The sequence below is a fragment of the Tiliqua scincoides genome, chromosome 2 (assembly GCF_035046505.1).
Source record: "Tiliqua scincoides isolate rTilSci1 chromosome 2, rTilSci1.hap2, whole genome shotgun sequence".
Classification (NCBI taxonomy): Eukaryota; Metazoa; Chordata; class Lepidosauria; order Squamata; family Scincidae; genus Tiliqua; species Tiliqua scincoides.
Window position 1 is genome coordinate 246,566,333 of NC_089822.1, and position 142,074 is coordinate 246,708,406.

Genomic DNA, 142,074 nt, shown 5'->3' on the forward strand with positions numbered 1-142,074 from the left:
TTTGAGACTGGCCGATAATTATCCAATATAGAGGGGTCCAGAGAGGGCTTTTTCAGAAGGGGGCAATTGTGAATAATCCCAGGATCTGCTCTTTGAGAGAGACTTCTTTCCCAGTCTGCTAATAGGTAGTTGGATGCAGAGACAGATTTCTCAGGCAGCCTTCCCTCCACTCAGCTTTATAGTTGGGCTACATGGGTTCCAAGAGACTTCAAGGATCCTGCTGGCCTCTCCAGACTGCCTGCTGTACCGGATGTGCACTGCAGTCTCTTTTGCTCTCATTAGAATGCCTTCAGTTGACCATCTTGCTGTTTCCTAATCAAATTAACAGGCAAAGTGTGTACACTCACTGCCAGCTTGCTCAGTCATGATCTGCACAGTCATTGAGAGGTTGTTTCAAAGTGGGAGACACACTTTGGTGAATGGGAGCTGGGCTCCAAATTTGGTGTGTAAGCCCTTAGCCCTGTGCCCTTGGAGCAGGTGACATCTTTGGCAGAGACGAGATGCACTGTTTGTGGCTATTTCAGCAGTGCCAACATCACTGAACTCCAGTCCTTCAGTTAAGATCTCAGAACCTTCTTTGGTGTATCAGGGATGGACTGGCTTCCTGAGTGCTGCTCCTTCCATGATTAGCAGTGCAGCAGCAAGAAAGCCAAGGGTCATAATTGAGATGTGATGATAGATCATGGGAGACTGCAGTTGATAGTGGGATAAAAAATTGTGCAGACGTTGGACATAATGATCATGGCTATCCTAACCTGGGGTTGGCCACATATTTATATGAGAAGGTTGGCAGGGAAGGTGAGCAAAAGAGCAGACCCAGGCCTTCCCCACTATAGCAAAAGCCCTGGTTTTCCAGTCCCAGTTCCCTCTGGTTACCCTCCACTGAACAAGCAGGGGTGAAAGGAAGGGGAGCAGGATGATTTTCCTACATCCTGCTCCCCTTCCTTTCACCCCTGCTTGTTTATGCCATTAGTGTCCCCTTTATTTATTAAGCAATTTTTATTGTACTTCCCCCCCCCCAATTATCAGGGTGCTCAAGGCGCATGCAACACAGATAAAACATTAAACACAGAGAGCAAAAAACACAATAATCATAAAATGCAGCCCAATAAAAACACTAAATATTGCAGCACCAGTAGTTAGAATTAAAATACCCTTTAAAAGGCAATAACAAATAAACATTAACAACAAACCAACATTAAGAGGGGAAGGCCAGGCGATAAAGAAAAGTTTTCACCCCTTGCCAGAAGGCTGACAGGAAGAGGACAGTCCTTTCCACCATTTTTCCCAGAATACTATATGATACGATAAGCTGAACAGCCTGAAATTCCTTGCCTATCCCCAAATCCCTTTTTAAAAATTGGTCTTAAATTGGCTACCTTCTAGTCCTATGGTACAGAGGCTGATTTAAAGGATGTTACACATATCTGTTAGAAGACCAAGTTGTTCCTAAGACCCAGTAGTGTGAGTGATTGAATAAATATTGCATTGCATTTTATTTTTATTCCCCCTCCCCATTATTGTATTATCTCCACAATAAAAGTTATTTAATTTATTGTTGCTCCTTTACCTATGTGTCCCACTTTTTTCTGTCAGTCCACCATTGTCCAAACACATCATAGTTTTCTTCTGGGTGCACATGTTACAGATGTCTTAAAAGCACACCTGGTTACAGACTTGCCATTAGGTTTATAATGTCCTCCATGTAGAAACAAACAGTACACAGGAATCCTTAAGTCCTATTCAAGGAGCCTGAAGAGAAGTTGTCAGCCACTGTTCTTGTTCATCTTCCTTCCCACTAATTGTCACAGGCTGATGCTGAATCTGCTCTATAAATGCAAGACAGATCAATTTAAATTAAATATTTTTTTTTAAGTACCACGAGAATTTCTGTCAGGCTACATTATTTATATACAGAACCATCCATACATGATACTTGCAACAGATGAGAGGTCAGAACCCTGCCCAAAGCCTTACAGTCAAAAGGCAGACAAGTCAAACAACTGAAGGGGGAAAGGGAAGAATATGCCATTAATTCATTAACTCATACTTAGGCTTTGTTGCTATAGGAAATGTGGACAATACAATACAAAGAAACCAAATTTATACAAAATAAGCAAATTTGCATTTATGTGATTTTCACTGTTTAATTTGAAAGCAGAATTTGAATGTCTCTTGGACAAAGAATTTTGATTCTGTTATATTTAAACAGTATGAATACACTTTTTGCCAGCATTCTGAGTATAGTAGTATCTGTGACAGGAAGGCAGTACATGAGTGTGTCATGCTGACGTTAGCTGGCTCTATTTCTAACATAGAACAGCTGTTAATTGTTTCCAAGCTGCTTTCAGGATTAGCAAAAAGAACATACTGTATTGCAGTTGCCAAGACTGGAAAGAACTATCCTTTTGAGAACTTTTCCTCCATCTAGAGGCAAGATTTAGCAGAGTGCATATTAATTTGTCAATAGCTGAACACAAGGTGTGAGCAGCTTTGCGTTTTCTATGCGCAGAAGTGCCAGGTCTTCCTTCTGCCATCATTCTGATCTGGACATCATAGTATTTCTGCCCTGGTAAATAACCGATAACCACCTTCAGAAGCGATTCAGTGCGAGGCAGCCACAGGTAACTCAGCAAAACAGGTGACACTAAGTTAAAGGTTAGGGAACTAATAAAATTGGGCCTGGACGCATGACCTGAAGCATTAAAACAAAGATGGCCAGAAGCCAGATTAACAAAGGAAAGAGTGGATAGCCAAGAGCTTAGCAATTTAGCAGTTTCACTGATGCAGGTTCGATGCCAACTGATGTTTAAGTCAGTAACTTTCAAACTTTCTTCTAGGGCAGGGGTGGCACAGGGGCCATTTGTGGCCCTCGGGGACCTCCAATCCAGCCTGCAGGGAGCTCCAGTCTCCAATGAGCTTCTGGCCCATTGGAGAGTACTGGAACCTGCGCTGGCCCACGACTGCCGGTCGTGACCACCATACATGAACTGTGGGCCAAGTTAGAGCAAGGCCTTTGATAGTCTCCATGTGTTCTCTGCTTTTCCCTGGGCATTACTTTAACCCCCTCCCAGTTGCCTCTGAGCAACTTATGTCTGCATGCGTTTCTGGCTTGGTCTGTGTGGCAAACAGTTCATAGATCTCATGTTGTTCTACATGCCTTTATTATAGTATTATTGTTCTCATGTGTAAATAAGCTCAGTAAAATTCATTCATCCATATAAGTGGGAAACCCTGGCCTCTGAGCGGCTCGCTTGGAGGCAGGCTGTGCAACATGGCCTTTCCCAGTTTGAAGAGACACTTGGCCAACAGTCTGAGGCTAAGAGGCAAAGAAGGAAGGCCCATAGCCAGGGAGACAGGCCAGGGACAGACTGCACTTGCTCCCAGTGTGGAAGGGATTGTCACTCCCGAATCGGTCTTTTCAGCCACACTAGACGCTGTTCCAGAACCACCTTTCAGAGCGCGATACCATAGTCTTTCGAGACTGAAGGTTGCCAACTAACTAATAAGTTCCGTCTCTAATGTATTATGTAAATTTATTCAAATTTGACATGTAAATTAATTCTTTTTTCCTCAGCCCATGACACAGTGTCAGAGAGATGATGTGGCCCTCTTTCCAAAATGTTTGCCCATGTTCTAGGGCCAGCCCAATACTTAGTGTTGCCTGAGGTAAGACAGCATTCTCCACACACACTGTACATAGAATTCTTCCCCCCCTTCCGCCCCCCCCCAATACTGTCTTCTGCCACTAGCTTGCTTTCACTTCCATCTCCCTGCTGGCACCCACTCCTCCTCTGACTAGATGTTAAGCCCCCACAAACACACACAATGTGAGTGGGGAAACAGTATTGCTTGCAAAGGGCAATGAAGGTGACTTCTGAGGTCTAATGTTTTCCTGCTTGGAAGAGTTAGTTGGCAAACCCATTTGTGTGCTTCCCTTTCCAGATGCTATGATATAGTTCAATAAAAACTTTGATGGGATCACATCTGTGACCTCTTTGTTGGCAGATGGGGATCCCTTCTTCCCACCTTAGTTGTTCAACTGGCCTTGTGTGGGACTCTGCAGGGGGGAGAGGCCTCTCTTTCCTCAGGATCTGCAGCTTTCTCATTCCATGACTCCTTGTCTCCTGAACATCCAAGGGATGGGGTGCTTTGTCTATGATCATGAGCCTCCCTGTTCTCTCCAGCCATCAGTCAATGAGGCAAACAGTGGCGGGAGAAGGGAAGCAGCATCCTAACAGCCATGCTGGCAGGTGCTAACAATGATACTGTGGGCAGGGTTGTGTGTGATTGGATGGGTGGGCTGCTCCAGTAGGCACCCTATGTCACACACAAGCCCAGTTATTGGTGTACACAGTGCTCCCTCTGATAGGCCTAGTGTACTACAGCCTTCCACTCAGGTGTGCCTGTTTGTGGTGATGCAAGGTGTTAAAAGCCAGACTGGGTGCTCTTTGTCTCCTGCTATAGCTGAATGAATGATTAGCAAGTAGTTTTGTGGAGTGGCCGATGTGGGTTCTTGACTCATTTCTGTCTCTTCCCTCCCTTTTTTATTTTGCCACAGATGTTTCTGGCCAGTCATGCAAAAAGTGAGAGTCTTGCTGGTTAGGGCAAATCCCTTGACTGAACTTAAACTCATCTTGCCTGGCTATATGTGTAGTGAGCTACCAATATTCCATTTTGCTTGAGTGCTGTTGCAGTTCACCTTTTGACTTGGCCCAGTCCCTCCCCTGACAAGAGTTCCTTCCAGCTGGTGAATGCCCTCTCAGGGACCTGGCCATGGAGAAGCCTGTGTGTTTGTTTCATTGGCTGTCCTCTTTCAAGGTAGCTGTCTTTTTATCCTTGGTCTACTGGGCTCAAAAAGTGTTTCTTGGATGGGTGTGTTTGTGTGAGTGGCATATGGGGACCTGAGTGTGGGGGTTCCTAGCAGTTCTTAGCTTTTGCCCTTTTGTGCAGATACCATAGTAGTACCTGTAAGGGGAAGCACTGTAGCATCCTTGTGCCTTGGTTAGGCATGGCATGTTGTGTGTGTGTGTGTGTGTGATGTCCTTGGGGCAACTCCCTATGGCTGATGGTGATGCCTGTCACTGCTTTGGTAATTCCTAGTAGCTGGCACAGGGGTGATGGCCGTTCATTGGCCCTGAGTGCCCCACTTCCTGCTCGGTTCACCCTGGTGGCGCTTCTCAGGTACAGGTGTTGGGGCCGAGTGGGTGTGGTGATGGGCTCTTTGGATGTCAAGTCGATGACACACAGATGTTGCTCTGATGACATGGCAAGATACAACAGCCTGGATGGGTTTAAGATAAGACAGACAACACAACAGGGTTGGTGCACTGACAATTTAGCATCTGAATAGGATTGGATCGTAAGCGTCCCAGGGAAAATCAATAACGTCTCTTTCCAAACAATTTATCTGTTATTACTAATCTTCTTCACCAAAAGCTTCTCAGATTTCAGGGTTACTAGAAGCAGTGAAAAATCTTGATCTTAATAGAACTACTACTGTTGAGGTAGGGAAAACTTTCTTGGCTTCCTCTCTTCCTCAAACAAAATGGCTGTGGTTAAATAGCTTCTAATAGGCCCAAGACCCAAACAGGCAACTGAGGATCTTAGAACATCAGTAGACATTCTACTTCAGCTTGGTTGTACTGTGTGATTCCCAACCTTTTTTGTTTTCCTGGTGGGTCTCCTGTATGTTTAAAAGATAGGTCAGTGGTTCCCTAACATGTTGGTTAGGTGGCTCCCTTGACCTATTGGGCCATTGACCATGGCTGCCCATTGGGGCTACAATTCTATACATTGTATAAACGCAAGATTTTTAGCAAGGATTCCATGGTTCCCCTGGCTGTTTTCCTAGGCTCCCCAGGGAGCCATGGCTCACAGTTTAGGAACCACTGAGCTAGGTGATGAATTTAGCAAGTGATGTGTTCCTCAGATTAGTGGAGCAGTCATGGGAAATGCTTCACCTGCTGAATTTTTCCATTCACCCAGCTTAGAGGTATAAGATTGTGCGGGGGGGGGGGGGGAGAGCTGGTAACCCTAGTCTTGTGTGGGCAGTCTTTGTAGGAAGGGTACTTTTGTGTTTCTTTGAGTTGACAATGCAGAACCTGCAGCATGCTGGACAGGATTCCAGCTGTATTTTTGTTTGGGAACTTCTGGACAATTATTTTATGGTAGAATTGGCACTCTGCAGAGTCTCCCACATGAAAGAGAAGTAATGAAACCACATTACATTTATTATCACAAGGGGGAGGGAGGAAGCTGGCATTTGTATGAAAGTTATATTTTGGGTGGAGTGGCAGATTTTTAGACCCGATTTCTTTTTTGTTCCATTCAGCCAACCTGTGTCTTTGCAAACTGTTCCAACAATAGCGGTCCAGTTAAGAAAATAAGAAGAGCCCCTAGAGCTGGATCAGGCAAAGGCTCATCTAGTCCAACTTCCTGAATCTCACAGTAGCCCACCAGATGCCTTGGGGAGCAACAAGAGACCTGCATCCTGGTGCCTTCTATTGCACCTGGCATTCTGAGGTAGCCTCCTTCTGAAATCAGGACGTTGCACATCCCCATCACAGTTTGTAACCGGTGATGGACGTTTCCTCCAGAAATCTGTCCAATCCCATTTTAAAGGCATTGAGGCCAGATGCCACCACCATGTCCTGTGGCAAGGAGTTCCACAGGCCAATTCCGTGCTGGGCAAAGCAATTCTTTAGTCTGTCCTGACTCTCCCAACACTCGGCTTCAGTGGCTGTGCCCTGGTCCTGGTGTGGTGTTGAGAGGGAAAAGAACACCAAGAGAGGCAGCACAGGCACCCAGGCCAGAGGCCACCCCCACCTCCTGTGGCAGGGAGTTTCACAGGCTAACCACACCCTGAGGAAAGACGCATGTTCTCTGGCTTGAGAAGGGCCGGAGTGCTGGCCACTGAGTGGTCCCCGCGCAGCTGCAATGGATCAGTCCACTCTCGCTAAACGACAGTTGCTCCCAACGGCCCCCCTCCCCCACACTGATGGTCCGGTCCAGAGCCCCCTCCCCCAATGGCTCGTCCTGCCCTTACTCGAGCGTCCCGCGTTCTTCTCCGGAGGCTCCTCCCGCCCAGTGATGTCACGCGGGCTCTCCCTCCCCCGCCCTTTCTTCCGTCCCGGCGGCGGAAGTGACGCCACGCCGGAGCCAGGGCTTCCGGCGCGCAGGCCACAGAGCCCCGGCTAGAGATGGGAGAGTCTGCGGGGCGGTAGTTTCTGTTTTCCCCTCCCGCTTCCCGGCTGCGGCTCCAGCGCTCCTTCCGGGCACCGTCGAAGCCGCGTTCTTGCCGGACGGAGGCGGCTGCGACCTCCCACCCGTGCCCCCGGTGAGCTCCGAGGAGGGGGAGCCGGGCCTTGTTTACATGGGGAGCGGCGTGGAAGGAGGCCCCCCTGTGGGCTGGGCGGCTGCAGGGACGGGGCTTCGCTCGGGGCCCCTTGGCCAGAGGGGCTGTGGACGTGGAGGGAGGGGAGATTGAGCCCAGGCCCAGCAGGTCTCCTCGGAAGTAAGCCCCATTGCAGTCAGTGGGGCTTACTCCCAGGAAAGTGGGGATAGGATTGCAGCCTCAGAGCCCAAGCCCAGCAAGTCTCCTCAGAAGTAAGCCCCATTGCAGTCAGTGGGGCTTACTCCCAGGAAAGAGTGGACAGGATTGCAGCCTCAGAGCCCAAGCCTATGTCTGTCTACTCAGAAGTAAGCCCCATTATAGTCAGTGGGACTTACTCCCAAGAAAGTGTGGATAGGACTGTAGCTTTAGAGCCCACTCCTATGCATGTCTTCTCAGAAGTAAGTCCCATTCTAGTCAATGGGGCTTACTCCCAGGAAAGTGTGGATAGGACTGTAGCATTAAAGCCCAATCTTAAACGTGTCTACTCAGAGGTAAGTTCCCTTATAGTCAATGGAGCTTACTCCCAGGAAGGTGTGCATTGGATTGCAGCTTTAGATGGGGAGACAGGCACCCCTGGCCCCTTCTACCCAGACTGTGCTTTAGGGCTTAACCAAGATAAATCCAGTTAAGGGCATGTTTGTTTTAGGTGCTTCTTGGAGGAAGGTAAGATATTTGGGGAGTGGTGGCAGAAGAGATCCAAGAAGGCACTAAATTTGAAAGCCACAATTTTTGGGTATTGAGGCTTTACTCCACATCCACCCTGACAAAGTCTTCTGGAGAAGAAGTCCAAAGGTTTGCTGTTCAGGGCAGGCCCTGGACAGTGCTTTTGGTTGTTCCTAGTAAACACATCACCAACCACTGTCCAGGGCCCATCTTGAACAGCAAACTTTTTGACACCTTCTCCAGAACTCTTTGTCAGGGTGGATGTTGAGCAAAGCCCTTGGATGTCTGGAGAACTCAGAAGGCTTGCCACTAAACACTTCCGTCTGTTTGTGGTTGTGGAGGATAGCAAATGTCATGCTGATCTTTAAAAAGGGAAAGAGGGGGGACCCAGGAAACTATAGGCCAGTCAGCCTAACATCTATACCGGGTAAGATGGTGGAATGACTCATCAAAGACAGACTCTCAAAACACATAGACGAACAGGGCTTGCTGAGGGAGAATCAGCATGGCTTCTGTAAGGGTAAGTCTTGCCTCATGAACCTTTTAGAATTCTTTGAAAAGGTCAACAGGCATGTGGATGTGGGAGAACCTGTAGACATATATCTGGACGTTCAGAAGGTGTTTGACACAGTCCCTCACCAAAGGCTACTGAAAAAACTCCACAGTCAGGAAATTAGAGGGCAGGTCCTCTCCTGGAATGAGACCTGGTTGAAGACCAGGAAACAGAGAGTGGGTGTCAATGGGCAATTTTCACAATGGAGAGAGGTGAAAAGCAGTGTGCCCCAAGGATCTTTCCTGGGACCAGTGCTTTTCAACCTCTTCATAAATGACCTGGAGACAGGGGTGAGCAATGAGGTGGCTAGGTTTGCAAACATTTTCAAGTGGTGAAGACCAAAAGTGATTGTGAGGAGCTCCAGAAGGATCTCTCCAAACTGGCAGAATGGGCAGCAAAATGGCAGATGCATTTCAATGTAAGTAAGTGTAAAGTTATGCACATTGGGGCAAAAAATCAAAACCACGTATAGGCTGATGGGTTCTGAGCTGTCTGTGACAGATCAGGAGAGAGATGTTGGGGTGGTGGTGGACAGGTCGATGAAAGTGTCGACCCAAAGTGCAGTGGCAGTGAAGAAGGCCAGTTCTATGCTTGGGATCATTAGAAAAGGTATTGAGAACAAAACGGCTAATATTATAATGCCGTTGTACAAATCGATGGTAAGGGAGTATTGTGTCCAGTTCTGGTCGCTGCATCTCAAAAAAGACATAGTGGAAATGGAAAAGGTGCAAAAGAGGGCAATTAAGATGATTACTGGGCTGGGGCACCTTCCTTATGAGGAAAGGCTATGGCGTTTGGGCCTCTTCAGCCTGGAAAAGAGACACCTGAGGGGGGACATGATTGAGACATACAAAATTATGCATGGGAAGAATAAAGTGGATAGAGAGATGCTCTTTACACTCTCACATAGCACCAGAACCAGGGGACATCCACTAAAATTGAGTGTTGGGAGAGTTAGGACAGACAAAAGAAAATATTGCTTTATTCAGCATGTGGTTGGTCTGTGGAACTCCTTGCCACAGGATGTGGTGACAGCGTCTGGCCTGGATGCCTTTAAAAGGGGATTGGACAAGTTTTTGGAGGAAAAATCCATTATGGGTTACAAGCCATGATGTGCTTGTGTGCAAAGCCATTATGGCTTACAAGCCATGATGTGCTTATGTGCAGCCTCCTGATTTTAGGAATGGGCTATGTCAGATGCAGGGGAGGGCCCCAGAATGAGGTTTCTTGTTATCTGGTGTGCTCCCTGGGGCATTTGGTGGGCCGCTGTGAGATACAGGAAGCTGGACTAGATGGACCTATGGCCTGATCCAGTGGGGCTGTTCTTATGTCTGTGTTTTGTGGTTGATTCGTGTAGTTTTTGTGGTTGTAAAAGACCACAGGTAGATTATCCTTTATCCAGACTATTCCGAAATCCATATGTTTTTGACCAGGACGGTTTTCTGTACTGTAGTGTGAGCACTAGAAAGTCTTGTGCTCATTCCCACATACAGTGCAGGTATAGGATGCAACTTCTGATCTCTGCTCTGTACCTGTACAGCAGACAGCTGTTTCTGTAACTGTGAAAAGAGCAAGAGGAAGCATTTCTCATATTTATGCAATGATTCTAAAATGCAGACAAATTTGAAATCCAGGCGCATTTCCATCCCAAGCAGTCCAGATAAGGGATACTTAACATATTTTTGCAGGGCCGTGGGTGTACATGTTTGATCCCTCTTACATATATGCAATGTTGGGCAGAAATGGCTTAACCTGTACTGTACTGTGGCTATTGAATACTGTTGTTACTGAAGCTGTTCTTCTCATTCATTGTCCCTTCCTGCGTGAGTAGACTATGCTGCTTGATGATGTTGGCATCTGAACGAGTTGTTCTGTTGTTTACTGAAATGGAAGATAGTTGTTCCTGAATTTACTGTTTTAGCATTTAGTAGTACTGTATCATAGAATGTGAGGCTACATAAGAATAGCCCTGCTGGATCAGGCCAAGGGCCCATCTAGTCCAGCTTGCTGTATCTCACAGTGGCCCACCAAAATTTCTGTAGCCTGCTGTGGAAGTGGTGGAATACAACCACCAATACAACCTCAGGTGGCATGTAGCCTACAAAAATGAAGTTAAGAGTTGGCAAATAGTATTGGGCAGGAAATAGTGGGAGTACAGCGGACATGGAACCTTCTAATTTTTACCCACCATTCTTTTCACTAGTAGAATTTGTAGTGGGGTGTAGAAAGTTGGCTAACAAAGTTTGTCCTGCTAGATGCGCTTCTTAATTTACTAAATGAGAGGAAAGCTCTAGGGCAGAGTTTCTCAACCAGTTATACTCATACTACCAGTGGTACTTGAGGTGGTATCTGGTGGTACATGTGGGACCCCCAGACCCCTGCCACCTGACAGTGAAGCGCAGTTCAAAACAACAAGCAGCAGTAGGAGGCTCGGCTTGGGAACTAGAACTCTAGCATACACTTTTTGTGTGCTGAAAATGCCCTCCTGTCTGCCCTGAGCCTCTTACCTGTGTTTGACACGTTGTGTCTGGCCTCCTGATCTGGTAGTAACTGGTGATGACCTCATTGTCAGTTTCTTCTGATGGTACCTCCAATAGGTGGACTGTGCAAAGTGGTATGGCAGGGAAAACATTGAGAAATGCTGCTATAAGGCAGCATTTCTCAACCAGGGTACTTGAGGTGGTGTCTGGTAATACTTGCAGGATCCCTGACATCGGCTGCCTGCCAGTTACTTCTGGTAGTACTTCAGATAGGTGGACCATGTGAAGTGGTACAGCAGGGGACAAACCTTGAGAAACACTGCTCTAGGGCAAGTCATTCCAACTTCCCTGGGCAGGTTTGCATGTCTGAACTTCCCCTCAGGAGCCTGTTAGTTGCCCTTTGTTGTCACCTTCACTCAGGCTGCAAACTAATGAATGCATAACTACAAGCACCGCAGATACTCTCCCACAAGTTAACCCCACAGATAAGTTGAGGGCAGGTTTTGAACCAACAATCATGAAATTTTCTATGACCCTCGGATAAGTCGGGGGTTAAACTCAGGGGGGGTGTCTGATTATAGTGTTGTCTGATTTTACCCAAGGCCAGATCCTAAAAAATAACCTACCACTAATTGTTACCTAAGAACTGTAGTCTCTAATTTATTAAAAACATAGTAAAAGATCATAAGATACATTTTTATTCTTTTTTAAATTCTGGTCTTCACCACCTTTTTGTAAACACTATATGTGCACTGTAAACAACATACCAGTAAAACAGTGGTTCCCAACCTGGTATTCATGTACTCCCAGGGACACTCAACAGGACCTTTAGGGGTACTTGAAAAAGAATGGCAGAAAAAGGCAGGCCGTGCTCCAGAATGCCTGCAAGGACCAGCAAGGCAGGAAGGGAGGAAGCTAGTTGGCTGTGAAAGCCCCACCAATAGCTAGTTTTTGGTCATCAATTCATGTATGAAACAGTGATTGAAAACCAGCACAGTAAAAAAGCTGAAACATAATATGGAAAGTGATCAATCACTCAGAATTTCTCAGCACACTTCTGGTGCAAAACAGTGCAAAGGCAGAGTCTTCTGTTCCTCAAACGGATAAAAAGAGAAAGCACTGTAATGAATACATGAAGTCTGGGTTTTCATAGAGAGGAGATGAGGGCTTGTATTATTACAAACATTTTGCTAATATGAAGGGTACAATTTATGGAAATGGGCTGCCAAGGGATATGCAAGTGAAAAAGGTTGGGAACCACTACAGGAGATCCATGAATCAAATCCACCTTTAAGGTGGACGTGAGGAGAACCATGAATCGAAAACACTTTTAAGGAGTCTGGTGTGTTAAGCCAGAAGCTCTACATACAACATACAACCCATAACACATAACTGAGAGTGTGCAATTCAGTTCACAGTAGAGATGCAGCTGCATATATTTGCAACCTTTTTTACTCAGAAGTACTTTTTTACCACTGCTTTCCATGGGTGTTATTCTTAAGTAAGGGTACACTGAATTGTAGCCTGGGAAGGAGGGTCCCATCCTGGTGTTTCACAGAACAGACCTGCTTTGCTGCAGCAGAAGGAAGGAGAATAAAAGGTTAACTTTGGCTGGAATGCCCCTGGAAAGTAACTATAGCAACTAAGGAGGTGCCTGCCTGAGCCCAGCAACAGCTCAGCTGAGAAAGGAAACTGTTGAAAGGCTCTGCCCTCTGATTGACCCAGAGATAAGGAGAAGTGAGAATTGGAGCTTGATTACTTGGCAAAAATTTCACTACTATAGGTATATCTAGGTGGTACTATATAGGTATATAGTACTATAGGTACTATAGGAACTTATCTATGGTAAGTTCCACTGAACTTCCGATGAACTTGCTTTCAAGCAAACTTACAGCATGCTGTATACAATTAAAGCCATATCTTAAATTGTGCTGGTGACTGGGGTTCAATGGGTGTGGTGTGGATTTCTTTGTTTCCATGGTATATGGCAGTATTTCCTAAACTCCTACAAGGGAGTTGGGAACACTGTAGATGTGTGCAGGGGTGGGGCTATGCCAGCAATGAGATCTGCAGGATTATGTTGTTTCTGGAGATGGGAGCAGGGTTTTCGCTTACTGGCAGCCAGCTTTGGAGTCCTGGGTGGTATGGGGAGCCCTCTGCAGGCCTCCCCATGCCTCCAAACATATTTTTAAAAAGGAAAAAAACTGAGCATATTCACGAAGAAAACTGGAAGTGCCAGGTTTTCCCCCCTATTTTAGATGTTTGGAGCGGTGGGGAGCCCTTCAGTGGGTTTCCTGTACCCCCCAGGACTCATGATTGATGCAGGTAAGTGAAAACCCCCCTCACATCCCTGCAATCCTGGGAATCGTGTTGCTGCCCCTCCCGCAAAGGGGCAGGGACAAGTGCTTCCCTGGCTGGTGAGTCGCAACCCACCAGTTTGGATACCACGGATATATGGTGATGTGTGGTGAAAGGAATGGCCTTGATTTACTGAAGAGCCTTTAAAAAAGAAAATAGCTATATTATACAGTCATGCAGTGATTTGATTTTGGTTGAAATGAACTCTTCCGTTTGGATGTCCCTTTTAGTTTAGTTTAGGATTCATGCTTCTAATAAGTTAGTGTTAGCTATAGTAGCGTCTCTTAAGGGGATATGACATGCTATCAAAACTGGCCAGTTCATCCAAGAAAAAAAGGTGCCTTCTGTATACAAGCCTTGAAGCAGCATAAGGGTAGACTTAAGCTAAGTTGAAATAACAAATACTCAAGCATGAATCACTGCTCACGTGTTTCTAGAACAGGGTGTTCCACCCAGATATGGAAACCATGTACCATACTAATACAGACATAGGGGATTTAGTTTCTGGGGCAACTTTCATTTCCCAGTGTGCATCCCCCATATGAATTTCTGCCATGCGCTTGGCTCTCACTGACCTAGCCTCTACTGCAGTGATTTTCAATCTTTTTTTGTGTCATGGCACACTGACAAGGCACTGAAATTGTCAAGGCACACTGTGCTGTTGCTGGGAGGCTCACATCCTCCAATGGACCTACTAATAAATGACCTTCCCCCAAACTCCCACAGCACACCTGCAAACCATTCGCTGCACACCAGTGTGCCATGGTAGAGTGGTTGAAAATGGCTGCTCTACTGAGTATGGGCTCACTGTGTGTGTACAGATGAGCAATACAAATTCATGCTATATGTGTGCGCGTTACCTTCCATTACATGGCATTTTTCTAATTTATCCATGATAACATTCAAAGATGTGTGAAAGGCATCTATGAAGACTGACTGTGTTGTACGGATAACAATTTGAGATTTTCCAAGTACTACAAAGTGTCACCTTCCGGAGAAGCAGGGTATAATTCTTAATTAAATTGTATAGTCAGTGGTATGAACGCTTATTGCAACAGATAATATTTCCTAAAACAATGCATATGAACAGGCTTAGATTCTGAACTGACAAAGCATCCGGATGTCCCTTTACTAGCTGTCAATCAGGCATTAAATACTTATTTTGGTTCTCTTACATCATGTTTCCATGTTGTTTAGTGCCTTTGAAAAGTGCATGCCATTTGGGCTCTTCAGTAGTATGAATTGAAGGCTAGTTCTTGCCATTTTTTTGTGCTGTTCTGGGACAAAAATCAATGTTCTGGGAAAACATCAGAACTCTCAATGGCAACTCCTCTCATAGCTTCTTATTTCATTTACTGTGGCCAGTGATTTGAAAAGTTAGTAATTACCTTATTGTTCACTGCCATGAAGATAGAAGTTCTACCTGAAGTTGTAATTCTCCTCACTGTTGTTACTGTAAGATTAGCTCTCAAATTCTTCCATCTAACCTTAAAGAGTACTGGCTCATTAAAAGCTAGGTGAGGAATAGCCCTGGTGATGGTCCTCCATAGTACAATCTGTCTCTGTGCATGAGACATCCCTCCTCCCACTTTTCTCATAGGGTAGATTGATCTCCACTGCTAGGCTGAATAGGATCATGGGATTACACTGCAGGGAGAGGGATAACTGATAGTATCTGCTGCGTGGGTGTTGGAAAGGCAAGGAGCCTGGATGGGTGGAGGGGTATGTGAAAGACAATCCTCTGAGTTCTGTTTGCAAAGTTGATCAAAAATACTTAGTTGTGTAAGACTTTAAAAACTGTACTTGAGGAAGTTCTGATTATAGTGCATTTAATTTGGAGAGCTGATATATTTAGCTTCTGGCCTTCATTCTCTTCCGCTGGAGGTAGCTGGCTGAATTCATGGCAAGACTTCAGACTAACTGCAAATCAAGTATGTGTTGCAGTGCACTTCAGTAGCCATCTAATGTCTTTAAATGAGGAATTAAACCAAAGGAGAGGAAACATAATATCTGGTTGCTAAAATTTTTCTGCACTCTGCAGTCCAGGAAGTCAAAGTTATGTTTCTCAAAGCAACTGGGTAGAGTGTAACTGAATTTATGAGTGAGTTGTAGACATCCATAAAATGGCAATGCTAATTCTAAATAATGTGCAAGGGACTAGTTTATCCTTAGATATACTATTTTATATTGGACAATTTATAAGCCATAGCTTTATAAGTAAGTGTACAGGTGTGCCTCATTATCCATTGGGGTTCTGTTGCAGAACCCAGTGAATTAAAAAAATCAGTGGATACCAGATCAGTGGAAAAAAGACCCGCTTCCAGATTTCTTGCTACTCAGTTGTATTATAGTTAACAGCTAGGTAATATAATTATGTTGTAAACCAACTTGACAGCTATGTGGGGTGAAAAAAATAGGATATAAACTGAATACATTATAATATAAGTTTAAGGGACTCTTGAAGACTGGAGTCTGAACACACCACTTGGGAGTAAGACTCACTCAATCAATGGGGTATACTTCTGAATAAATATTCTTGGAATGAGGCTCCATTCTAGTTGGATAACAGACTGTGATGTGTTCCTTGTGCTATGATTCTTAATGTGTGTAAACGTTATTCCAGGATCAGGGTATGAAATGAATACTCTGAAGGGCTGTCATATGGAGAAAGGGACAAATTTGTTCTCAACTGCCTCTGAAAATAGAACTAGATCCAATGGGGAAGATTGCAAAAGAATAGATTCTGATTGGCTATCAGGAAAAAATTCCTGATGGTAAGGGCAGTTTGGCAGTGGAACAGATTGCTGGGGAAAGTGGTGGAATCTCCTTCACTGGAGATCTTCAAGCAGAGGCTCGACAACCACTTATTGGAGATGCTTGAGGAGGATTTCCTGCTACAGGCAGGGGGTTAGACTAGACAACCTATTAGGTCCCTTCCTAATCTATGATTCTACTATCAGTCCTCAAGACCAGCACCCTGTGCAGAATTGTAATCCTGTGCTATTCTGTAACTCTTAAGTATCCAGTGGTTTTCTAGTCCTGTTGATTGGAAGACAGGCTGCAGGAGAGTAAAGTTTTCAGCTATAAAGGTATGACTTCCTCTTCTTGGTGGACTTTTACAGGATACACCTGAAGTCACAGTGGTTAGCAATAATAAAATGTACATAGAATCCAGCCCTCAACTATTCTGATATGTCATGAACATTCATATGTTTTTTAAAAATACATAGCGTTAAGAGCTAAGGGACACTCTGAATAGGGATGCCTACCAAGAACTGACCTTGGAAACTGGGTGTGTGCATGCGATCGCCTTGGTTTGCTTACCTTTCAGCCTCCGACTTCAAAATTTGGTTATAGACAGATATTACTTAGCTTTGCCATTCAGCTGTTGTCACTTCAGCCAATTTGCTTCCCATTTTTGAGACGGAGGATGACGCTTGTTTAAAATTGTGTTCCCTGAAGGTCATAATAACTTGAGTTGCATATTTTGAAAGTATGAGGTGGCAACATTAGTGCACAGTGCTTATTTCTTGCTGTTAGTTATATAGGTACAGTTTTTTTTTTTGGTCCAGGAAAGATAATTTAGATAAGACAAGTAAGTTAAAAATGAGAGAGCTGAAACTGGGAATCTTAAACTGGTAGAAGCTGGTAAAGTGCAGGAAAGGTCAAGCTGATGTGATCCAGAGAGGGCTTTGCAGAAAACTGAGCTTTGCAAGGGAAAATAGAGGTAGATTATTGAATCGCAGGCAGAAGGAAATTGCATGTGTCTGAAGAACTGAGTAGGAATTGCAAAGGCAGGCATGGGAGAAGGGAGCATAAAGTGATGTTGGTATTCTACTTTCCTCTTCCTCTAACTGTGATGAGGCAATGGAATCCCTGACCTGGCCTGGAATCAGTAATGGGCTGGATGAATATTTGGTTTGGTAAGCTAAAGCTCAGTTAGTGATGCTGGCTGGAAGTGGCTGGGTAACCTATGCTGGAGTGAGCCATGACCCCATCCAGGGCAGGCTTTCTCTTTCTACTCCTGAGTTGATGGGCATCTACAAATTTGCAAACTGGTTTTTTTTTTTTTTACTTTGTGAAGTGATGTGACCTGAGCTGAAAACCCTGGGCTATTGTGGATTTTTCTTTTAAATAGTTCTTTGCCTTTCTTTGTTTTGGTAATCTTAAAATTGGGCTATTTTGATTTGTAGAGTATTTTCTGTTTTAATGTTTGTAGGCCAACTATATGACTGCTGGAAGCAGGGTGTAAATTGAAAAAGAAAAAAGGGTGGGAAAGAAATTGGAGGACTGGGACAACACACCCCTTATTTGTGATTGGTAGCATTTAGGTACCACCTTTCTGCCAAGGCACCCAAGAAAGGTGTAGCATTTTCCAGAGTGCATTACAGTGTTTTTTGCCTGCTTAGATTTCTAATGACTCCATGGTGTAGGTTAAGCAGAGGGAGCGATTGAGACTGACATATCTAGGGAGAGTCGTACCTGAGCAGTGGAACTTCAAGAAATTTTGGCAATATTATAACTACCCTTGATCTTTTTGCATGAAGCAGCTCAGTGCCTTTGTTAAGTGTGAGCGTTGCTTTTGATGTTACTAAGCGAGTTTTTCTTCTGTCTCATGCACTTGTGGGTTTAAAAGTCAAACTTGTGCTTTTCTTCTCCCCCCCCCCCCCCAATCATCTCCATTTAGGAGACGGAAACGTCAGATGAAGTCAAAAGAGCCATAAGGAGTGGTGGAGAAGGAAACAGACATTGCTCTCCTGTTCTGCGCACTGGGCAGAGTGTTAAGATGTCCGTGGACATGAATAGCCAGGGCTCTGACAGCAATGAGGAGGACTATGATCCAAACTGCGATGAGGAGGAAGAGGATGAAGATCCTGGGGACATTGAAGATTATTATGTGGGGGTGGCAAGTGACGTGGAACAACAGGGAGCTGATGCCTTTGATCCTGAGGAATATCAGTTCACCTGCTTGACTTACAAGGAGTCTGAGAGTACCCTGAATGAGCACATGGTCAGTTTGGCCTCTGCATTAAAGGTGAGTGATGCTATGGCAGGTGGTGAAAGACATGCCTTTTCAGGTGTAAAACCAACAAAACAAATTGGAATCATTTGGTTTGCCATTGGAGCTGTAGGAGACAGTTGACCCAAAGTACTATGGATCTGAGGTAGCTGTATTCCTGGTATCCCTAGTGCTTGGCTAAGGTGTTTTGGTTTCCCTGTGGGGTCTGAGTGGGCAGATGCACACACCTGATCATTCTTGGTTAGCAAAACTCTTTAATATTCAGAGAGAGCAAAGCTGTCCAAACTTGTTCTTATTTTGTGCATTCATTTATTTACTTTGCAGCATGGAATCTGTTTTCACTTTGTAAAAATGGGGCCAGGTTTTAGTTGTCAGTGTTACAGATGGCATCTCAAAATAAGACTGGTGTTTGTCTGAGTCATGAGGTCATACTGAATTTTTGGAATAGAATTCTCATGTCTTTTAATTCCTGCTCATTCTGGTGGCTTCTAGTTTCTCCCTGTGGTCTTTCATTTCTCATCTCTGTATCTATAGCACTCTGACCAAATATGCCTCCTTCTGCCTTGACTTTTACCATCTGTCCTTGCCAAAATATTTCCAGCTCCCCTATAAAATGCAGTATTGCAACCAAAGTAAATCAGATAAATTGGCACAATGGTCTTTTTCACAATCTTTCTCTTTTGTCATTTTGTCTGGTTAATTTGGGATGTGTGCAGAGCAACTCGGAGGAAGCTGTCACTGGGAATAGAAGGGACAGGCATTAAGTTTCACATCTTTCTGCCACTCTTGGTTATTCTTTTCTTCATACTTACCATGTTCCATGGAGAAAGGCCTGGGGCCAGAGTGGTGCCTCATCATAGATCATTATTTAAGCAGAATCTGGATCAATTTAACAATCTTCTACTATGTTAATCTGTGTAAGCAAAATTGAGCTCTTGATCAGAAATATTACTTACATCGACGAAGAGATCTCTGCATAACCAAAACTATTTGTATTCAAATCTCATTGCATCTGAGATTTTTCTGTTCTGTACAGTACATCCAGCCCTGTAAATAATTGCAAAAGGAAGCCCAAGATGCTAATCAAACCACTGTGAAGCTAAAATAGATTCAAAGTGAGTACATGGTGGCAAGAAACATTAGAAGTTCCAATCTAGCAGTTGGATATTGTCCTTTTTTTTTAAAAAAAAAGAGGGATAATCACAGACTTCAAGTGAAGTGGATCCAGGCTCCCTAAACCCTATCATTACTGTGCCAAGCAGTTTGTTTAGAGGTAGGCGCTCTTGCCTCCTGCTGTGCCAATGACTAATTATTCTTGGCCGGGGAGGGGGGAGAGATAATTTCTGAATATAGTGGACTGAAGAGAGCAATAATCTCCTGCAAGTATTTAGTTAATACTGCTTGCATGGTAGACTTAATCAAGAAGCTTGCAGGCCTCATTGCAAGTGCTCAGAAAAGAGTTCAGTTTCTAAGCTGATGCCAACATTTGGCACTTGTGCTAAGCCATCTGGCATAATCATGTCACATAGTAATGACCTGCCATGAACTTAAAGCCACTAGCAACTGAGTCTCTCATCACTAAGGATGTAACATGCAGAACAGGTTTCTGTTGTATCTCTTCTAATGGTTTCACTGGTATTTCAAACTTGACCTAAAAATCACCTGGCTAAAATTGTGTGTTCATTGACACCCTGGCTTCACTAAACTCTGGGAAACTTTTCACTGATACATACATATTAGGTATCCAGTGCTGGATGCTTAAATGGAGCCTTGAATGCTCTGAAGGTGCTTAATAATAAACAAACACATGGTACCTTTCCTCATAAAGTTGGTAATTTGGTGAACTTGTTCAGCAGTTGAATTTAGGGCAGGAATCCCTAAACATTCAGGTGCCAGGATCCTTTCTCTCAATCATGCTAGGCTGGAGTAGGTCAATTATAGAAAGTAATGTATATATTTTGTATGTAACTCCTAAGAACATTCATAATAGAAGAAAAATACTTGCGATATTTGCAGCTGCAGGGCTACTTGCAGTCTCTCTCTCTCAGCTGGACTGTCAGCAAGAGAAGCGAGCGTGGTGGTGGGAGAAGAGGAAGGAGGTGGCACATATAATTTATAATGCCATTGGCCTCAGCAGGCTAGCCAGATGTGTTGTTGGACCAGATATGGTCCACAGGCTGCTCTTTGAGAGCTCCTGGTGTTAGGTTTTGCACTGTAATCCCATTCTTGGGTTGTGTGTGCTCATATATTCCTCATTCTCATAAGATGTCAATACTTGTCTCTCTGTAGGGAAGAAGAGACATTTGGAGGAAAAGCAAAGTTGGAGGCAACCCAGTGTGACTTAATTAACTTGAGAAAAGGATTTGAGTATGCTGTTTTGTTTTTCTTGAGTCTATGGAGGGCGTGTCTGCAAAGCTGCTATTAAACAGAAATTGTGCTTTTAGCCAGACTTGCTTCCAGCTCAGTTAAACAGTACTCTGTGTATTCTTGTATGAGTAGCCTCCAGTTTTAATTTTAATTACAAATGTGCCATGCTTCAGAATTCCCTCTGTCACCTTAGGCATTTAGAGCAATTATTTGATTGCTCAAACTGCTGCGGTGCTCATTGCCAAAGCAGCTTCGAAAAGCACTTATGCCAGTGCTTTTGTGCCTGGTTCTACTGTCTGGTGGTGGCAAATTGGTTGGATTATTCTTTGGTTATGAGAACTTAGACCTTGCAAAAAAATAATTTAGAAACATTTATTTATTGTATAGTATATATTGAAAACATTTCTTAGCTAACTTCCCAGCACTGAAGGCAGCATGCACTGACAAATAACATAATAAAAACAATTCAGGAGAAAGCAAGTATCAAAGAAACAGAACTGATAAAGACCAAACTAGCTAATTAAAATAAAGGTCAGATGAAAAAGATGTGTTTGCACTTCTTTCAGGGAGGCCAGTAAAAAGGTAGATCTTCATTCTGGAGCTTCAAGGTGGTTGCTACGAGGCCCTGCCAGGCAGTCTTTCTTTCATGATTAGGAAAGGGCACTTAAATCGCAGATTCCACTTAAAAACTAACAGCATTAAGATACTATCTCGGCAGGAGGGTTTGGTGGAATTCTTTGTCTCTGGGTACCTCCAGACATGAAAACAGGGAACCCCTGTACTACTTGTCTGGCATGCCATTGACTTTTTGATAATGGCCCTGAATTGCAAAAGAATGTCTACTGGAGGAAGTACTCTCAGCAGTGTTTAGGAAGTTGAGATGTCCCATAAGCCTTTGAAGGGTTAGAATGGTCTAAGAATAGCCAAAAAGAGTGTGTGTGGGGGGAATCCAGGAGTTTTGTCACATGTTGCAAAGCAGTTCTCTTTTACCTTCAGGGTCACTTTCTATTCCAAACACGAATTTCAGGGTGAAAGCCTTCCAACCCAGTCATGAAATGTCAGGGTATATAATAATGCTGTCACTGCCTAGCTCTAAAAGAGGACTCCACAGCTATGGCGCTCATGTACTTATGTGGTATGAGGTCATCAGGGAGTGGAGGGTTAAGGAAGTGATGCAGTTTCTGAAGATGAGATGCCTTTGAGAGGCAGATTGGCAGCACTCTTAACTTTCAAGAATGTGCAAGAGAGTGCAATATGACACAATTTATATAGGAGTCTTATGCCTCCTTTTTCTTCTGACACTGTGAGCAAAATGTTTTGCACCACCTTGATTAAAAATTTGAAACTGCTGTGGGTCAGAAACTTGTTTCACAGTCTAGATCTTGATAACCTTCCCTAAGCTACCTTAGATAAAACAATGGTCATGTTACCTTAAAGACAAACCCATTTAGCATAAGCTTCTATTTTTTACAGACCACTTCATCAGATGTGTGAAGTACATCTTAATTATTTTAATACATATATAAAAATTTAATTTGTTAAAATAGTGTCTTCCTCAGCTGGAGTGTGTGTGCACCCAGGGATACTGAAAAAGGGGAGATTGTAATGGATATGTCAATCTCTGGAAGATCAGATCTTGGTGGTTGTTTTAATGAAGTTTGTAAAGGATCTGTCTTCATTTCCAAATGTTTCAGGCTTGACAGTTGTTGTGCTGTATCAGTTTGCATGAAGTAAAATTAAATGTATTGCATGGCAAAGCATTAATGTCTGATCTGGTTCTTTGGCAAGCCTGCCAGGAAGACCTAAGCCTCTTCATAGGGAAGACTGCATGTTATGCAGTCTTCGGGGCTATATTTGAAAGAAAGTTATGTTGATATTCTTCACTGTTTGATGAGGGAAAATGAGCCACTAATGCAGAGGGGCTGTTTAAAAGCCATTCCACTTTCCTCCCAGATTCACTGATCATTGCCATTGGTGTGGCTATGAAGGGAGCTAAAAGTTTCAGCTCAACTGTTGATCTTTGTAGTGTTCAGGAGAGGAGAGCACCATGAAATTTGTTTCAGCAATTTGTCAGCTTATCTCTCTTGTCTCTGTAGAATGGCATGAGACCTTTCTGGCTTGTGGTTAGGATCTCTGGAATGTACTTGAATGATAAACATCAGAAGAATAATATGCAAAAATGCATGGCAGAATCTGCATATGGGGTATATGAGCTGTGCTAGAATAATGGTTATCTATATTAATCCTATAATGCTGGAATTGCTCTTCAGAACCTGATAAACAAGGAGATGTGTTCTCAGAACTCACGATTTATTTGTAGTACCTGTTAGCAGGACTTGCTTGGGGGCGCTACCTCTCAAGATGAGAAAGATTTGCCCTTTCTCAGAGTTGGACCACTGCTGTTTCCACTTATTAAGAGATTTCAGCTGTGTGGGGGAGAGCACTTGGGTTGAGGCTAATGCACACAAATTAAATGCGAGGAACAAGTTGTTCTAAGGTTTAACCAGAGATCCTCTTTCAGTTCAGAGTCCAATTTGGTACGCAGTGGAAAAAAGTGCCTGACATCTGCTTCCTCTGGCTTGTTGAACTTATCCATCCTGAATTGCATTCTTGTTTTTGAAGCTCTCTGATCTAGTCGGCTGAAGAGCATCTGCACACATGTGACAAGCTGCCACAGTAAATATTTGAAGCCTAGTGGCATAGAATATTGTCAGGGTGCTTAGACTTGAAGTGGGTTCTGTTGCATGAAATATCTGCAGGGAGAGTAGCAGGTGCTAGGTCTCTTTGATTGCTTTTAGAAGTCGAGTAGTAACTGGAGCTCACTCTCTGCTGGGAGTTCATATGTGCACATACACTCTGTGAGAACCCACATAGGCTTTGGATGGAGGGAATTGCTATTCATTTCCTGTCCTTTGAGACAGACTTAGCTGTTTTCCATTGTCACAGGAAAGTGGAACTGAGGTGGGACACTCATTTGCCATTTTGTCCACAGACATCTTAGCACTCTGCCCAGTGTGCAGAATAGGATTTTAATACGTGCTGTATTAGTTGGACTACACTCGCACACTCACCCCATCCCAAGGCAAGATCTGAGGTAGTTGTGTACAGTACTTACTCAGCCATGGATGGACAACTTGCTGCTAAAGTTAAATTAGCATCTGTGATGTCAGGCAGCCTATTGCATACCCTCCCACACTTCCCAGAGGATAGTGGTAGAATTGCAACAACCCAGTTTCTACCCAAGCTTCCCCACCCTTTCCACTGGTACAGATTCTTTGGGTGGTATGTGCTGTATATATGTACTCAGCAATATTTTGCCTTGAAGTGAGTTTTACTGCAAGATGTATTAGTTGGCTGACAATGACAGTTTCCCCTTTTAAAACTGAAGGATGTTCAGTCACATAGTGAATTTGATGGTACAAATGATTCGGTATCTGGATAGGCTGTTGTGGGTGGGAGCTGGGGAAGAAAAGGTAAGCTAGGGCAAAAAAATCTATACTGTATATTTAAAATGTAAATCAAGCGTTCTCTCTCTCTCTAAGAAACATTTGGGGTAGACATACATGGTGGGATAGATCTACATAGTAACTTGTAGTGTGTGTTTAATGGCATGTCCATATCACTCTTGCGATCTTGTCCACATCCTGTGCTAAGTACCTAAAGCTAGAACACTGCACCATGTCTTAATTATGTTGTGGGTGAGGTTTGCCATAAAAATAGTCAGAGCTAGGCCTGCTTTGCCCAGCCTGCTTCCAGGCACATGTTTGGATAGAGGAGAAGGTGCTGAGTAGTACTGGTAGGAGTGGCAACAGCAGCTTATGTCTATAGTGTCCATTTTTAAGGGCTGTCACAAGTGGGCTTTGTGTTCAGCATCTGTGATAATCCTCAAAAATCAAGTGCAGTTCTACGCTACGAGAAACAATCCCCCTGACATCTCTACTTCCCAAGTGGTGGCAGTAAATGTGTGGTGTGGGGAGTGGCTGCTGTATTGCACAAGAATGTTGGTAGTGTTTTTAAGACTGCAGTTCTATATGCAGTTATCTCAAGGTCAACCCCGTTGAACGTAGTGGGACTTATTGAGGTAAGCATGTATAGAATTGTATTTTAAAACCCATAGTAGAAATGGATGTAGCATTTCTCCTTTGCATAGCTTGGCCTGAAATCCTGGCATTTCACCCATGCCATGAGCACTGCATTGTGCTACATCAAGGGTGTCCAAAGTTTTTGGCAGGAGGGCCACATTAGCTCTCTGACACCAAGTCGGGGGCCGGGGGGAAAAAAGAATTAATTTGCATTGAAAATTTGAATAAATTTACATAAGTTTTCATAAATGAATATATTAAAGATGAACTTATATGAATGAATGAAGGTTTTGCAATAGCTCAAGGACTATAAAAGGACTATAAAAGCTCAAGGCTGGCCTTTCCTTTGCTGCCGTTGCTGCATCACAGATGTGAACGAGCAAGCAGTGGAGGGAGCTCTCATCCCACAGCTCACAAGAGAGGTCAAACAGTCGCCCTCACGCTGAGAGCAGTTGCGTTGGGCCAGTGCTGGCTTCAACAAACCTCCGGAGGGCCAGAGGCTCATTGGAGACTGGGGGCTCCCTGAGGGCCGCATTGAGAGGCCACGAGGGCCGCAAGTGGCCCCCGGGCCGGGGTTTGGGCACCCCTGCGCTACATGAAGCTCCTAGTCTTTTGGAGCCTCACAAAAATGTCTAAATCTGCAAATCAAAACTCTCAGATTTTACAAGGGACACAAGTGAGGAAAGTTCTGATTATGATATTCAGCATTTGTGGGCAGTTGGATCAGCTGAGATAGTGGTGTCAGGAAAAAGAATATAAGCTTGTTAGGCCTTGGGGGACACCCCCCACCCCAGGTCTATATTGGAACTAGTAAATACTTGTATTGGTGTCACTGGTGAAATTGACTGGCATGATAGGTTCAGAAAAATATTTTGTATATGCTTAACATCCAGAACTTATTACTCTCAGGGAGAATTTGGGAACTGGTAAGTGTTTGTGGGGGAAGGAGGGTGCGGTGGTGATATGATCATGATGCTCCGAGAGAGGAAAAGGTTTTTTAACTTACCTAGGGGCTGCTATGGTACGGTAGGTAAATGGAAGCTCCATGCCCAGAGATGGTGTATTTTTGAGTGCAGCCTGCTGGACTTCAGTGGGAAGAGTTGTTACCACCATGTCTTGCTTTTGATCTGCTTTTGGAAACAGTTGCTGGAGTAGATGGGCCTTGATCTGATCCAACAGGACAGATCTTCTGTTGTCTGTTGACTGACCAGGTTGAATATGTTTGCATGCCTTTGTGCATCCATCTGTCTTCTCCCTGAACCACTTCTCTGGGGTGTGTGGGATAGATAATAGATGGTCGTCTGGGAACTTGGGGCTTTTCACCTGGGAGAGAGTCCTTCAAATGCCCCTTCTGAAATTATGCAATAATTGCTTTAGAGAAGCAGCAGTCCCTTTGTGATATTGGCAATTTCACCAATTCTGCACTCTCCTCTTGGTTCTGTTCAGCATATTTAGCACCCAAGGAGCAAAGGCTGTCCTGCTTACGAGCCCTGGCAGTAGAGTCAAGAATGAATGTGGGCTTGCGGAGCTGAGCAACAGTCAGCACTTGGCTACAGCCCACCCTTATGCCTGCATGTCCATAAAAATCCTTACCAATTATTCAAATAACTTTCAAGTTGCTATGGTCTTAAATTGTGACATGCTGACAGATGTTGTACAGTAACAGGTTTTCCTTCGTACTGTGTTGAGCACTCTGGCGATTGAGTTTCCTTCAATTACTCATTTTTGAAATATTGCAACACCCTGAGAAACAGGAAGAGAGTTGCTTGGAGAGTGTAACTCAAGTGCAGGTCATTTGGGTGCTTTCTGGTAAGAGCCATTGGATCCAAGGGGACTAGGGAATTAAAGAAAGCCTCAGTGAGCCAAGCAAATGGTAACTTTGTGTACAGCAACTTATGCAAATTGGCTAAAATTGATTACACAACTCAGAGTACACGTATATCAAATAGTAGAACATGTTTGTATTACACATGTTTACATTTGTACCCAGCCTTTTCTACAAGAAGCTCAAGGTAATGTATATGGTTCCCCTGCTGCCACCTCTTCCCACCATTTTCCTACTTGTTTACTGAGTAGGTTAGATTGAGAGAGAGAAACTTACCCAGTGAGCTTCATAGTTGGCCTTGGATTTGAACCAAGGTTTCCCTAGTCTAAGTTTGATGCTCCAAGTCCTGCACTGCTCTCATTCCATATTATGAGCCCACGTAACAGTGAGATGAGTAATTGGTTTATGTTGCAGTTTGACTTGCACTGTGTTTTTTTTGCTTCCACTCCCTGCTCCCATCAGGGGAGAGACTGTAGCTCAGTGGTAGAGTATATGTTTTGCATACAGAAGGTCCTAGATTCAATTCCTGCCATCTGCAGGTAGGGCAGATAAAATTTCCTGGCTAGATGGACTTGTGCACTCATACTTTTTGATTAGCACAGCCTTTTCTGTGCAGGGCAGGAGGTCTGGTCTAGAGGGTAGAGCCTCCATTTGCCTGAAGATTAACATCCACAAGGTCGCCAGTTCGAGGCCACCGGCACCGTGCGACCTTGAAGCAGCTGGCAAGCTGCAGCTGAGCTGTTCCATCTGCTCGGAGCGTGGGAGGATGGAGGCCAGAATGTTAAACCAGATCGGAGTGTAACAGCTTGAATGTGGTGGTTCTTGAAAGAGAGAACCTTCTTTCAATTTGTAAAAATCCCTGCGTGGATTTAATAAGCCTGCCTATGTAAACCGCCTTGAATAAAGTCTTGAATAAAGACCAAGAAAGGCGGTATATAAATACTGTATATTATATATTATATATTATTATTTTCTGAAAGCAGATCTTGGGTTTCCATGTTTTGCTGAATTTAGGAGAGTGGAGTAGACTACCTGCAGCCCTGGGCATTAACAGTGCTTGCATTATCACTATTATTTAGCTCCTCATAAAAATAAGTCAGCTGCATTTCTATCATTCTGTGGTCATTTTCATCCTCTCCTCCACAGGTCTGGCTCTCATTGTACTTTGCATAATAGTAGGCCCTGCCTGTACTTTGACCCCACCTTTTTCCCCCCTCAAATAACTGCGCGTGCATCTATATCTCATCATCTGATAGAGCAGACTATAATTCACACAAATTTATGCTAAAATAAATTAGTCTTTAAGGTTTTACAATACTTGTTCTTAAAGCATTCACTTCATCTTAAAACCCAAGAGATAATCTGAATTGTGTGGTGGGTAATGGGGAAAAAATGATGGGAGAAATAAATGTGTTTTCTCAAGAATTAGCACTGTGGCTACAAATTGGCCAGTTCTTTGAGGAGGCAGATAATGTACCTGCATAAATTGGATACTGTAGAAGTGTTCATTTCATTGATCTATACATATATATTTGTTTTCCTCTTTTTTTTAGGTGTCCCATGCAGTTGCTAAACTTGTATTAGTTAGTTTCCACTGGCAAATCTCAGAAATTTTGGAAAGGTAAGCATATGTTCCAGCTGTACTTGCATGCAAGTTGCCCTGCATTGTCCTTGTTGAAAGCTCATGCAGTGGGATAGTGGAGATACGTTTGCAGATCTCTGCAAATCTTGCAAAGGCATCTCCAAATCAGCTTTGTTTGTTTCACCCAGAGAAATGCCTGGATGGTGTAGGGCAGTGGTTCTCACACATTTAGCACCAGGACCCACTTTTTAGAATGAGAATCTTGTCAGGACCCACCGGAAGTGACGTCATCAAACAGGAATTTTTTTTTTGACAATCCTAGGCTGCAATCCTACTCACAGTTACCCAGGAGTAAGTCCCATTTACTATCATTGTTAAAAGAATATACATAGTAGCTTGTTAAAAGTACAGATCTGTAACATTTCCCCAAAGGCAGTCACAGACCAGGGTAGTATCAAGTCTAATATATTGAAAATAAAATATTTAAATGAATGGGGACCCACCTGAAATTGGCTCGTGACCCACCTAGTGGGTCCCGACCCACAGTTTGAGAAACACTGGTGTAGGTTTGGGAGTTAGACCATGAAGATGCAGGTTCAAATTCCCACTCAGCCATGAAGCTTCCTGGGTGATGTCGGGCCAGTTACCATCTCTCAGCCTCACCAACCTTACAGGGTTGTTGTGAGGACAAATGGAGGGGAACAACTATATACACCATCTTAAGCTCTCTGGAGGAAGGGTGGTATAAAAATGTGAAAAATAACTAAATATGGGGGGAGCAGATTTCTTTGCTTGATCTGCTCCTATTTTAAGCTTATAAATAACTGCATGCTGTAACAGGAAATTGTCTTGGGTCTTTGCAAAACATTATTTTTTTAAGACCCTCGTGATTAAAAATAAGAAAGGGTCATAGTTCAGTGGTAGAGTATATGCCTCTGTATCCAGAAGACCCCAGGTTCAATCCCTTGTATCTCTAGGTAGGGCAGAAAAATATTTTTATCTGAAACCCTGAGTAACTACTCCCTGTGTTGACAGTGCTGACCTAGGTGGACCAATGGTTTGATTCATTATATGGCAGCTTCCAATGTCTGTGAGCCTATGTAGATGGGAAGACGCTAAAGATGGTCACTTCTGTGGCCTTGTTTGCAAGGCTATCCTAGTGAATCCTATTGTATGAAATCAGAATTTAATGACAAAAATGGTGTTGATTTTTGGTAGTTTCCATATTTGTAAGACTCATGACACCAAATACCACAATTGTTTGTTTTACATTCCCTTAGAATAGTATTTTTTTCTCTCCATTGCTATTACTGTAGAATTGCTGATGTTTCTCAGTTTCTAATGGCCATGAAACCCAAAAGAGAAACAGAATTGCATGATTGATCATAGAGAAAGGATTGATAGGTGTGCAGCACTATGCACATTTGGGGGCAGTTTTATTGACCAGTGGAACTTTTAAAGCTATTTATGAAATGAATTATAAGTGGGGGCAGTCGAAAGTGGCTTAATTTTTTTGTGAATTTTGGTGTTATCCTTAAAAAAAAAAGGCTGAAAGCAATGTTATGTGTTTCTATTCCAAATTAATATTTTAATCAATTTTAAAGCATTTTAACAAGTGTAACCACTGTCATAGGTGGTATACACTCTATGTGTTCTATGTCTGCGGCTGTCAACAGATGTATCTGACAGCCACGGAGCCCCCAAAGAGTACAACTATGTATTCAACTATTTGAATTAAACTTAGAGGAACCATTTAAGAACAGCTTCAGTGAACCTAATGCTGCCAAACATGAAGAAGAAACATTAAAACATTGAGAAGACAGCAGCTTAAACCAACAGAATTGAACGTAGCATTGAATTGCTATGGAAAATACCTGGTTTTAAACTGCAAGGGGAAAAATCCAACAACCTTATCATATGAGGTGGGAGAGGGTGCCTTCTGAAGTATTTGTTGAGCTTCATGTTCATCAGATGGGGACCGTTCTAGTGGCCTTGTATTCCCCTTCTTTCTCAGACTTCCTTATCGGATGTTTTTTAGGGCCTGCGTTCATGGGATTGGGATCATTCTGGTAATGTCACATTCTTCTCAGCCTGAAATGGACTGAGGCTGTCACGGGTTGAACCCCAGTCCTGACAAGTAATTTACTGGCTGCATAGTGACAGGCCTGAAGCCTTGGCCAGAGCAAGCCAGCACAGCCCCCTGGGAACTTGGAGCTGATGCAACATCGGGTGATGTGCATCATGTGACCTTATGTGAGTGTGTGACTGCACCTGCATAGTCAGCATGATTGTGCAGTATTTCCTGCACTGTGATTGGTCACTAGAAGTATAAGTTCCAGCAGGGGCAAGCAAAGTTGTGGGAGATGCAGAGTAGTGTTGAGCCGGAGGCTACATCCGTTGAAATTGAGAATTGTGTACTGTATGTACTATCTGGACTGTAAATATTTTGTATATAGTAAAGAAGGAGTGTGGTGGAGAACTTCTGCCTTTGAGTCCTTCTTTCTCGCCGGAAGCAGAGAGCGCTCCGACCTTGGGAGATAGGCACACAATAACAACTGGGCAGCTAACTGCGTGCCACGCTGTCGGCGGAGCTCCAGCAGCAGCAGAGATCGGAGCGGAGTCCCAGCGGCTTGAGCACAGCAGCTTGCAACAGAGGCACATTCACCTGTTCTTGAATAAATGTACCATGCAGCTCAGTTTCACTTAGGCTCCATGCATTTTCATTGGAGAAAGCAGCAAAACAGTCTGAGTTAGGGGCTAGGAAACAGTCAGAAGCACTCAGAACGGTTCACAGATGCTCCACAGCCACTTTAATAGGTAAATTTTGGTGTTTTGTTAATTGAGCAGGATATTGCATTTTATAAGCCCAGTTTTGGTGTTATTTCGTGGTATTTCTTTTTTACAGTTTAGGCCCGGGGTGTCAAACTCATTTCATACAGCTTGCCAAATAGCATTTATGATGCCTGCTGATGGCTGAAAGTTATGTCATTAGGCAGGAAGTGATGTCATTAAACAGTTCAAAGCCAGAAACAAATACTCTTTTCTTGTGTAGGAACTCATTAGCTGCAAATGACAGAAGAGAAAATACACAAATTGAAATATGATTAAGATAAGGGAGAGTCTATTTATCACGTGGGCCACCCTTTCAGCAGTGACACTTCAACATTATTCAGCAGATGAGAGCCCAAGGGCCAGATAAAAAGCTTCTGCAGGCCGTATCCAGTCCCTGGGCCTTATGTTTGACACCCCTGGTTTAGACTGTTCAAACTAATTTTTAAGGCTAAATAAGGTTATGATCAGCATAGGTTCTTTCCACCAAAACCTGCAGTTGCATTTTGATCTCATTAGTTCCATAGTCATGGCTCTGTGTTGACCAAGAGTTTAACTTCTTTTTCTGACTTTCAGGCACAAATCCAATTCTGTCCAGTTGTTAGTGGAAGCCCGAGTTCAGCCTGCCTCCTCCAAACACGTAAGTAATTAGCTCTTCTGACACACTTGATACTAAAACTCCTTTTACATTCCACTGAAAACCAGTTGTTTTGCCTCATAATCTTCTTTCTTCTTATGATTCGTTACTACATCTCTGTTTGGGATGTGAGGCCTTTGATGATCTGGTAAAATTCTGACATGAACTGAGAGTGTGAACCTGCAGGCCAGCTTGGATATTTGGTTTGCTACCAAACTGCTATCTCTGAAAAAGGCAGCTTCCCTCCCTCTTCAGATTAAAAACTGCAATTGGAAGTTGATTCTTAGTTATGGAAGGTGGGAGTAAGAGAATTACTGTGATAATATATATAGTATATACAGTAGATATAGATTATAATATAGTACTTCAGCTTTATTTCAAATGTCTTGAGATTTTATACTCAAGAATGTTTTGAGCAAAAAAGTATCTGGATAGAATGCACCAGTTGGAGGCTTGGGTTAAGCTCTGATAAAGACCACAGATGAGCTTGCAGGAATGTTGTAAGGGTTGTTTCACTGCTTCTTCCTATAAAATGCCCAGTACTGTGTTGAGCAATTGGTTCACCCTTTCTGGGTCTGTATATCATGTAACACTGCTCCCCAAATTCTTAAAATATGATTAGCATTCCTTGACATGGTTGTTGCCTTTACTTTTATAGCTGAGAGATGAGCTTCTATCTCTTTAATGCTACTAGTCACCATGTCAGTACAAGGCCTTAAGCAACCCATCCTACTACTCTTTTCTCTGCCTTTACCTTTTCAGCTTGCATCCCTGGTTTTGGTAGGAGTTTTCCCTACACCTTACATCCTGTGGCAACCAATGTGAATAGCTGCTTAAAATCATGAGTAGGTCATTCAGCCGCAGTGTTTTAGGGTCCTCTTTTCACAAAATGCAGCTTGCTTCCTCATGTTCACGTAGATGTAGCTTTTTGGGAGGAGGGAGATGCAGTTGGCTCCAGTAGCTCTTGCAAAAGAGTCTAGTCCAGCCATTTTCAACCACTGTGCCATGGCACACTGGTGTGCTGTGAGTGGTCCACAGGTGCACCACACGAATTTGGGAGAAGGTCATTTATTAATAGGGCAGATGTGAGCCCCCACTGGCAACATGGTGTGCCTTGTCAATTGTCAAAAACCTGGTGGTGTGCCTTGACCATTTACTGCCTTGTCAGTGTGCCGTGAGATGGAAAAGGTTGAAAATCACTGGTCTAGTCTCCACTTTCCTTTCTAACAAGTTGGTGGAAAGAAAGCAAACCTTGAAACCAGAGATTTCTCCACCTGTGAGAGCAGCTTCTTTTGCCATTGGCAGGTATGTGATCTCAGTTTGTACTACTGTTAACAGCTGATCATGAACAGGCATGATGCATCTGTAGGGCTTATGAATATAAACATTCCTAATTTGTAGTGTAGCAATAGCTCTTGTACACAAAAGCCCATTCCTGTTTGATGTGAGAGTTAGAATATTGTAGAGTTAGATGTGTATAGAATATTAGTTCTATTCTATAGGAGCAAACATGCAACAAGGAGTCCTGTGCAACTTTTACAGGCTGAAAAGTCTCTATGTATATCATGAGCTGGAAGTTTGCACTTTGGTTAATACAAATTACATCAGTTTTGTGAGTGAGTTGCTTCTGGCGTGAATTCTGCCAGGCTTCCTGTGCATCAGGAAGTGACATCTCTTTAGTCTGGCTGCAGAATTGAACCTTGTTTGTTCCTTTTATTCACCCTCTGTCGTCTGTGCAAAGGATTGCAGGATATTCGTCAGCCCAGTTCTGAAAACAATATGCATGAGCAAAACAGGAATCTATTTCTGTGAGGTATTTCTGGTCCAGAAAGGCAAATATGAATGTAGTCTGCAAAATTAAAAGTGGCAGTGTGTTGCACTTCATTCTCTTCATGCTACCGCTTCCCACACAGGCAACAACAAAAAGCTGTATCACAACTGCTCTAGCCCTCCCTCCAAATTGCTGTAACCTAAAGGCTGCAGTGATATTGCTCAGAAGTCCAAATGGAATCCATTTTAACTTTATAATTTTGTTGGTATTTTTTTTCTTTCCACATCTCAGGCCATGGTACATTCCTCCCAGCACTGCGCAGTGTGTATGCAGTTCGTCCGAAAGGAAAACTTGTTGTCTCTGGCTTGTCAGCACCAGTTCTGCCGTAGCTGTTGGGAGCAGCACTGTACAGTACTCGTTAAGGATGGAGTTGGAGTTGGTGAGCTCAGGGTTCGGTTGGGGCTTTTTTGGTACACTGGTATCCCTTCTTGGCTGTCCTTTGCACCCAGTGTGAGCACAAGTTAGCTGATTTTCAATCTCTAGCATTGTAGAACCCAAGTTCCCTCACAGATGCTGATATTCTGAGAATACAGGGAAGATATCTTGGAGTGCTGCATCCCCCAGCACTCTGGTGAGCATAGTTGTCCTATGCCTTTTTTTGGGGGGGGGCTGTTTTATCAGAGGGCATATCTTTTATAACTGGATAGTGGGAGTGGTAAATTCAAGGTGACCTTACTTGCGTTCACATCTTTTAATGTTCTGATACTTTGCAGGACGGTAATCAATCCCAGGCAACATTTGTCTAATCTCCCTGTGTCTCATTTGCCTTGCCTTCTCTCAGATCTCTCATTTGTCTAACTTCAGTCTAAATCAAATCTACCTTTAATTTAAGTTTTAATTTAAAGTTGGAACAAACTCAAGGGAGGAAACTTGAGAATCTAGTAATTGAAACTCATGGCATAGCAGTGGGGTGAGGGAAATAGATATATATACATAAAGAGCAGGGCAGAAACTGAATCGGTGAAGCCAGGACACTGTGATTGATATAATCAAAAGCTGCTGAGAGGTCCAGCAGGACAGATAGGGATGCACTCCTCCATCTAGTCCCTGGTGCAAATTATTCACCAGGACAGCTGTATTGCAAACTTATTTATGAACTAGACTCTGCTTTGCATTGAGGCCTTTTGCGTTTCTTCCAGTTTGACACCATTATCATTTTTTTCTTTATACCTATGTGTGTTCACACGCATACCTGCCTATTGAGGATTTCACTTCATGTGTCTGAAGTGACCCATAGCCCACCAAAGCTGCTTATGCTACAATTAGTCTTTCTTTAGGGTGCCACAAGACTGTTGTGTTTATTGTTATGGTCTAACACACCCATCCCTTTTGAAGTGCTTTTCATTAGGAAGGTTGATGCGACCTATTTCACTGGCTTGCTTGTTAACAGGCGTCTCCTGCATGGCTCAGGACTGTCTGCTCTGGACCCCAGAAGATTTTGTGTTTCCGTTGCTACCTAGTGAGGAGCTGAAAGACAAATACAGACGCTACCTCTTCAGGGATTACATTGAGGTACTGAGCTTCTAAATATTTTACTTTCAAGAGTTGTATGTTCTATGCCACAGAATTGCACATAACAAACTTATGTGAATTTGCATATGTTGCATTTGTATAATTTATCTACCTTAGATTTGGGTTTTCAAATTTAAACTTTTTATTATACACAGGTCACAGTGGGTGAATGAACCAATAATAGCAGGAGGGCAAGGAATAATAGCTGTAGATCTGGGATAGGAAATTTTAAAGGGCATCAAGGCTCTGCTGCTTGGCTCCCAAAATACTTCTCAAGTTACTTCAGGCACTGCCACAGTTTTGTTCTACAATCACAAAGCCTGGAGGCTTGTCGTCTTTAAACAAACAGGATTTTCAAGAAGCCCAGTCGGTTATCTTATAGCTTGTATTCAAAAAATTAGGCATACAGAACACAATCATTAAATTTTAGCATTAGAAGGGACCTTAGAGATAGTCTAGCCTCCCCCCTTTGGTACAGCATTCCTCACAAGTGGCCAATCTAGCCTCTGCTTGAGAACCTCCAATAGGAAAAGCAGAACTATCACAAGGCAGACTGTTCAGGTTCCAGACAGCTCTTTCAGTAAGAAAAGCTTCCTCATGATTACCCTAAATCTACTTTCCTGTAGTTTCAACACTTTGGTTCTTTCCCTCAGGAACCACAGAAAGTCTTCTCTTCCTTCTTTATGATGCCCTTTGGAATATTTGAAGATGGCTATCATATCTCTCTTTAGTCTTCCCCAGACTAAGCATACAAAGCTCTTTTACACTGTTCCTTATAGGTCTTGGTTTCCAGACCCCTCACTGTCTTTGTCATTATCGGTCGAGCTTATCAGTGTCCTCCTTAAAATGTGGTACCCGAAACTGAGGCACCTTATAAAGTTAAAGAAATCCACTTTTTGTTACATATTATTTTTTGTTACAAAAAAAGCTATTGTTTTTGTTACCAAAAAAGTGATTGCAAACCACTTCCAGTTGTGATCGCTTTTTTTTTCAACATTCTAAGACTCGGGAAGCCCTGCCTGAGGGCTGCGCGGGATGTTGCAGCCTGGATGTCACAGCAGCCCTCTGTAAGTAAAAGTGTTCCCCCTTTGCCCTCATTAGCAAAGCAATCCTGGGGATCATGTTGCTGCCTCTTCCCTTCCCCCGCCCCTTAAGGGGCCAGAGGCAGTGTTACACGAGCTGGTGGGTCACGACCCACCAGTTTGAGTACCACTGGTGTATAGGCTGTGATCGAAGAAACCAAAGCATTATCAATGGCAACTGTCTGTCACCAGCTCTTCACTTACAGATTCTGCTTTTGCTTTACATTCAAGAGGAAGAATAGATGACTTGTGCCTCCAGCTTCATTTCCCCTTCCCAGAGCTTCATAGTTTCTTGATCATTCTGAAGCTACCTCTGGAAGTATCACTTGTTCTTATATGGCACAGCAGGCATGGGTGATGGATCACAGCACTTGATGCGTCTTGGCAACGTCTCCATCATGTCTCAGATAGGCTGCACCTTTCCCGAGATTAAGTGTCCGTACGTTGTCTCTCTCTTTCAGTAAGGAGTCCCCTACCACTGCCACACATCTCCTTCCCCTTGAAATAGAGTTAGGATTCATCCCATTCATGGGTAACTGAGAGTCCTCTTTTCTGATCTCGATCTTGGGGTGGCAATTCTTTTCCAGATGGGCATGAATTGTACTCTACAGAGAGAAGCTGGTATTAGTTGCTCATCTCCAATGGCACAGAATTCTTGATTCTCCTGTTCCTCTGTGTCACATCTTCCATATGTTATATTGATTTCCTGATCTTCAAGAGACACCCCTCTGTTTCTGTCTCCCTTTGTCAAGAGTTCTTTTTGTCTTGTTCAGGAACTCTTTGTCCTCCTTAATGCATCACATAATGTAAAGGCATGCCTCAGGCATTATCACCTTCTCCAGCAGAGAGAGTAGCTTCTAATTGAAATGGGTGCCACCAACTGAGAGAAACAGGCCCCCACTGCCACCAAAAATGTGTTGTGCCAGTGGCAGGCGGGGGGGGGGGGGACAGTTAAGCTCCTTGGTGAGCAGGGCTACTCTTAGGTGCTCCAAGTGGAAGCCTTTTCAGAAAACAATTCCGTTAGAAGTAAAAAGTGGTTAAGATTACAATATATATGGCACTTAAACACCTAAGTGCATTGAAAAGCTTTACACTTTTTCTGAAAGTCTGGAAGGACAGGCTGCCAGATTTCTTGTTACAAGAAATCCAGGAAGAGTCAGCATTAGGGTGACAGGCTGAATCTTTCACAAATAGGAACTAATTTTTTTTTAAATTTCTAGACCAGTTTCTAATGTCATCGTATGGTATGTCTTTCCCAGAGCCATTTTCAGCTGCAGCTTTGTCCTGGTGCAGACTGCCCTATGGTCATACAGGTACAGGAGCCCAAAGCCCGTAGAGTGCAGTGCAATCGATGCAACGAAGTTTTCTGGTAAGTAAGTGTAACTGTATTTTGGACTCAGGAAAGCAAGAACTCCAGGCATGAATTTTCCTTGGCAATAAATAGAATTAGCCCAGAGGGAAACTTGAAAAAAAGTTGCTTGAGATGCAAATCGGAAACATCTCAAGCTTATCGAAGTTGGAGTCACCATGTGCTATGCCAGTGAGCTGTGACCATTCCCTGATAAAGGAGCAGGCAAGGAATAAAACAGAAGAAGCCATGCTGAAGCATAATCCAACTGCTCTTGTCCCAGAGTCAGAGAGATTCATAATATGGGCCTTCTGTGGGCAAAGCATCTGCTTTGCCCGGAACACAGGACCTTCTCTCATTGTGAAGAGGGCGGCATTCTCCATTGCAGTAAGTGGCTGCGGATGAGTGGGGCTATTTACACTATGTGTGAAAACTGCAGAGTTCTGAACTGAGCTTAGTAAAATGCTGTCATCTGTAGAAGATGGACAAAGAAAACATATTTGGTTTCTTTTAAACCAACTGCTGAAACAGAGACGCCTGCGTTGGCTCGGTCATGTCGTGAGAATGGATGATGGCCAGATCCCAAAGGATCTCCTCTATGGAGAACTCGTGCAAGGAAAGCGCCCTACAGGTAGACCACAGCTGCGATACAAGGACATCTGCAAGAGGGATCTGAAGGCCTTAGGAGTGGACCTCAACAGGTGGGAAACCCTGGGCTCTGAGCGGCCCGCTTGGAGGCAGGCTGTGCAGCATGGCCTTTCCCAGTTTGAGGAGACACTTGGCCAACAGTCTGAGGCAAAGAGGCAAAGAAGGAAGGCCCATAGCCAGGGAGACAGACCAGGGACAAACTGCACTTGCTCCCAGTGTGGAAGGGATTGTCACTCCCGAATCGGCCTTTTCAGCCACACTAGACACTGTTCCAGAACCACCATTCAGAGCGCGATACCATAGTCTTCCGAGACTGAAGGTTGCCGACAACTGTATGTTTAGCAATTCGGTTTCTCCAAATCCTGACAGGGAGGCAGTAGAGACCTAAGCAGGGCATTGCCTTGATCCTTGCATGAAGAAATGTTCAGTATGCACTGTTAGAATGCTGTTGCCGCTTAGGTGGTAAAATGCACATTGCTGATGACAAAGGATTAGCACCAACTTCTTGCCAGTTCACATTTAGATGGCTAGAGGTGTGAATAACTAAAGGATGAAAGGGCTGGGATAAGGAAAAATCATTTCCACTTTCTTGTGGTGCAGTGGTAAACCACTGAACGAACAAAAGTCTCATTCTTTCTCTTGGATCAGGGGTCTCCAAACCCCAGCCTGGGGGCCAGATGCAGCCTGCAGCGAGCCTCTTTCCTACCCGCGGCCAGCCTCTTGTCCTCGCAAAGCCTCTGGCCCACTTGACCAAACATGATCAGCTCTGTGCTCTGGTTGCATCTGGAGGGTGTTCTAAGGGTCAGAGAGATCGAATGAACGAGCCCATTCATTCATTTATTCACTTATCTAAGTTCCATCTCTAATTTATATAAATTTTATATTTAAATTTTTTTCTGGCCCTCTACACTGTGCCAAATATTTGATGAGGCCCTCTGGCCAAAAAGTTTGGAGACCCCTGCCTTAGATGTACAGGAATAGTAATTTACAGAGATGTTACAGTGGTTTGAATTTGCATAGTAATTCCATGCCAAGAAAACAACACTACTTATTATTTCTGAGACAAACAAGAATTGGAGTTCAGGGGAAAGGATAAAAAATATAAGGTGACAAATATGGATAAAATGTAGATAATTATTATGCAGTCTAAATGCAGACTGCTAGTAACAGTACTAGCAGTACTGTTACTAGCAGACCTAATATTGGCTATCTGACTCCTGAAAATCCTACTCGGCTGTTCCCTTGGCTTCAGAAGTTGCATATTGTGTTGTCTGTGCATTTTTCAAGCTTGTTTGCGTACATAAGGGCTAGAAACATGCTTTTGAGGTCAGCAATTTATTTGCTTTGCTTTTTTAAAGTGAAATTCACTGGGTTTAGCATCTATTGCCAATTTCTGCCTGTGCATGGGATACGTGTGGCCCTAGCCAGCGTCTGTGCAGAATCATAGATTGCACTCAGTCCTGCATATATAGGTTCTCTTCCTTCTTACGTTTCAAATCTTTGTCTGTGTGTGCAGAAGTTTCGAGAAAGCGAACATTCTTGTTTCTTTGCTTAAGTTTCAAGTGTCGGCAGATGTACCATGCTCCCACAGACTGTGCCACCATCCGAAAATGGCTAACCAAGTGTGCAGATGATTCTGAAACAGCAAACTACATCAGTGCTCACACTAAAGATGTAAGTGTGTGGGGGAGCTGGGGTGTTGCATTTCATAATGTTGCCCCTACTTAGAGGCTTACGGGCTGGGAAGCAAGGTGTCGCAGGATACTTTTGTTGGTAACATAGTTTTCTGGTGCTCTTTAAACTTTTTTTTTCAACAGCTAGCTTATTTATAGTGTTGGAAATGTGTGTCTAGAAAGAGGGAGAGAGAATTTGATGTACTTAATTGTTTACCCCATATTTAATGTCCTCCTCCTGTTGTTCCATCCCCGTTTCACCCTCATCTGTGTTGCTCCTCAAGCAAACTAAGGACAAAGTTATGTAAAATGGAAAGGAGGTAAAAGAGTGGGGATAGAGGAAGGGGCAGAAAGTGTTGGTCTAAACTAATTTCTGTCTTTACTGGGAAATTAATCAGAAATGGAAAACCTAGAACAGAAAAATAGAAGAAGTGAAACATGCTTTATGAGGACCATTTCAGTTGTGATATTGGAGTAGAATATCTAAAGTCAGTTGGAAGGCAAGCTAGATGAAGCATGAACCATCTTCTTCCCCAATGCCATTGTACAATTTCTGGACAGCATGTGTCCTGCGATGCTGCATTGGGGGTGCTTGGGCATCTAAATAGCACTAGAGAATAGAAAGGAGATGATTTACTATGGCTATGTACTCTCCTTGCTTCTCGCTATCGCTTTGTTTTATTGGACTTACTAGAAGGCAGTGGGGAGTAATAGTGGATCATCTTCTCCTTCCCCAATCCCATTTTACTCCCCATGTGACAGCTGCTCCCCACACTGCCCTGTAAGTGGGCCAGAGGCACAGGTTCCCAATGGCAAGGTTTACCAGATGACGGGGTGGAAGCAAATGGTAACCCTGGACATTAGTCCACTGCTGGATTCACGGCTTTTATCCTTTCAAAAGCTAAAGTCTTGATGGAGCATATCCTAAATAATCCTAGTCCAAGATATAACTGAGTGAAAAGCAGAAGAGCAGAAAGGAAGACTGAAGTACAGTTGCAGGAAGAAATGGTAGACTAGGGGAAGCCACAGGAAGAAAAGGTAGACTGGACACGTAAACAGATTTAAACGGGCTGGCACATGACGACAGTTGCGGAGAGGTGTTGTGGTAGTGACTGCAGCATGCAGGAGTGTTTAATATGTATCCCACTTCTCTTCCCAGTGTCCAAAGTGCAATATCTGTATTGAAAAAAATGGTGGCTGCAATCACATGGTGAGCAGCTCTGGAACAAGAGCAGGATTTTTTTTTTTACAATATTTCCTTAATTTTAACTTAAATCTTTGTCTGCTTATTTTTAATGCTTCCCTTCTTTTTTCCTCCTCTCTTCCAGCAATGTTCCAAATGCAAGCATGGTAAGTAGATGGCATCAGATATTTTCTGCTTTGCCCATTAAAGTGCTTCTAATTTAGAAGATATGTAGACTCTTCAGGGGAATCTTTGTCACTTAGAAAGAAGAGTTGCTGTTTTTTTCCTTAGAAGCGTTCTGCTTTTCCATATGCCTTGTACAGTAACTTGCAGCCTCCTTCTCTCCTGCAGACTTTTGCTGGATGTGTCTGGGAGACTGGAAGACTCACGGCAGCGAGTACTACGAATGCAGTCGGTACAAAGAGAATCCTGACATTGTAAACCAGAGTCAGCAAGCACAAGCCAGGGAGGCTCTTAAGAAGTACTTGTTCTATTTTGAGAGGGTAGGAGCCACCGTCTTGGCCAAAGCCAACTGTAGCCTTTTTCATGCACCCTGCCTTGTGCCAAGTTTCGTACCGACCCTGACTGCGTGGGACTGTGTGAATTAAACATTCTGAACCCACAGTGGTTAACCCACAGAAGTGAAACTCCTTCTCTTTCATAAGAGCAGTCTTCCAGATGCAAGTGCCTTTCCAGAGCATTCCTGCTGATGCTATAGCAAGAGTGACAACTTGCTTTAAATGCTTGACAGTGAATTGCTTGTGTTATGCAGTGGGATCTTCTGCAGCAGAAGTTTGCTTTCTGTAAGAAGTGCCTATCTTCTGCTCCCTGTGTACAGAAACTGATAAAATCTCCTCTTGGTTTATAGTTTTTTTTCTAACTCTCCATTTACATTTAAATGCAAGTTAGATCAGTACCTCAGTTCTGCACTCAAAAGTCAGTCAACAAATAAGATATGCGCTTATTACACTTTTGTTTGGTGTTGCATATTTCATTCAGGCTGGATAATGATCCAGAGTTTTGCAGATCTTGTGTAGTTATCCAGAGCAGGCCTTGCACACAGCTCCCCTCAGTACGGTCCACTCCAACTAACAGCAGTATGTCACTGTCCTTGGGCAGAGTTTTTTCTTGTCCTAGTACTCAGATCCCTAAAGCTAGCTGTTAAGACTGTCTGCAGGGCATGGTCCTTCACTACAGGTTTGTAGTCACTTTCACAGAATAAAATGCATCAGCCATTCATCAGCTTCGGTGCTGATATCCCAAACATTACTAACTTGGAGGAAGGAAGTTTAAAGTGTATTAATGGCTTCATAGGTTGGCCTTGTCTACATGCTTGCATATAATCAGAGATTATCGGGAGCTATATTCAGGAAATAAATTTTTTTTTGTATGATGGTGGTGGAACTTTTTTTGTCTTTACCCTCTTCTCTTTGGGAAATGGCTGCTTTAGCAGCATTTGAAGCACTGATACATTTTTGGCAACCAGCTTCTACTCCCCCCCCCATTTTTCTAGAGAGACCACCACAAAATGATGCTATGATGTGACATAAGGGACAGTGTGCCTCACCTTTTATAAAATGGTGATGGGTTGACTGTCAAAAAAAAAAAGATCCATGCTTCAAGTGTTGCTGAAGCTGCTATTGTGCACAGAGACATGACAGGAAAAAAAGAAGGAAAGAAATAAGCTCCGTAACTTACTGCCCACTCAAAAACTCTTTGGAAGTTTAAAAGGGATCATTCAAAAAATTTTTTAGCTGTGTTCCAGCTAAAAGACTGATTTTGACGCAACTCAAAACAATATTGAAAAATTGACTTTTAAACAAATAAGAGAAAATACTCAGTCTTTCTTTCCAGATGGTGGTCTTTAGGAGGCTGCCACATTTAAGATGTGACATGATACATGTGCAGTTTCTTGAATTCCTATTTCTCTGAGATTTCACCACAAGCACAAAATGCAAGTGGCCTTCTTTACGTCCCATTGCCAAAAGACAATGTGGTGCTATTAGAAGAGGCAAGAGGTACTAGAATGCAAGCACAGCCCAACCATTTTCTAACAGATTTGAGATATGGTTCAATGTTCCTGTTTTCCACCAAGTTGCTCTGGCCTGCTGGCCCTTGCCAATATTTTCTGTTTGTTTCTCAAAAAAATGTGTACTTGTAGTTTCTCATGCCTCTCTCTTTACTTCTGCAGTGGGAAAACCACAACAAGAGCTTACAGCTGGAGGCACAGACATACCAGCGAATTCAAGAGAAAATACAAGAAAGAGTGATGAACAATCTGGGAACGTGGATAGACTGGCAGTATCTCCAGAATGCCGCAAAACTACTCGCTAAGGTGAGTGTTGCTTTGATCAGTATGCAAAAGGCAGGGTTTAACAGGAACAGATGCTCATGGCTTGTGTTGCTGTGGGATACTACTCCTAATCCTGAGAATTTAAATGGTAACCAGGCACCTGCTGTAAACAGCAAGCTATTACAAAGGAAGTTGCTGTTTTGAAGGACACAGCTCAAGGTATGGATTGTAGGTTAGAGGGTGGGTTATTTGTATCCTGCCGAACGTCTTTGAAGCTGTTGTGAAAAAGGATATTTGGCACCTTTCATTTTTTTTAAATGCAGCCGCCTGAAGCTCTGGGGCAAGTACCACAAATCCTGGAAAGCTCATCCTGGCTTGCAGTTCATGTTGCATCACGTACCAACTTCTCCCACCATGTCCTGTAAAAACATTACACAGCTTGTTGGGTGAAATATAGTTGCTGGAAGTGGGCATTGTTTTCTAGATTTTAGATTATTACAAACTAATGCTGATGATAGTCAGTTGTCCCCAATACTTGGAGAAGACCCAAGAATGTAATGGCAGACAGGCATCATGAAAGCAACATCTCTATCTGTCTTTTTTCTTCCAGTGTCGTTACACGCTACAGTACACATATCCATATGCCTACTACATGGAATCTGGCTCCAGGAAGAAACTGGTAAGACACTTTTCTGTATCTTTCGTGTCAGCTAAAGACTCCAGATGGGAGACCACTTGGATCTTCCTGTACATAAGCAATTCTGAGCTATGCAGAGCAAGAGTGGAGTATCAATAAAATACATTGATTATGATCAGTATCTTTGCAGAAGGGAGGATCGCTCATGCAAACATAATAACTTGTGCAATCCCCCAGTCGGTCTTCTCTTCATGAGTAGACACTTCTGTCAGTACACTTTATTTTTACTCAGACACAAAATGAATTACTTTAGGTGGATAAAAAATGAAGTCAGTGCCACCCATTTTCTGTATAGATTTGCTGCTAAAGTAGATGTGGGAGCAAGCAGTTTAATTTTTTTGTGGATTTTGGTGCTTTCCAAAGTTAGAAATGCAGAAAGTGGTGTTATGTGTGCTTATTCAAAATTTACAATACAGTTATAATAGCTTAAAAGCATACAGTCATTACCCATGCACCACCCCATTAAATAATTTTTTTCAGATTTTGGATTTTGTTATTTACAAAAATGAGCAGTGCAGAAAGTGGTGTTAAGTGTTTTTATTTCATTATCACGGTTTTCACTCACTTCTAGTTATAAGCTTTAACTGTCCAAAGTTACTGTTTTGTAAATGCACTGTTAAGCCCTAAAGGTGAATTAATGTAGTCCTATAAAATATAATAAATGTGTCTGTCACATTTCTTGCTTCCTTTTTGGAGTGTGAAAGGTTTTTAACAACTTACAAAAGTTTTTTTTTTAAAAAAATCCCTAAACCCAAGCCATCTACAGAATAATTCTTAATGAATTCTTCCAGATAATCAAAGTGAAGTGGAGGATGAGAGTGGGTGATCCAGTAGTAGTGCCTGGGTCTGGGGGGGGCCTTCTTCTAAGCCTGGTTCTGGGCCTTCCCCCTTGAACAATCTGAGAGGGACCCCCTTTTTGAGAACTTGGTTGCAGAGGGACAGGCGCCCTCCGAGTTCCTCTTGCTTTTCTCAACTGGAATGATCAGGGAAAGGAAGAGGAGCAGTTGGAGGACACCTCCTCCTCAGCACTCTGGTGATGCTAAGGAAGGGGCACCCAAGCAACATCTTCTCTCATCCTTCCTGTCCATTAGTGGACTTCCTTGGAAAGCCCCTGCATCATTGCAGGGATCCCAGTTATAAAAGGGAAGGGTGAAACAAGGTGGCAACAGTGTAAATTGCTTGGCTGAGTGACTTGTGCTGCCATTGCCTTTGTTGGGAGGGGGGCTTCAGAGGATGGGAGGATGGCTTGTTGGTCTGGTTTCTGATTCCACTCCTGAACTGATCCAAGACTGCAACTAGGTTTTATCTTCAGCAGTGTTCTGGTGCTCAGGTCATTACATACTTGGTGTGCTAACTTGGCCCTCTGACTACTGGAGCCTATTGAGTGCATCTCAGTTTTGGTTTGCTCCCCCCCCCCCATATTACTTTGAAGTACCTTCTAGAGGTGGCAGCAGCAACTGTCTTGGTGCATCAGATTTAGGGTGAAATGAGTGGGGTAAAATTTTTTCCATATTGGTTCTCCCAACAATCTGCTGTGTTTTGTTGTTTCCAGTTTGAATACCAACAGGCTCAGCTGGAAGCAGAAATAGAAAATCTTTCATGGAAGGTGGAGAGAGCAGACAGTTATGACAGAGGGGTGAGTAATTTCAGTTTGTTCAACATGTGGCAGTCAGGACGTTAGTCAGAGCACATTACAGTGGTGCTCTTTGAGCTCCACTGGCTCCCAATATGTTTCTGGGCGCAGTTCAGGGGGCTGGTTATTACATGTAAAGCGCTGTATGGCTTGGGACCTGGGTATTGGAAGGGAAAACTTCTTCCATTGACTGTTTGAGGCTCTACTCTGTGTTCTACAACCTGCTAAGGTGCAGTTGGGAATTCAGGAAAGGGCTTCCTTTGTGGCAGCTCACTAACTGTAGAATAGCCTGCACTTAAGACCATAAGAAGAGCCCTGCTGGATCAGGCCAAAGGCCCATCTAGTCCAGCTTCTCTTGAAACCCAGCTGACTTCCCACCTGGAAGCAGGCAGTAAAGACTTTTTTTTCATTTGGCCTTTATCAGTTGATAAAGTTGATCATTTGGCCTTTATCAGTTTGCTGTTTTATACACATAACTTAATTTCATTGCTCTCATTGTTTGGTATTTGTGCTTGTTTTGTTTGTGGTGCTTCATTTTGTTTTAATAGTTGAGTTGTTGAAGTACATTTAATGAAGTTGTAAGCTACTTTGGTGAGCCCTTCATTGGGGTAGAAAGGCAGTCTACATATCTGAAATAAATATGTTGTGCTCTCAACCACTTCATCTTCCCATGAATGAGCTTATAAAAAGGGCTCAGGCAAACCTCGGTAGAAGCAGAAAAATTTATTAATTAATTTTAAATATCCCACCTTGCATCTCATAAAATGGGACACTCAAGGTTGCTAACAATAGTGGAGGAGGAAATATCACTCCTGGGTTCCTTGAAGTCCTCTTTCAGCATTTGCATTTTGAATTGCTGGCGGAAAATGCTTATGTGTTTGGGGGATTAATCTTGGAAACCATTATGGCTTTAGTCTTGCTGTTTGCACTTAAATTAAATCAGACTTCTCTAGAGGCTACTAGCTAGGAGTCATATCCTATCTTTCTTTGATGCAAAAACTGCCTCATCTTGCACAGATTTTTCTGAACAAAGTAAAGAGAAATCTGATTCTACCACAGTAGAGTCCTGTTTGTGTGACCGAAATGGAACTGATAGGTGGTCGGATCACCAAAAATTTTGGCTAATGTGGAACCTGTTGCTTCTGGAGGGGGTGGGGGAGGATTTGACACAAATTGCTAAATGGCAGCCTTATTCAAGAAACTCCACTGGCTGGGAAAAGACACTGATGTTAAACTTAACAAATATCCCCCCCAATTAACAGTGATGTTTTTATACTCCTCATTAAGTTGTCCTTGTATGACAGTGTTAAACAGAACAAACTAAATTCGAGGAGGAGAGCATAAAGATGCAGGCAAAGCAGTTAGCACATGACTCATTCAAGACTTCTGCTTTGCTAAGCAGCAAAATTACTCTGCGCAAACCTTTGGCTTTTGCACCCCCTCTTCCCCCCCACTGCAGCTTACTGCATGCAGACTAACTACCCCACCAGCCCACTCTAGTCGCTTATCACATGCTGTGCTGTCTTTTTCATGTGAATGCGCCAGAGCAACCAATCCCTGTGCAAGCGAGGTGTCTGCCAAGCAGTCAGTGCTGGCCTGTTCTTGGGGTGGTGTACATGGGGGGTGGTGGTATGTGATGCACTGACAGATAAAACAGCAGTGGGAGAGGGCAAAATAGTATGCATGCACATGGAGGGCACACCACTGGCTACGTCAAATAAAGTGGAATGTCGGATAACTGGGACTCTACTGTGCCTCTTTTTTCCTTTTCCCTACCTAGGACTTGGAGAACCAGATGCACATAGCTGAGCAGAGGAGGAGGACCCTGCTGAAAGACTTCCATGATACATAAAGTAGCAGGAGAAGTCGGCGCAGGGGTGAGAGCAAAGAGCAAGGTGGCGGTGAGAACGGTGACAGAAGAGAGATGAGAAACTGGCACCAACCCCTCCACAGAGAAGGGCTGAGGACAATACTGCACCCTCCCCTTGTCCACCAGACATCAGATAGCACCACAGCTTAGGCTTCTGTTTTTCTTCTCTCTTTCTGCTTTTCATTTCTGCCAGACTAGAGGCTGGAGTTCAGATTGGCACCTTTTTCCTGGGACGTTCTCCTCCCAGCTCTTGGATTGTTCTGGGTGGGAGTTCTGTTTTTATTTTTATTTTCCTGAATGGCTGTTAATAGTGTTAGATGAATACAAACTTACGTAATTTTCAACGGTTGTACCATTATACAAAATGAACCCTAGAATAACACAACCCCCTTTTTAAAAATAAATTGGAATTGGAGTGTGTTTCCTTTTTAATAAGCTGCTTGTAAACTTCAATGGCTGCTTCTCTTCTCTACTCCCCCAAATCCTCTTTTGCCACTGAAGGTTATGAAATAGCCCAACTATCTTTCTACTAGCATCTCTTCTGTGCACTTCTTGTATCGCTTGCCCTGTGACTGCATGAGACAAACAGTGCCTAGGCCAGGAGACAACAACAGTGGCCAAGGATCAGCATTCAACTGAGTGGCTCTGTCTCCTATTCTTTTCTGGCTATGCAGGGACAATAGGACAAAGCTCAGGGCAACGTTGGAAACACTTATGATCTTGCAACTCCATATTTATGAAGTTGTCTTCTGCATGGATTTGTTTTGCTTTGCTTTATTTCTCTGGATTATTCCCTTCTGCCAAAATTAAAATGCTTGAGGGGTCATGGGAGCACAATCTCAGCTCTTGGTAGCATAATATCAAGCACTGATTTTGCTTGAGAGCAATAGAGCAAGCTGTGTTCCAGTCCATGCCTTGCATAGTTGTGCAACTGAATCATGCACAATCTGATCCTTTACATGGCTGCAAGGTAATATATCGAGCTTGATCCCTCTTGCTCTGACAACACCAAACTTCCCCATTGTGTAGTGAGGTGAAGTTGTTACCCTGAATGTGATTCTTTATCAAAATCTTGGCATCTGAAGAAATCCTCAGAAACATGTGTCACCAGCAAACTTACACCACTGCCTTGAAGACTTCTCCATTGCTGGCTGAAAAACAACCAGTACAATTGGCAGCAGTGGTGCACATGAGTATCAAAGTTCATAGGTTGGCTTACTTTGATGGCAACCCTGACCTCCTGAATGTGTTGGATGTCACCACTTCCTCCATTCATGTTACCAAGAGGCTACTTCAAAGTAATCATGTACAAACTGCTGTATAAGGTGTGTATATAGGCCAACATGCCTGGCCTTACAAATAATTCACATAATGGGAAGACAGAGCAGCTGGTTTCTTTCCTGAAATTGCTCTGATTTTTGGTTTTCTTGTCACAATTTTGGTCAATAATGTTGCACTGAGCTTTTCTTTGTGCCTGACTTTTTGGATTTGACAAACTGATATAGGATCAGAATTGACATAGGATTGTTGTTGTTCTGTGCTTATGGCACCTGCCTTCTGGCCTTTGTGGGAATGATTTTGTTCGTGTATGGGGTTTTGTCCTAACTCTTGGGACAGACTGCCATGCCACCCCTTCCCTCTTCAGCTGCTACTACTACCTCACGCACTCCACAGAAAAATATACCAGCCACCTGCTTGTTCCCTTTAGTAAACAGCCCTAGGACCTTTTTAGTAGGATCCTTTCGTAGCCAAATTAAGCAAGTAGAGCTTTGTGGAGGAGATACTAGGATAAGCCTAACTGCCTAGTGGAGGAGAAAGAAATATCCTCATCCCCACCAAATATTCTCTCCTCTTGCTTCCCTGCTCTGTTCACCCTCTTTTCTTTTTATTGATCTTTTATAGCTCTCTTTTACCTGATACAGCATGATGACCTCATCAGGCGTGCTCCTTTTTAACCCATGTCTTTCTGGTACCCTACTGAGCACTGGAAGCAGGGATTATGTGATTGTTTTCTCTTGGCTGTTGATGTTTTCATTTCTCTGCATGAAGTCCACATCCGGGCCTTGATATATAGAAACAGATGAGAATCTTTTAGTATGTGCAAAAAGGGATAGTTCAGTGTGTGCATTGATTTCCTACAGGGTATGTTAACATTCAGCCCATTGTTGGTTTGAGATGTAGTGCAAAATGTACAGGATAGCAGATAAAGTATTCACCACCTGACAGTTGGATAAAGATCAGCCTCTTGATAGGAGATCTGCCAGAGAGTACAGCTTTTGACTACTTAGTTTCTGCTTCTGAATGCTTGCCTGATCTCATTTGCTTACTCATTGCTCTGCCTTGGAAGGAAATGAGCATATGTAATATTTTCAAGTTGAAGTCTGAGCAGTCTGGCTTATTGAGCTGTAGATCAGAACTGTCCAGCGCAAAAAGCATTTTGTGAAACTTGTCATATCTGACCTCCCCAGTTGCAACTGTCTAAAGTCGATAGTATCCATAAGGTTGAATGATAGCAAAATCCACAGTTTTCAGTGTTAAAGATGAACTTCTAAACTTGTAGCCTCCACAGTTTGACAACTAGATCAAATGGTTGTATCCAACCTCATCAATCGCTTTTAAATGTGGTGTTTACACCCTGTGTCGTATCGAAAGCTAAGAGTTGCCACCCAGTTTAGAAGAAGTAATGTCCATTTATATGGACTACTGTTATTTAGTCGCAGTTAGTTGACAGACCAGCATACAGATAAAAATCCTTTTCCAGTATTTCCTGTTTTAGAATTTCATGGTGCTCAGATTTTGCCATTGCACAGGCTATGATCTACAAATGAGTCCCTTTTTTTTTATTCTGGAAAAAGAGGCTAGTGTCTTTGCAGCATTATCCTAGAGGAAAACTCAAGATTCCTCATTCTTAGGAAATGCTGCACCTCTGTATCAAGCTGGTTGGGGTGATGAGAATGCAATTAAGAATAAATGATATCTGAGCCCAATGTACACCACATCTTTGTGGTTGCAGGTAAACATTTTCTACTTATGAGCATTTGTCTTCCTCTTTCTGCAGTGCTTGAACTAAGCCAACCTGGCAGCTGTTTTTCATCTTTCATCCTCATGCTTTCTGAATATGGGCTGGGATCACTTTTGACTCCAATGCTCATCTTACTTTGGCTTGGCTTACAGTTAGTATGCCTCAGTTCTCTTTATAAAGAAATACAGAACAGCTACGGCTATACTTTTGCACCAACTTCTAGATAGTGAACACTGGAGGCTTTCAGATAACACAAAATACTGTTGGTCAGTAGAATTTGGTGTGGCTGACAAGCTTGCATAGAGACACTAAAAGAAGTGGTTCTGATAGGAGGGAATTCCTCTAACCAATGTTATACTTGCTCTCTGATAACACTCCTTTCTCCTGCAGTGGTGACTTGAGTTTTCTGTTGACAACTTAAACTGCATGTCAGCTGTTCTGCACAGTGTGCCATGCTAGTGCTACAGGAAGGAATGGAGACTTGTATCCATAGTATTGCACTGTCTCAATTCATTTTAAAATTGTTGGATTTTTTAAAATCTTCATTTCTCAATAGCTTTTTTCTAGAAGCTCTAATGTGCTCACTCAAGTCTGAACTGTTCCAAGTTTTCAGGTAGTAGCTTTCTGCTATGGGAGCTTTTTTTTATTATGCAGATTGCTACATACATTATCATGGCTGCCTTTGCTCTGTCCCTCACTGAGTTATGGGGGGAAGCAATCTCAAGAAAACTGCCAACACTTTTCTGGAATCAGGAGGGGATGGGGCAAAGGAAAGAGCACTTGAGGTCCCCCTAATTGTTTATTTGAAATAAATTGTGAATTTCTAATTTTAAACATGTGCTGTGTCTTATTTTCCTACCAGTTGTCAAATTTCCCCATGAGAAAGGGGCAAGGAAAGAAGGGGAATGCTTAGTTTCTAAAGTGGTTGGAGCAGGCCTAGCACTGGGAACAGCTGTCTTTCAACCTTTCAGTGTTACCCACTATCTGTACTTCTGTTCCAGAGAAGGAGGGGTCACAACCCACATCCTTGGCTGTGCCACTCCTGTGTCTTTCAAATCTACTGTTGGGATAGGACAAGAGTGGCCAGCCTTTCAACTTGAGGGCTCCTGGGCCTTTGTAATAAATATGTACATGTTAGGCCTAGGTTAGCATGTGGAGCCTGAACCAAACTAAGTCAGTAACGGAGAAGTGGCTAGCAGTTCCTAGCTGCAAGAATGTGAGTAAACAAACAAAAAGATTGTTGTCTCTCCTTTGCTGGCCAGAAAGGACAAACAACAAGAATTACAACCCATTGGAATGTAGCACCTTTGCAGACACAAAGGTGCCCTATCAAGCTGATAAAGTGCAGCTGTGGATCTCCAGTTGGGAGGGGTAAGAACTAGGAGGACTAGCAAGCAGACCTGGGAGTAAGGCCCATTGACTATAATGGGACTTACTTCTGAGTAGACATGCACAGGAGTGGGTTCTTGGACTGAAATCCTATCCACACTTAACCTGGGAGTAAGGCCCATGGACTGTAATGGGACTTAGTCCTGAGTAGTTATGCATAGGACTGGGCTGTAGGCAAGTAGCCTCCTTGCCCACAGCCTCCATTGGCGTCCTGGGGTGGGAAAAGTGTTCTATGCAGCTAGAAAAGGCTCTGGAGCCACCTCACTGTGGTTCCTTTTAGGGGAAGAAAGTGGAACTGCGCACGTGCTCAGACCGCATGTGCATCAAAACAAAGCAGCACGTGAGCTGTCTAGCGTGCCCTTATCAAACATGGCTCCAGTTCCCGCCTCATTTAAAGGATGCCCTTCCTCAAGATGGCGCCCTGCTTTGTTGCTCTAAAGCGGGTGGGGGGGGGCAAAGTTGCCAGCAAGTAAAATGGCGTCGGTCGGTCTCCTGTCAAGCGGAGCGATGATGCCCTTTCTTAAGATGGCGTCCCATGCCATTGCTCCAGAGCGGGTGGGCGGGGCAAAGCTGCCAGCAAGTAGAATGGCGTCGGTAGGCCAGTCGTTCGGTCTCCTTCCGTCCGCGCGCCCCATTCGTCATGCGCGGTGACGTCGTGCCAACCGCCTTGCGTAACGGAGAGGCTCGGGCCGCCTTCCCAGCGCCGTTCGCGGTGCGGTTGCCTTGGTAACGGTGCGTGGCCGGGCCCGCTCGGGCCAAGCCGGGCCTGGGATGGCGGCCGCGGCCGGTGCGGCGGTGGCGGCGGCTACGGCGGGGCAGGACGAGGACCCCCCGCTGCTGCCGGGGCCGCCCATCGGGCGCCGAGCCGTCTGCTCCCGCCCCTACTTCATGGTGCTGATGGTGCTCGCCCACCTCTACGTGTTCAGCGTGCTGGGCTTGCTGCTCTTCGTGCACATCAGCGCCGACGACGGGGGCCCGGGCCCGGCCGAGGACGCCCCCGGCCCCGCGCAGGACGCCCCCGCCGGCCCCGGCCCCTACGCCCTGTCCCGGCTCGAGGGCATCAAGGCAAGCGCGGGTAGCGCAGCCCCTCGGCTCCCGGCCGAGGAGCAGCTCCGGGCCTGCCTGGCTGCAGTGGGGCTTGCTTGTGAGGCGAGAGGGGTGCTGCCCCCTGTGAGCCCAGCCACACTTTCCCGGGAGTCAGCCCCACTGACTACCATGGGGCTTGCTTCTGAGTAGACAGGCAGAGGCTTGGGCTGTCAGTCCCGCACTAAGGCTGCAGTCCTCCCCACACTTACCTGGGAGTGAGCCCCATTGAACATAATGCGACATGTCTGAGTAGACGTGCATAGGCTTGGGCTCTAAGGCTGCAGACGTGCACACATTACCTGGGAGTCAGCCCCACTGACTATAATGGGACTTACTTCTGAGTAGAGATGCAGGGGATTGGGCTGTAAGTTCTGTACTAAGGCTGCTGTAAGCCTGCAGTCCTACCCACACTTACCTGGGAGTGCGCCCCTTTGAGCATAATAGGGTTTACGTTTAGACATGCATATGCTTGGGCTCTAAGGCTGCAGTCCTACAACACTGACCTGTGAGTACGCCCCGTTGTGTATAATGGGACTTAGTAGAAAGGCATAAGGTTGGGTGCTTAGTTGTGAAGAAGTTCAACAGGTGCACTTCTCCCTTCTTGATGAGCATCTAGCTGTTTTGTCCCCTCTTGATCCGGATCTTCAATGTCTGACAAGCAGACATTTGGGTTTTCCTTGCATGCTGAAACACTGTTGCTTGCTAAATTTCAGCTTGTTATTATCATTATTCACAGTATTTATATTCACAGTATTTATATACTGCTTTTCAAAGGAAAGTTCACATTTGTCAGAAACTCAAGAAGAAAAAGTTGGCAGCCCCAGACCTGTGTCGCACCAGGCTCATTGAGAGTGTCCTCACTATTCTGCTGTAGGTTCTGGGGAAACCTGTGGGGTGTGTGTGTGGAACTACTCAGTGCTGGGTTAGGCTAGGGCAGTAGTTCCCAAACTGTGAGCTGTGGCTCACAGCCAGGAAACCAGCCAGGGCAGCCACAGAATCCTCGTGAAAACCCCCCACCCTATACAATTTATAGGATTGTAGTAGCCCTAATGGAGAGTTGCAGCCAATGGCCCAGTAGGTCAAGGGAGCTGCAAGTTGCAAAAGTTTGGTGATTTAGCCATTGCATGGCATAGGCAAGACTAGCAGTGTGTACATTATGTTTTCTTTGATCTGACACCACAGCCACAGTTGGCATAAGGTGGTACATAATAGTAGTCAGAACTATGGTTGGTGCAGTATTTTATTATTAATTATGTTTCTATATTGACTTTCTGTATAAATGCTCTGAGTATTTGTGAGAGTCAGAAATAGGGAGATGTGAGTTTTTGTTGTCTAGGAAAGGATGGGTATTTTATTGCACAGCTCAACTGTGTTTTGCAGTGTGACATGAATGTACATTAGCCTAATTTAATATTGGCTGTATTGGTCACAAGTTCAGCACAAGGTTCTCAATACAGGATTGATACAGTAGGTTCTGCTGTGAGCAGTATTGATGTTAATGGATTGAGAACCCTCTGGGTTGGAACTTTTCACTTCTGTGGTCTCTGCAGTGCATTGGTTTTATGTCAGTTATTATAATGCAGTAGTAGTTAACCCATTTCTGCTCAGCCCACAGGAGTACATATTTAATCCTTGTTATGTAAATGCAACTTTGGGCAGAAATGGCTTAAAGTAAAGGTTCTCAGATGTTTAGCGCTGGGACCCACTTTTCTAGAATGAGAATCTGTCATGAACCACCAGAAGTGATGTCATGATCGGAAGTGACATCATCAAGCAGGAAAATTTTTAACAATCCTAGGCTGCAATCCTACCCGCACTTACGCAGTAGTAGATCCCATTGACTATCACTATTAAAAAAAATATACATAGTAGCCTGTTAAAAGTACAGAACTGTAACATTTCCCCATATGCAGTCACACACGTAGTAGCATTAAGTCTAATATATTAAAAAGAAAATATTGACATGAATGGGAACCCACCTGAAATTGGCTCATGATCCACTTAGTGGGTCCCGACCCACAGTTTGAGAAACACTGGTTTAAAGTATTTCTTTTTCCACAGTATTTGATTTTGTCTTCTGTACTGCAAAGCTCTCAATGCTGTATACGTGATAATGACACAGTGCATCTGCCTCAATGGGCACAGTCTGTAAGGAGGGTGAAAAAAAATTCACAAAACACTGGGCAGCAATTTAGTGATCACTCTTATTCTTGATAACCTCTTTTAAAAAGAGACATGGCTCCTGCACTCAGGTTGTTCAGCATGGAGTGCACAGCCTTTAAATGCTTACTTAAATGTAAGTAAGTGTAAAGTCATGCACATTGGGGCAAAAAAACAAAATTTTGCTTATAGACTAATGGGTTGTGAGCTGTCTGTGACAGATCAGGAGAGAGATCTTGGGATGGTGATGGACAGGTCGATGAAAGTGTCGACCCACTGTGCGGCGGCAGTAAAGAAGGCCAATTGTATGCTTGGGATCATTAGAAAAGGTATTGAGAACAAAATGGCTAATATTATAATGCCATTGTACAAATCGATGGTAAGACCACACCTGGAGTATTGTGTCCAGTTCTGGTCGCCACATCTCAAAAAAGACATAGTGGAAATGGAAAAGGTGCAAAAGAGAGCGACTAAGATGATTACAGGGCTGGGGCACCTTCCTTATGAGGAAAGGCTATGGCGTTTGGGCCTCTTCAGCCTAGAAAAGAGATGCCTGAGGGGGGACATGATTGAGACATACAAAATTATGCATGGGAAGGATAAAGTGGATAGAGAGATGTTCTTTACACTCTCACATAGCACCAGAACCAGGGGACATCCACTAAAATTGAGTGTTGGGAGGGTTTGGACAGACAAAAGAAAATATTTCTTTACTCAGTGTGTGGTCAGTCTGTGGAACTCCTTGCCACAGGATGTGGTGACGGCACTTGGCCTGGATGCCTTTAAAAGGGGATTGGACAAGTTTCTGCAGGAAAAATCCATTACGGGTTACAAGCCATGATGTGTATGTGCAACCTCCTGATTTTAGAAATGGGCTATGTCAGAATGCCAGTGCAAGGGAGGGCACCAGGATGCAAGTCTCTTGTTATCTGATGTGCTCCCTGGGGCATTTGATGTTCCGCTGTGAGATACAGGAAGCTGGACTAGGTGGTCCTATGGCCTGATCCAGTGGGGCTGTTCTTATGCTCTTATGCTTCTTTTAAAAACAAAAGCAGTAAAACTGATGCACCTGGAATGGGATGATGTGGGACTTGGATGGCTTATCATCACATACTTTATGAACAATGGCCACATAGTGCTTGTGAAACTTCCACACTATATATTTCCCCCATTACGAAGATGAAGTAATAATGCGGAAGGACCCTAAGTCTTCTGGGCAGTAATGGAGTCACTTCTGTGTCAAGCCCAGCACACTGTTCTTCTACTAAAGGTTAAATAGAAGTTAATAGTGTATGATTTGTAACTGTGTAATTGAATCTTACTGCTGCCTGCTGTATTATTTGCTATGCCTTATAAGGATATATTGTAGTTTTAGCTCTTTAAATGCTGACAATAAGTTTGAAGCCTCTGCCTGGCAAACTTTGTCATTCAGTTCACAAATGTTGATTGGGGTGCTTGGAAGAGCTGGGTGAAAATAGTACAAGAGTTGAAAACATTGTCGTTCTCTTTCATCATGGGCAAATAGTACTTCTGGCCTGTCTAGAAAGTTGAATTCTGAAGTTTACAGTGGTCAGCAGTGAAGCTTTCTGGACGAGTCTGTCCTGTCCATATGGGTGACTGAGACAGTTGCCTCAGATGAATCAGCCAGTGGTACCCTGTGCTTTCTAGCTGTCTTTGGCTTTCCTTCCCCCAGTGACAAGCTGCCATCACTCCTGCTGCTCCTGCTCCCTCTATCTAGATTTTAAAAGGAAAGGGAGAATGGAGTGGAAGAGAGGAGAGTGGAACTAAAGCAGAGTAAGACTCTCTTCTCCTGCACATTTCCTCTTCTGTCCTGTTCCCTTCTTCCTTTTGAACATCCAGGGAGTTGGGAGCAGGCCCTGCAAGGGAAAGGGAAGGGCACAGACTACCAGGTAAATGCAGGGGAGGGGGCTGTGGCAGAGGGGAGGAATGAGCCACTGGACAGCTTTTGTTACAAGAAGAGACAGCACCACAGTGTTCTGCCTCAGATAAGGAGAAGGACTTGGACCAGCCCTGTTTCAGAGCAATCCGGACCCATTAGTCCAATCCTTAGCTCCTTCAACCTCTGTTGAATGAATGTTATACAATTCCAGATGGTGGGGCCATACTTTGAGTACAGCAGTTAACTCTTTCTGTTTACTTTTTTCCCAAGGTGGGCCATAAACAGAAGGTGGACCTGGTTCCTAACAAAATCCATTTCATGAAAACACTCAGCTTGAAACCCCCTGTTTTTGGTAAGAAATATCAGCTACTGAAAGTATATCTGTGTCCTGTTGTTGTCCTGTTGTGAGCTCTAGGTTTGTTTATGGAAATAGGGAGACACTTTAACACACTGGATATCTCTTTATTGACCATATTTGTCATTCTTTGGACCTGGAAATTCTATCCTGTGCATCAACTTATTTTACCGCATCAAAACATCTTTTACATTAGTAGGTTATGATCTTTTTAGGTCCAGTACTAATCTCTAAAACCAGCCTGTAAGCAGTGGTGTAACTAAGGTATATGACACGTGGGAGCACAAAAATTTTTAACACCCCCTCCATTGTCTGGGAGGTGGTCTGAGGCAGTGGCAGACCTCCACAGCCCATGTCCCTGGGCAAGGTCCGCGACGGCGTCCCCCTGTGGGCTGTCATGGTCCCCGTGCACAAATCTACCCCCCCCTCACCTGAGGCTCAGGGAGCCTCATGCAACCGCAGGCTGCATCGCAAAGTCTTCATGAGGCTTCAAACTGTGCTTCTGGAAAACCAGAAGTACAGTTTCCAACCCCTTTGGGAGCCTCAGTGAGCCTTCCATGGGGTCCTAAAGTCATCTGAGGCTCCACACTCGGGGCATTTGCCCCATAGACTTTAATGGGAGGTCTGCCACTAGTCTGAGGGGCAAGGAGGCCGTGTGCCTCAGAAGGCCTCTTGAGGACCTTAGAAAGGCACTTCTGGTTTTTTTTTCCGAAAACCTTAGTTCTGCACATCCAAACTCCTCCTAGATGCCTCTGAGTGCCCGTCTGCCTCGGAATCCACCGTCAGGGTGCGGGTTGGCACCCTCTCAAGGCATGGTACCTGGAGCAGTGTAACCCTCCCCCCACCCCACCTTAGCTAAGCTACCGCCTGTAGAATGAAAGTTAGATGATTTTGAACATTTTACTGTGGATCCATCTTCTTTCTCCAGGGTGACCAAATGGAAAGGAAGATGGAGTCCTGTGCCTTTAATTACTGTACAAAAGAGCAAATTTTGCTTGTTTGTCATGCAGAAGAGAGCAAAGCATCACCTGCTAAAATTTCCTTGAAGCTTTGTTCTCCCTTGCATCTGGTCTCATGTTGTGCTTTTAAAGAGGAAGTGGGGGGGGGGGGAGAGAGAAAATTATCATGTGTGTTAGTTTGGGACCTGATCCAGTGGTCAGTCCCAGGTCACCTGTTGGAGACCAGTGCAGTGCTGAAGGAATAGTGTTTGGTATGATGAAAATGAAGTTATGTGCATAAGGCTTCAAAAGGGAAATAATTGCAATGGTTTTGGAATAATTGCCAATTCATTTTTGTACGTGTGTGTGTGTGTGAGAGAGAGAGAGAGAGAGAGAGAGAGAGAGAGAAATAAACTGACAAGAATTTCTTAGCAAGCACAGGCATGTGCCAATGTCCTAATAAATTCTTTGTAGTACTTTGTGTTGCTAATACTGTATAAGTGTTATTCAGAGGGAAAGCATAGTAAGAAGCAAGACAATTTTATTCTTAAATCCCTTTTTAATACAACAAGCTTTTTAAAGGATGCTTAGATTTCTAAATACATAGTATTCATAATTTGCAAATCTCCAAAAGGGTGTCCTCCTGGCAACATGTGTAAAACTGTCATAGAAAGCCCTTTGAAATGAGGGGAGATTAAGGAAAAAGACTGAAACCTGAGGAGTTGAGGAAAGATATGATCAAGGAAGTGGGTTGGGGAAGAACACTGGGAAGTGATCTAGCACTGTTAATACTATTACTGTATAGTAATGGATTGTAGAGTTTGGAGTTATCAGATTTCATTCCATCTTTTCAGAGTGGTAGTTCCACATCATCACCAATCTTATCGTACTCCTGTATTTTCTCCCTGATTACACTGTCACATTTATTAATGGAGAAAATCTTACTTTTTTAAGGACTGCGATACAGTAGTGCAGTGACGACAGGTACGGACCATTCCATGGTTTTATCAACTACATGCCCTGATACAACAGAGCTAAAATGGGGAGAGTGAGTTATGTCTCCAAAATACACTATATCTACTGCAGTATGGAAGGAATGTTGCAATTCTGCATGCAACTACAAGTGTAAAAGTTACAACTGACCAGCACGATAAGGAGCTCATCTAGAATTGCCCTATATAGATCTGTGGTATATCTCCTAGTTTCTGGATTTCCTGTGTTGTGGGATCCAGAAACTAATAACTTACTTTTTTTAATGCAATCCTAGGGGTAGGATTCAGCAGCTTCCCAAATGAGTTTTTCCCCACAGTATTTCTTCGTTCTATGGTTTTCAAAACTTCTGTCTTAAGGGAACCTTTTCTGTGTTGGTTGTGCATTTCTGAACTTCTGCACATCTGCCACAGAAGACTAGCATGTTGCCAAGGGTTTTGGGGAGTGTTCTATGATGCATGTTCCAGGACCTGAGTAGGCCTCTTGGAATTCACTGTTTCCCTGTGTACCCAGGTATGCTTTGTAGGAGAACAGCAGCAACAGTGGGCAAGCTCAGGAAAGCTCATCCACTGTTACCAATCTTCAAACTGAGGAACCCAGGGATCCCCAGTACATAGTGTGAAAAATATATTTTCAGTTCACTGGTTCATGACTCTTGCTGCTTGGCTATCCAGTAACCTTTTAAAAGCATACTATAAATATGCACTATGCAGAGTTGCATGTCTGAGGCCTTGGTTATTGAAGAGAACCTCCTGGGGACAATTTGGAGAGCAGCTTCATATCATTGCATTGGATTTCATATTAGGACCCAAGCCTACCAAGCAATTCAGACTCGGCATTTATAATGTTTCCATCGTCGTACAGCATTCTGTAAATTTCGGTTCTTCTTGTGCCATGCATAGGCCTTATTCACCATTACTACTTTGTCATTCTGCACCTCACCGCTGACCACATAGACACCTGCATTTGTGCCTCTCATAATGTTGCGTACACAGGTGGCATCTAAATCCAACCATTGCTGGAGTTTGGCATGGGTTTCAGTCTTCAGAAGGGGACCATGCTTCAGTACTTCCAGCTTAGAGTCCAGGTCAAAGTCAGCAATGGTAGTGGTCTTATTCTTCCTGGAAATCCGAATTTTCACAGCTGGAATAAATAGGAGTTGGAAAAATCAAACAGCTAATACAATTGATACTCATCTGCTTCCTCTATAATTGTTTTATTACTGTAGGGAGAGTATCTGATGGTGTAATGGTAAATTTTGAAATGTAACAGCATTTATGACACTTCCATAGCCATACCAAGCACCTCTGATCGGCAAGAACCCAAAGTATAACAAAAACTGAGGAAGAAAGAGAACAAAACAGAATAAAGCAATGTGCTCAAGGTGATGCAGAGGCTATGCAAATTTAATATTTCATAATTTCACCTATATTAAAACCTATTTTAAGTTTTGTCAAGCCCAATGCTTAAGTTTGAACTTCTCTCTTTTAAAATTAAAGATCCTTTTAATTTCTACCTATCTTTAAAATTCCACACCAATTGATTAGGTTTTTCCAAGGAAAGCTTGCTGGTTATATTGAGAAACAAAAGCCTTCCTGTTGTGTCTGACTTTGAAGATGTGTGTGTGTGTGTGTGAGAGAGAGAGTTGATAGGCTCAGAATCTCCTTTAATGTGTTAACATAAAGATCCTGTTTGTTTCTCCTGTTTGAACTAGGAAATTAGGTTTAGACACTATTTACCTGATATCTGCTTGTTGCTAGGAAATTAACAGTGCAATCCTATGCATGTTTACTCAGAGATAAAGTAGGTTTCCAAGTTTGCTCTGTGCTTTCTGTGTCTTACTTCCCTGTTAGGAAAAATTTGCATGTATACTGCCAGGACCCACAAATTCTCCTTAAAAGGACAAATGCCATAGCAACTTTAAGAGTGGACAGTGTTCATTGGGAAAGCTGCCTGGAGGGAGGGACCCCCTCACCATGGTCCCAATTCGATTGTGTTCCCCTCCCTGCAATTTCTGTTTGCCCAGTTACAAAGCTCCATCATCTCTTCTAATGGAGCCCTGTTGCCTAACTGAAAAAATACGGAGATCCACTGGAGTTCTTGGCAGACACAAGTAGAGCAGTATTTCTCTGACTGAGTAGTAAGAGTTATGGAGCAGTGATTTACTTACCAAAATCACTGGTACAAAGGTTTTCCAGGATCTCTTTTGCTGAGCCAGGTTCTTCAAGTTCACAGTCTCTGCAGCTGGCTCGGGGAACTGCTAGAACACAGAACAAGTTATAATAATAACAATAATAATATACAGTATTTATATACCGCCTTTCTTGGTCTTTATTCAAGGCGGTTTACACAGGCAGGCTTATTAAATCCACGCAGGGATTTTTACAAATTGAAAGAAGGTTCTCTCTTTCAAGAACCACCACATTCAAGATGTTACACTCCGATCTGGTTTAACATTCTGGCCTCCATCCTCCCACGCTCCGAGCAGATGGAACAGCTCAGCTGCAGCTTGCCAGCTGCTTCAAGGTCGCACGGTGCCGGTGGCCTCGAACTGGCGACCTTGTGGATGTTAATCTTCAGGCAAATGGAGGCTCTACCCTCTAGACCAGACCTCCTGCCCAAAGGAAGTTATAGGATTCCTTTGTGGCTAGTGTAACCACTGAACTTTGAGCGTAAGTAGGCCAACTTACTTAAATAAGCCAACTTACTTTGGCTGCAAGTAAAGTCATTACTGCTTCCCTTGCAGCACAGGAACAACAAAGCTATTTTTATTTGTTGCCCAATAAAAGTTTTGTCTGGTTTTATTCTATTCGCAACCCCAAACTTGTCTTCTCGCAATTCAGAAACTTTCAGAATGTGCTCCTAGGCCAAAATTGTATGTACCCACAAGTGTCAGGCTACAAGGCTCTGTAAGAATGAGGTACTGTGAAACCAGGAATTGCCTTTCTCTATGTACTGCCAGCCCATTTCATCCTCTTTGGAAGTGGTATCATGTGTATTTGGTCCCCAGCTTAGCTGTGGACTCATTGGTGTGATCTTGGGTAATTTTCCATATCTCTTCCATTTTAAAAAAAGGAACAAGAATGATAATCTCCTTAATGACCAAGAGATGAGTATATTGTTGCCTGCTATGAGACTTAGCAACAGGTCTGGATGCTTATGTATTTATAAAGCGTTTATACCCCACTTTTCTTTCCTATAAGTAACTCATGGTAGGCTTACAGTCAATGAAACATATCCTAAAAATAAAATGCAATAAAACATAATAAAATAAAGGCAGCGAAGTTGGCTGCAGGGCCCAAAAGAAAAAAAGGGGGGGGGTTATATAGCAAATACCAACAATGATATATATTTACTTCTCCTGCTGGAAGTGCTCTCAACAGTGATTGAGGAGATGCACAGTTCATGATCTTCAGGGAAGTTGTTGCAGTTCAGGATTTCTGGCCAAGGGTAGCCATAGCAAGCCATGACTGGGGCACAGCTGCTTCTGACAGCTTCACACAGGCTCTGGCAGGGATGGATGAGCCTAGAGAGAGAGAAGGCCAACCCAATTCAAAACTTCTCCTTGTAGTAACAAGTGTCTGTTAAATATTTCCATGATGGTGCTTATAGTAAACCAAGTAATTTCCTCTATAAACAGCATTATTCACATTGGTGACAGCATTTCACTTTCAAAGGATTTATCTAGAAAACAAAATCTCTTTAATATCTTGAGTCATAAATGAATTATGTTTATTGAAAGACTAGCATGTCTTTTTTTCTCAAATTGCCATTGGTGACTTGGCACTGTGTTTCATTCCAATACTAGAAAAATGTTTCTCCCTTGAATGGACTGTGTATGAAGGACAGCTGGTTCATTGTACCCTCCCTCAGTGGAGACTTAGTCCAGTGTTGGGAGCGGTGTGTACATTTTTGTCCCATTACACCATAAACCAGGGATCACGAACCTTTTGACTTGAGGGTTTCTGGGTCTTTAACAATTGTGTAGAAGGGGGATTTCAGCAGGTGCCGCTTGTTAGCTTGTCATCTGTGAGATAACAAGCTGCACCTGCTGAAATTCTTGCCTCTGCACAATTGTTAAAGGTTCAGAAACCCAAAAGTTGGCCACCCCTGACACAAACTCTCAGGGCCATACTTCACCTTTTTCCATGGCAGGGAATGACAACTATTCACTTACTTGGGGCGTGTTTTCTGCCCTCTGTGTGTGTGTGAGAAATATGCATCGTATATTGTATTGGCAACCTTCAGTCTCGAAAGACTATGGTATCGCACTCTGAAAAGTGGTTCTGGCACAGCGTCTAGTGTGGCTGAAAAGGCCAATCCGGGAGTGACAATCCCTTCCACACCGGGAGCAAGTGCAGTCTGTCCCTGGTCTGTCTCCCTGGCTATGGGCCTTCCTTCTTTGCCTCTTTGCCTCAGACTGCTGGCAAAGTGTCTCTTCAAACTGGGAAAGGCCATGCTGCACAGCCTGCCTCCAAGCGGACCGCTCAGAGGCCAGGGTTTCCCACTTGTTGAGGTCCATCCCTAAGGCCTTCAGATAAGTTTAATAAGAAAAAAGTGCTGGAGATATATATAGTCAATGTAGTTGCTCTTCAGCTAATCTGACAGTCAGCAAAAGGTGTTTAGAGAATGATAAAAGTGTGGCTTTGTCTATGTACTTTCTAAATATATTTGTGTGGGGACGGCCCATTCTTAATTCAGGTTGTGCCTTAATTTGAAATAAAAACTAATTTGACGTTGGGTTTAAATATGTTACCTTAATAGAAGCAGAGCATAAAAATCTACTAGTTTATTTGCTGAGATTTTAGGTAAGGATAATTTTGATAAGGTTAATTTTCACTAATATTGTAGAATGTCTCAAGGGTTCATTCCCTAGGTTCTTATTGCGATCACTTGTGTACCAAATACACTGAATGTAAACTCTGAGAGATAAGAATGCACTGAGATATAAGGCATGCTGTCAAATTTGCAGACTAAGGACTAAGCATCTCTGAAGGGCACTGTAGTGAAGCAAAAATCCTTCAAAAGCAGGGATCATTCTTCAGCTATGTTCTGGTATCATTATAGTCGTGCTTTGGTGTTCCAGTGCAGTATCTGAAGACAAAGCTGACAGTATTCCTTTTCTTCCAAAGATGACCACCTTGTTCTAGCACTGTAAACCAAATTTTTACTGCACTAGGCTGACAAAAGATAGTATTATTTTTGCTTCTTTTGCTGGCTGCTCAAATATTCTTTTCAGGGCTTGCAATGAGCTTTATAACTACCATTTTCCCTAACTTTTTTTTTAGGTTAGATAGTTAGATGTGAGATAGTTGTCTGCTATAATGCTATTCCAAATAATTGTCTTTGGCTTAACTGCTTGTGTGCTCATTCGTGTTGAGAGCAAATGAGCCCTGTGTGTAAGGAGAGAATGTTCTGAAAGAGGGGTGCTGAATATATTTGTAGAGCCACTGAAATTTTAGCATACTGGGTGAAAAAGAATGGTAATGGAGTCATTTGTCACAACCAAGGAAACGTACAAAGAGCTTCTTGGAATGAAACAATATACTTCGAGTGACACATATGGAAAATGGGCAACCTAGCATATCAAAAGTAAAAATGCATAGCATTTTCACACACAAAGCTTCAATGAGCTTACTATTCTATCCTATTTGTGCCAGATATTGTTGCAAATGTGGAAGCTGAATGCACGCTTTAGCCAATTTACTATTTATATTTTCATTGGAGATTGAGTTAACCATATCCAGCTAAAGGTTGCTTAAATGTTCAAGTATGAAAACAATCAGAGAATACACAGCAGAAATGCATTCAGGAGAGCCAGTACTGGAGATGTGGGTGGCAGTTTGATTGGGTGGGAAGAAGGGAGGAAGCAGCAGCAATGAGAGCAAGAGCAAATAAAAACTGTATGTGATAATAACTGGAGAAAGTGACCTTACCTGTCCAAACAGACGGGGGCAAAGAGGGAGCAGAGGAAGATCCTGGCATCTGGATGGCACTCTCTAGCTAGCAAGGGCAGCCAGCTGGCAGACTGCTGAATTGCCTCAGCCATGGTATCATGGTCCAGCAGGTTGGGGAGTCTCATTTCGGTGTACCCAATGTCATAGCACAGAGCCATGTTTCTTGGAATTGATGTGCATCTGGAAGAGCTTCTCCGGTGGCTTCCAAAAACTCCAGGGAAGTTCCAGATGAGTAGACAAGCCAAAAGAATGAGAAGCTGTTGTGTGCACAGCAAAGTAAGGTGCCGGTAACAGGCTGTTTTCATGGTCTCTCTGAACATGCCCCTCCCCAGTGGAATGTGACAGATTAAATTCTCCCTTACTAAAGGCTATCTAGACTGAGGATTTCCTGGTAGGCTTCATTTATTATAGCAGAGAGGTCATCTCTTTATGAATGCATTCTCGTTAAGCCTTAGTGTCACAGTTTTCCTTTGTCAGTAACCCACAATTGTTTGGATTTGGATGGGGATTTTGGCTTAGAGTGGCAGGTGTTAAAATGAGGGCAACCAAATCAGCTTCAATAGTCTTTCTTCTCCAATTTCTTGGAGTTCTGATGTGGTCATTGTTTGAAAAGTTGTTCATGAGCCCACCCCCTTTTGCCAGCAAGGGATTAGTCATTATTTTCTAAACACCAGTGTGTTCCTCTCTCTTGTGTTTTGTGACAAAGCAATCACCAAGTTAATTAAGAGATGTTTGTTTAGCTCCAGCCATTGTAAAGGAGGCAGTGGGATATGTCAGTTCCATGTTCTGATTGTTGACCACTTTGGAAAGATTTCCCCTCATTTGGACAGGCTTCTTTGCTTATAACCTCAAAGGTGGCTTTTACTCAGATGATGTAATTGGCAACCTGATTATCTTGCCACAGGAAATTAATTGTGGAAACTGGTGTACATCTTATTTTGGTCTGAAATGGGCTACTATGCTTCAAGAGTAAATTGTTCTGTTTTTATGCGGTTGTAGGTCTTGAAAGCTGGCATGGGGCGTTGCTTATTGGGTTGGCTTATTGTTTATATTATGCCTTTTACTAATAGCTGGAACTGGTTCAGAAGAAGGGAATTGTAAGAGGATTGTATATAAGAATGTGTTCACTTTTCCGAGTTGATGTGGCCCTGGACAGTTTTTCCTATAAAGCAGCGATTTTCAACCCTTTTCATCTCATGGCACACTAACAAGGCACTAAAATTGTCAAGGCACACCATCTATGAGTGGCTTACCTAAGGCCACTAGTGCATTCATGGCAAAGGGGAGATTGGAACCAGGAAGGCCTGGTGTGCAGCTCAATCCATTAGCCACTATGCTACACATGTGAAGTCCTATGCTGAATTGTGCCTTGCTGTGTTTCTGTGACAGAAAGATGCTTTCTTGATGCTGGATGTTATTGAAGGAAAAACAGTATGGTATTGTACTTTTCATCCCATGCACATGTTGTGAAGTGTCTTCAAGTTGTGAATCCTTAGTTATAGTGCTGGTTGGATAAACAGTTTTTCTCTTTGTAAATTTCTCTTTCAATTCATGTCGCTTATGTTACATATTTTATGGTATTATTGTCTTGTATTTATTATTTATTGTTGTATTTTTATGCCATTAAAGGTTTACTACTACTACTACTGTGAAGTGTCTTGCGTTCATCTTTTGGTGGAAGAGTTAATTTTTCTCCCTTTTCTCTCTTGGTAGAAATTCCAGACTTCCTGAATGAGGATGAATGTAAGTTTATTATCCGTTTGGCTAAGCTTAAAGGACTAGAAAAAAGCCAGACTCTATTCTCAGAAAACCAGGATGAAGCCATGGAAATGCTAAGTGTTGACCAAATGGATATTTTCAACCTCCTGGACCGCGACCAGGATGGACAGCTGCAGCTCAAGGAGGTATTAAGGAGGAAATGGCTTGATACTCTTGTGGAGATACACTGTGCAAACATAGAGCATCTTTTGGGATGGGAATATAAAGACTTTTGGCTTCATTGAGCTTAGCGATCCTGGCATAGCTTTGTGTGCTTTCCTATGGGCAGTGTTTGTGATGACAAATTTCCAGCATAAGCCTGGAGCTGAAATATGTCATTAAAGAATTGTTGACCTTATGATCTTGCTGGGGGCCTTAATACCAGTGTAACCAAGCATTAACTGCAGGCATGCCAGAGTGAAGAACAGATAGGTTGTAATGTTGCCACTTAATTTATAGGACTGTTGTTCCTCCTGGTTAATGTTTCTTTTATTTATTTAAAACATTTATATCCTGCCTTTCCAAAAGCTCAAGGCAGCTTGAGGTTGCCAGTGTTTGCAGTAAAACTGCCTCAGTTGCACCAGCATTTGATTTGTCATGAAGAACTGGGCGTTGTATTGTATTGTATTGGCATGCAGCAGTATAAGTTCTGCCATATGCAAAGTGGCATGGGAGATTGAGGCATGCTTCTGATTCACACATTCATGTTCATCACCATGGCTCATGCCTTGAAAAGTCCGGTTGCAGGCATTAAGAGGTGTACATGCATGTCTGAATTATCCATGATTTCGGGACAAGCACAGGAATATTTTGGTTTTGAAAGATAACCCAAGCAATGACTTCATCAGTTTGGGAGTCAAACTGCTTACCTGTGTGATTCTAGCTACGTTGCTTGTTCTTTGTGTGCTTTTGATTTTCCATGTGCAGAACACATACATGTTGAGCCCAGTTAATATTATGTTTGAGCCATTGGCTGCCAAGAAGGTGATATGTTTGTAATTTCAGGTGCTGACACATACCCGACTAGGAAATGGTAGATGGATGACTCCTGAGAATATCCGTGAGATGTACACAGCTATGAATGCAGACCCAGATGGCAATGGTAAGGTGGAGTTAATACTGCCTTCTAGTATTCAGTGCACTATATCTTCTCCTCACTTGCAACTTTACTTCACTTCATGGAATGAAAGTAAATGCAACTTTACTTCATGGAATGGCATTCCCTGAGGTATGCTGGGCAGCTGTGACTATGTATATTGTGTATTTGGGTTTGTGCAGTTTTTTTAAGCAGATCTTTTTCTGCATCAGTTGTGAAGGCCTGCTCTGCACTCACACACCACCCAGCTTCTGATGGTCTTCCTTGACAGAGTTCCTTCCTTACAGTACCTGTAACTTGCATTAATGTTAGAACTCTGATTGTGAGTCATCCCAGGATCTGCTTTTTGAGAAAGATTCCTTTCCCAGTCTGCTAATAGGCAGTCGGATTCAGAGACAGATTTCTAAGGCAACCTTCCCTTCACTCCTCAGCTTTATACGTGGGGTTATATGGGTTCCAAGAGTTTTCAAGCATCCTGCTGGCCTCCCCAGACCTCCTGCTGTCCCGGATGTGCACTGCAATCTCTCTTGCTCTCATTAGAATGCCTTCAGTTGACCGCCTCTCTGTTTCCTAATCAAATTAACAGGCAAAGTGTGTGCACTCACTGCCAGCTTGCTCAATCATGATCTGCACAGCCACAGAGAGGTTGTTTTGAAGTGGGAGACACACTTTGGTGAATGGGAGCTGGGTTCCAAATCCGGTGTGTAAGCCCTTAGCCCTGTGCCCTTGGAGCAGGTGACGTCTTTGGCAGAGATGAGATGCACTGTTTGTGGCTATTCCAGCCTTGTCAACATCATTGAACTCTAATTCATACTGGAATACTTCAATTAAGTTTTCAGAGCCCTCTTTGGTGTACTGTATTGGGGTGGCCTGGCTTCCTGAGTGCTGCTCCTTCCATTGTTAACAGTGCAGCAGCAGGAAAGCCAAGGGTCATAACCAGGATGTGATGATAGATAATGGGAGGCTGCAGCTGATAATAGGCCAGTGGGATAGAAAATTGTGCAGGCACTGGACATAAACAGTGACCAAGACAGTCCTAAATTGACCTCATCTCAGATTCTGCTGAGGTCTTCTCTTCTTTGCTTTACAATGTCTGTAAAGATATTTTGCTAAGTACTTACAGTACAACAAAACGTGAGGTTTGGTTTTATTTGTTTTTAAAACGACTTTTTAAGCCATTAGGGGAAAAGGTCATAATTGAAAACGTGTAAGTTTCCACTGGGCCACATTATTCGTGGTCAGAGCTTCTTGGCTCTCCATGGCTGTTCCTCCCTCTGAGCTTCTTTCTAGTCATGCTCTTTTTTGCCCCTGATAGATACTGTGCCTCCAACCCCACTCTAGAGAGCCCTTTCCTTCTGGATTTGGATATTACCTGCAGATGGATGGTAGTCCTACTTTTTTTAAATCTTCATATAGTGTTCTTGGTGTGTAATTATCAAGGCAAGAGATGAGGTGCCGTGTATTTCATTTTCCCCCTTATCTGTTCCATGCATCTAACACTAAATAACCTTCAGTATAATATTTCTATTATTTCTCAGCCACATTAAAGCCTTCAATGGAAAGACTAAGCTGTTGTTCTAATCTAACAGGATAAAAACAGTGCCTTCTATTTTAAGACATTCAGCTGTCCCAAATTACATAATAATAAACCAGTGTTGGGATGTCACAGTCACCATTCTTCCAGTAAGCTTTCACTTTCTTTAACCCAAGTCCTTGCCTAAAATTTCTCCAGATGAACCTACAAATTATTTCCTGCCAGTGATTTAAAATGTGAGCTAAGTTTATAAAGATAAGCTTATATAAACACTGGAACTGGCAAATGTCCATATGTTTCTTCTGTCACTGGTATAGGTCAGTTCAGTACCAACCCCAAGTTGCTGTCCAGCACCAAGCCTGGCCCACTCCTTGATAGTACACTGGTACTTCCACTGATACTAAGGGTTCACAGTTTGGCCCAACCAGATGGGTCCTCTGACAGATGTGGGCCCGTGGCCAGTGCTCCACTCAGACAATTCCTGACAGCAACCCTGAGTCAGTTGCATCACCCTAGAGCAAGGGTCCCAAAGCATTTGTTGTGATGCCTTAGGGCATTATGGCACACTCGCAGGACACTGCAGGATGTCCTTGGTGGCTCCCTTCTACCTGTTGCCCCAAGCACTTCCTCCTTGGATCTTGCAAAATCTTGCAAGATTTGGGCTTTGCCTTCTTGGATCTCATGAGATTTCACAAGATCCAAGATGGCAACATCCAGCTGAGCCAGGAAGCAGAGGCTGCAAAAGCATTGTGACGCAGATAAGTTAGGCAATGACTGCCATAGAGTATGCATCAGAAATAGGATGCTTCTTAAAGAGTTGGTATGATCCAGTGTGGGTAGTTCATGGGTCTTCGCAATATTCACTTGGCTTACCAACAATCATGATGCAAATTCTTCCTGCACAGGTGCTGTTAATCTTCAGTTGCTTTTGGTCCCTCAGAATTCACCAATTTAGTCCTTTGGGATAGGGGTAGGGAGCGGCCAGTAAGCTGTGTGGTATGTTGACTACTCATTTGAAAACCAATATTTTTCTACATGGACTCCTTTGTCACACAAGCATACTCAGATTTCAATTCAGAACTTTCTAGAGCAGGGGAGTCAAACATTTTTCATACAGCAGGCCAAATAACATTCATGGCACCTGTTGAAGGCCAGAAGTTACATCATTAAGCGACATCAGTAAGCAGATGATGGCCAGAAATAAACACTTCCTTCTTATGTAAGGCAACTGACAGAAGAGAAAATATACAAATCTTGATAATATTTTCAAGGTGTAGGAGAGGCCAATTATTACTCTGGGACAGCCCAAATATCACGTGGGCCACACTTTCAGCTTCACCGCTCTGGCGAAGGCATTGGTTCACAGCTCAGGTGTTCTGCAAAGTGACACCTCAGCAGAAGCAGCACTGCTGAAAAGGCAGCTGTGTGATTGGCTCTCTCAGCACCTCAGCAGCATCTCCCTCTCTCTCCTCTTTTGGTCTGCCCCTTTCTGCATGGCGTTCCTTGCCTTCTGAAGCCTCCTTCCATCTCTCTCTCCCAGAACTTCAGCTGAAAGGGTGACACTTGGAGAGCCAAATTACCATGTGGGCTGGATAAGCCATGTGGGCTGGATCAGCTGTTGTGATCCGGCTTGTGGGCCTTATGTTTGACACCCCTGTTCTGTAGCTCTAACTGGGCAATAGGTGCTCCTGTCACCTTAGCGCAGCCATTTTCAACCACTGTGCCGTGGCACACTGGTGTGCCGTGAGTGGTCCACAGGTGTGCCACAGGAATTTGGGTGAAAGTCATTTATTAATAGGGCCAGTGGGAGATGTGATCCCCCACTGGCAGCTTGGTGTGCCTTGTCAATTGTCAAAAACCTGGTGGTGTGCCTTGACCATTTTAGTGCCTTGTCAGTGTGCCATGAGATGGAAAAGGTTGACAATCACTACCTTAGGGGGAATCAAAGCTGTGTTAGCATGTTAGAAGGGATGAGAAATGAGCCTTCCCATTCAGTCCTCTGTTGATTGCAGTGACAGCAGCAACAGAAGGATACTTCTCTACGGGTCTTTCCCCTCAAAACTGGTTATTGGTTTTCATGATTTGGTTTTTTAATTTTTTAGCTTTTAAGTAAGGACATCCATTTTAATTTTATTAGGGAATTTTTTTCACCTCATTCTTCCCTCCCTCCCTCTTCCCTCCCCCTACACCTTTGGCACAATGGTGTGGCATCAGCTAAGTTGGGCACTGATGAAGGACCAGTCCAACTGCTGGAGTATCCACTGTGAATGGCAGCTATGCACCAAGTGAGACATTAGGTGGTACAGTAGTTGGGGGGAGCTATGATGGCACAGCAAATGCCATTTAAAGAGTGCTGCATGTGTGGTAAGTATTGGCAATGGCATAAATGTCTCCGCTTATGACATGCATATCTCTAGATAGAGTTGTGACTGCTAGAGTTGGCCACTGTGGAGTGTATTGCTGTAGCATGTTTATGAACACCTCCATGTGTGTTTGCTCACCTCACAAACCTAATGTGTTTGCTCCTGTCCTTCCCCCAGGTGTGCTGAGTCTGGAGGAGTTTCAGCAAGTGAACATACAGGACTTCTACAAGTATATGGGAAGAAAAAAAACAAATAAGAGTGATTTGGTGAGGAACAGCCAGCACACATGGCTGTATCAAGGCGAGGGGGCCCATCCAGTCATGCGCGCCATACGGCAAAGGTAAAAGCTCTCCTCGAGTAAGAATGGCCCACACTGAGCTGCTTCCTAGTATAGCTGCAAGTGACAGTCTGTCATCTCATTATTAGCCTTTCTAGGGTTTCCATTTGTTTTAGAAGTGTTTTAGATTAGTGCTCGTTCATCCAGAAGTAATTCCCAGTATGACAGGTGGTACAAGTGGAGATGACTGGGGCAGTGATGCAGCGGGCAAGATGTGCTGAGCTGCTGCCTGGCCCTTCAGGAGAGGCAGAATTTGGGGACAAAGGGTACAGAACAAGGAGAGATCAGTAACTGAAGAAGCTTCTCTCTTGCTACAGGGACAGCTCTGGGGCAGATCTTTTGTGTGCCCAGTGGGCAGAGGAGGTACCTGCAAAAGCAGGGACCCGGAAAAGTGGTTCTTGCAAAAAATAAATATGCACATTGTTCTTTTAAGGATTTTGAAAGGACATAATTAGTGAGTACTGTGTGGTGATACTAAGCTGTTGATTGTTTTTAAAAGTAGAAGCAAGCATTTTTAAGCTGAAATTTTGACTGTTTGTACCTCATTCTCTGCCTCCCAAGAATGTCAAGATGCAACCAAGACTCCTTTCCTTTTGTAAGCGAGTGAGCCGGCACTAGGCAGGTGGACTGGTACTGAATTGCCCATTAGAGGGAGACTTGGGTTTTGTTTTTTCCAAGGCAGAGAAACTTGAAGGCATTTGCTTCCCCTTTTCGCAGTCTCTGCACTCCTCAGTGACTATTGCAGTTAAGAGACTCCCCCCCCAACTCTGTTACTGCCACCATGTTCAGCTTAGAGAGTGTGCTGTGGATGAAGACCAGTACAGAAATTAGTTAAATAAAGCAGTCTTTTTATCAGTTAGGCTGAAAGGATCCTCTCCTGCAGAATTGACAGTGCAATCCTAAATCGTGTTCTTTACTCTGGAATTGAAGCCTTAAATGTGTCAGCTCCTCTTCCTGTATTTCTTTTTTAAATAATTTGTGGTGAACGCCACTTTACCCCTCCTTCATGATGTCAGTCTCTCTGCTCCTTTCCTCTGGTAGACAAAGTTTTCTGTGTACAGAAGGTGCAACATAGGAGAAAATACAAAGATGCTCCTTTTCCACTTCAACACACAGGTGATCAAGCACAGCACTACAACTGGATTTGTTTTTATAATCCTCAATGCTGGTTTCATCTTTTTAGCTGCTGTGTAAATTTTTATTAAAAAGCATTATAGAAATGTTGAAAAACAAAAATGAACTCTCCTAACAGAGAGGGAAGCTGGAAATATATTCCGTGGATGGCATCCAAAGTAAAACTTCCATGAACACAAACTTCCTCCAGGAACCGAAGAAACATTCTCTCTGTGCGTTCGGCTCTTGTAACTAGGGGAAGGGCACCCTACATGGGTGGAACACACCTTCTGTTCATGGAGGTGCCGTGCATTCATGGAAGCATTGTTGCCACCCTGTATCACTAATACTGACATCACCATCATCATTCCATCATCTTGATCTTGCTTGGTACAGCCTTTCTATTCCTGTCAGAGGGGAAAGTGGAAATTCACTTGGTAACATGATGGAAACATCTGTGGAAGTACAGGCATGTGCTGCTTAACAGCCTTCCCCTTAATGACCGTCCACATATACAGTGGTGGTCAAAGAACAACAAAGAAATTCTTAATGAGGTAGTCAGGCCTCCCATAGCCTGCAGCAGAGTGGCTGTTTACACAACAAAGAGGCTCTTAATGCAAAGAAGAGGCAATCTATTGCCAGTAGACTGTGCAGCCAGGGAGTGTCTGTTCACACAAGGAAGGCACTAGATTGGGCTGAAAGTTCGCTTAATGACTTAATTGTATAACAATGGGAATTGGAGAAGGTACCCCCTTTGTTAAGTGGCTCACACCTATATATGTATTTATTCTGTTGGCATGCCTCTGCTTCTCCTTCTTCAGGGTGATTCATTTAACCCGTCTGCCCACAGAGATTGTAGAACACAGTGAACCTTTGCAGGTGGTGCAATACGACCAGGGGGGGCACTACCATGCCCATCGGGACAGTGGACCAGTGTTCCCAGAGACTGTCTGCAGTCATACCAAACTATTCAATGAAGAAGTAGTTCCATTTATGACCTCGTGCCGGTGAGTTAGTCTAGATTCTGAAGAGGAAACTTGTTTCCTGTGCTCTTTCTTCTCACATTACTCCATGTGGTATGTTGACAACTGACGCTTCATAATATATTTTTGGAGAATTGATGTGTAAAGGCTATAGTCAGTTTGACTCAGTTGACCATGATGATATCAAAACTCATGCCTACTTTCTGAGCTGTGGGTGTCTTGCTTAGCTGATGTAGGAATTGCAGAGAAATGCACCATATGTTTCTCTTAGAAGCGAAAAAAGAAGCTGTAAGGTGTATGTCTGTAGAAAACAATAGTTCTCCCCATTTCCACCAGTTATTAAATCTTTATTTCATGGTAGATGTGCTAATGACACAACACCTAGTGGTATTTGTTCTAGACCTCTCAAGGAAATAATCTTTGAAGGCTGTGAATTGTGAAGTTCCTTCAAGGAGCCTTGCTCAGTGAGTGTGGGACCAAGACAGGGGCCAAGACAGCAGTCATTGGGGACTATGAAGGGGAGGGCTAAGTGATGTCACTGCTTCAGAGCCTTCTTATCTGTGACAATTGCCTCTGTCTTTTACAGCTATGCGACAGTACTGATCTACCTAAATAATGTGACTGGTGGAGGAGAGACCACCTTTCCTGTTGCTGACAATAGGACCTATGAAGAGCTGGTATGTATGTGCCCCATGGATAAGGCAAAAGGACCTCTAAAATATTGGAGATATTGCATCTGATGGAGGAAAATAATAATAATATATAATATACAGTATTTATATACCGCCTTTCTTGGTCTTTATTCAAGACTTTATTCAAGGCGGTTTACATAGGCAGGCTTATTAAATCCACGCAGGGATTTTTACAAATTGAAAGAAGGTTCTTTCTTTCAAGAACCACCACATTCAAGGTGTTCCACTCCGATCTGGTTTAACATTCTGGCCTCCATCCTCCCACGCTCCGAGCAGATGGAACAGCTCAACTGCAGCTTGCCAGCTGCTTCAAGGTCACACGGTGCCGGTGGCCTCGAAATGGCGACCTTGTGGATGTTAATCTTCAGGCAAATGGAGGCTCTACCCTCTAGACCAGACCTCCTGCCCACAGGAAACTCAACAGCATCTTAAAATTTTCCAGCTCAGTCCATGGCACAATAAATTTGCTATACAGTGGTGCCTCGCAAGACGAAATTAATTCGTTCCGCGAGTCGTTTCGTATTGTGAAAATTTCGTCGTGCAAGGCATCACTGCAAACTGCAAACAAACCAAAAAAAATTGCAAAAAAAATTCATCTTGTGAAGCACGGCCATAGAAAAATTCGTCTTGCGAGTCACCGAAAAAATCGCAAAACGCTTTCGTCTTGCGAGTTTTTCGTTGTGCGAGGCATTCGTCTTGCGAGGCACCACTGTATTTTGTACTAATTTGCTAAAAGAAATGCAGGTGCCTTTCTTTAAACTTAAGTACCACTGTGGGCAGAGGGAAATCGCAGAACTCTAATAGCAATATTTGTTGTTTGATTTTTCCTCTACAATTTAGTATAATAGTATAATTTCCTCTTTTCTCCCAGTCTCTGATCCAGAACGATATTGACTTACGTGACACTCGTAAACACTGTGATAAGGGAAACCTGCGTGTAAAACCTCTTCAGGGCACTGCTGTCTTCTGGTACAATTTCCTGTCAGATGGGGAAGGTAATAAGTCATCTCAGGGCAGTGGAGTCACTAGAGGGAGTGCAGGCCGCACCAAGTGACGCACATGGGGCAGGGTCACACCACTACTGGCAAAAGTTTTTTAAATCTTAGTATTTTTGAATAGTATCCTCATTCAATATATATCATTCAATGCGTAATTTAATGCATAATTCAGTGAAACAGACTGCATTGAAATATCTCTATCAAAAGTTATAGCCAAAAAACCAGCAGGATGGGACAATGGTGCATCACCATGCCTGCTGCATGGGCCCCGCCCACTGCATGGGAGGAGGTCCATCATGGGGGTGACACACTGGCCTTCTGCACCTGGTGATGCAAATCCTAGTGGCACGACTCTCTCGGGGCATCAGTCTACTAGTATGTCTGAGGTACATTGCTATTCATGCTGCATGTTGACTGGGCAGCCATGGAGCAATCATTGGGTCTAGAACATTAGGAACAGAGGCAAGCCTGCTCTGAACTCATGGGTTCTTGTCCCCTTGCAGGCTGGATTGGAGACCTAGATGAATATTCTTTGCATGGAGGCTGCTTAGTCACTGAAGGAACCAAGTGGATTGCCAACAACTGGATCAATGTTGATCCCAACAAGAGAAGGCAGCTCATGTTCCAAGAGGTGATGGCTCGGTATGCAAACGATGGAGATGAGGACCAAAGTGAGTGGACTGTGGACAAATCCTACAGTGACGTACATGTAGAACTGTAGCACTTGAGATGTCCCTTCATTGACTTGGGATAAACTGTTTTGCGTTCTACAGTTCAACCCTGTAAACTCCCACCTTTGCCCATCTCCACGCGTTTCTACAGAGAATGCAAGCTATTCTCTAGCCTTGTGTGTTTGACCAGACTGGAGGAAGTAGAGACTACCTGGATAGGTATGCATGGTCACAAATGCATCCTTGAGAACAGATAATCAATCAAGGCAAGAGAAATGGCAGTGGTTGACTCTCTGGGATATGGGTCCATGCTCATATCGGTTTTGTGGATTGCTGTGCTGCAGGAGGATATAGGTTCCAAGTCATTCTTCCCATGGCATGTGCAGTTATTTAGCCTTCAGGATTTTAAGTCTTCTTAATCCTGGGCCATGTGTTCTACTGGAATGCAGTTGTCTTTCTTCTACGTTAGCTGACTTTATAGTTGCATTCCTGGTAGCTGCCACACTCTTTTGCTGCCACAGTGCAGCTCTGCCATGGTGAATTATTCTCAGGGTCGGACGTGGTTCTGAATATGTACACGGTTCTGAAACTTTTTGTTGTGTTGATTATCAGGGAAAAAAAGAAAGTGGTGCAAGTGTGCAATAGCAGCTGGTGTGCTGTATCGGTCAAGATACTCATTTTATTTGTGTTCTCCATTTGTTCAATGTACAGTATGCATGTGTATTGAACAGTTCATTGGTGGGACCATTCCACAGAAAATTGAGAGGACCAAAGTTCCATGATAGAGAAAATAGGAATTTCTTACCATATACCTCTGTTCTTGGTCCTTTGGAATTCCCCCCTCTCCCACTTCCAGGAGGCAGGATCGGATAGCTTGAATGTCTCTTCCTCCTTCCTGAGAGGCATCCAATTCTAGAGTGGCCTGGAAAGCTGGAAAAACCCTCTTCCTTACTGTATATCTCCATCTATGCCCAGATGGAGGGTTCAACAGTTTCACTATTTTCAGAAAATACTTTACGTTTAGGTACACCAAAAGGGCACATCCTTTGTTGCTGCCCAAAATACTACTAAGCATCACTGTCTGATGCCTAAGAGTCCGGGTCCTGAAACTCTTTTCCAGTCTGTTCTGTATAAAATCCAGCACATGCTAGACTTCAGGTTGTTCCACAGCCGCATCCAGCTCAGCACACCAATGAAGGAAGGTCCACCACATGGAGCAGTACACCTTCTTAGTTGATTGCCATCTGGAAGCCAACAGTGTATCCAGAACTCTATCCAAGTAGCCAAATTATCTTGGCAGAAGCCACTCATATTCCAGGCCATTTGCCAGAAGACATGCTGTTGCAGGTGGAGTACTGGACCGTGTAATAGGAGACCTGCCAAATGTTCTACTCTGAGCAATCCCATATGTTATTCTGACCACAGCAGGTGACCAAGCCTACATTGGAAGAGCCCTGGAGCATGTGCTCCCTTGTTGGTTCCTGTCCAGTGGACAGGATTGTAGGATAGTGCCTACATTGTAGGCCTTTGCCACTGTGTTGTCCGTCCGTATCAGGACACGTTGGAACTGAATTTGATCTTGAACTGCTGGAAGAGCCAGACTTATCACTCATAGCTCCAACCAATTGATGCTCTTCTTCAGCTTCCCCAGTGACCAGAGTTCCTGTGTCAGGCATCCTTCCATGTGGGCTTCCCAGCCTGAGGGGCTATTATCAGTGGTGATCCAAAGTCTGTCATGCACCACCAGGCTTGTACTTCATGACCCCAATCCTTGTCTAACCAAGATCAGTCACTCTCTACCCAACCTGTCCAACCTGAAGGGAAAGGCAGGAAGGGGGGGGCATTTCTAGGATGATGGATGATGCTAACCAGTCCTGTCTTGTACTGCTATGGCATCATGGACCTCATGAGACTCCACCTTGCCAGCTGGATGGAGAGACAGTCTGGGACTGAAGAGCATAATAGCACTCTCCTTGTCTTACTGGAGGCATCAGAGCAGCCTCCAGCAAGATGTTGTCAGAACAAGGCCTGCAGATCCAAAGGGCTGGATCAATTTTGTCATGAGCTTCCCACTGACAGTGCAGTGGAATGAGGCTGAAAGGTCACTTCATCCTGCATGGGTGAAGTGCTGGAGCCCTTTTGCTGTGAGCTCCTTTCTGACGACTTGGCGGATAGAAACTCTACCACATATCCCCACCACCACCACTTGCAGCCCTCGAGGACTCCTAATCTGGCCCTCAGGGAGCCCCCCGTCTCCAATGAGCCTCTGGCCCTCCGGAGACTTGCTGGAGCCCGCTCAGGCCTGATGCAACTGTTCTCAGCGTATCAGCCAACTGTTTGACCTCTCACGTGAGCTGCGGGATGAGGGCTCCCTCCACTGCTTCTGTTTCACATCTGTGATGCAGCAGTGGCAACAAAGGAAAGGCTGGCCTTGCTTTGTACAAGGTCTTTTATAGGCCTTGAGCTATTACAAGACCTTCTTTCATTCATATAAGTCCCATCTCTATCATTTATGTAAATTTATTAAAATTTGAAATGTAAATTAATTCTTTTTTCTCCGGCCCTCGACACAGTGTCAGAGAGATGATGTGGCCCTCCTGCCAAAAAGTTTGGACACCCCTGCTCTAATAGGGAACAACAGGGAGGAAGAGAAAGAAGACAGGTGAAGGACGAGAAAATTTTTAGACTAGCCTAAAGGAGAAAAAATGCCTGGGAGCCCAGCCACCAAATCACCTGCTTTCAGCAGAGTCAGGACCAATCTGGGGTTGGATGCTTTTTGGAAGCAGCCATTCAGGAGCAGACATTCAAACTAGTTAACCCTGCTTCCTGGAAGTGGGAAGGGCAATCTTGAAGGATCAGAAATGCCCCCCTTCCTCTACCATAGAAAGTGCTTTATGTGTAGTAGTCCCAGGTTCAATTCCTGACATTTCCAGGTAGAATGGCTAGGACAGCCCCCCCCCCCCCCCAAAAAAAAAAAAAACTCTGGAGAACTGCCAGTCAGTATAGACAATACTGAGTTAGACTGTGATTCAAGTCAGCTTCATACATTCACTCATTTAGTTTTTGATCTGGGTCAAGATCGTGCTCACATTGGAAGTCAGAGTCCCTCAGTCATTACAAACCAAAGAGATCTCTTCCTGTATCCTGAACCTGAATCACAAGCCAGGAATATTCCCCTCTCTCCCATGTTAGCTGACAGTGCACTTCTTCCTAATAGATGGATAAGAGTTGGAAAAGGGGACAGAGCACAGAAAATGGAACTTCTGTGACAAAGAGAAAGGGTTCTTGCCCTCCTGAGTTGACCTGCATGACACTGTGGTTGTGGAGAAACAGCTCCACCCCTTAGGAAAACCAGGCTTGCTTACCTGTAGACATGATTGGTAAAAGGGCTTCATGTTTCAAAATAAATTCCCGAAGTAGTTTGCCATCCTGAGTTAGGACAAAATGCAGGTTTTGTATGTAGCTGTTGTCTGAATGCAGGTTTTGTATGTAGCTGTTGTCTGTAGAGCGGTGGTTTTCAAACTGTGGGCCCATGGCCCACCAGTGGGTCATGACCCACTTTTTGGTGGTTCACTGAAACTGACAGAGTAGATTAGGCTATATGCATTGTTAAACAACCTGCTACTGGGGGGGAGCACTGCTGCCCAATCACCGTTATAGCCACAGAGGCTTGAGCGGCTGGTAAAGTGAAACTTTTTTGGTAGATCCTGATGCTGAAAAGTTTGAGAATCACTGCTGTAGAGAATGTTTTCTTTGAACTTGCTTTGAACCTTAGCAATCCTCTCCACATTTTACGACAGCACATGAGTCAACCTAGTTTGTGGCTGCCCAGGAAGTTTGTCTTGATATTAGTACTGAAAATGGATTTTGGCTTTCCCATTGAGCAAACTAAAGGTTTTGAAAGAAGGTGCTTTAAGGAGCAGTTTGTGACTGGTGTTCAGTCATCTAGCCAGGCTTGTCCAGTGTTGTCCATGGCTTTCTCCAAAGATTGCAGAGTGTTGGCAAGGCATTTGCCCTGCCACCGGAAGTTGCCTTTCTTGTATGGTAGGTCTCACTGGGGATGAAAACTGATTTGGGTGTGACTTGTTGATTGTTGCAGAGTCTGTATCTGCAGCAGTTGAACTTCCATTCCTTGAAATGGTAGTGACCATACATCCCTTGGGAGTTCTTGCCTATTGCCTTAGCAGAGGCCTGCAAACCTTTTTCCCACCAGATGAAACACAGCTCACCAGCCATGTGTCAGATGCAGACTGTTTTTTTTTTTTGTCTGACAGGCTGGAGAACTGGAGGCTATCAAGACTTTGATTGGTGGATTACATTCAGCTTGATGGGTCACAAGTTGTGCAGACCTGCCTTAGTAGTATTAGTGTGCGTTTAAGAAGGACTGATGAAGTGAGCAATTTCTGTCCCTAGGAATGTTAAGTGAGCAGGGCTCGTTGCTTCTGCACAGCCCAGCCAGATGAGACCTCTGGCACCTTTATTTAAAAATAAAAAGCGTCATTCACTCCTCTCTTAAACAATTTATTCATAAATTTCACTCATTGCACTGCAGCATTTTCAGTTAGGAGTGCAATTTAACAGCTATCCTGCAAGGATAGCATCTGGAAAATGCCTGCAGTAGTAGTTGTCCTGATAGGATATTGTGATAATTAGTTGCCTATTAGTACCCTGTTCCTGAAACTCTGTGCTTTTCCAGGGATGCCCTTGGTTCAGTGAACACCACCTCCATTTAACCAATTTGTTGACTAGACAGTTTAGAGGTCCCTTTAAGAGCTGTTCAGTAACAAAAAGTGAGACGCTGCTCATTGATCATATGCTATTTAGTGTTTCTCATATTCGAAAAGGTTGGACCTGAAATAGAATCCCTACTTTGCTATCCATTCTGAACTAGGACCTTGTGGTCTTGTTTTGGTCTCTGCGTGTGTGTGTGTGTGTGTTCTGGAGGGGTTGCTCACCTCTCGCTTGCAATGTTTTTACTTGGCTAGCAGACTCATATATAAGAATGTATTGATTTTGTACCATTTCAAGCTGTCAAGTGGATGGTTCTGCATTGGTGTTCAGTCAAACACCTCTGGGAAAGTGTGATGTTCTGATTGATGTCATGATCCACAAAAGCAAAAACACTTTCAGCTGGAAATAGGGGAAGGCTGCAAGTACTTGCATGGCCTGTGGATTGCACAACATCCAGCTCCCAGAAATGCATGGGGTTTGCTGGTGCTTAATCCGCTTGCACTGGAGTGGGAGAGGGTAGCGTTAGCACAGTGATGTGCTTTGTGAATCATGTTCTTACTTGTCCCAAAGGCCTGACGTGTGTTCCAGCCTGCACTTGAACTTCTTGCTAACCACAGCTAGTTGAATGACTTTTCAGTGCCAGTTGCATTTATAGGTAACTAGCTGGTGGTGGGTTTTGTTTTTCTGTGTGTTCCCTATATTTGTGTGATTTCCAATAAGTTATTATTTAATATTTATTTAATTTATTGTTTCTCATGCACAGATGTCAGGCTGTCTGTCCTGCAAATAAAAATTTTATTCCTGTATGTTGTCTGTCAAATTACTTTGTGCTTCTTATTGCTCGTCTGGCAAAGGACCCATGTTCTCCACTGATTCCAATCAAGGAATGGGAGTACCATCTACTTGTGTAGTCTACTTGTGTACTACTTGTATAATATACTACTTGAGCAGTAGTATAGAACTACTGCTCTTGTTCTCTCCTGGGACTCATTCTGTTGGGAGCTGTCAGGGAAAGCATTCCCAGAAGAAGTCAAGCTGACCAAGGAGAGTAGTGCCTAGCAGTTAGTGTGTGCACACCCCTTCCAGCTTGCCACTTGCCCTTTACTGGACCAGCAGCTGGATGGGAAAGAAACATTGGTAGTTGGTATCTATTGCCACCATCCCAAGCCAGGCAGAGGAGGTGACTCCCTGGGGAGCAATCAAAAGCAGCCAGGGGAGCTGTGGAATTGTCCCTTGAAGTCCCCTCCTCAAAGCCAGCATTCTCAGAGGAAGAGCTGGAGAAAGGTGGAGACCATGGCATTTGCTCTCCTTGGCTCGCTGGCGCTACCTGGCTTGGGCTTCCACTCCTGTTATTTTACTTTCACCTTTTTAGTACTGTGGTAAACAAGTACAGAGAGAGAGAAGTAGAGAAAGAGTGGGAGTGGGCAGCAGAGGATCAAATGGCCAAGCAGGCCATTGCTTGCATTCATTTGTCTGCCTCACAGTGCATCCAAGCTGAGGCTATGAGTGGTGGGAGAACTGGGTGTCAGCCAAACACACTGAGTGCTGGAACTGCTTTTTCACCCTATCCTGTAATGTGACCAGTGGGGGAAGGCAGGCTCCGATTAGCAGCAGACATGGCTCAGGTTAGCGCTTGCACGTGTTTTTTGCACACACACATCTTCCCTCCTCCCTTTGCAGCAAAACCCCGGCATGCATCTCTCTCTCTCTCTCTCTCTCTCTCTCTCTCTCTAGCAGCAGCAGTTTGATGAGTTTTGTCAGCCAAACACCTCTGGGAAAGAAATTCCATGACCTGTTTGGCACTTGGAGCCTGACTCTTGCTGCCTTGGGTCACATTCTAGCACAGGAAGCAAACACACCTAGCTCCCTTCATTTCACTTATTTTCAGGAAGAAAAACAGAAGTATTACTGAGGCTGCATTTACATTTTTTTTTAAAGTGGGTATCATAATGAGGTGGAGTAATGCGATGGCCAGTAGGTCAAGGAAGTTGCAGGTGAAAAAGTTTGGGTTAAACTAAACCGTAAGGTGCTACAAGACTGTTGTTTTGGCATAAACAGACTGCTGAAGGTGTTACATGCACGAAAATAATAGTTCAAGGTTAGTACATTCAAATTTAGGCTATAGGTCTATGTACACTTTCCTGGGAACAAACCCCATTGAATCCAATCTGTTACCGTGCACATGCCCAATCTCGTCTGATGTCAGAAGCTAAGCAGGGTCAGGCCTGGTTAGTACTTGGATGGGAGACGGCCTGGGAATACCGGGTGCTGCAGGCTTATACCATAGTCTTTCGAGACTGAAGGTTGCCAACCAACCTACTTCTGAATAAGTATGCACAAGATTGCACCATACATCATTTTGTGCAGCCAGCCATGACCATGCCTCCTCTGCCCCGAGGTGGTGGGTCTGTCTGCTGCCCTATTGGGAAGGGTATGGGCATGCATGTGTTCACATACCCATTTGTTGCCCACCTACTCTCCAGTCTCTGGAAAAAGGAAGTAACAGCAGCATCTGCAGGCCAAGAATTGACCACCTCTTGGCCATGGCTGAAGCTGTAAATGCTGGGGAGCAGAAAGACAAGATGAGGGTGCATGTACTGCAACCTCCCCAAAATAAGGTACTGGGGCCAAGGGCATGAGCAAGCTGTATAAAATTTACAATTCAGTCATGTGTGTGTTTATTGAAAAGTAAGTCCCATCAGGTCTTCACAGAGCCTGGGTGAGTAAGCAGGAAAGGGAGGTAGCGGTCAGTTCCGTTGAAGCCTACATGCTTTTTAAAATTAGATTATATTATACATGTTGACATGTGTGCATCCGACCCTATCCTTATTCACACACTCTATCACCCTGCTGCAATCTTCTTCCCACAAGCCCCCCCCCCCCCCGCAATTGCAAAAAAGACTGGTGTGGACCAAGTGACTGGAGAAGCTGTCTCCTGTATCTCACAGTGGCCCACCAAATGCCCCAGGGAGCACACAAGACAACAAGACACAACCTGTGTCCTAGTGCCCTTCCCTGCATCTGGCAATCTGAAGTAGCCTATCTCTAAAACCAGGAGAGGTTTGCACATGCCTACCATGACATGTAACATGGGATGAACTTTTCCTCCAGAAATTTGCCCAATCCCCTCTTAAAGGCATCTAGGCAAGATGCCATCACTACTTCCTGTGGCAAGGAGTTCCACAGACTAATCACACGCTGGGTAAAGAAATATTTTCTTTTGTCTGTCCTAACTCTCCCAACTCGGTTTTAGTGGATATCCCCTGATTCTAGTGTTATATGAGGGAGAAAGGAGCATCTCTATCCATCCTCTGCATAATTTTGTATGTCTCAGTCATGTTCCACCCCCACCCCCCCCCCCCCGCACCTTTTTCTAGACTGAAGAGCACTAAATGCTGTAGCCTTTCCTCATAAAGGAGGTGCCCCAGCCCAGAAAAGAACAACCAAAATGATTACTGGGCTGGAGCACCTCCCTTATGAGGAAAGGCTACAGCGTTTGGGGCTCTTCAGTCTAGAAAAGAGGTGTTGGGGTTATGTGTGACATGACTGAGACATATGAAATTATGTAAGCTGCACTGCAAGACCTGCTTAGCCCAGTCTCAGAAAAGAGGCCAAGTGCTGAGCAGCAGATGGGTGCAAGGCATCTGGTCCCAGCAGTTTACTGCTTCCCTTGAATTTACTGCCTAAGAAAGCCACTTCACCCCATCTCATGACTAGAGCAGCCCTAGCAGTGAGCCCAGATAAACTGCAAAGCAGAGGCAGTGGGCAGAGCGTTGCACCAAGGCGCCCCCCCCCCTCACCACCATCTCTTGAAACCTCCTCCTCCACCCACCCCCCACCTCATGACTACCTTTGCCATTGAACCGCACAACCTGTGGGCCTTTTCTCCAGGGTGACACCTTCCCTTCCTGCCAGGGGTCGTTAAGAACAAAACATGTCTCTGTGCAATTGCCGCCTTTTTGGTGGCTGCAAATAAAGAAAGCAAATGTCTTTTTTAATCCAGCGTGTGGTTGGTCTGTGCTGTGGAACTCCTTGCCACAGGATGTGGTGATGGCATCTGTCCTGGATGCCTTTAAAAGGGGACTGGACAGATTAAGTCCACTGAACTCAGTAGGGTTTACTTCTGAGCAGCCGTATAACTAGGACTGCAGTGCGTGTAGTTTTGTCCTGGTAGGCGAAGGTCTGGGAACAGCTGGCACTGCAGTTACACAACATCTCAGTCCTGGCAGAAGCCTCGCTGCGCCTTTAAGAAGCAGCCCCGCCTCCACAGCCGACCTACGGGGCAACCCCTGCCCGGGCAAGGACCGCCCCTAGCAACCGGTGGCCAATGATATCCTGCCGTAGTATTGGAGGTAGGAAAATCGGCCCTTCCGTTGTTCAGAGAGGAGTTTCCTGATTGGTAGATGAAGCGTGCCTGTGTCTTTCCCTGAGCGCGTGCATGGGAGGTAAGGGAACCCGGGTCGGGTCTTGCTGAGCGGCCACCGCTTTGCAGCCCACTTTTCCCAGCCGCTGCTCGAGGGTGGGGGTGGGGATCCCAGGGCGCTGCACCCCTACAAGTACTGGACTGTGCAACACTTTCAGTTATGCAGGAAGCGGATAGAGGGACGGCCACTAAAATTGAGTGTTGGGAGGACAGACACAAGAAGTTCTTTACCCAGCGTGTAATTGGTCTGTGGAACTCCCTGCCCCAGGATGTGGTGATGGCATCTGGCCTGGATGCCTTTAAAAGGGGGTTGGACAGTCTTATAGAGGAAAAGTCCATCACGGGTTATAAGCCATGATGGGTATGTGCAAGCTCCTGGTTTTAGAAATAGGCAACCTCAGAATGCCAGGTGAAAGGGAGGGCATCAGGAAGCAGGTCTCTTGTTGTTTTGTGTGCTCCCTGATGCACTTGGTGGGCCACTGTGAGATACAGGGAGATGAACTAGATGCCCGCTTGGCTTCATCCAGCAGGGCTCTTCTTATTTTCTTATTTTTTCCTCTGTTTTCTCCCTCTCCCCACCTACAGTGGCTTACCCTTAGCCCAACCTTTCTGTTCACAGGGCAAGGAATGGCAACCCTGCTGGAAACCACCTTCAGAAGAGTGGCAAGTGGCTGAGATGTACGCCGCTGCCTTGCTTGCCCTGCGTTTCAGAACACATGCCACTTTCCGCCTTGCAACCTACACACAACTACACCTTCCTTCCCACCTCTGTCTCCAAGACTGCTCTGCTGGCACTCAGCTCAGTTCGACCTTGGCATGCTCACCTGTCCTCTTCTGCTCCTCCTCTTGTTGTCTCCAGTGGTTGACATTTATGCCATAATTCTGTTAACACTTATCTGGGAGTCGTCTGAACAGAGTGAGACTTACTTCTGAGTACACAAAGATAGGATTGGGCACCTTAATTGTAAGTCATGGAGTAGGGTATTCCCCCCCCCTTTCCTCTTTTAAGTTACTCTAGATTGGTGTTTCTCAACAATCAGTACTTGTGGGACCCCCAGACCCCCGCCACCTGGCAGCGAGACCAGCAATGCAGTGCAACAAGCAGTAGTAGGAGGCTCAGCTCTGCAGGCAGAGCTCCAGCGTGCATTTTTTGCTAGCTCAGAAAAACCCTTCTGTCCGTCCTGAGCCTCTTACTGGTGTTTGTTGCATTGCCTCTTGCCTCCCAATTTGAAAGTACTCTAACTGGTAATGACATCATCGCCACTTACTTCTGGTGGACTATGCAAAGTGGTATAACGGGACAAATGTTGAGAAATGCTGCTATTCTAGATCAGGGGTGCCCAAACCCTGGGGCCACTTGTGGCCCTTGGAGGCTCCCAATCAGGCCCTCGGGGAGCCCCCAGTCTCCAATGAGCTTCTGGCACTCCTGAGACTTGCTGGAGCCCGTGCTGGCCCGATGCAACTGCTCTCAGCATGAAGACAACTGCTCTACCTCTCACCTGAGCTGTGGGATGAGGGCTCCCTCCACTACTTGCTGTTTCATGTCTGTGATGCAGCAGCGGCAGCAAAGGAAAGGCCGGCCTTGCTTTGTGCAAGGCCTTTTATAGGCCTTGTTATTCCAAGACCTTCATTCATTCGTATAAGTTCCATCTCTAATATATTCATTTATGTAAATTTATTCAAATTTTAAATTGTAAATTAATTCTTTCTTGTCTAGCCCCTGACACAGTGTCAGAGAGATGATGTGGCCCTCTTGCCAAAATGTTTGGACACCCCTGTTCTAGATTAACATAGTTTGTACTGTACATTAAGGGTGCCATGTAAGCAATGAAATAAATAAATAAATACAGCAATGTATTTTCCTTAACACATTTGAATACGTGTTAGCCAGCCACGTTGCCCCCACTGCCACCATCTACAAAATGTCATTCCTGGTGATCTTGAGCACCTGAAGGTATACTGAGAGATGTACTTTTACACTTCAGGCTTACTTTTACAAATCAGTGTTTGCTTTTGGCAGCCTATATGTGAAGAAAGGCAAGAGGAAGACAAACTGGGGAGCGGTGGCATAGCTGGAGGGGGGTGGAGCCGTACAGCTCTGTTTTGCTCCTGCCGCTGGGAATGGCTCCGAAGGGAGGGGCCGCTTGCCTGCTGCGCTGAGCCTCCCTGCCAGACTGGATGCTCTGCCCCCTCCAGCTACGCCACCGACTGGGAGAAATGAATGATACACATAACTGGGTTTCCACTCTTAACAAACAGAAACAATATTTCTGAAGCAGAAACAACAACAAATCCACTGCCTCTACTAGTATATTAAATCAGGGCTGTGCAAACCCAGGCCTGGGGTCCAGATCCAGCGTTTGAGTGGATCCATTTGTGCAGCGAGCAGACCTTTTTGTTCTGCTCCTGCATGGCTTATCCTCCTCGTAGACCTAGGACGTTCTGGGCAGTCGCATCTGCCCGGTTGTCCTGTTGCGCAATCTTCTTTGATGCCAAGCAACAGACATCTGAGAGCCTCCTAGGGCCCAGTTCTACCTCCAAGTGGACAAGCTGCGTGGGAGCAGAACAAAAAGCTGTGGTCTGGATGGGGACTGCATTTTCAGAGGACTGCAGTTGCAGCTTTGGGTGCCAGTGATAATTTCTTATCTGAAAACTTACAAAGAAGTCGCACTGCACACAAATGTTATTCTTAATTGGCAGTCTGTTTGACCAATTAGCAATATTAGGGAATAATAACCCCCCCTTCTAATATTCCTTTTTGTGACGTTTTGACTGAGGATGTAAATGATTTCTGTCCTATCCCAAACCCGTGTTAATTTGTTTTCTAAGTCAAAAGGCAGTGTCAGCCCAGTCCAAGCTGGTGTCGATCTGCAATAGTGTTGACAAGTTCCCCTACTTCAGCAGATATGTGCTTACCCATATGAAAGACAGAGCGGATCAACAGGGGCTCCCAGCTCCCATCCTTGTGCGGCAATGGAAACCGAAGTACTGCTGGCTCCTATCACTGCTCTGGAGATTGTGGGAGACCATCTTGTAGCAGGTGAGTGTCTTGCACACTATGGCATAGTCCAGTCATTCCTAAATGAATTCCCTGGTGGGACCTTTTGCCTGGGGATGTTGAGTACCAATATATGTGAAACATGCCAGTGATCAAACCGTGGCCTGGATTACTGGGTAAAGCCAAGCATAATCCAGTTGCAACTCAAAAGTCCTGCTCCTTCTCTGCTAAATAAGTAAGCAAAACAGGGCAAGGAAACCTGACTGTAGGACAGGGGTGAGGAGAGGAGAGGGGCAGGCAGACTCTTGGTGTTCGCACAGGCCTGTTGCTCAGAGCTGACAAGACTCCTGCAGAGGGACGTATTGTTCACAGAGATTATGGGATGCGGAGAACCAGTCAGAACATGATTGTGGTTTCAACCTGGGGCGAAATGATTCCACTTTGTGAATGTTTTATGTCAAAAGGCGGTATATAAATATTGTAATAATAATAGTCATGATAAAGTAATGGGTGGTGCAGTTTAAGGGAGACAGCTGCCAAGGTCCTGTGGTAAACAGGCTAGAGTCTGCATCAGAAGCTTCCACATCTGGCCTTGCTGCCTGCTTTTTGAGTAGACACTGCAGAAGGAGCCTCCTGGCTGGTATGGAAGCTGTTGATCATGTTTTTGTGGGCAGACACTCTTGGAACAAGGGCAAGGCACTTTGACTCTATTTTCAAGCCGTGATTGTGGCCTCTTGGTTTCTTCTAGGTGAAGGGCCCAACATAGTCATTTACACTCTGGAGCCTGATGCCAGCCAGTCAGCAAGATGCTGCCAACAGCTTCTCCAGAACTGTAACATTCACGGTATCAAGCAGCAGCAGAAACCGGCTCCAGGAGCTGCCACCCTGGCTGTTTTTGGAGGCAAAAGCCTCATCATCGTAGAGCTTGGCCACCGGAACAGCTGCATACACCTGACCAAGCCTTTTCCCATTTGTGAGCTGCATGACTGGATCTGGGACTTGCAGTGGCTCAAGGGTAGCACTGAGACATCCAGCTGTGTGGCTTTGGCTCTAGGCCACAACTGTGTGACTCTGTATGACTACATTGACCAGAGGATCCTTCGAGAAGTTCACTGCCATGAGAAATGCATCCTCTACTCTGCCCACTTGGTGGGGAGCAGCTGGGACAATTTGGTTCTGGTGGCTGGCACAGTTTTTAACCAGCTGGTGATCTGGTGTGCAGCTGATCCAGCTGATGACACAGGGAGGATCAAGCCCCGCAGCAGGATCAGCGGGCACAATGGCGTCATCTTCAGCATTTGCTACCTGGAGAGCAAAAGCATCTTGGCCTCAGCCTCTGATGACAGAAGTCTGCGGTTGTGGGGCGTTGGTGACCTGAGAGCACCCCCTGATCATGTCCCATGCCTGCTGGTATGCTATGGACACCAGTCTAGGGTCTGGTCAGTTCGGCTTCTGAGTGACTACATCATCAGCATTGGCGAGGATTCAGCTTGCCTTGTGTGGAACTACCAGGGTGAGATTGTTCACACCTTCAAAGGACACAAGGGTCGTGGCCTCTGGGCAGTGGCCGTGGATGAAGCTCGAGGCTGGGTATTCACGGGTGGGGCTGATTCAGGCATTAGGCTCTGGCGCCTGAAGAGGCAGCATACCAATGGGAGCAACCTCACGCAACTGAACTTCCCCTCGGCTCAGAGGCAAGGATCCCCCAGAGCAGTAAAACTGGTGGATGTAGACCATCTCCTTGTGATGACTGATGCTGGGGCTGTCTATGCTTATGACTTGACCTCTAAAACCTGGGCATTGGTCCTGGAGGATACTGCCTATCGGTCCTACAGCCTTCTGGAAATATCTGAACTCTCTGATGGTGGTATTCTGTGTGCCATGGGCAATTTGTCAGGGCATGTTAAAATATTTCCGCTCAGCAACCCCATGCAAAGCAAGGAGCTCAAGTTGTTTGTGGGGAAAGTTCACTGCCTGAGCTGGGCCTCATGGCCAGGACAGGATCCTGACACGCACAGTCTTTTTGCCTCTGGACCAGCTGGTGTCCTGCTGTGGCTGGAGGCCTCTTGCTGCCCACTCAAGGGAGTGACTGTGGTGGTCAAGCAGTGCTTCCTCCTGCCACTTTGCAAGCACCGATGGCACACATGCATCACTTTCCTGCCCCAGGGCAAGTTCCTGCTCTGTGGTGACCGCAGGGGCTCTCTAATGCTATTTGCAAGCAAGCCAGCTCTTAAATTGGAGAAGATCCCAAGTGGCTCGAGCTCAGATGTGTTCTGTTTGCCGGGACTGGACTTTCCTTTTGGGGAAGAAGAACCACGTGCTGAGGCCCCCGTTTCTCTGCTCTTTGGACTTCATGGGAAACTTGGGGTGACCTCTGTCGCCTGTCACGATGGCTTTGTCTACAGCACGGGCCGGGACAGCTGCTACCGCCAGCTGCGGGTCCAGGGCCAGCAGCTTCAAGTGCTGAGGAAGCAGAAGCCATGCAAGGGCTTGGAGTGGCTGGAGGAGCTGCGCTTTGGCCCCAATGGAGGTGTGTTCGTGCTCGGTTTCTATGCGGCTGACTTTGTGCTTTGGAGCGCCAGCAGCAATGAGAAGCTGCTCTGTGTCCCCTGCGGCGGTGGCCACCGTTCGTGGAGCTATGCTCATTCCCTTTCCACTGAGACGTTCGCTTATGTCAAATCTGGGGATGTGGTGGTGTACCGAAGCAGAGATGCCCCTGCTGGACAGCGCATCCTCAAAGAGTCTTTGCACGGCCGGGCATTAACGTGTGTGTGTCACATTGGAATGTTGAAATCATCCAGGCAGGAGCTGGTGAGCATCCTTGCCACTGGCAGCGAGGACAGCGTGGTAAATATTCTAACCTTCGGACAGCAGTCCCGCTCGGTGACCCATCTCACCGCCATTGGTGATCACATCTCCAGCGTGAGAGCTCTGGCAGTGGCTGAAAGTAGCACCACCCAGCCGGAAACAGGAACCATCTCTGCCGTTCTTTTTTCTGCTGGGGGCCGAGCCCAGATTGAATGTAACCGTTTACAGCTCAGACCCAGCCATGATTCTATCAGTGGCACGGTCTGCCAGCTGGTTCACGTGGCATCCCATCGGTTAGATGAGCAGTGGGACCGCATGAAGAACAGGCACAAGCTCATCAAGATGGACCCAGAGACCAGGTAGTGGCGATGGCCTTTTCTGACAGCTCCTTATTTTGAGCAGAGTAAGGAAGGAACAGGAAACCTGCACTGGTGATGATGCCCAAACAGAGGATGCAAAAGTTGTACCCCCTCTAACTTTGGGGCTAACATGATCAAACCACACCCACACCCACATACCCACACCCACCTACTTTTGTAGGGGTGGGTACAACAGTATTCACTTCTGTTGGCCTTGAGAATAATTTTCATGTCCAGTTTTTTGAATATGTAATAAAAAGTCCTGTAGTGAGTTTTTTGCTGGGGTTGTATGTGTGTCCAGTTTGAGATTTTTCCGATTGCTTTAACAGCATTTTGCATGTATCTGAAATTCTACATTAAAAAAAAAATTGAAGTAGAATTTTGCAACTTTGGTAGGGGGAGGATTGCAGAAAAGAGAGGAAGACACTGGATGTTGTGAGAGTTGTAGGCATGTACAGACAGGCATCAAGACTGCAGGGTGGAAATGGCGTATGTGGAGAACCATTGAATTATGTGGCCTACATAAGCCCTTCTGGTTTTTGATCTATTAGCGGTTTTCCCCTAAGCATTTTAAACATTTTTTTTTGTCTATACCTATGAGGAATAAATAATGCACTTTCTTTCTCCCCCCCCCCCAAAAAAAAACTAAGCAGTAATGTTCTATCAGGTGGTATATGCTAAATGTTATATTTACTTACTGAAGTAATTTCTACCCTACCTATCGCAACACCTCAAGATGGGTAATAATCAATACCATAACAGTGATCAATAGAACACATCAGCACAAAAACAAAGCAAAGCCAGCAACAATTTAAAAAACGAACCTGCAGCTGATAGACTGTATTTTTTAAAAGAGGAATTAAAATCCACAATGCCATGAACTGCCATGTGATAGCACCATGCAAGCATGGCATTGGGTACCGGGCATAGATTTTGGCACCCTCTTAAACTCAGCCAGTATATTTTTGGTCCTCAAGGCCACAAAAAGACACTTGAAAGAGTCATCTAAGGCTAATGCCTGGTGGGATCTCTGCAGCCCAACCAGGAGGAACTGAACAACATTCACAGTGCTCAGCTGCCTTCCCTTTTGTTCGATTTTATTTATTAGAATGTATGCCCCACTTTTCAGTACAAAGAAAAACCAAAGTTGCTGACAACATAATAAAATAGAGGAATTGCAAACATAATGATAAAGTAGTAAACAGCAAAATCTGTCAACAAAGTATCAGCAAAAAAAAAACAAAAACAGACCCACAGTCGGCATCAACCAACAATCCTGGCCTTACAGCAGAAAGACCAAACCAAAAGTGGGTCTAAAAAGCTGCACATTCACCTGGCAGTAAAATAAGGTCAAGAGAAGGTAGACTTCTCAGAGTAGGACATTCTGCAGTGTAGGTGCCACAGCTGAAAAAAGTAGCTTTCCTTCTCCTTATCCAGCAGAAGCAGAATAAATTATGCCCAGTAAGTGATATCAATTAATTGATATCAGTTGCAGAATCTCTTCACTATGCTGGACTGAGGTTTGGCATTAGCATGTACGTGTATAGGGGATGATTTCAGTATGGGGACAATATGCCACCTACTGGCTTATGTATACCGACTTTGATATTCAGGGTATGGGAGCTGCCAGCAGAGGGACAGAGACTCAGAACAGCTGATTAACATCTTCTCTGTTTTAGGTATATGTCAATTGCAATCCTGGAGGATACAGTAGATGCAGAGCTTCCTGGTCCTTTGCTCTTCCTAGCTGCTGCCTGCAGTGATGGATCTGTCCGGTAAGAAGCATAATTGGACTTCTCCCTATGAGAGGCCTGGAAGTTTGGAATGGGCTTTCCTGCCTGCCAGACAGAGATGACGGATGATCAGAGGTGGAGGGGCAAAGAGGGGTGGAGTATATTGTCTGTGGAGTTCTTCTCAAGCTCTGGATGCATTTTGCAGTGCAGCAGTGTTCCCAAATTGGTGAACATGAGCAGCAAAGAGCCAGGATGGAGCTGCATCCCTTGGTAGCCAAGGCATCTCCTTTCTTTGTGTCGACAGTGTGTTTGTATCTCTGCATAGGCTCTTCCTGCTACTTGAGAGGGCCCAGAAACTCTGGCTTGTGGCAGAGTCCTTTCACCACCAGCACTGTGTCCTCAAGGTCCAGACATTTGCATTCAGTGTATCGGGCCAAGGAAGGTGAGAATGGAGCACCTTTATTCCCCTGAGTATGTATGCCAGGAGACGATGCCTCTCTCCTGATCAGTACAGACTGTCATACAGGGTTATTATTATTTTATTTTATTAACAGTATTTACCTGGGTTACCTGGAAAAGTGAAACTTGAAGAGTGGGATGGGTTGATTTGATCTTGGGGTCCCTACAAAGTCAGTCTCACCAATGCACTTAATTTCACAGAAGACACTTTTTGAGCAGTGCCGCCACTGATGGGAGAATTGCATTTTGGGATATCACTACCACCATTGGTCGTGTGGCAGAGGCTGTAAAGGCAGCAGGCAAGGAGATGACACCTCTGGGTAGGTGATTGTACCAACTATCCTGTTTGTATGTTCTTATTGCTGCCTAGGTGTTTATGACCCGAGGGCATTACCTGCCCAGCATTTTGTTCGTCTCCAAGATTTTACTCATGATATCATGATAAGCACCTCTTGCATTTTCCAGCTCTGGAAGCCCCAGTTCTGACCATCTCAGCTCACAGTTGTGGTGTGAACAGTCTCCATGTCCAGGAAAGAACAGACGGGCATTTCCTTGTGGCTAGCGGCAGTGACGATGGTTCCATCTCTCTCTGTGGAATTGACGTGAATGCCAAAAACACCACTGCCCAAGCAGCCGTTTCTGTGGATGGCATCCACGTTCTCAGGAAGTTCTCACGGGTTTGTGCTCATGCAGCTCACGTGACGGGGGTGCACGTGCTACACCCAGACTTTCTCCTTTCTGTCTCTGTGGACCAACGCTTGACACTGTGGCGCCTTTGTGAGGATGGCCTGTCTTATGTGGACAGCAAGTTCTGCCATGTGGCTGATGTGGCTGCTCTAGAGTGTTGGAAATGTGGAGAGCAAAGCTATTACAGCATCATATGTGGCCAAGGGCTGCAGGTCGTGCGATGCACAGTCTGAGCAGAGGTTACCATATGCAGAAATAAAAATGTGCATATGAAAGAGAACAAAGAGAGCCCATAGTTGCCTTATTTCAGCGTTTCTCAGACTATAGGTCAGTACCCACTAAGTGGGTCACGAGCCAGTTTCAGGTGGGTCTCTATTCATTTCAATGTGTATTTTATTTTTAATATATTAGGCTTGATGGTATGTGACTGCATTGGGGAAACGTTACAGATCTATACTTTTAACAGGCCGCTATGTATATGCTTTTAACAATGATACTGTAGTCAGTGGGACTTACTCCTGGGTAAGTGTGGATAGGATTGCAGTCTTTGGGATGTTTGGGGAATTTTTTTTCGCAGATCAGCAACTGGCTAGGAAGGTTCTTCTTTTAAATAAATTTTTAAACTTATTGTAAACTTTTAATTCACTTGATTGATTTGATTTTGTCATATGGCAGGTGTCAAAAATTTTCCTGCTTGATGATGTCACTTCCGGGCATGACATAACTTCCAGGTTAATGACATCACTTCCAGTGGGTCACAACAGATTATCATTCTAAAAAGTGGGTCTTGGTGCTAAAAGGTTTGAGAACCACTGCCTTATTCTGTTGGGACCAGAGGAGACAGAATGACCATAAGTCACCCAGAGGGTCATCATGTGACAGTCGCCAGGGCCATAAAATAGTCCAGCTATCTCTCCTGGGAGAAGCTGCTTTCACAGTAACCTGCGAATACTGTTGCTGATTCTTTCATCACCTGTCTGCTGTCCTACACCAGTGACTTTCTAGCTTGATGACATAGCTGTATCCTGTTTTGGTAGGGTGCCTGTGTGTGGGATTTTGAATTTGGTGGTAACACACTCTTCTCAGTTTAGTCACTTAGCTGGCAGTAGTTTGTTGACCGAAGTTTACAGAAATGCCCAATTTATCCTGAAACCATAATTCCCTCTAGCCCCTTCCTCTGAGTACCAAAAAGACCAAGGAACCAATTCCACCCAACTTTCCAGTTCCAATACAGTTGCAATGCAGCCCCAAGCAGAGCAGACCTCTGTGACTGCCTCCCCACTGCAGGATGCAGTGCATGCCCCATTGGCATGACTGCATTGACTTTAGAATGTTGGATAGGATTGGGCCCTAAGTCTTCTTTGCTTTCAAGCCATACTAAATCATTCCCTAATTCCAGCCTCTAGGAAAGGATCGCGTCCACTTAGGGTAACATCTGATCATAAGTTGCCTGCTGTGAGGACAGCCCATTGGTTTTAGATTCTTTTTTCCATTACACAGAAGGTTTTCCTGTTGTTATAGTCAGAGTTGCAGCCACGGGATACCTCTTGCTACTCTGTGCATATTCACCAGGGTTTCAAGTGTTAGCTAACTTCCTGAATTTTTTCACTTTTTGTACTAGTAGCTTCTTAAACTAAGCTCTTGTTTGTTTATTATTTATTTATTTTTCATATTTTTATACTGCCTTTCCTCCAAGGAGCTCATAGTGGTGTGTGTGGTTCCTTCCCTCTTTTTGCCTTTACAACAACCCTGTGAGGTAGGGTAGGCCAAGAGATAGTGAGCGGCTCAAGGTAACCCTGAAAGCTTCATGGCCAAGTGGGGATTTGAACGTGGATCTTCCAGGTCTAAGTACAACACCAGAACCACTATACGATCCTGGCTCTCTGGTTTAGCACCCTGACTCTGGTTTATCTTGATTTAGCAAGAGTTTTGGAGAGGACATTCCCTAGCTCAGGGAACAGGAAAAGGAGCAGAACATCATACAGCCTGCATTCATTGCAAACATTGGGGTGGAAGACAACTCTTACTGACCCCAACTACCAAGAATAACAGTAGGAAAGGCTCCCCACCCACACTTCCCTTTGGGCCCCAGCCATGTATGTGAATTTCTCTTTCGTGGCACACAGGTCTCCCCAAGTCAGCCCTTATCTACACTGCTAGATTCTCTTTCTGTGTTTTCAGCACCTGTTCAGAGACTGGGAGGTGTGGGCTAATGAGAACATTCCTTCCAGCCTGCATTCAATAATTCAGCACTTGAGCCCTGGATGGCTGGGGTTACTGGCCCCCCAGCAGCGCCATGCATATTTCATGACCCCCATTGTAGGAAGAGAGAGGTCACACCAAGGCCCCTTTGTGTGGCAGGTCAGCATGTGGGTGCTCCTGTCATGCACAGCTGATTCCCAAAAGCCTGTGATCTGTTTGGCTCCAGGTAAGCTGTTGAGAATGCCAGTGCCACTTTCCAAACTGCACGGAACACGGCATGCACCAGAGGATGCTTGGGCTCTTCTCGGGCAATCATTCCCCCTGTGCCTCCCCAGCCCCTGTGTTCAGGCGTTTCTGATCACCTTGCAGTTGGGATGCGCCAATGGTGGCAACTCAAAGATGCTACTTAAGCCATGTTTCCCCCAAAAACTCAGGCAGAGGCACATTATTCCAGAACATCCCCAGCAGATGGCACCTTTGGAAGCAACTGGCATGCTCCCTTCAGTAGCTGGCACTATGGTCCGAGGTTCATCGCTGCCCACCTCAAGTGTCACTACCCATCCTGGCTGCACCATGAGAATGAGTGTGGCCCCTGCCTTGCGGAGGTGTCAGGGCCATGTGAGGAACAAAGACGATCCTGCTAGAGGCAAATGCAATGGCTGGCTGGAGAAGGTATGCAGTGCCTTGTGTGTGGTGCCTTGCTGTGGGGTGCCTATACGGGGTGCAAAATCCAGGATAGCATTAGGGGTGAGGACCTGAACCAGGCTCCTACCTACCACCCCTGGGCATAATATAGCTGGGATGCTAGTCCATAATTCTGAGCTGGAAATCTGACTCCAGGCCACTGCTTCCAATGCTTATTTCTGCTCTAGGGAAAGATAATTAGAGTATGCACTTTATATTCTTAAGGCTTCAGAGTTCATGAGACCACAAAGCTGGTTCCAGAGCCAACCTTACATGGAACCTAGAGTGGGCGGGAGAGGCTGTCTGGGATGGTGTTTGGCTATCTCTGCATATCTCTGTCTGCAGCAGAGTTTAGCTTATTGCTGTCAGGAGGGAAGAAAGGCGATGATAGGCCCTTGAGAAGACTGAGCAAGAGAAGTGCAAGTGGAGTTGACAGTCCACTTGTAAAGGTGCACGAGCTGCCCCCACTGCACTTCTATCCCATCCGCCAAATTGTGAGAGGATATGGATGGAACAGGGTGGACTGGTGCACTGCTACAAGGTCATGGCAAGCTTTTTCTTCCTCTGACTTTTAATTTTAAAGATCAATACCCTGTCTTTCAAGCTAGGCAATTCCACAATGAATCCCTGTATGGTTTGGTTGCTTTCTACTCAGACGAGCCAGAAGTGCAAGACTTCATGCCAGATTGCCTGAAATGTGTGGGGCTGCCCACTATCAAGAGGGTTTGTGGTATGTTGGGCTGTGGAATCCTTCATACATCCACCGAGGCTCCCTATAGCTGTGGCTGCAACATGCCAAGTAGGACTGAAGTGTTTGTGTACACAGCACAACCAGTGAGCAACAGTCCACCTCTCACGTATTGCTCTCTGCAGCCCACACTGCTTTCCTGAGCAGCCGAACTCATTGCCTTCATTTCCCCCCCATGTCTAGGTAGGAGCTGCAATCAAGCCTCAGAATAAAACTGCTGCCAGGACTCCCTTAGTCTCAAGGCAAAATAGGGTGGCTCTTCCCCAAATCTCCAAAGAAGAAAACAAAGGCTTTGGTGAGGCTCTGATCTCTGGCCATCCCTACCCCAGCCCACAATGACAGGGACAAGAGACTCTGGCACTGGGCTACAGGTCTTGTGCAGGCGTTAGGGATGACACTGTGCCTCTGGGGAAGAAAGGAGGGTCTTTTTGTGCTCCTTAAGTGCTGATCTATCACTGGCTGCTCTGGAGGGGGACAATGGTTATCTGCACAGGCAGAAAAAACAGCATGATTGGGCCCCCTAGTGAAACTTAGAGAGCACCTGTGTTCTTCAGCCCATCTGTCAGAAAGGGGCCAGTGCTGGTATTAATTCTCCCACATCAGTTGGGGTTCGTACACTCACCAATCCTTTCCCCTACACTATAGTACTAAGACAGACTGGGGCACAAGTCCCTTGTGCTCCTGGCCCAGAGCCACACTGGAACCCACTGCCTAATCTAGTTGCTTCTCCCTTTTCCCTTGCCTTGATAACAGTTGCTCTGCCCATTTCTCCCACCTCAGAGAAACCAACCCAGAAGCGGCCCTGTCTCCCTGCCTGTTCTTCCCAACCTGAAGGGGCCCCTCCGGGCAATGATGACATGACACCTTGGTCGGGGCCCTCACAGTCTGAGACCTCCTTTCATGCTTTTTTCAAACCTATGGTGTCCTTCCTGCACAGTGTCCCTTTCTCAGCAGCAGGCACTCCTGGATGCTGCAGCTTTTCCCCAGAACTTGGAGAGAAGGTCCTGGCAGCTGAGCAGAAGCAGAAGGCCAAGCCGCTCCAAGGCAAGACAAGGCAGAAGGGCCGGAGCAGAGGCTTGCCCCAGCACTTCCGAAGCAAGTGGCAGGGGGTGAAGCTGCCACCTGTGCCCAGCATCACCAACCTCAATTTCAGCCGTAATTTCACTTTCTCATTCTTCGAGCTACCACCCCACCAGAATCACCAGCACTGGGTGCAACGCCAGCAGTTAATCTGCCTCCTTATGAAACAGCTGAAATAGCCGGTCGGTCAGCCCTGTTGCACCTCTGACAACACAGTAGCCAGACTGCAGTACTTGGAACTGCCATCTTGAAGCACATCACAAGGGGGACATACTGAACTTGCTTGTGGGTCCTGGACAGTGTGCCTTCCTACTGGGCTAGCAGTCTCTGATGGACACAGCAAGGCAAAAGGAAATGGATTTACAGAAATGCAGTCTATTGTATCAGTTTGCCTCTGTCCTCTACTTAGTAGGTAATGACAGCAAGCACTAAACAGTTAGTCCATACTGGGGCAGTCTCTCAGCTATCTTCCCCCCTCCCCATCTTGTTATAGCCTGCAAACACATACCATAAGCCTCAGCCTCAGCCTCCCTCGTGACATCTGACAGCATTTGTGCAATTATTACAAGCAACAGCTCTCACTGCTGCTAGCAGTGTCTTGATTACTTCCCCCCCCCAAGCCTGTGCATGTCTTTGTGTATAAATGCATTAACTTGTGTGGCGAGTGCTAGTGCCAAAAATTATCGATAAAGAGGCAGGAACAGGCCCTTCATAGCATCAGCTATTTAGGAACAGAATTAAAAACACAGTCACAATTCATATCCATGAGCTGTGCTTTCTTTTAGGGTACGAGGTTTGGCCATTCCTTTCACCCACAGCATGACCAAAGGAGAATAACTGGAGGATACTCTTCCTCATCTCTTTAGTAACTGTTTTATTCTTTATGTTTCCATCTGGAATTTGGCCACTTTGACTAGGAAGAACGTCAGCAGGCCCCTCCCATCAAAAGTGTCTGTTACCTTCATCCCAACTCTTCTCTGTAGCATCATTTGATGGGGGAAGAGTTCAAGTCTAAAGCATTAACTGCATCCTGCAAAATTGTGGTCTGCCAAATGAATTTTATAGGTAATGCTCTTCCACTCATTCCTGTTCCTCCTCAGGGCTGGGCATCATGAGCACTGATGCAGGGTATCTTTGAGTGTCACAGCAGGCACAGGTTGGACTTGCTCAGATCTGACTAAGAGGAGGTAGATGGAGGGTGGCCAGGGCACTGTGGAACACTTCTCTCACTGCTCTCATCAGTTGCAACCGGGCAAACATCTGGCTGAACAAGTGGGGCCGCGGCTCCTGTCGGGGCAAAAAGGATCATCACATGGCCTGTTATGCAGCAGATATAGTTTTCTAGTGCTGGCACAGAGGGAGTTGGGCCTTCCTTTGAATCATTCCAAACTTCTGCTTTCCCCCCTCACCACTCATGTCCTTGGTCAGAATTCTCTTAAGAACATAAGAACAGCCCCACTGGATCAGGCCATAGGCCCATCTAGTCCACCTTCCTGTATCTCACAGCAGACCACCAAACGCCCCAGGGAGCACACCAGATAACAAGACACCTGCATCCTGGTGCCCTCCCCTGCATCTGACATAGCCCATTTCTAAAATCAGGAGGTTGCACATACACATCATGGCTTGTAACCCATAATGGATTTTTCCTCCAGAAACTTGTCCAACCCCCTTTTAAAGGCATCCAGGCCAGGTGCCGTCACCACATCCTGCAGCAAGGAGTTCCACAGCCTGACCACACGCTGAGTAAAGAAATATTTTCTTTTGTCTGTCCAAACCCTCCCAACACTCAATTTTAGTGGATGTCCCCTGGTTCTGGTGTTATGTGAGAGTGTAAAGAGCATCTCTCTATCCACTTTATCCTTCCCATGCATAATTTTATATGTCTCAATCATGTCCCCCCTCAGGCGTCTCTTTTCTAGGCTGAAGAGGCCCAAACGCCATAGCCTTTCCTCATAAGGAAGGTGCCCCAGCCCCGTAATCATCTTAGTCGCTCTCTTTTGCACCTTTTCCATTTCCACTATGTCCTTTTTGAGATATGGCGACCAGAACTGGACACAATACTCCACGTGTGGCCTTACCATCGATTTCTACAACGGCATTATAATATTAGCTATTTTGTTCTCAATACCTTTTCTAATGATCCCAAGCATAGAATTGGCCTTCTTCACTGCCGCCGCACATTGGGTCAACACTTTCATCAACCTGTCCACCACCACCCCAAGATCTCTCTCCTGATCTGTCACAGACAGTTCAGAACACATTAGCCTATATGTGAAGTTTTGATTTTTTGCCCCAATGTGCATGACTTTACACTTACTTACATTGAAACACATCTGCTATTTTGCTGCCCATTCTGCCAGTTTGGAGAGATCCTTCTGGAGCTCCTCACAATCACTTCTGGTCTTCACCACTCGGAAAAGTTTGGTGTTGTCTGCAAACTTAGCCACCTCACTGCTCACCCCCGTCTCCAGGTCATTTATGAAGAGGTTGAAAAGCACCGGTCCCAGGACAGATCCTTGGGGCACACTGCTTTTCACTTCTCTCCATTGTGAAAATTGCCCATTGACACCCACTCTCTGCTTAGGTCTCAATAGAGGAGAGGACCTGCCCTCCAATACCCTGACTGTGGAGTTTTTTTAGTAGCCTTTGGTGAGGGACCTTGTCAAATGCCTTCTGAAAGTCCAGATATATAATATCCATGAGTTCTCCTGCATCCACTTGCCTGCTGACCTTTTCAAAGAATTCTATAAGGTTTGTGAGGCAAGACTTACCCTTACAGAAGCCATGCTGACTCTCCCTCAGCAAGGCCTGTTCGTCTATGTGTTTTGAGATTCTATCTTTGATGAGGCATTCCACCACCTTACCCGATATAGATGTTAGGCTGACTGGCCTATAGTTTCCCAGGTCCCCCCTCTTTCCCTTTTTAAAGATCGGTGTGACATTTGCTATCCTCCAGTCTTCTGGCACCGTGGCCCTTTTGGGGGACAAGTTGCATATTTTAGTCAAGAGATCAGCAACTTCATTCTTTAATTCCTTAATAACTCTTGGGTTGATGCCATCAGGGCCCGGTGACTTATTGATCTTTACTTTATCAATGAGGTCTGAAACATCTTCTCTTTTAACCTCTATCTGACTTAATTCCTTGGTCAGGAGGGCTGTTCAGGCAGCGGTATCTGCCCGAGGTCTTCTGCCGTGAAGACAGATGCAAAGAACTCATTTAATTTCTCTGCCATCTCTAAGTCTCCTTTTATCTCCCTTTTCCCTCCCTCACCATCCAGAGGGCCAACTGCTTCTCTGGTGGGTTTCCTGCTTCTAACATATTTGAAGAAGCTTTTATTATTGCCCTTAATGCTGCTGGCCATGCGTTCCTCATAGTCTCTCTTGGCCTCCCATATACATCATACATGTTGCATTCGATGCAAAACACTGGATAGCCCCTACCCTGCTGCTGGCTGCAAAACACTGGATAGCCCCCACCCTGCTGCTGTCTGTCTGACTGCATAGTTTTTTTGTTTGTTTAGGGGTACTTAAAAACCCTTCACTGGTTTGCTGCCCTCTTTTCAAGGGAAGAGAAGGGCAGTATCTGGGGCCCTGGCTTCCTCGCCCTGCTGCTGAACTCACACTGAGGCTAAACTCGCGGTGCCTTACCTGGCACTTTGTTGTGCCTTACTGAGGCACTGGGTTTCCCAGAAGCCACGTGCACTTCTGCAGAGAGGTAAGGCACCTCTTCCCCCCCTTTATCAAGCAAAAGGTATTATTGAGAATGGGAGGGAATTCTATTGGTGGTTACCAGTACAAAGAGCAATCCATGCTTTGGGACTTTCCAAGACTGGGCAGAAGTGACCCTATCAGCATTCACTGGGCTATAAAACTGGTGACTGTCACTCTAGACCCAAGGAAGAGGCTGCCTGCTAGTGACAATTGTGGACTCTGATTTGGAAAGGAGAGTCTTTTGCCTGGCAGATGTCTATGGTTTAAGGCTACAAGGAACAGTTTTAAAAGGATGGAAACGGAAGCAAATGCCTGAGAGCTTTCTGCATCCAATGTACTTTCTCTTTCACCACACTGTTTGCCAAAACATCCCATATTTATGGGGCCAGTCATTTCAATACAGAATAAAAACAACGGTATATTCTTTAGCATCATTGAGACACACTCCATACCGGGCTGGTCTAAATCCAGATTTAAACCTTGGAAGGCTAGTTAAAATTCAGCTTATTTCAGTACTAAAGCCTATCACAGGTTTATTCCATTTGCAATAAATCCAGCTTTTGGATCTGTCTATATTCACTGTCATGAGAGCCATCACTATGATGAGAGCCACTGTGATAAAGGCGGTGTGAACTTCTAGGACTCTGAATGTACTGCATACCTCTCTGTGTCCTAGCCACAACCCTGCTTACTGCACACAGAGTACTTACCCCTAGGATGTGTACTCTGTTGTAGTAGGAACTGAAATCCATGCTCAGCTGGATCAGGAATCTGCAAATCTGCAATAGAGAAACATAAACCTGTTCTGCTTTGTGTGGCAAACTCTTCAAAAAGGAAAAACAATGCAGCTGAAATCAACACTGATTGCTATGGAGCTCTGAAGAACCTTCTGCTGATATTTAGAATAATTCGTGCTAAGGATTGTAGGCTTTCACTTTGGAGCAACAAACTCTGTGGAGCAACCCACACTTGGCAAGTGAACCAGTGTGCACAGAGGCCAGTTTTATGAGGAGATGATGCAGAAATACCTCAAGCACCTATTCAGAACCTGAACTAGTTCAGCAGCTAGAACTGCAACTAAGGAGTCTGGCAGAGACTCCTCTATAACCAAGAAGACTTGTGGATTGCTGCTTTTGCTTCCAGCTGCAGCCGGTCCGTTCTTCACTCTCTCTGGTGGTCCATGGGGGGCTGCTTGCTCAGAGAGACGTGGAAGTGATCAAAAGCAATTTTTTTTCCTGAGACCTTGTGGACCACTTCTCAGGGTCTTGCAGACCACCTGTGATCCCCGGACTGCAGGTTGGGAACCAGTGCTATAGAGCAGGGGTCTCCAAACGTTTTGGCCAGAGGGCCGCATCAAATACCTGGCACAGTGCTGAGGGCCGGAAACAAATTTAAATATAACAGGTATATAAATAAATTAGAGATAGAACTTAGAAGAGTGAATAAACGAAAGAATGGGCTCGTTCATTCAACATCTCTGGCCCTTAGAACACCCTCCAGACACAACCAGAGCATCGTTCCTGTCACGTTCGGCCAAGTGGGCCAGAGGCTTTCAGGGGACAAGAGGCTGGCTGCGGGCCGGATAGAGGCTTGCTGTGGGCTGCATCTGGCCCCCGGGCCGGGGTTTGGAGACCCCTGCTATAGAGGATAGCAGAGCTCTAGCAGGGAAATTTAGCCTCCGTCCGATCTGATGTAATGAAATATTTGCCATGTTCATATCTACAGTTTTTTCTGGGTATCTCATCTGCAGTCAGGCTATGCAGGAGCTCATCTAAGGTGACACCTTCTGCCTCTCCTGCTTGCAGTTAGGTTCAGAATGACCAAATATTAACAGTCTGACCTCCAGCGTTGCGCAGGATGGGCAGTCTCTGTTAGGATCTGAGGCACCTCAACAACATGCACCATCTGTCAAAACGCAGCATCCTGCTCATCTGCTACCCTGAAAATGAAACCGAAGTGACTTCTGAAAACGAGGCAGTTAGATCCCGTGATGTGGGAGAAGTGCACAAACACATATGTGGCAGGTAAACTGGTAGAGGAGGAGATAGCAAGAACCTGTGCCATCTGGAAACTCAGCTCACCGACTCAGTGCTGGCTGTGGTCCTGAGCCCACTACTGGAGATGGGCAGTTCCACCACGTTGCCCAATACTTCCCGGAAGGGCAGGATGCTGTTGAACAACAAGAGCCATTCGTCCTGGGAAAGGAACAGAGAAAACTCTGTGAGAGTTCCAGTGAACCAGTCTTGTTCCCATAAGGAAGCAAGTATGGACCAATCAAGGTGATACAACAAACACTGGCAACTTTTTGCATTGTTGAGATTTGCCATTGCTGGCAAATGGGAGCAAAGGGAGAGGAGAAGGATCTAGATTGCACAGATTGATTTGTATAACACTAATATCTGTGGCCTGTCATGCAGCAGGTGGTTGGATGAGATAAACCTTTTGATCCCTTCCAAATCTACTATCAAGAGGTCACCTAGATCAGAACTCAACCCAATTTGCCAAATCATGTGTTCATTACAGTATGTTCAATACTGCAGCTGGTTCAGGTCTGAGGCTCTCCAGGTCTGGGTCTTTGTACTTCTTTTGCTCTTGTTTGCTCACCTCTTCTCTGAGAGTGTCAAAGTTCAGTTCTGAAGGAAGGGGAAAGGCTGGGTACACACCTGGAATTGGAGGGCAGAAGTTTGTTACTGGACCCGTGAAAGCATGGGAGACTGTTCAAAACTGGAAGCAAATAGACTCAGATTGTCTGAAGTTGGAAGCAAAGCATACTGGAGCATGACCTGGGTGCTGCAAAGATAACTATGTTGTGTAAATATACCATCCTTCAACCACTGAAAGCTTTACTAAGCCTCTGGGAGACATGGCATGCATATTTCAAAGAATACTGTCATGAAGGCAGTGCACATGACAGGTGAAGCAGAGTCAGGATTGTCCATGTGGCAAGAGGTTTAATACTAGGCATCTTTCTGCATGCTGTTAACCACAGCATAAAATCAGACCAACTGTGAAGGTCGGCAGGTGAGGACATCTTCTGAACTCTTAAGTTTTATGATAGTGGAGGGATGGGGAGGAGGTGGGCCAGAAGGGTATATTTGGCTGTCCCCAACCAATTCAACCACTGCCCTGTCCTAAGACCGAGTCTACAGAGATCTTGAACACCACACATGTGAATGATAACAGCATCAACAAGAAAGTTATTCTATTGTCTTTTCAGCCAGACAATTGAAGCACCACTTTGTCTGGGCAAGGCTCAGACCCTAATTTAGAACCCAATTTTCAATAAACTCAGCAAGTCAGGGTTATAGGAATATATGAGACTGCCTTATACTGTTAGTCTACCTAGCTTAATATTGTGTACATTGACTGGTAGCCACTCCCCAAGGTTTCAGACAGGCACTGAACCTAGGATCTTCTGCACGCAAAGCAGATACTCTGCCATTGAGCTATACTGAGCTACAGCTCCTTCCCAGTGATGAATGTGATAGGGTCTGCATGCAGGGGGAAGGGTTCTCACCTTGTTCTACTGCCCGCTGGTAAGCTTCAAAGAGTGTGGCAAGTCGAGCACAGTTATACATGACAAAGGCTCCACTCTTGGTCCCCTTGGTTGAGATGCTGGTCTCCAAATTTAGAAGAATCTGTGGGAGCAGAAATCAACTCTGCAAGCAGAGATCTAGCTGTTTTTTAAGGCATCTCTGACATCCCTCACCTGCCTTCCCTAGCAGACTGTCCACCTATCCCTGCTATCCTGAAACTGTGATCTCATCTAAACTAACCCAAAACATTCCCAGAAAATGAACCCTTTAGTGTTAGTCATTCATGTGTAATTTCTCCCTATTTGCTATTCTCCATATCCTGCAAAAGTTGCTAGAACCACCCTTTGCCAGATGGTTGCTAGAACCACCCTTTGAAAGCCAGCATGATACTGTCATTAATAGCATTATCCGATGCAAACTTTTACTATTCCAAATGGCCCCCTGAGCAGCCTTCCTGGTGATTGCCACAAGAAGGCAACTGGATGGAACCTCTCTGTTTACCTGGTTCTGGTGAGCTGTGCTCAGCATCTCAAATCGGATAGCAGCCGATGTCAAAACGCAGACCATCTTGGTCCAGGTGTCATCTGCAGGAAGGAATCACAATTACAAACCCAAGAAGAGCTCACAAGGAGTAGTTCTGGGACCCAATGAAGGGTCCCTAAAGGTTCAAGGGGGAAATGCCTGTTGCTCCTGCTAAACAGGAGGACAGCAAGACTGGAAGCCTCTAACAGGCTCACACAAGTGTGTTCCAAGCAGCTGAGCAGTGCATCCTACTAAAGCAAGTCACAGACCAAAAACACAGATTTACTCCCCCCCCAATCAACAAAAATACACTGCCACCCAGCAGGAAGAAGTATTCCAATACTGTCAACTGAAGGAAGCCTCAGAGTCTCCAGAAAGTCAAAAATAGACAAAGCAGCACCCAACACAAAACATTACCCTGAGAGAGATCTCCATACTTCAGCACTGAGGCCTCATACATCTGGGAGTGTCTCAGCCTGTAAGAAATATGTGACAAGAGGTTATAAACTCCCAGGAAAAGGACCATGTCACTTCTGTACTCTGTCTAACACCTATAACAAACTAGAACAAAACCAGATACTGACCTAGTGCTAACAGAAGGAGTGCTAACAGAAGTGCTAACAACCCACCTTGTTGGTTCAGTATTACTAAGGCCGCCTTTCTGTTTCTTAGTAGTTGAGAGGCCATTGCTCACGCCCACAAGATAAGAGCCCACCTTGGCACAAGACTCTGGAAACAAAACTATCTACCCTGAGCCAGAAATTAATTCTTGCAGAACACCACAAACTGGAAGCAAATCAGTTGTAATGACCAGCTTTGGTGCAATGACTAGAAAGTAAGTGCAGGCAAGAGGAGGCCATCATTAAGTTGCAGTAGGAGAAGTGCTCTATTAAGGGAGCATGAGGATCCTCTGTGGGAAACAGCTGAGGAAGAATAGTAACTTACTGGAAATACTGAAGAACACTCATAGGAGAGGCACAGTTAGTGACTTTCATAGGCCCACAGACCAAGTGTTTCTAGGGGATAAAGAGAAACAAAACAGGAGTAGCAAGCAGCCATCTGATACGATTTGATAACACCAAGCGCCCTTCACTTTTGCAAAAGGGCAGCCATGTATGAAAGCACAGGAACCAGCTGCTGGGCTTGTGATGTACTGGGGACAGACACTATAGCCTGGATAAGTGCTTGGTCAGTGTGGCTATTTGTCCTGAAGGAACAGGCAGTTAAAGTCACATCTATGCTTACAATACAAGCCTCGTATTTTATTGCAATAAAATTTCTGTGCTTAAAATGAATTGTGCAAAAAGCCAGACTTGCTTGTATTTTGCATTTGTATGCTTCAGAGATGTGCCCTTTCAACACATTTAGCAGGGGTGAGAGGAGGGGGAGGGGCAGGGCTTGAAAGGTGTGGCTTGGGGTTGGATACCCCAGGAACTCCATATGACTGTTGAATCCCCTGAGCTCATCTGAGGGGCTTTCCCCATGGTGGCACCATTATTATGGAATTCCCTTTCAGCTGAGTTAAGAAGTATGGGGGGGGGGGGTTTAAAACTTCCTTTGTTCATTATACTTGCCTTCTGTTTTAGCTACTTTACATTCTTTGGTTGTCTGTTTTTGGGGGGATGACTAATGTTTATATTAATGCTGTTTTTATTTCCTTTTTTACATTTTGAATTTTTTACATTGTACAATTGTTTTTACTGTGATGTTATGAGATTTGTAAGCCACCTTGGGCACTCCAGTAATTGGGGGGGGGAGGGAGAGAAACACAGGGTATAAATATGTTAAATAGATAAATAGAATTTGTGGGATAGGAGTTGTGCAGGGAAGATACTCAAGATACCCCATTTTCTGACTACAATGAAAGTTTGTTTAGCCCCTGGATGGTTTTCTAACTTTATTAAGGGACATTCTAGTTTTTCTCCGCTGCCATGAGAAACAAAAAGGGGAGACGGAAGGATATAACACTACTTGCTCACCTTACAGAGTTGTTATAAGGACACTGTTAAGGTCGTACACATGAAGTACTTTGCACACTCAGAAATACTATGCAAGTGTTACTATCATGAACACTCAGCTCCTCAGTTTTGTGGACTCCTATGGACACTTGCTGTGCTGGTGGGGCACACGCACAGGTATCTGGAACTTGCACAGTCCTGTGAGTGTCTTTCAGCCACACTCTTCCCATTGCACATATTGACATCTCTGGTTTCCCATGACCACTGTTCGGCTCTCTTTGTACCCTGGTAATGCCGGTTACATTCTTTTTCCCCCTGCTTGCACTTAGATACCAAATGTTGCAGGGGCCCCCAAAACCGCCTGGTCAGTATTTCTGGAACAAGGTGCATTTTGCTGCTGGAGTGAAGAAAATTATCCTCCTCTCTATAAGCAGCCACATAGCAGCAAAAACTTTACACACTGTACAGGAGTTGAAAAAATAACACAACTTCTCACCTGTGGGGCTGTGAGACCTTCTGGACACGCCAACCTCCACAGCAGGTCCACCTTCTCCTGCTGGAAGGCCTCCTCATTGTTCACCACATGCACTACACTCAATGATCTTCCTGGCGCAAGCACCTGTGGAAGAGCAGTAGTTCACATGAGACTTGGGGAATCTCAAGAGTGCTATTTCAGTCCACTAGTGAACAAAGTTGCCAGTCACTGACTCACTGTGCATCGCAAGGCCACCTGCTGCAGCTCTGCCACATGATGCAGTTTCTCTTCTGTCACTGAAAGGGAGGAGGAGATTATTTAAAGGAAATTCAGTCTGTTTCCCATGTGAAGGCCTTCTGCAGCAAGGTGCTGCTGCAAAGTGGAATGGAAACTGATAGTGGCCTAGTCTGCAATTCAACCACAGCCCTGTCTGGCCAATAGATAACAGGGTAAAACCAGGGTTTGGTTTCAAATCCCATGTTAGTCATGCGCCCACTGCTTGGCAAGTCATTTTCTCAGCCTGATTTCTCAATCTGTGTAATAATGACCTACCTTGCAAGATTGTTGTTGTGAGAACAAATGTAGAAATCTTGCTCAGTCTCAGAAGGAAGGCAAAGTATGTACTTAATTGATAATTACATACCAAGGAAGACATCCAAGTTCGGGTCATAGCCCTGCTGCTTCTCCAGGAAACCTTTCAAGTGCAGTTTACACACTACTCCATCTTGGTCTCTGTCAGCAAATGAGGCATGAAGACTATGTTGAAGGGCTTCCTTCATGGCTAGAACATCCTCAAGATTGGAGGAAGCTTCCTTAACTGAGGGCCACTCAACTTGCAGCTGGCGCAGAAAGCCAAGGATCTCCTCATTAACCAAAGCTGGAACCAGATGGACATCCACTCTGTGAGGCAAAGAGGATGTAGCATTGACCACACTACTGCCAGAGTGCGTAAGAGCAGCAAATTTCTCCCTAATCTACCCAAAGAATAGCTCAAGGGCTGGTATGGTCCAATAGATTGGGGTGGGGGGCACAGTGCATCAGCAGCGCACATCGTTTGCACATATCAAGGCCCAGGTTCAACCACTGGTGCCCCAGTTAATAGGAGCTCAGGTAGTACAACTCAGAAAAATCCTGAGCTTGAGAGAGCTACTGACAGTCTAATAGTGCAATGAGTATTTGGTCATAAGAACATAAGAACAGCCCCACTGGATCAGGCCATAGGCCCATCTAGTCCAGCTTCCTGTATCTCACAGCGGCCCACCAAATGCCCCGGGGAGCACACCAGATAACAAGAGACCTCATCCTGGTGCCCTCCCCTACATCTGGCATTCTGACATAACCCATTTCTAAAATCAGGAGGTTGCGCATACTCATCATGGCTTGTACCCCATAATGGATTTTTCCTCCAGAAACTTGTCCAATCCCCTTTTAAAGGCGTCTAGGCTAGACGCCAGCACCACATCCTGTGGCAAGGAGTTCCACAGACCGACCACACGCTGAGTAAAGAAATATTTTCTTTTGTCTGTCCTAACCCGCCCAACACTCAATTTTAGTGGATGTCCCCTGGTTCTGGTATTATGTGAGAGTGTAAAGAGCATCTCCCTATCCACTCTGTCCATCCCCTGCATAATTTTGTATGTCTCAATCATGTCCCCCCTCAAGCGTCTCTTTTCTAGGCTGAAGAGGCCCAAACGCCGTAGCCTTTCCTCATAAGGAAGGTGCCCCAGCCCCGTAATCATCTTAGTCGCTCTCTTTTGCACCTTTTCCATTTCTGCTATGTCTTTTTTGAGATGCGGCGACCAGAACTGGACACAATACTCCAGGTGTGGCCTTACCATAGATTGGTACAACGGCATTATAATACTAGCCGTTTTGTTCTCAATACCCTTTCTAATGATCGCAAGCATAGAATTGGCCTTCTTCACTGCTGCCGCACATTGGGTCGACACTTTCATCAACCTGTCCACCACCACCCCAAGATCTCTCTCCTGATCTGTCACAGACAGCTCAGAACCCATCAGCCTATATCTAAAGTTTTGATTTTTTGCCCCAATGTGCATGACTTTACACTTACTGACATTGAAGCGCATCTGCCATTTTGCTGCCCATTCTGCCAGACTGGAGAGATCCTTCTGGAGCTCCTCACAATCACTTCTGGTCTTTACCACTCGGAAAAGTTTGGTGTCGTCTGCAAACTTAGCCACTTCACTGCTCAACCCTGTCTCCAGGTCATTTATGAAGAGGTTGAAAAGCACCGGTCCCAGGACAGATCCTTGGGGCACACCACTTTTCACCTCTCTCCATTGTGAAAATTGCCCATTGACACCCACTCTCTGCTTCCTGGCCTCCAACCAGTTCTCAATCCACGAGAGGACCTGTCCTCTAATTCCCTGACTGTGGAGTTTTTTCAGTAGCCTTTGGTGAGGGACCGTGTCAAACGCCTTCTGTGGTCCTTCTGTGCATGAGGCAGCTTTGTCTAGTCTACACAAACCTAGATTCAAATCATAGCTTCACAAGACCATCTACTTCTCAATCTCCCATCCAGGAAATGTCTGACTTTTTTTTCTTGTCGACTTTTTAGAAATAGCTGTTTTAAACATGGTTTCAAATTGCTGTGCCTAATTTTGCTGCATTGGTTACTTGACTTGCCATTATTGTATGTCACCGTGGGTACTTCTTGAAAAATAGAGATTTTAAAAAATTGTAATACAAAAGTATCTGAAGTAAAATTTTGGGTCTCCCTTGGCATTAAAGCTTGACTTTAATCAACTGCAGAATTCATTATTTAGAAAATCATATGCTTTCTTTTTTAAAAGTGAGTTTCTAGCCCTTATAACTGCCAAGATAGGGTTAAAAACATGGGACAATGTCCAGGAGTTGGCTGGAAGGAACTTCAGTGCTTGGGGGATGGGACTTTAGTACCCTACTACTCGCCATGATTTGCAGAAGTTGAAGAAATTATGCCAAGTAAGCAAATGTATATATATATTTGCTTAATTTGGATAACATGTTAAGATTGCAGAATTTGGGTCTTGGGAAAACACGCTAAACTGAGCAGCATCTGGAGAACCTGAAGCAGGGAAACAGGAGCTGGGCAAAGTGAGGAAATCCTATTTCACAGTCAGTAGACAACCAATCCAAAGCCACTGCGCATTTTGCAGGGACTGCTCTCACAATTTCAACAGCTCCTTTGCAATGAGGGCTGGAAACATCTGCATCTGATAAGCAGATAAGATTCTTTGTATTTTGCAGAAGACCTTACATTGACATGTCTTAAATCAGTGCACATGCACAGCATGTTTGTAGCTACACAGGCACCCCTGCAAAGTGGAGAGGCTGGAATCCTAGGCAGCCTTACTTAGGAGTCAGTCAGAAATTACTCAGTGAAATTACTCAGAAGCAAGCAAGCATTCAATTGCACTGTAAAGGGTTTTAAACAAAGAAACAAGCCATACATGTCCTAACTCCCCAGGGCATATTAATAAGAGTAGTGCTTCCATCTACTCACCCCTGAGCTTGGAGCAGGCCTGCCAGGTGGTCAGTTACCAGGATGGCTCTCAGGTGACTTAGGCTGAGTGATTTCAGGTCCTTGTGCCCATGCAGAGGCACACAGTTGAGGAGGATGCTGTGCCCATGGGCTGCCTGAGGAGGCTTTGTGTACACAGGAATAGCTTTCAGAATCTGTTCAAAGACAGCAGGTCTCTCCAGTTGCACAGTCAGCCCTACAGGGACCTTTTGGCAGCTTCTAATTGGTGGCACACATGGGCATTTTAGTGAAAATACACTCTCAGCAATGCCACTGGGAACCTGTCATAATACAAGGTAGAGTGTTGGCTTCCTCCTGAAAATGGCTGCTCCAAAACAGAAAAACAATGCAGGTCACTATGGTAAAAATACAGATAATTGAAGTTTCAAGAGCTGCTGGAAATATTAACATTTCCAGGGTAGCTCATAGAAACAAATTAAGAAAAATAAAATCTTAAAACTGCAAATTAAAAAAAAGTAGAAAACCAAACCCATCAAAGATTAACAGCACAACCCTATGTGTCTACTCAGAAGTAAGTTCCATTGTGTTCAATGGGACTTACAGAAAACTGCATATAGGAGTGCAGACTAAAAGGCATGAGAAAATAAATGGTCTACTCAGCAAAAAAGAGCCAAGTGAGGGCCCAATCCTATCCAATTTTCCAGCACTGGTGCAGCCACAATGCAGTCCCAAGGTAAAGGAACAAGTGCTCCCATATCTTAAGGAGGCCTCTGTGACTGCCTCCCTACCACAGGATGCAGTGCATGCCCCTTTGGAACAGCTACACTGGCACTGGAAAATTGGATAGGATTGGGCCCTGAACCTCCCTAGAGAGCATTCCATAGGTGGGGTAGGGTTGACAGCCCCCCACAAATGGCCTCCAGCCTCCAGGAATCAGCATCAGTGTCCAGGTGACAACTGAAGCAAGCCTCAGGAATTTCCATGGGGCCTCAGGAATTTCCAACATTACCATTAGAGTTGTCAACCTATTTCTTGGTCTGCTTTGTTCCCTGGTCTTTCCTGCATTTTGGGCAAGAGTATACCCCTGCCCATTTCCATGGATGCTGGGGCTTTTTTGCTTAGTTGGGTGGGAGGAGTTCATCTGAACTATGTTTCTACATGTGTTGCTAAAGTGATCTGAATGCTGGTTTACAGCATGCAAGCTCATCCCACAAACTTGTGATGAGGGGCCATCAGACAGAGAATCCTCCAAACCAGCCTTCTGATGCCCTTGGCAAACTGTTCTAACTCTCCCAACACTCAATTTTAGTGAATGTCCCCTGGTTATGGTGCTGTGTGAAAGGGAAAAAGAACACCCCCCTATCCAACCCCTGCGTAATTTTGTTTGTCTCAGTCATGCCCTCCCCAGATGCCACTTTCTGAAGTCCTATGATTTAAGAAAATAAGAACATGAGAAGAGCACCACTGGATCAGGCCAAAGGCCTATCTAGTCCAGCTTCCTGTATCTCACGCCAGATGCCTCAGGGAGCGCAGACGACCACAAGAGACCTGCATCCTGGTGCCTTCCCCTGCATCTGGCACTCTGAGGTAGCCTCTCTAAAATCAGGAGGTTGCCCTCTTAAAGGCATCCAGGTCAGACGCCATCACCACATCCGGTGGCAGGGAGTTCCACAGACTAATTACACGCACCTCCCCATCCTCGCTTGTAACCCGTGATGGACTTTCCCTCCAGAAATCAGTCCAGCCCGCTCTTAAGGGCGCCCGGGCCAGACGCCATCACCACATCCCCTGGCAGGGAGTTCCACAGACCACGGGGGCAAGAACTCTGTTCTGTGTCCTGACTCTCCCAGCACTCAGCGTCGGCGGCTGCTCCCTGGCCTCCCCACAGAACGCCTGGAGTCCCCCTGAGCACTTGGAGCCGGCTGGCTTTGAGCGCGCCTCCCATGACACGCGTCAGGCACATTCACACGCGCTTACGACTCCTGCGCTGACCCAGGAGAGGGAGGGACGTTCCATCCTCGCACACTCGAGGCCCCGCCCCTTCCTCGAAGCCACGCCCCTACCTCTCCTTCCCCGAGCAGCGCCGTCAGGGCCGCCCGGGGCGCCAGGAAGTCCCGGCTGCGCAAGTTCCGGCCGCTGCTCTCCTTGAACCAGACGGAGCCGCGCGCCCCATCCCCGGCCGCTCCTCGGAGGACGGCGTTGAAGGCCTCCAAGGTCCCCGACACCGACAGCTGGGGGCTGTCAACGGTCGCCATGGCGACCAAAGAAGCCTCGCGCTCGGCAGGATCCGTGACACTTCCGGCCTTCGCCGGATGTGATGCCATCTTCGGCGACCATAGAGTTGCACTGTGTTGAGTCCCAGATCGGACTCCCATGAACTTAGTCCTGCAAGGTGCATCATAGAAGTGGGGTGTGCTGGATGGAGGCCTAGCATGTGCTTAGTCTGTGGAACTCCTGGCCACAAGGTGTGGTGGCAGATGCCTTTAGAAGGGGATGGGACAGGCTGCTGGAAGGAAGGTCCGTCCCAGGTTGCGAGCTGTGATGCAGCCTCCCGGTTTTAGGAGAAGGGCAAACGTTTCTTTACCCAGCGTGTGATTGGCCTGTGGAACTCCTTGCCACGAAGGAAGGGGTCTCCCCGTGTCCTTAATTAAGTACTGAGTGGCCTGTCCTGACTCTCCCACCACTCAATTTGAGTGCCTGTCCCCAGTCCTGGTGTTGTGTGAGAGGGAAAAGAGCGTCCTCTCTCCAGCACCAGATCCTGTGGCAGGGAGTTCCACAGACTAAACACACGCTGGGTAAGAAATATTTCCTTTTGTCTGTCCTAAGTCCCCCAACACTCAATTTGAGTGGCTGTCCCCTGGTCCTGGTGTTGTGTGAAAGGGAAGAGAAAATCCTCTATCCACTCTGTCACCTCCCTAATTTTGTACATGTCAATCTTAAAAGGTGCCTCTTTGTCCAGTTAGCAAGATTAGATAATATTTTCAATTGACAAATATTGTCATAAATGTTATTTTAAAGTTCTTCTGGGCTTTTCCCCCCAGAACATCTATTTTTCTCCCTGGAACATCTATTTTTTTTAAAAATAATCAATGCATTTTTCTCTTTTCTTTTTTATTTTCTGTTCTCCAACTCTTATACATTATTACTTTACTCCAAAGGTTCTGAGACATGACCATAAAAATAATTTCTGTGGTTGAAGTGTGAGTAAGGGTGGATTCTGGGATATTTATGTTGCTGTGTATCCCAAGGTCCATTGAATGCATTTGTTGTGAGAACATTTCTTTCAAAGACATCATCATCATCATCATCATCATCATCATCATTATTATTAACAACAGTATTTATATACTGCTTTTCAACAAAAAGTTCACAAAGCGGTTTACAGAGAAAAATCAAATAACTAATGACTCCCTGTCCCAAAAGGGCTCACAATCTAAAAAGATGCAAATGAATACCAGCAGACAGCCACTAGAACAGACAGTGCTGGGGTGAGGTGGGCCAGTTACTCTCCCACTGCTAAAAAGAGGAGTACCCACTTGAAAAAGTGCCTCTTACCCTGTTAGCAGGGGAGTAATAATAATAATAACAACAGGTATTTATATACCGCCTTTCTTGGTCTTTATTCAAGACTTTATTCAAGGCAGTTTATATAGGCAGGCTTTATTTAAATCCCTTATTAAATAGGGATTTTTACAATTTGAAAGAAGGTTCTTTCTTTCAAGAACCACTACATTCAAGGTAGGTCCACCACTGATATGGATATAGCCTTCATAGATCTCACAAAGGCTTTCGACCTGGTCAGCAGAGACGGCCTCTTCAAGATTCTCCCCAAGATCGGATGTCCACCCAGGCTCCTCAGCATCATCAGATCTTTCCACAAGGACATGAAGGGCACTGTTGTCTTCGATGGCTCCACATCAGACCCTTTTGACATCCGAAGCGGAGTGAAGCAGGGCTGTGTTCTTGCGCCAACCTTGTTTGGGATTTTCTTCGCTGTCCTGCTGAAGCAGGCCTTTGGAACTGCAACAGAAGGCATCTATCTCTGGACCAGATCAGACGGAAAGCTCTTCAACCTCTCCAGACTGAGAGCAAAATCCAAAGTCCAGCTGAAATGTCTGCGTGACTTCCTCTTTGCCGACGATGCAGCTGTCACTACCCACTCTGCCAAAGATCTCCAGCAGCTCATGGATCATTTTAGCAAGGCCTGCCAAGATTTTGGACTGACAATCAGCCTGAAGAAAACACAGGTCATGGTTCAGGATGTGGACTCACCTCCCTACATTACAATCTCTGCGCATGAACTGGAGGTTGTCCATGACTTTGTGTACCTTGGCTCAACGATCTCCGACACTCTTTCTCTCGATACCGAGCTAAACAAGCGCATCAGTAAAGCAGCTACCACGTTTTCCAGACTCACAAAGAGAGTCTGGTCCAACAAGAAGCTGACGGAACATACCAAGATCCAGGTCTACAGAGCTTGCGTCCTGAGTACACTTCTGTACTGCAGCGAGTCATGGACTCTTTGCTCACAACAGGAGAGGAAACTGAGCGCTTTCCACATGCGCTGCCTCCGACGCATCCTCGGCATCACCTGGCAGGACAAAGTTCCAAACAACACAGTCCTGGAACGTGCTGGAATCCCTAGCATGTATTCACTGCTGAAACAGAGACGCCTGCGTTGGCTTGGTCATGTCGTGAGAATGGATGATGGCCGGATCCCAAAGGATCTCCTCTATGGAGAACTCGTGCAAGGAAAGCGCCCTACAGGTAGACCACAGCTGCGATACAAGGACATCTGCAAGAGGGATCTGAAGGCCTTAGGGATGGACCTCAACAAGTGGGAAACCCTGGCCTCTGAGCGGCCCGCTTGGAGGCAGGCTGTGCAGCATGGCCTTTCCCAGTTTGAAGAGACACTTTGCCAACAGTCTGAGGCTAAGAGACAAAGAAGGAAGGCCCATAGCCAGGGAGACAGACCAGGGTCAGACTGCACTTGCTCCCGGTGTGGAAGGGATTGTCACTCCCGGATTGGCCTTTTCAGCCACACTAGACGCTGTGCCAGAACCACCTTTCAGAGCGCGATACCATAGTCTTTCGAGACTGAAGGTTGCCAATACAATACATTCAAGGTGTATCATTCGGATCTGGTTTCACATTCTGGTCTCCATCCTCCCACGCTCAGAGCAGATGGAATAGCTCGGCTTCAGCTTGTCAGCTGCTTCAAGGTCGCACGGTGCCGGTGGTCTCGAACTGGCGACCTTGTGGTTGTTATCTTCAGGCAGACGGAGGCTCTACCCTCTAGACCAGACCACCAGGAGTAGGTGCTTCTGCAGTCAGGCATTTGGCAGGAGTATAACTGTGTGAATGGTCAGCACAGGCTGCTGATGCTCAGAGACATAGGGCAGTCAGGAATGGATGCACAAGTGCCCCAAAGGGGAAGGAGGAAAGCTGTGTGTGCAGAATACATTGCAATTTGTATTCTAATGCTCCTAGGCATTTTTTGGAATTTCAGAAGTGTACCATCTTCCCATTTGACCGAGTTTTATGGAATATTGGCGGGGGAGGCTTGTTTTTGAGCAGAGAAATTGTTTGGATGGGCTCACCCGTTTTTCCAAACTTATTTCAGTATAAGTTTTCGTGGACTGCAGTCCACTCATCTGATGAAGTGGGCTGCAGTCCATGAAAGCTTGTCTTGAAATAATTTGGCTACAAGACTCTTTGTTGTTATGATAGGCTTAAAGCCCAACACACTTGCCATGGTGTGATTATATCAGGAGACAGTGCAGAGCTGGAGCTATAAAGTGGGTCAGTATGGTGCAGTTATTGCTATAAACCATAGACAATGAGAATGGACACAGGGCTACTCTCTTCCTCCACAGAAAGTCTTCTGAAATCCCATTCTTGTTCTGAAAGCAGTCACCTACTTAAAACCTGCTACCAGTCTCAGAGAAATTTACCATTCAAGGAAGCGCATGGGGTGAGTGGCAGTGGGTAAACCCCATGTGATTGTATGTGTCTAAAGGGCATTTTGAGTCATTGTTAATGGGGGGGGAGCATAAGTATAGGCAAATTACCTACCCACAAAGGCATTTCTCCTATACATATCTATTTGTTCCCCATTTGTTTTGAAGTGTCAACATTTCTACATCACAATTGTGGGACTGTCATGTTTTAAACATCATTTTTTGTTTGTTAATTACTTCAGCAGGTCTACTGTACCCAGGATCACTGTGTTGCAGTGAAAATAACAAAGGGACTTCATTTGTCTATAAGGCTCTAAGACAAACAAATTTATTTCAGCATAAGCTTTGGTGAAATGCAAACCCTCATCATCAGATGCAAGATGTACCCTGGATAGACTATTTTAAAAACAGGATGCTAGATGAAGACATGGCAGGCGTGATTTGGAACATGATCTTTCACATCTCTTCCAACTTTGTTACTTTTTCACTAGGAAAGGACATCTGATTAGAGTTACACTGCAATGAGGAAGTTGTATCAACCACACAGAGGAAGGAAGATTAGATTATGCCAGAGAAGACCTCTTTGATCTCAACAGCCATCTTCCTCTCTGTTTTTCTCTTCTGTTGCTCTGGTTACATGGGGCCTCTTCCCTCCCCCACCCAACTTAGAATGCAGAACAAATTTTCAGAAGTAATCACAGATAATCTAGTTTTCTCTAGTTTTATTTTTTGTTAAAAAGGTCTTGTGGAAAACAAACACGCTCAGATTCTAAGAGAAATAGCCCTGCCTCCTATTTGTTTGACTAAAGGTGAAGGATGGCTGCAGTTGTCAAAAGGAGGAGGGGATAGCTGGTGCATGCAGATGCTTTCTAGGACAGTGTGCCATTGGGGGTGTCACATGGCCTTTGCCCCAACACACACTCCAAAAAGTTGAAGCTGATACTGGGCAGAGCCTTAACTTTCAGCTTCTCAGATCCCAAATGCCATTTATATCATGGCTTGCCCCCAGGAAGTACACAATAAGGGGAGAGTTCTGCCAAAGCTTTTTGACTGTTCGTGCTTCAGGAGAAACGGCTAAAATATTTCTGCTTATGAGAAAATGGCTGAGATGCATCATCGTGTGTGGGTGTCTTGGGAGATCAAATGCTATGCTGGGGGCCAGAGAGAACATCTTTAGGAGCTACATTTGGACCTCAGATGCCTATTTTCCTCTCAATCTATATGTAACCCTGGCGCTAGACCCTTTTTGTCTAAAAAAAATGGGGAAAGAAGCACTGTGGTGTGTACACTCTTAGTGGGGTTTTCTCTGTTCCATGGCTCTCTGATTTCATTTTTGCGCATGCTGTTGGTAGAATTACAAGGGTGTCTTTTTTTTTTCCTGAGGAACAACTCAGTGAGAAAGTGGTACATTGTCTTCTAGGAGAGCTATTTTAAAACCTTAAACATTTGACTCACATGGGATGGTTTGTTGTACACTGTCAAATACATTGTTGATTATCTTTCTGGGTTCTTTGTGCAGTTTTTTTTTTCCAAACAGGAGCTTTGAGAAAGATTGCCAGAGATAGATCTCCGTAACTGTTGACTATTATAGAGCACCATAATATCTCAACTGATTCCAAGAGAAGAGGACAAATTCCCATGTTTCGATTTTAGTATAGCAAGTACCGTATAGCTTCTGAAAGCCTACGTAAGACCATGTAAGCCAAGGAGCGCCTGTAATTGTTTCTCATATACATCTAAATATGAATAATTTGTAAAAAAAAATTGTCCCCAAATCTGCCATTAATCCTTAATTTTATCCTAGCAGTGGAGAGGAAGAAGATTACATATGTAGCCCACTCTGGAAAAGACTAATGTCTCAAAAGTCCTTCACAGGAGTTTTTTCCCCTAAACGTTCCCTGTGAATAGGATTTAGAATGAAAGTGACCAGAGATGGAAAAGGCCTTACAGTTCTCTCCCTACAGTTGTGTGAATTGAATGGTTGCAACGGGCTCTGGGGCAAAGCCCTGTGTTGGGCCCCTGCCATCTCTGATGGTGTTCACAGGGCCATTTCAGATTTTCTGAATGCCCCAACATCCTGCCTAGGGCCAGAGCACTTATGCCCTGCACAGCCTCATTGTGCAGAAATGGCTTAATTTGAACAATGTTGTATATATGCAACAGGGATCAAATGCGTACACCTGTGGGCTGGGCAGAAATGGGTTAAGGAAAGCCTATGAAATGCGTCTTCGTTTGTGAACGTGTTCACAGATCAGATTTCCATTTCATTTGGTGCAAAATTTGAGCCACCTCTTTCAATTTTGTTGTTTTGAGTACAGAGCGCACACTAATGGCACATTCATCTGGTTTCCTGTTCTCCGCTTATGCTGTTTCCACATCTTGTTATCAGAAGGGGCAGCAGCACTCTCTGCACCACCTACAGCCAAGAGGTGATCTGAGAATTCCTGCGCACGCCAGACCAACTACTGACTGTCAGCAGTGGCAGGAGAGGATTTTCATGCTTGCCTTCTCAGTCCCTGGTGTGCCCTTAGAAGTTGCATCTTTACATCCAACTGGTGGAAGACCGTGGTGGAAAGCTGCACCAGGCACATAACGGAGGTATGGCCCATTGCAGTAATGCTGCTGTAGGGAAGCCAACAAGGTCTTAAAGGTTCTCGCCCTTTTTAATTGGAGGGCTTGGGCTCATGTTACATTTGGAAAAGGGATGCCCCAGAGATCCAATGACCATTTTCTTTTTCACATTTGTGTATCACCTTTTCTTCCTCCAAAGAGCTTGAAGTGGTGTACATGGCTCCTCCCCCTTCTTTTATCCTCACAACCACCCTGTAAGGTCAGTTTAGGTGGAGAGGCAGCTCATCATCACCCAGTAAACGTCATGGTCGTCAAGGCGGGACTTGAACCCAGGTCGTCCTGATCCAAGCCTAACCCCCTAACCACTGCACTATACTGCACCACAAAGCCTCAACACTAGCTTGTATAGTGTACTTAACAATTGGGATTCAAGTCCCATTTGAACTCCATAGTGAACACCTACAATCCCTCCAGCTGCAACTCGGGTCGCAACCTGTGACAGCATCGTTGTCACTAGGCTCCCAAATTATGTGATAGTTACTGTGGCTCACATTCTAAGCAGGAAGGATCCACTTGGTCCCACTAAGATACACCCCACTGAGATACTTTGGCAAGCAACTGCCAAAGCAGCAGGTTTACCGGCACTATATAGTTTTACAATTTCTCACCCTTGTTACTCAGTGGTTGTGAACTGAGGTCCTCAACATTAACCATGCCAGTGAGGAGGGGCTGTAATGCAGTAGCAAACTGTCTGCTTTCCTTGCCCAAAGTCCTAGGTTCCGTCCCTGGACTTTCCAGTCATCCCAGGTAGCCACCCGACCTGCCTAGAGAGCCACCGCCATCAGAGTCGATAATATTGGGCTAAATCGACCCCTAGTCTGATTCAGTAGAAGACAGCTTCATTTGCTTAAGAACCACTTGCTGGCTTCCCTTTGTGACTCAAACAACGTGAAGGGTCTATCCAATTTATTTACACGTCCCTATAAACATTCATTAAGATACTGCTGGACTGTGTTCCTAGCTCCTGGAAAGACATTTTTACCTTTGTTAGCAAAACATGAATAAAGGTTACAAGTGAACTGAGGTACAATTTTGGCCCGCAAGCCAACCAGAATAAGGAAGACATCTTGGACACAGTTAACTGTTCTATGGACATTTATGTTCCTTATTTTGCTGAAACAGTGACCTTGTGGTTTAACGTGTAAATAAAAGAATGACTTCATAATTTTGTAATTCCCCCCATTAGTCACATAAGACTATATCTATGCTTCTATCACACATTACCCAGTGCTTATGGGTTTGTTGTTGGCAATTTGTGAGTTGTACTGAGTTCTCTTTGGCAAAAAAGACAGGCAGCCTACAGATCTTTCTCAACAAATAAAAAACTATAGCATGCTCACACACCACTATATGAAAGAGTTTCTCAGCTTGGTCAGAGCAGCTCCTCTGTGGTAGAAACCGTCTCTACTTTTGCTTTTTACTTCCTGTGAAGGGCGATACAATCATAGAGAACATATTTTCGAGGAAGCACCTACCCCAAGGCTTTGCTATCTTGCTGTCTCCTACCACATGACTCAAAACAGAGTTTCCCTGTGGCAAGAAAGACCATAAAATAAGAACATAAGAAGAGCCCAATTGGATCAGGCCAAAGGCCCATCTAGTCCAGCTTCCTGTCTCTCACAGTGGCCCACCAAATGCCCCAAGGAACACAGAAGACAACAAGCACAAGCTGCGTCCTGGTGCCCTCCCCTGCATCTGGTAATCAGAGGCAGCTTGCCTCTAAAACCAAGAGCTTCCACATACCTACTAAGACTTGTAACCCATAATGAACTTCTCCAGAATTATGTTAAGCTGGAAAAAGGCAGCTTACACTGTTTTGCAAAATCAGGGCCAAGCCCATTCATGAGGACAACTGAGGTGGTTGTTTTAGGCACCAGATTGGCAAGGACATTCTCCCCTGTCCACTTCTGGCCAATATTTCTCCTTCCACTCCCTGGAGGGGAATGGAGTAGAAGCAGAAGTATGAAAAGGAGATTGGTGGGTTAGGGCATCACTGATCATCTAGCCCAGGGGTGTCAAACATAAGGACTTCAGGATAGATGCAGCCCCTGGAAGCTCTTTATCAGGCTCTTGGGCTCTCCCAGCATCATTATCAGCTGCTCTCAGCTGCTGAGGTGTCACTGCCAAAAGGGCTCAACCATATCTTGAAAATAGGATCAAATTTGCATGTTTTCTGTTAGGATAATGTGTTCCTAAGTGATAAAAAGTGTTTATTTCTGGTCATGACCTGGTTAATGACATCATTTCCTGCTTGATGACATCACTTCCAGCCCTCAGCAGGCATCATGAATGCTATTCAGCCTACTGTATGAATTAAGTTTGACACCCCCGGTCTGGCCCACCTTTTTCTACACTTTTCTCCCCTCTCTATTCCCCTCTTACCTTTTGAATCTAGGGAGTAGGTGGGAGGAGGAGAAACAGCAGCAGCAGATGATGCACTGCTGGGTAAGGGAGGCAGCATTTGGCTCACTGCCTCAGGCACTGTGAGGTTTGAAGCCAGCCCTGTGTACAGTGGCCATATCATAGACAATGAGGTTAATCCAAGACATAGTTATTGCTAATTGAAACAGGTTGTTCCGAATCCAACAACTCCTTTAAACTACATTACATGAGCCCAACTGGGATCCACGAAAGAGCTTTGGACAGACACGACATTCCCGTGGCTGTGTGGCTGTTCGCTCAGCGGGAGTGATCGTGTCATTCCCAAGCAATTTCTATTTCCTGAACTTTCCTGGGCATTTGGGCCTTTAGGTATCTGATCCACCTGTACATTATTTCCACATGCCTGTGTGCCTTTGGAGTTTTGTGCCCGGCACTTCCTCTTAAATACAGACACATCCTCTTAAAAACATCCTGGATTTATTGCAGCAGGTGCCTTTTGCAATTTGGCATGACCAGTTCACCAGGTTGCCAGTTCACCAGGTACAGATCACCAGTTCAGAAGGAAGAGCACATGCTATTCCAAGCCTGAGGTTCTAGGCTTACTCCCTGGCATCATCAGTGTTAAAGCTTTCATTGAGTAGGGCTGGGAAAGACCTAACCTGAGATCTCCAGAAAAGTGTTCACAGCACCGAACTATCAATCATCCACTATAACAGCAATGGCCAGCACTGCTTAACGTAAGAGCCACATACAATAAATTTCAGATGCATGAGAGCCACAAGAGAGATGTTTGAGAGCTGCAATATTTAAGAAGCCTTTAAATTATTAAATATATTTACTCACCATGAACATTAAACTTATGTTTTAATGCAGTAGAGGATAAGCAGGCAGCTCTTAAGAGAGAAATGCATTTAAAAAAAAAAAAAAAAAAAGGAGTTCACAACCCATAATCTCACTGGTCAGAAGATCAATTGGTCTAAAGTGGTGGTGGTGGTGGTCTATCATGGAGCTCCCAAATCTTCAGAAGATGATATCTGGACACTTTAAAAATGGGATACTACCAGGCTCTATTAATTTTCAGAAGGCTCAAGGCAGTCTCCTCAACCATGAGATAGTATGTGGTAAAAATGATTTTAAAAAAAGATCTCTGAAATACGTTCTGAATACAGCCATGACATATCGATCTCAAGGTTCTACACTGAGTGGTAATATTGCTGGTGATGGTAGTGGTTGTATTAGGATGTGCATAGGGCTTTTGTACTTGTATTTCTGCACTTATGATACAACCCTGAACTCACTTTCCTGGGAGTAAGTCCCACTGGATTCAATGGGGTTTCTGAGTAGACATGCATAGGATTGTGCTATTACTCTACAATGCATATCATAAGAACATAAGAACATAAGAACATAAGAACAGCCCCACTGGATCAGGCCATAGGCCCATCTAGTCCAGCTTCCTGTATCTCACAGCGGCCCACCAAATGCCCCAGGGAGCACACCAGATAACAAGAGACCTCATCCTGGTGCTCTCCCCTACATCTGGCATTCTGACTTAACCCATTCCTAAAATCAGGAGGTTGCGCATACACATCATGGCTTGTACCCCATAATGGATTTTTCCTCCAGAAACTCGTCCAATCCCCTTTTAAAGGCGTCTAGGCTAGACGCCAGCACCACATCCTGTGGCAAGGAGTTCCACAGACCGACCACGCGCTGAGTAAAGAAATATTTTCTTTTGTCTGTCCTAACCCGCCCAACACTCAATTTTAGTGGATGTCCCCTGGTTCTGGTATTATGTGAGAGTGTAAAGAGCATCTCCCTATCCACTCTGTCCATCCCCTGCATAATTTTGTATGTCTCAATCATGTCCCCCCTCAAGCGTCTCTTTTCTAGGCTGAAGAGGCCCAAACGCCGTAGCCTTTCCTCATAAGGAAGGTGCCCCAGCCCCGTAATCATCTTAGTCGCTCTCTTTTGCACCTTTTCCATTTCCACTATGTCTTTTTTGAGATGCGGCGACCAGAACTGGACACAATACTCCAGGTGTGGCCTTACCATCGATTTGTACAACGGCATTATAATACTAGCCGTTTTGTTCTCAATACCCTTCCTAATGATCCCAAGCATAGAATTGGCCTTCTTCACTGCCGCCGCACATTGGGTCGACACTTTCATCGACCTGTCCACCACCACCCCAAGATCTCTCTCCTGATCTGTCACAGACAGCTCAGAACCCATCAGCCTATATCTAAAGTTTTGATTTTTTGCCCCAATGTGCATGACTTTACACTTACTGACATTGAAGCGCATCTGCCATTTTGCTGCCCATTCTGCCAGTCTGGAGAGATCCTTCTGGAGCTCCTCACAATATTATATATCAGTGACTGACATAAGCTGACTGACATAAGTGACTGACATAAGCTGAAGACATATGCCATATAAAAAGAAAGCTCATATAAAAAGACATATGCCATATAAAAAGAAAGCTCACAGCAGTCTTTTTTTATATATTAGATCTGTCTTTGGTCATAGTTGAAGATACTATGTGCCTCGTTTATCCCTCCTCCTAACAATGCCAAATGCAGTAGCAATCTCCTATATAGCACAAGAGATAACATGGATAAACTCCTAGTAAGAGTTCATACTTTTCTGTGGTTGCCGGATACAGTAACCTCTCATTTTACACGGAAGTTACATGAAAATCAGCACACATTTCAAAAATGTGTGAATTAAAAATCAAAAGGAACACATGCAAAGCCATCTGAATATGCAGGAGGGTTAGGAATTTACAGCATTATTTCAAAAAATTAGCACACATGAATTAGGATTCAGTATTAATTTAGAAAGCGTGTTATTTCAAAAATGTGTAAATCAAACCAGTATAAAATGAGGGGTGCCTGTATTGGTATTCCACTGCTGTTGTTGGCTATGACAAAATATACAAAGAGGAGACAAAACAATCCCCAGACACTTAGGGTCAAATAAGATGTTACACGTAGATGCACCTAACATTCCTCTGCCTTTTAAAAATAAAAAGCAGCCTGTGCAGAACTGGGGGGGGAGTGTATTTAACTTTTTCTTTACTAGTCCCTTTTCTACTCAAGATCACCCACATGGAAGAACAAATATGGGTACCCATACTTTGCCCAACCTGCAGTTCCAAAAAAGGTGACTTCTTCCTAAAGAAACTTTCAGTGCATGTCCACTTAGAAGTAAGCCCCATTGAGTCCAATGGGACTTACACCCAGGTAAGTGTGTTCATGATTACAAATATATAAGATTATATTTTATTTGTTAGCCGCCTTGAGTGCTCCTTTCTGGAGTAGAAAGGCGGGATATAAATTCTACTAATAAATAATAATAAATAAGCATACTTGGAATGCAACAGGCAATGCCAATATGTGTGGCAGCCTTAGTGACATGCTGTGGGCATGCAGTGATGCGCTGGGGAGCTGCAATTGTCCAGGTGTGCCTTCCATCACCTACTCCCATATGTTTGCCTGGCAGGCAGCTATATTAAGCATGAAAGCAGCTTTCTATGGCAAGTTGGCCACTGTTTCTGCTCCTTTAGATTCCCCATGCACATGCATTTCATATACACACAGAAATGTCTGGAAGGTCCATACCCCACCCTTTCAACACTCAATCTGCTCAGACTGAAACCTCACCCTCCAAATCTTGACTTTGGGTCTGCTGTTCTCAAAAGAGGAAGATGTTCTTTCATGCACTGCGTGATTGGATCCTTCCTGCCCAGCTTGCTGATGGCGATATCTAGTTGAGGGCTGACAGCTTGTGCCTACTGTGGCATCTCCTTTTGTTTTTCTCCAGCATCTGGCAATTAGATGTTTCCTATCTCTAGCTATGGCAGCTCCATACTTAGCTGTTCTAGTGAATAGCTATTAATACACCTATTATCCATGAATTGATTTGATGCTTTTGGAAAGCCATAAATGCTAGCAACCATCACAACACCCTTTGGTAGTCGATTATGTAGCACATGAAGAAAGTTTATAGCACACCAGTTTCCAGACCATTTCTTGAATTGCCTCCTGGCTGATACCCAAATTAACTGGCTTTTGTTTTACATTTGCCACCTGGCCTTTGTGTTTTGCCTCAGCTTCAGTCAAACAGCTGGTGACACAGAATCCCTCAGTAGCTATGGCTAAGAAGTGCAGCCATTAACTCAGAAGCTTCTGGAAAATGCCAGGTACTGAGGCACTGAGTTGCCACTTTTAAAACAACAGATTTCTAACTCTCATGAATGGGGCAAATCAGAGTTTTACATGTTGTAGCAAAGATCTTCCATTCCTTTCCAGCCTTTTCCTGTGCCCTGAGCTGGAGACGAGAGCGAACAAAGTCCAGAAGAACAGCGCAGGAGAGCAGGAAACGAAATCCAAGTGCAGCTGGAATGCTAAGAGAAAGACAGCTGCTTTTGGGATTCCGTTGCCCACTATCACACCATCTTGGGAGCCGGCTGCTCGCTGGGGGTGGTGTGATGCTGGAGCCAGGCACGTAGAGTGGATTCCATCCTGGGAGAGACCAAGTCGCACATTGTCCACTCTCTGAGTGCCAACAGAGCTCTTGCCAGGGTAAGAACATACAACTGGGTCTAAGAGCAACTAAGTTGCAGGGCTAAGGAAGTAAAGCAGAGAAGATCGTAAAGTCCTGTAAGGAGAGAAAATCCAGCCAGGGTCAATAAATGCCTTTGATCGATTCCTCAGCAGAAGGCAAACCCCAGTAGGATGCACATCCCCTCAAGAATCACTCTACATTTAAGTTGATGCGTAGTGTCGAGATACATAATAGGGACAAACTAGACATTAGAGATGAACATTTGAATTTCCCAGCATGGAGGGGGAGGGCTGAAAGCAGGGCATGGCAAGGGGGAGTGATCCTTTTGCTCCCCACTGCCAATCATTGGTATTAGGAGAAACACAAAGGCATTGTAAGCTTTCTCCTTCATGGCTAATACTGTACCAGCTCCAGAGGGGAGAGGGATTTGCATCAGAACTCTAGTGCCAGGGGAAATGGTTAACCTGCATTATGGCCCTGATCCAAATCTGATAAGGGAGACTTGGGGACATAAATACACACACACTTGTAGTGGGTAAAAATAGTCTCCGGACGACTACCGTAGATAGAAAAGATTTATAGGTGTCTCTTTTCCTTCTATATCAGGGGTCTCCAAACTTTTTGGCCAGAGGGCCGCATCAAATATCTGCACGGTGTTGAGGGCCGGAAAAAAAATTTAAATATAAAATTTATTTAAATAAATTAGAGATGGAACTTAGATGAGTGAATAAATGAATTAATGGGCTCATTCATTCAACCTCTCTGGCCCTTGAACACCGTCCAGATGCAACCAGAGCATAGTTCCAGTCATGTTTGGTCAAGTGGGCCAGAGGCTTTCAGGGGACAAGAGGCTGGCCGTGGGCTGGATAGAGGCTTGCTGCGGGCTGCATCTGGCCCCCGGGCTGGGGTTTGGAGACCCCTGTTCTATATCATGAAGACAGGGCTGTCCCTACCATGAAACAGGGTGAATCTCTGTTTCAACTGAGAGATTGTGGGCCAGTTTTCAGGGCCAGCACAGAAGACCCCCCAATGCTTTCTGTTGATGGCCCGAAGGGGAAGAAAGGCAAAATGGCAAGACCTGCCTTCCCTCTTCACTTCCCATTAGGGAAGGAAAGAAGGGGCAGAGATGTGAAAGGAAGACGAAACTGAGGATGTGATTTCAGAGCGAGAGAGAGATGTGCCATTTGGCACCCTGTTTCATGCAGCAAAATGTCATGATCAGAAGCTGCATGAAGGGTTTCATATGGGTTGACTAATCTAGCAGTAAGCATAAAACTGAATGCAGGCCAGTTATTTCGGATTTTTCCCTCCAGGGCTACACTAAGGGGAACTTCTAGAAGGCTCCTTCTCTCTTTCACAGTAGCACTAAACAGGAAGTGTGTATGTGGCAGGGGAAGTCCTCCTCCATGCCAAACAGCATGGGAGTTTGGCACTAACCCTGTTATCTATTTTTGCTACAGCTGTTATGCCACCCACACAGATCTTGTAAGTCCACTCCGACTAAGCTCATAAGAAGAGCCGCTGTTGCATTAAACCAAAAAGCGTGAAGGTCATAGCCCTCCCCCCCAGCCACTGCTTGCCCTCTTTAACTAACAGGTATTCAGTGGCAAACTGCCCCTGAAACTGGAGGTTCTATGTAACCATCATACCTAACAGCTGGTGATGGAGGAGACGGTTCTGGATTTGACTCAGGGATTCTGGATTTGACCCAGTCACTGCACTGGCATAATGCATAGTGCGCCTTTGACTAAGGGCGCAACTTTCCAGCACTGGCATAGCTGTGCCAGTGGAGCACATACTGCATCCTGCAGTTGGGAGGCAGTCACGGAAGCCTCCTCAAGGTAAGGAAATGTTTGTTCCCTTACCTTGGAGTTGCATTGCCTTTATGTCAGTGCTGGAAAGCTGGTTAGAATTGCGACCTAATTCCCTTTTAGGGTCATCTGAGTCACTGATCATCTTGTGGCAGTGAATTCCATAAGTGAATTCTGTACTGTATGAATAAGTTCTTCCTTCCAAGGATCAGTGCAGTCCTTCTGTGGACAGCAGGTAGGAAGGGCACAAAGGATCTCCTGTCTGCAAGTGCACTCAGAAGTACAACTTAGGTCTGCAGTGCATGTTGGCCTGTGAATGTTGTGACTGCAACATCTGTACTGCAGTCACATGAATGTTGTGACTGCAATTATTAGCTGGAAGAGAGGCATTTATGGAGTATGCCCAGCCTGGCAGACTTTTCCTTTGATTTACAAAAGTAGGAAGTGATGAAAAGAAAACACTAAATCCTTTCTCCATTCCCACATCCCTGCTCCTCCCCCCAGCTTCTCTGGCAGGTGTTGATTTCTCTCCTCATGCCCTCTTTAGACAAGAAAGGGTGGGGTGTGTTTTTCCCCCTATAGCCTTTCTTCCTTCTCACTGGTGCCACCCAACTCCCCATTATGCACCTGGGGTGCAGCCAGGCTGAAAACAGCAGCCAAGAGGAGGTGGATTTGACAGGGTCAAATTTCACATCTTTTATTGTTATTCAACTTCCTTGTAACCCTTTGTAGAGCAGATGGATGCCTTGTAAATCACCAGAAAATAAGGGCAGAAGAGAACTGATTGGAGAGACCCAGACAAGAAAGGGAAGGGGGTGGAAGAAGGACCTTCATGTTCTGGTGTGTTTCTTTCTTTTTAAATACACCGTGTTCCCAAAAGAGCATAACATTTTCCTTTAAAAAACTCATTTATATTAAAAACTCTAAGAAGCACAACAAAGACTAGCCACTAAAATAACCCTTATAATACACTGCCTGCTCTCCAGTTTATTCTTCTGCAAAGTGCTAAATAACACACCCATACCTGCCATACCTACCTGTATGAAAATGGATACCAGTGCTAAGAATAAGTGCCCCTCTCTTGCTTAGACTACATCCACCTCATAAGTCACCCCAGGACCCTATTCCCCCCCCCCCTCGCTGGTTCTATACTATACCTCTACCCAATGCAAACCTCCAAAACTGGAACTATGTGTTATGGAGGCATCCAAAAACAGAAATTTTTCCTGATGTCTGGTAGTCAACCCTTATAAAGGGGTGTAGGGGTTGTATCTGCAGGGAAAAATATTGCCATATGGGAAAGAGTGCTCAACTCTTTCCCTTGCCACTAATTTCTACTGCAACCTCATCTCCCCCCAGGACTTTTTCCCCAGTCTCAGATTTGGGGACAGGGGGGAAAGCAGCAGGGGCAAAGGAGAATTACTTTGGCTTTGCCACTCACATAGCAGGCAAATATTGGGAACTCTTTCCAAATCAAAGAACCAGCATATTAGCTGCACATTTTAAATTGCCCTTGGTCTAGCACAGAGACTAGAGTCACCTTCCATCTTCACCATTTCAGGAGAAACAAACAAGCCCCAGTGGGTCGGTCAGAGGCCAAACAGCAAGGAATTTGTGATACACACATTCCTCCCTTGGTTACCCTCTCCTCTGTCTTCCTCTGTTGTTTTCCTTGGGTCATTCCCTCAAGTTCCCAATTCCCAGTCCATTGCCTAGCCTGCTCTCTTTCTTTATCTGGCTCTCTTTTTTCTGGTCCCCCAGCCCCTAGCTCACCCAACTCGTCTAGGTCTATGGTCTGCCCAAAAAAGATGCTCCTGTTCCTAGGGTCTGTAGGAGACTTTAATCCCAGGCAAACAGAGACCTTTCCTTTCTACACAGAAATTGGTCTGCAACCATTCTGACAGCTTTGTTCCCGGAGTAGTTGAAATGCTCATGAATGTTCCATCTCAGCCCAACCACTCAAGGTTATCACTCTTCCAAGCTCAATCCAATACGGATCACCCCACTGGCCTTAGCATGGTAGCCAGTGGTCTTTAATATTGATGGAATGGCTATAAAAGCCTATTATATAGTCTCCTTTAAAAAAAAAATTCAGTGCAGCCATGATCTCTTCAAGGTAATTGCACCAAGCCACTGGAAAATTCTTTACATTGGTTAAGAACCATCAGCAGATTGAAGGAAACATGCAAAGTAGTCTGCCAAGCTGCTCACAATGGGTATTGGGTGGGTCTAAGCAGGAAAAAGGAATGCAGATTAACTTCCAGATAAAGGATTAGGACCATTATATGGATCCTGAACAAAACTGGCAGGTCTTCTTCCAAAAATCTTGACAAGGGCTGCCCCACAGGCTTCCCTTCATTTTTGGAATGGGGCGGGTCACCTCTACTCTGTAGGCAGTCATCCTACTGTGTGCTCAACAATAAACTATTAGCATAATCAGGAATAGTGGAGAGCTCCCCACATGGCGATCTGGTAGTCTTATGCCAAGAGGTTGTATAAACATCAAGGGGAGTTTTCCTCCTGGGGGAAGTGGCAGCTGCGGGGTTGGGGGCAATCTGGATCAGGACTACAGCTGGACAAACTGTTAAAGCCCCTCCATGTGTGATCCAGATTGGGCTCCCTGCAGCTCCTATTTAAAAACAAAGCCAAAGCAAACAAGGGCCACACTATATACTTAATAAAATGTGCAGTTTGGCCCTAACGCTGAAGCTTCACCTATGCTTGTGCGAATGCACAAGCTGGTCACTTGTACAGCTGCTGCACAACAGTGTGAGCTACACTAGTTGAGCTGCATTAACGCCTGCACACTTTTTAGAGAGGTGTCATCACTGGGTGATCTCACACTATAGCCTTTCTAATTTAAGAGGTAGAGCGCATACCACAACCCTTCACCCTGCTTCCTATTGCGCTGGAGCACTAGCTTTCGTTGAGTGCAGAGGCAACCTAATTTTAAGAACATAAAGGCTGCAGTGAGTCCTAGGCAGGTTTATTTGGGAGTCAGCCCCACTAAACACCCTGGGAACTTGCTTCTAAAGAGAAATGCATAAGATTGGGCTGCAACTCAATTCAAAGAACTGGTCCCACCGACACAGAGACCAAACCATCCACCTGTCAGAATCATCATCTCAGAAGGTGCCCCAAAACAGAACCTCCAAACTCTTAAGCCCTCACAAAGGGGTGGGGGTACACACTCTAGCCAAGTACATACTATTCCTCTGCCCCCACCTCCATTTCCTCTTTTTAAAAGTTCTCCTGCCAAATCTCCAAACTGCTTTTTGAATTTGTGGGAGTCATTGGGGCCCAAGCAGTTGCCCCTTTGTATCATGGTCTTTATGTCCCATTTGTAGCCATTGTTCTTAGAACCTACAGCCTCAACCCATTTGGATGTATTTGGCACAGTTTCAATGCACAGTCACGTGAAGCTCCTAAATTAGAAGTGTTGGCTGTGCCAATTAAAACTCATTCCAAGAATAAGATTCAGCCTACCAACCAAATGTGAAGCATACACATTTGGAGCTTGCATCGGTCCTGGGTAGGGCTACCCATCTTTTTTTATTGGCCCTTTTTAATTGGTGCATTTGATTGCAAGCCTGATACAGAGAAATTAGCAGTTGGCGCTTTCCCCATATTGCTGTGCCTGCCTGGAAAAGTTTCATTTGCTGCATTAATGTGCATCAGGTTGATGTCAAAGATACCAGAGTGGGGTCAATTGAAAAGGGGGCAACATTTGTTCTGGTCTGGAAAATTAACAAGCCAGAACTCTCCAATATTTAAACTCTGGCCTCCAACAGGGTATCATCTCTCTGGGGAACTCCCAGCTAATTCAATGGGGAGGGCTATTGTAGGGGGGGAGTAGTCTAGCTGAGTGCAGGTGCACTGCAGACTGGGTAGCAAGTACTAAAAATCATGAACAGATTTGTGCCCTTAATAGTCGTGTGACTGACAGAAGTTCAGCTGAAGAAACTAAGCAAACTTGCAGCAGCACCTTTTACTTGCAAGGGAATGCATAAATTGAAAAAAAGTTTTAAATATTTTTAAAGAGATGGGAGATCCAATCACAGACCTCCAACATCTCATCTTGTTTGGCCCTCAGTTCTGAAAAGTAGGAACAGTAAACAAAGTACTGTACAGGGCGAGTAGGCAGAAGAGAGGGTTCTCAGAAGAGTTTGTACTCTTCCATTCTGTTCCTGCAAGGACTCTTAGACGTGGAACAGCACGTTCCTGTTAGTTTAAATATACTGTGTCTTGGGGTACATAATAAAATTCTCTTATCTCATTTTCTAATGTTGTTCCCATTTTCCAGATGGATAAGGGAGGCTAAAAGGTGATGGCTTGCCTGAGCTCACCCAACAAGTCCATGGCGGAGCCGAGACTGGAATTCAAGATTCTTTTGCTTGAAGTCAAGAACCGGATTTTGCTGTCTCCTGTTTTTGCATGATTTGGGGGTAGGGTGACGATAAATATTTTGTGGCACAGAGAAGCGAAGGAGACTTTTACGGAAGCTTCACCCACTTCCTGGTGTCCTTGATGGTGCCCAAATTCCTTAGGAAAGCTTACTTGCTGCTGCTACTAGTGGGAAAGCTTCATTTGAAGGACCAAGATCTAGTGATGGGGAAACAGTCCACCTGTTTAATTTCTACCTGTTGCAGCTATTAATACCATGGAAGGCAAATGGAAGGCGCAAACCAAGGAAGGAGGTGGAGTACATACCCTTTCTGGGACTCTTGGTTCCCTTTCTCTTGCTTTCCGCAGGGTTTGTTCTCTTCCTTTGTGCACTGCTTCCTTAATACAAACCGCACCCTGCCTGCAGGGTTCAAGGCAGTTCTTTTCTCCCCCCCCCTTACCTGCTTGCAGTTTGGCCTGATAGGTCTCCGCTGCTTTAGAAAGCAGTGGTTAACAATGCTCCAGACTGGAGCTCACACCTTTGTTGCACTTGCCCTCCCTCTTTGGGGCTCTTTGTGCAGGAGCAGGTGTGATGTGCTGGCCCTTTTGATGTTTCCCTCCTATCCAGGGTCCCAGACAACACTCACCTCTCACCTGCAAGCCTCTGGACGGGGCATCCAGAGTCAAGTTTCCCTGCATAGTGCTACAAGGTGATGGCCAAGAGGTGCCAGAAGTCCTGGCTGCTCATTCATCTTCCCTGTTGTGGATTCAGTCTGAAACACACACAAGGTAGCCAGGCACGCAGAGGGCTGGCCCGCCCCATGGGCAGGCTGAGACAGGGGCAGGCTGTGTTCCCTGCCAGCTCTGTGATCCTGCCAGCCTGTGCCCTGCCCCTGGCCCACTCTTTGCCACTCCTCTCAGGCTATTTTATGCGGAGAGGACCAACGAATTTCCCCCTTCCTTTCCCTCCTGGGAAAGCCACTGCAGCCAATCAGGGCCTGGGGCAGGCTGGAATCCCCCCTCCTCCTTTCTTTCCACCACAGACTTCTCCTTTTCTCAGCAGCACTATCAGCAGCTGCAGCCCTCTCGCTAGTTTCGCTTTTACTACTACTCTTTGGGCCGGCCAAATCTCTCCCGGCCTTGGCCTCCCACTTGCTTAGCAACTGCAGATTCTGTCACCGTTTACCTGCCCCTCAAAGGCCAGGGCTTTCTCTCCCCATGGTCAGGCTTCTGCACACTGGCAGCATTCCTGGCTTTGCCTGTTCTCACCCACATCTGAAGGCCTTAGGAGTGGACCTCAACAGGTGGGAAACCCTGGCCTCTGAGCGGCCCGCTTGGAGGCAGGCTGTGCAGCATGGCCTTTCCCAGTTGGAAGAGACACTTGGCCAACAGACTGAGGCAAAGAGGCAAAGAAGGAAGGCCCACAGCCTGGGAGACAGATCAGGGACAGACTGCACTTGCTCCCGGTGTGGAAGGGATTGTCACTCCTGAATCGGCCTTTTCAGCCACACTAGATGCAGTTCCAGAACCACCATTCAGAGCGCGATACCAGAGTCTTTCGAGACTGAAGGTTGCCAACAGGACCCACATCTAGAAATATTTTTGGCCTTTCTGGGGCACGCCACTCTTGCCACTTGGCCACTGTGCCACACCAGCTCTCTAATGCCACCCTCAACTGCCATGAGTTTCTCATTTTACAAATTGAAGGCATACGGGCAGCAGAACACATGATACCATCAGCCAAATCTGAATGCATGATTGCTGGGTATGGGCACGCACACACACACACACACACACACACACACAAAATCGCACCCACGGGCTCCAGCTCAGAGAGAGGGAGGGAGATATAAAAAAGCCCTTCTGGGTCAGAGCAAGCAAGGGTCAATTCGATCCAGCATCCAGTTTCCCACAGTGGCCAACAAGATGCTTTTGGAAAGTCCACCAGCAAGGCAGTAGCTTTCTGTGTTGACCCATCAGTGAAGCCAAATGCTACCCACTTGCCTCCACTACTCCTCCTGCTCCCTTGATTGGAAAACACCAAAGGGGATGGAGGAGATGGACTTGCCTCAACACTTCCTCTTCTGCATTGCTCCTGCTGTCCTTTTCCAGCCCAGGGAGTGGAAGGAGCAGAAGCTGGAACATCACCAGTTAAGGAAGGGCATAGCATTTGGTACACTGCCTCCGGGCTAGGAGATCTTGGGTAGGTCATGATGGCTTTCTCCCCATTGTCTGTCTCTCAGCAACTGGCACTCAGAAGCATGTGTTGCTTTTAAATCTGGAGGGTTTGTTTAGATATGACTAATAGCTTTTAACGTACTAACAGCCCAATCCTATGCCGGGCTTACAGTGACAGATCTTGTGATCTGTCTTTGTTAAGTCCAGCAGCATCTCCACAGGCTACTGGCACAATTTCAAATGCCCAGAGGCCATGTGCACCAACCAATGACTCAATATGTCAATGGGGAGGGTGTTATGGTGGAGGATCAGGGATGGTTTGGGGTGGAGAGCAGGCCAGGAGTGATTCAGGGGTGGGAAGGGGGGAATCTCACCAGCAGCCAAGCATACCAAGATGCTATTGCCCTTTCCCTGCCCCAAACTGCCCCGAGTCTCTTCCGACTCATGCCAGCTAAACAGTTGGCGTGGATCCAAGGAGACCTATCGGAGGCCATGTAGCCAATGGGGAGGTTAAGAAATATTTTTACTTACCTCTACTGTGCCATCAGATCACCCTTTCCCCATAGTATACAGTGCATGCTCCATCGGCAGAGCTGCATGTTATGGGTTGGCAAGGGATAGGATTGGGCCCTAAGGCTGCAGGCCTATACAGTGGACCTTCATTCACACTGTTACCCTGCACATGCCCAATCTCATCTGATCTTGGAAGCTAAGCAGGGTCAGGCCTGGTTAGTACTTGGATGGGAGACCGCCTGGGAACACCGGGTGCTGCAGGCTTATACCATAGTCTTTCGAGACTGAAGGTTGCCAACCACCAACCAACCATTTGAGCATCCGCAGATGCCAAGCTCACGCCTCAGAGGCCCTTAGGGGGCCTCCTGGACACAATTGGAAACCACTTCCAGTTTGCATCGGTGACAACTGGTCACATCTGGGAGGTGTTCTGAAGTGCAGGAAGGTTGCACACTGCCTCCCCACATCTCAGAACACCTCTTGGATGTGACTATAAGTCACCGGTATGAATCGGAAGTGACTTCAGGTCATGTCCAGAAGGTCATCTGAGGAGACTGGGAGGCCAGTGCAACCTCCACAAGGTTTGGCATTGCCTCCAGATAAGTTTTTGTGGCACTGGTGCCCTGCCCCCCCCCCATTGATTTCAGCATCCAGGGATTTTGATATCCGGGGGGAGTTGTGGAACCAATCTCCCACAGACACCTAGGGCCTACCGTACACATTTACCTAAGAGTAAGTCACTTCTTCGCAGAGATGTCTAGGATTGCACTGGAATTATTATTCTCCATGGATGGCTCTAGTCCCCTTTTAAAGCCATCTGAGCTATGCAGTGTTGCCATCAATTGATTATACACTGTGTGAATGGAACTGTCTCCACTCAGTGTCAGCACAGCAAACAGATGATAGATGCTGGACTTCATCTAGGTCTGTGTTTCTCAAACTGTGGGTCGGGACCCACTAGGTGGGTCACGAACCAATTTCAGGTGGGTCCCCATTAATTTCACTATTTTATTTTTAACATATTAGGCTTGATGTTACCATGGTATGCGTCTACATTTGAGGAAATGTTACAGACCTGTACTTTTAACAAGCTACTACGTATATTCTTTTAGCAATGATGGTAAATGGGACTCACTCCTGAGTAAGTGTAGATAGGATTGCAGCCTAGGGTTGCTAAAAATTTTCCTGCTTAATTATGTCACTTCTGGTCATGTCAACACTTCCGGTGGGTTCTGACAGATTCTCATTCTAAAAAGTGGGTCCCTGTGCTAAAAGTGTGAGAACCACTGGTCTAGGCAATAACTCAAAGAGCGGTGAAGTTCAGTGGGACAGCTTCTGCCGCTTACCTAACCTACTTTGCAAGGTGGTTGTGAGGACAAAATGGGATGAACATTGGGGAAGGACTAAGCTCAGTGGCAGAGGACCTGCCATTCATGCAGAAGGTCCCAAGCTCAATTTCTAGTGGCGTCTCTGGATAAGGCTGAGGGAGATCCTGCCTGAAGCCCCGGAAAACTGCTGTCACTCCATGTGGACAATAGTGAGTGAGATGGAGCAATGCTTAGTATAAAGCAGCTCTGAGCAGCCTGCTTGGAGGCGGGCTGTGCAGCATGGCCTTTCCCAGTTTGAAGAGACACTTGGCCAACAGTCTGAGGCTAAGAGGCAAAGAAGGAAGGCCCATAGCCAGGGAGACAGACCAGGGACAGACTGCACTTGCACCCAGTGTGGAAGGGATTGTCACTCCCGAATTGGCCTTTTCAGCCACACTAGACGCTGTTCCAGAACCACCATTCAGAGCGTGATACCAGAGTCTTTCGAGACTGAAGGTTGCCTACAGAGGATTCTGTCTTGAAGGGGGGATACAAATGAGACCTTTGTCTTCACATACTCAAATGGATCATCAATTGTGCTTTGGCAAGCCAGCTCCACAGCACATTCTAATAAGAAAACATCACTTAGGTAATGCTGATGGCTTGTTCTGTATTGTAATGGCAAGTAGCTGCCCATCTCCTTGGTTAGACAGATTCCTGCTTAAGACTCCAGGATACCTAGTTAATGTTCCCTAATCTTCAGTAGATGGGAATCTCAATGGGAATCTCTGGGTTCAGTTCCAGTTCTCCTGGAATGTCAGGAATTCAAGCCTCCAAAGCTTGGAAAATGTTACTCCCCCATCTCAAAGTTAAGGACAGGACCCAATGTAAGGTTCATGCTGTGAAATAGCAGTTTGAGGTTAGGTTTTTGGAGTGCAGGGTGTCTCTCGCTAGGGATGCTGATGCTCCACCAATGCTCTACGTAAATAAAGCAAATTTTGCTAAAGCACCACAAGTCTCCCCCAGAGGAAGCCAATCCCTAAGTAGCACTGCCCCTGGAGTTTCTCACTGCTTGGGGAAACAGGAAACCTGTAAAAATATTAAACCAAGCTCTCAGGCAACATCTCTCTCCAGTCTGGCATCCAGAGTGTCCAGGAAATGTTATTCTTCATATTATTTGGGGTGGAGGAATTTATTTATGAAATTCTGGCAATTCGACAGAGGCAGGCCTACACTAAGCTGAAATATACTCGTATTTTTAGAAAGCCCATCCTGAGCTGAAAGTGGAGGAAACAGATCAAGTTTAGCCTGACCTCAATAAAATCAATTACAGCCCCAACCTTTGACAGGACTACCTAGAAATAAATCTCATTGTGTTCAATCCTCTCCACACTTTCCTGGGAGTAAGCCCCATTGGCACTAATGGGACTTACTTCTGCGTAGACATGTATAGGATTGGGCTGTCAGAGCCTTCCTGGAGAGGCAGTTTATCAATGCACATTACTGTAAATGCTCAGTTGTTATTTATTCCTTGCAGGGATCCACACTGTATTTCAAGGAAGCACTTCTGTTCCTGAGATAGAGCATTTTGCCCACTAACAATGCAATCCTATGCACACTTACTTGGGAGTGCAACCCACTTAATTCAATAGAGGATACTTCTGAGTATACATGTATAAGACTGCATTGTACATTGCTGTTAGCCAGCTTGAGCCCTCCAGAGAAGGTGGGATAAAAATCCATATAACAGAGAACTGTTGACATCACTGATGAGTGAGGGCCCAATTCTATCCAACTTTCCAGCTCTGGTGTAGCTACAATGCAGCCCCGTGGTAAGGGAACACATGTTCCCATACCTTGAGAAGGCCCCGGGGACTGCCTCTCCACCACAGGACACAGCGCACACCCCACTGGCACAACTGCACCAGCACTGGAAAATTGGATAGGATTGGGCCTTGAGACAGGTTCACTTCCTCCAACTCACAGGACAGAAACTAACATTCTATATAGATCTAGGATTATCTTCTTTGATAAACATTTGAAGAATGCTAGGAAGTGTGCGATTTGCCATCTGGAAGCCACACTACCAGACACACACTGACTCTTCTGAGGCTAAATCTGAGCTGTGAATAAGGCTGAACTGGTCCAGATCAGTCCTTGTCAGTTGTTAGGTCTCACAATTACATCATGTTTTGCTCAGATTGTAGATTTCAATTCTGTATCCCTTTGCGGTACTGGCGTTGCCATATGATCCTTGTTTCAAACAATGGTTCCTTATTCCACAAGCCCTTGTACCTTGCTCCAGACATCACAGCTGCAGTGAATCATAACAGGCACCAATAAAACAAATCTCCCCCTTCCCTATGCTGAATACAATATAATAGACCCCAAATAAATTAGCTGGAAGGGGAGAAGCATTGTTTAATTGCAGCTCTTGGCTTTAGGTAAGGTGGTTCAGCAACAAAGGTGTGTGTGTGTGTGCGCGAGAAGAGGCGGAGATGAGAGGCGCCAAAGTGACTTCAATATCCAGATTGCCCCAGATGGCTTCAAATGATGCCAGCCTAGGGAACAGAAGGGCTATGCGTGCTTCCCACCTTATTAAAGAAGAGAAGCAGGGAACTCAAGCCCCTCACCAAGAAGCTTAGCAGGGTTGGGTTTCAGCTATGGCTCTGATCCAACATGCAGGTGTGCAGACTACCTCTTCTCTTGTGCTGAGATCTTTTAAACAACCTAGAGTGCCCCCCAACAGCAAGCCTTTGAGATAGCCACCACATGATCTTATGCGTTGTGCTCTCCAATAATCTCATTAAGGAATTATCCTCACTTGCTCTT

At 45.1% G+C, this 142,074-nt stretch overlaps 5 protein-coding genes and 1 pseudogene across 8 annotated transcripts; 4 read left to right on the plus strand and 2 right to left on the minus strand.

Moving 5' to 3' along the window:
• Positions 1–7,170: 7,170 nt before the first annotated feature.
• On the plus strand, positions 7,171–51,418 carry ARIH2 (ariadne RBR E3 ubiquitin protein ligase 2). Its single transcript, XM_066616712.1, has 15 exons — positions 7,171–7,339; positions 18,138–18,485; positions 28,298–28,365; positions 31,732–31,795; positions 33,855–34,002; positions 35,014–35,135; positions 37,477–37,586; positions 39,770–39,887; positions 41,046–41,096; positions 41,215–41,236; positions 41,421–41,572; positions 43,261–43,404; positions 43,973–44,041; positions 45,612–45,695; positions 47,473–51,418. Exons 2-15 carry the CDS (start codon positions 18,237–18,239, stop codon positions 47,542–47,544), a joined length of 1,473 nt encoding a protein of 490 aa, XP_066472809.1. The 5' UTR covers positions 7,171–7,339; positions 18,138–18,236; the 3' UTR covers positions 47,545–51,418.
• A 1,314-nt stretch (positions 51,419–52,732) lies between these two features.
• On the plus strand, positions 52,733–79,850 carry P4HTM (prolyl 4-hydroxylase, transmembrane). Its single transcript, XM_066617655.1, has 9 exons — positions 52,733–53,038; positions 57,390–57,471; positions 67,073–67,263; positions 68,123–68,219; positions 72,288–72,450; positions 74,382–74,567; positions 75,130–75,220; positions 76,107–76,230; positions 76,737–79,850. Exons 1-9 carry the CDS (start codon positions 52,745–52,747, stop codon positions 76,952–76,954), a joined length of 1,446 nt encoding a protein of 481 aa, XP_066473752.1. The 5' UTR covers positions 52,733–52,744; the 3' UTR covers positions 76,955–79,850.
• Positions 60,229–65,544, minus strand: LOC136641205 (secreted frizzled-related protein 5-like). The gene is made up of 4 exons (XM_066616894.1): positions 65,339–65,544; positions 62,759–62,928; positions 61,573–61,659; positions 60,229–60,545 (listed from the first exon to the last, which is right to left on the minus strand). The coding sequence occupies exons 1-4, from the start codon at positions 65,515–65,517 to the stop codon at positions 60,229–60,231; spliced, it is 753 nt and encodes a 250-aa protein (XP_066472991.1). The 5' UTR covers positions 65,518–65,544.
• A 7,048-nt stretch (positions 79,851–86,898) lies between the features above and the next one.
• Positions 86,899–95,684, plus strand: WDR6 (WD repeat domain 6). Of its 2 annotated transcripts, none has more exons than XM_066615867.1 (7): positions 86,899–87,022; positions 88,963–89,098; positions 89,805–92,223; positions 93,903–93,998; positions 94,282–94,398; positions 94,617–94,735; positions 94,881–95,684. In XM_066615867.1, the coding sequence occupies exons 2-7, from the start codon at positions 89,032–89,034 to the stop codon at positions 95,333–95,335; spliced, it is 3,273 nt and encodes a 1,090-aa protein (XP_066471964.1). In that variant the 5' UTR covers positions 86,899–87,022; positions 88,963–89,031; the 3' UTR covers positions 95,336–95,684. The 2 variants fall into 2 exon arrangements, with proteins under 2 accessions (XP_066471964.1, XP_066471962.1); XM_066615865.1 differs by having other exon boundaries at positions 86,996–87,022; positions 88,888–89,098.
• A 4,990-nt stretch (positions 95,685–100,674) lies between these two features.
• On the minus strand, positions 100,675–115,783 carry DALRD3 (DALR anticodon binding domain containing 3). Of its 3 annotated transcripts, none has more exons than XM_066614939.1 (13): positions 115,572–115,783; positions 113,530–113,828; positions 110,665–110,921; positions 110,259–110,317; positions 110,043–110,165; positions 108,534–108,604; positions 108,006–108,064; positions 107,568–107,650; positions 107,048–107,168; positions 106,135–106,193; positions 105,612–105,725; positions 104,241–104,309; positions 100,675–101,103 (listed from the first exon to the last, which is right to left on the minus strand). In XM_066614939.1, the coding sequence occupies exons 1-13, from the start codon at positions 115,761–115,763 to the stop codon at positions 100,984–100,986; spliced, it is 1,626 nt and encodes a 541-aa protein (XP_066471036.1). In that variant the 5' UTR covers positions 115,764–115,783; the 3' UTR covers positions 100,675–100,983. The 3 variants fall into 3 exon arrangements, with proteins under 3 accessions (XP_066471036.1, XP_066471038.1, XP_066471037.1); XM_066614941.1 differs by lacking the exon at positions 115,572–115,783 and adding an exon at positions 115,501–115,554; XM_066614940.1 differs by lacking the exon at positions 115,572–115,783 and adding an exon at positions 115,486–115,541.
• Positions 115,784–138,077: 22,294 nt separating this feature from the next.
• LOC136643535 (5S ribosomal RNA) lies at positions 138,078–138,199 on the plus strand (annotated as a pseudogene).
• The last annotated feature ends 3,875 nt before the right edge of the window (positions 138,200–142,074 follow it).

Bases quoted from the DNA above. Each gene is read 5' to 3' on its own strand.
- P4HTM (XM_066617655.1), top strand. From the start codon at position 52,745: ATGGCGGCCGCGGCCGGTGCGGCGGTGGCGGCGGCTACGGCGGGGCAG. The intron at 53,039-57,389 runs GCAAGCGCGGGT...TTTTTTCCCAAG, and splicing joins CCCGGCTCGAGGGCATCAAG to GTGGGCCATAAACAGAAGGT. The intron at 76,231-76,736 runs GTAATAAGTCAT...GTCCCCTTGCAG, and splicing joins TTTCCTGTCAGATGGGGAAG to GCTGGATTGGAGACCTAGAT.
- LOC136641205 (XM_066616894.1), bottom strand. From the start codon at position 65,517: ATGGCTCTGTGCTATGACATTGGGTACACCGAAATGAGACTCCCCAAC. The intron at 62,929-65,338 runs GTAAGGTCACTT...CTCTCTCTCTAG, and splicing joins GCCCCCGTCTGTTTGGACAG to GCTCATCCATCCCTGCCAGA. The intron at 61,660-62,758 runs GTAAATATATAT...GTGTTCTAGCAG, and splicing joins GAGCACTTCCAGCAGGAGAA to TTCCCCGAGCCAGCTGCAGA.
- WDR6 (XM_066615867.1), top strand. From the start codon at position 89,032: ATGGAAACCGAAGTACTGCTGGCTCCTATCACTGCTCTGGAGATTGTG. The intron at 89,099-89,804 runs GTGAGTGTCTTG...GGTTTCTTCTAG, and splicing joins GGGAGACCATCTTGTAGCAG to GTGAAGGGCCCAACATAGTC. The intron at 94,399-94,616 runs GTGAGAATGGAG...TTAATTTCACAG, and splicing joins AGTGTATCGGGCCAAGGAAG to AAGACACTTTTTGAGCAGTG.
- ARIH2 (XM_066616712.1), top strand. From the start codon at position 18,237: ATGTCCGTGGACATGAATAGCCAGGGCTCTGACAGCAATGAGGAGGAC. The intron at 28,366-31,731 runs GTAAGCATATGT...TCTGACTTTCAG, and splicing joins ATCTCAGAAATTTTGGAAAG to GCACAAATCCAATTCTGTCC. The intron at 44,042-45,611 runs GTAAGACACTTT...TGTTGTTTCCAG, and splicing joins CTGGCTCCAGGAAGAAACTG to TTTGAATACCAACAGGCTCA.
- DALRD3 (XM_066614939.1), bottom strand. From the start codon at position 115,763: ATGGCGACCGTTGACAGCCCCCAGCTGTCGGTGTCGGGGACCTTGGAG. The intron at 108,605-110,042 runs GTGAGAAGTTGT...TTTATCCCCTAG, and splicing joins AAGGTCTCACAGCCCCACAG to AAACACTTGGTCTGTGGGCC. The intron at 106,194-107,047 runs GTGAGAACCCTT...CTCCAATTCCAG, and splicing joins CCAGCGGGCAGTAGAACAAG to GTGTGTACCCAGCCTTTCCC.